This window comes from Malaclemys terrapin, chromosome 2, assembly GCF_027887155.1.
Source record: "Malaclemys terrapin pileata isolate rMalTer1 chromosome 2, rMalTer1.hap1, whole genome shotgun sequence".
Taxonomy (NCBI): Eukaryota; Metazoa; Chordata; order Testudines; family Emydidae; genus Malaclemys; species Malaclemys terrapin.
Genome location: NC_071506.1, coordinates 265,562,726 through 265,703,357, shown reverse-complemented (window position 1 = coordinate 265,703,357; position 140,632 = coordinate 265,562,726). Strand labels below are relative to the sequence as shown.

The 140,632-nt window shown below is 43.9% G+C and overlaps 1 protein-coding gene and 1 long non-coding RNA gene across 2 annotated transcripts; one reads left to right on the top strand and one right to left on the bottom strand.

Moving 5' to 3' along the window:
• Positions 1-19,250: 19,250 nt before the first annotated feature.
• Positions 19,251-29,674, bottom strand: LOC128833129 (uncharacterized). Its single transcript, XR_008444118.1, has 3 exons — positions 29,292-29,674; positions 25,890-28,295; positions 19,251-21,741 (listed from the first exon to the last, which is right to left on the bottom strand). It is a non-coding gene; the product is annotated as an uncharacterized LOC128833129 (long non-coding RNA).
• A 623-nt stretch (positions 29,675-30,297) lies between these two features.
• Positions 30,298-86,361, top strand: DYNC2I1 (dynein 2 intermediate chain 1). Its single transcript, XM_054021075.1, has 25 exons — positions 30,298-30,404; positions 37,482-37,535; positions 38,752-39,193; positions 41,907-41,974; positions 42,714-43,046; positions 44,924-44,994; positions 47,774-47,834; positions 58,115-58,180; positions 59,352-59,396; positions 60,870-61,074; positions 63,068-63,170; positions 64,244-64,373; positions 65,097-65,208; positions 65,535-65,629; positions 65,947-66,076; positions 67,328-67,500; positions 68,037-68,199; positions 74,400-74,513; positions 76,772-76,833; positions 79,713-79,764; positions 81,267-81,327; positions 81,694-81,793; positions 82,056-82,187; positions 84,262-84,485; positions 85,619-86,361. The coding sequence occupies exons 1-25, from the start codon at positions 30,390-30,392 to the stop codon at positions 85,788-85,790; spliced, it is 3,183 nt and encodes a 1,060-aa protein (XP_053877050.1). The 5' UTR covers positions 30,298-30,389; the 3' UTR covers positions 85,791-86,361.
• The last annotated feature ends 54,271 nt before the right edge of the window (positions 86,362-140,632 follow it).

The following is a 140,632-nucleotide window of genomic DNA, read 5'->3' as shown; positions in this document are numbered from 1 at the left end:
GTGCCAACAAGTGGGAAAACCCCAAGACCAGGTTAAAGCCCCTCTCCAGCCACTACCCATAATTAAGGTCCCATTTCAGCGCGTAGCTGTGGATATTCTGGGTCCTTTCCCAAAAAAGACACCCAGAGGAAAGCAGTACGTACTGACTTTCATGAATTTTGCTACCCGATGGCCGAAAGCAGTACCCTTAAGCAACACCAGGGCTAAAAGTGTGTGCCAGGCATTAACAAACATTTTTGCCAGGGTAGGTTGGCCCTCCGACATCCTTACAAATTCGAAAACTAACTTCCTGGCAGGAACCATGGAAAACCTGTGGGAAGCTCATGGGGTAAATCACTTGGTTGCCACCCCTTACCACCATAAAACCAATGGCCTGGTGGAAAGGTTTAATGAAACTTTGGGGGCCATGATACGTAAATTTGTAAATAAACACTCCAATAATTGGGACCTAGTGTTGCAGCAGTTGCTTTTTGCCTACAGGGCTGTACCACATCCCAGTTTAGGGTTTTCACCATTTGAACTTGTGTATGGCCGTAAGGTTAAGGGGCCATTACAGTTGGTGAAGCAGCAATGGGAGGGGTTTACGCCTTCTCCAGAAACAAACATTCTAAACTTTGTAAGCAACCTACAAAACACCCTCCAACATTCTTTGGCCCTTGCTAAAAAAACCCTAAAAAATGCTCAGAAAGAGCAAAAGGCCTGGTATAATAAACATTCCAAAAAACGGTCCTTCAAAGTAGGAGACCAAGTCATGGTCTTAAAGGCAATCCAGGCCCATAAAATGAAAGTGTCGTGGAAAGAACCATTCACGGTCCAGGAGCGCCTAGGAGCTGTTAACTATCTCATAACCTCCCCCACCTCCAACATAAAGCCTAAGGTATACCATGTTAATTCTCTTAAGCCCTTTTATTCCAGAAAATTAAACGTTTGCCAGTTTACAGCCCAGGAAACAAATAACGCAAAGTGGCCTAAAGGTGTCTACTACAAAAAAAAAAAAAATGGTGGCGTAAAAGAGGTAAACCTCTCCATAACCCTTAAACGTCTGCAGCGACAGCAAATCAAGAAGCTGTGCACAAGCTTTGCACCAATTTTCTCAGCCACTCCAAAATGAACCAAACGGGCATACCACTCCATTAACACAGGTAATGCTCACCCTATTAAAACCCCACCCTACCGGGAGTCACCTCATGCCAAAACTGCTATACAAAGGAAGATCCAGAACATGCTACAGATGGGTATAATCCGCCCCTCTAAGAGTGCATGGGCATCTCCAGTGGTTCTAGTTCCCAAACCAGATGGAAAAATACGCTTTTGCGTGAACTACCGTAAGCTAAATGCTGTAACTCGTCCTAACAACTATCCAATGCCACGCACAAATAAGCTATTGGAAAAATTGGGACATGCCCAATTCATCTCTACTTTAAACTTAACCAAGGGGTACTGGCAAGTACCACTAGATAAACCCACTAAAAAAAGGTCAGCCTTCGTCACCCAGGCAGGGGTGTATAAATTCAATGTACTTCCTTTCGGGTTGCAAAATGCACCCGCCACCTTCCAAAAACTTGTAGATGGTCTCCTAGCGGAATTAAAAAAATCTGCAGTTGCCTACCTCAATAATGTGGCCATTTTTTCTAATTCATGGGCAGAGCACATGAAGCACCTGAAAAAAGTTTTCGAGCGCATCCAGCAGGCAGAACTAACTGTTAAGGCTAAAAAGTGTCAAATAGGCCAAAACAAAGTAACTTACCTGGGGCACCAGGTGGGTCAAGGAACTATAAATCCCATACAGGCCAAAGTAAATGCTATCCAAAAGTGGCCGGTTCCAAAGTCTAAAAAACAGGTCCAATCCTTCTTAGGCTTGGCTAAATATTATAGGCGATTTGTACCCCACTACAGCCAAATCGCCGCCCCGCTAACAGACCTAACCAAAAAAAACCAGCCAAATGCAGTTCAGTAAACTAATAAGTGTCAAAAGGCCTTTAACCAGCTTAAGGCAACACTCATGTCTAACCCTGTGCTAAGGGCCCCAAACTTTAACAAACCGTTCCAAGTAACCACAAATGCGTCCGAGCGAGGCGTGGGAGCAGTTTTAATGCAGGAAGAACTGGATCAAAAATTCCATCCTGTCGTATTTCTCAGTAAAAAACTGTCTAAAAGGAAAAGCCACTGGTCAATCAGCAAAAAAAAATGCTATGCCATTGTGTATGCGCTAAAAAAGCTACGCCCATATGTTTGGAAACGGCGTTTCCAACTACAAACAGACCATGCTGCGCTACAGTGGCTTCATACCGCCAAGGAAAATACCAAAAAACTTCTTCGGTAAAGTTTAGCTCTCCAAAATTTTAATTTTAAAATACAACACATTTCGGGAGCTTCTAACAAAGTGGCTAATGCACTCTCCCGGGAAAGTTTCCCAAAGTTAACTGGTTAACAATTGTTTTTAAAATAAAACATATTGTTAGTTTTTATACAATCAGTAGTATGTCTAAAGGTACATGTGTCTTATTAACTCTGTTTTCTCCTAAAACTCCAGGAAAAAATCACAGCCAGTGTGAAACCAAACATCCAACACTATCTGTGATTTGGGGGGCGTGTCATAACTATAAAGGGAAGGGTAATAGCTGTCCTGTGTACAGTACTATAAATCCCTCCTGGCCAGAGACTCCAAAATCCTTTTCCCTGTAAAGGGTTAAGAAGCTCAGGTAACCTGGCTGGCATCTGACCTAAAGGACCAATAAGGGGACAAGATACTTTCAAATCTTGGGGGGGGAAGGCTTTTGTTTGTGTTCTTTGTTTGGGAGTGTGTTCGTTCTCGGGGACTAAGAGGGACCAGACATCAATCCAGGTTCTCCACATCTTTCTAAACAAGCCTCTCCTATTTCAAACTTGTAAGTAAATAGCCAGGCAAGGCGTGTTAGTTTTCCTTTGTTTTTCTCAACTTGTAAATGTACCTTTTACTAGAGTGTTTCTCTTTGTTTGCTGTACTTTAAACCTGAGACTAGAGGGGAGTCCTCTGAGCTCTTTAAGTTTGATTACCCTGTAAGGTTAATTTCCATACTGATTTTACAAAAATAATTTTTACCTTTTTCTTTAATTAAAAACCTTCTTTTTAAAAACCTGATTAATTTTTTCCTTGTTTTAGATCCAAAGGGGTTTTGAATCTTAATTCACCAGGAGTTGGTGGAAGGAAGGAGGGAAATGGTTAATTTCCCCTTGTTTTAAATCCAAGGGGTTGAATTTGTTTTCACCAGGGATTTGGTGAAGGTTTTTCAAGGTTTCCCAGGGAGGGAATCCATTAAAAATGGTGGCAGCCGAACCAGAGCTAAGCTGGTAATTAAGCTTAAAAGTTTTTATGCAGGCCCCTACATTTGTACCCTAAAGTTCAAAGTGGGGATCTTCACAGTTCTCTGGACACTAGTGATGTCAAATTGACTTACAGTTCAACCCTAAACATGTTCTGCTTGTATGTTATATTCATTTCCCCTGCCTTTTGTCTGTCACGTCTGTTTAGATTGCAAGGTCTTCATGGCTGGGACTGTCTACTACTATGTTTGGACAGTGCCTTGCACAATGGGGCCCAATCTTGCTTGGTCCCTATGCACTATCTTAACATACACGTTCAGTATGTTCTGTTTACTGGTTGGCTATTTGCTCCAATCTCTTCCTGCACCCTCCCCAGGGCTGCCCGGGGGGGGGGGGGGGGGCAAGTGGGGCAATTTGCCCCGGGCCCCGCAGGGGCCCCCACGAGACTATAGTATTCTATAGTATTTCAACGTTTTTTTATGGAAGGGGCCCCCAAAATTGCTTTGCCCCAGGCCCCCTGAATCCTCTGGGCGGCCCTGACCCTCCCTCAGAAACTTGGGGTGGAGGTGTGACCAGGTGCCTGGGATGGACCACACTGAGAAAGCCTCAGGGTAGACTATAGGAATCAGGGCACACAATCCCCCCCAAACTGATGGTTTATTCTATAATTAGATTCACCAAACCAGTAACAAAAGAGCTTCTGCAGTACCACACTGGGTAACCAGAAGCCAAACACTGTTCCCCTTGGGCATTCCAGCCCTTGGCTCCCAGCCAGACAAATAGGTCTAATATAATGAGAGGTTACTGAAAACCCAGTTCATCATATGTGAGGTTCTACTAATCCCAAAGTATCAGACACTTACCCCCAGGTCAATATGTATCTCAGACCTTATACAAATATCACGCAGTCAGTGAATCCTTAGGAACTACCTAAAGATTTTATTGATAAAAGAAAAGAATACAGTTATTGAATGGTTAAGGAATTATATACATACAAGTGATTGCAAAGTCCTTATACCAGGTTTGTAGCAGTGATGGAATAGACTGCTAGCTTGCCAAAGTCTCTCTGGTATCTTCCAAAAGTTTGGAAGTTTCTCAGTTCAAAAATACTCCTTTTAGTTGTAAATCCACAACCCAGAGATTGGAGCAGAAATGAGGCAAAATGGAAATGTCTCAGGTGTCTTTTAAAGCCCAGCCCAGGGGCATGGAAAGTTACTGACCCAATATGGTGTCCAGGTTTATGTGAGCATGGAAAAGATGGAGTCTTAGGTCACATGTCCTTGCATGGTTTGCTTAATCACAAGGGTGGCCATTGACCCCATAGGCGCCGACTCTGTGGGTGCTCCGGGACTGGAGCACCCACTGGGAAAAATTAGCGGGTGGTCCGGACCCAGCGGCAGCGAAGCTCCCCCCTCCTCACTTCCTTCCCCACCCCCGAGCACACCACGTCCCTGCTCCTCCCCCTCCCACCCAGCACTTCCCGGCCCCTTCCCCACCTAACAGCTGTTTGGCGGCTCTTAGGACTTTCTGGGAGGAAGGGGGAGGAGCAGGGACGCGGCACACTCAGGGGAGGAGGCGGAGAAGAGGCAGGGCAAGGGCAGGGACTTAGGGGAAGGAGGTGGAATGGGGGTGGGAAGGGGGTGGGGACTTTGGGGAAAGGGTCGGGAGTGGGAGCGGGGCGAGGGCAGTGCAGGGGCGGGAAGAGGCAGTGCAAGGCCGGGGCCAGGGGCAGGTGGGGGTCGGCGCCTATGATTGGCCTCATCCTTTCTGAGACATCCTCAGGAAAGGCCTACTGGGTGAGATGAGTTTCTTCAGTGGCCCGTTGTGAGCTGAGTGTCCTTAATGGGCCATCAACACGTAGCTGTTTAGCCCTGATGTAAATCTATCTGGGGGCAGGTGTCACTCAGGCATACAACAATGAGGCAAAATGGAAATGTCTGAGAAATAGATACATAGCAAATATTCATAACTTCAGATATAAAGATGACACATGCATATAAACAGGATAATCATACTTAGCAATTCATAACTTTTCTATTGATACCTTACATGACATACTTTGTATAAGATGTATGGAAACTGTGTACCAGTGGTAACAACAGTGATATAAATGGTCGCCTTTCTTATACACAGCATCACAGGGTCTCTATCTTTCAGTCCTCCATGCTTCTAACCATCCATCTCTAGTCTATATCTCATTTTCTCCTTCCCACCCCGTTGCTCCAGTTAATTTGTCCCTTCCTGACTCCTTCCCCCTCATAATACATACGAAATAGAACCTAAACCATACCACAAGGCAAAACAAATCTCAAAACAGGAGATAAGTGCAACTAATATGACATTTGCCAGTCATCCCTCTGCCATATGTTGCATCCTTTTCTCTCCAACGTATCTTGTTTATTGGGCTACATCCTGCAAATTAATCCACATGGGCAGAGCTCCTATGCCCACATGCAACCCCACTGACTTAAGTGAAACTCTGATTAGTGCAGTGAATTGCAAGATCAGGACATTTGATTACAAGATTTTGAAGACAGGAACCATCTATTACTTTGTACAGCACCTAGCACAATAGAGTCCCAATCTTGGGACCCATATGTGCCGTTGTAATACAGAACAGCACTGTTCTTCTCCTGGCTTGGCAGGGATTGTTTTGAGTTGGCTAGCCTTCCCAGACTAGGGTTTAAGATGCCTGAAAAAATGTTCAGTGACATTTGGCAATTTTCAAACAATGTTTGCTAGGCACTCTACCAACGTGTCCTAACACTGTAAGTAGTTTTTGGGACAAGGACTATCTTAAGTAGTCAAGACAGTTGGTACAGAGAAAGGACAGCTGCAGCTGGGAAACTGTACTTCGGGTTAGAATGTGCTCAGATGGTCTGCTAAATTTCACCCCCTTCCCCCCCCCAACGTCTGTTAAGTTTCACCATTTCTGACCAATGAAAGATACCAGGTAATGGCTGCTAGTTATTTCCAGACCATCTCAGAGCATGGTTTTATTCCAGGAAGTGGCTGTGTAAAAATGGCAACTTGTTGGTGAAGAGATCTGTCTGTCCTTCGGGTGTATTCAGAGACCTCATTACTAATATTAGTAACAAACAAGTTATTACGGTTTTTATTCTTGTTAGTCCTGAATAGCCAAAACTGCTAAGAGAGGCAGCTGGATTCCACTCCTTATGCAATGCCATTGTTTATTAACTTCCCCTCGGCTATACCTGTTTCAACCTTTGAAGACAATAAGGTTTACTCAGATGTCACTGAGGTCCAGATTATGCCCTTGGCATATTTATATATATGCTGGTGCAAAAGGAAGAAAGGATCCACTTTGACAGTCATAGACAGGTTTGAGCTTGTAGGCTGACAGATAGAAAAACACATAACAAAACATCTGTATACTTGTTAACTGATCACATTTGTTTTAGAATTTGTCACAATAAATAAGGAACTCCAGAACGCTACTTTTGCAGAGTATTTGGGCACAGTACTGCACTTTAATATCCTTAAAGTTCCAAATAATTTGTTTATACTCTTACCTATATCAGGGGTCTCTAGCTGACAAACAGAAAACATCCTGTTACTGTTACAGCAGTATAGCTGGGGTGGCAAAGGGCTGAATGCACAAAGGGCTTTAGGCATTGTGACACTGAGAATCACAAAGGCTACATTTTAGGCTCCTGGAAAAATCACTGTGATTAGCTCCCCTGAGTGCACCGCATCCCCGCTCCTCCCCCCTTCGTCCTGGAAAGTCCTAAGTGCCGCCAAACAGCTGTTCGGTGGCTGGAAGCGCTGGGAGGTAGGCGGAGGAGTGGGGATGCGGCATGCTCGGGAGCAGGGAGGGGATCTTGGCTGCCGGTGGGTGCTCCAGCCCCGGAGCATCCACAGAGTTGGTGCCTATGGGTCCAATCATTTTCTGGGCTCTTCTTCAGCCAGATCTCTCTTCCTTTTTAGAAATTTCACAAGCTTTAAGAAGTTTTATTATCTTTCAGTTACAGACATATGTGACATTGATTCGAGGACATCACTATTTTCAACTTCTGACTGAAGCATTTCCCTTTTTGTCCACATTTTGGTCAAATGAAACTTTACCTTGACTTTGTCCTCTTCTGATAGTAGGAGTTGATATCTAGCATCAAGGTTTATACATGAGAGAAAGATATCATTTTCAAACAGATTTTGTTCTCATTTTTTCATTGAAGCCAGTAAGGATTCAGTAAAAGAAGAAGAGACTTTCTGTGTTTCCAGTTAGCATTATAACCAAGCACCATAAAAGTCATCCATACTCAGTTCATATTGAAGAATTTTTGTTGTCACTTTAACAGATTTCAGTGCAATTGTGATGCCTTCAATGGCACTCTATTCTGCTTCTGTCAGGTGAAGCTCATGATCTAAAGTGGTCATGCCCTGGCAGAAATCCATGAGCTCCAAGAGGCACTCAAGCATGTCATATATTGAGTGCCATCTGATAGGACAATCTAAGATTCAGGTTTTTCATTTTAATTTTCTAATGAGTACCAATATTGTTTGGTTTCTCAATTTTTACAGAAATAGTGAACTCCCTTCAATATTATACCCTTGGCCTCAGCACATAAACTAAGTCCAGCTTCTTCAACCAAATCATTCTGATCTTGGTCTACAGCTTCTTTCTATATCAGTTACTCAAAAACAAGCTGCACAAGAACTAATAATATATGGAGATATACCTTATCTCATAGAACTGGAAGGGACCCCAAAAAGTCATTGAGTCCAGCCCCCAGCCTTCACTAGCAGGACCAAGTACTGATTTTGCCCCAGATTCCTAAGTGGCTCCCTCAATGATTGAGCTCATAACCCTGGGTGTAGTAGGCCAATGCTCAAACCACTGAGCTATCCCTCCCCCTAAAAACAGCTTAGGGAGTTTGGTTGCCACATTTGTTTTTTAAAAAGTATTCATCTAAGATTACAAATTAGACATGATGCTTGGATCTTCTTGAGCATCTTCCTTGAAAAGTAAATTCTTTGTTTCCCCTTCATTCTGAATTTGTTGTTCTACTTCTTCAGTTTCCTGATCCTCAATCATTAACTCCCAGGGTCGTCCTTAGCCATAGGCAGAACAGGGCACCACGCTACCTGGGGGCACCACTCTGCCCAGAGCCCGGACAGACAGGAAGCAGTGGAGCATTTAACAGCAAGGCTGCTGGGTCGTAGAGAGAGCCGAATGCAGCACAGTCTGAGGGAGGAGACTGGCTGCTGGGGTCTCTGGGAAGGGAAGGAGCTCCAGGTTTTCTGCCGCCCCAAGCGGCAAAAAAAAAAAAAAAAAAAAATCGTGCTGCAGCACGATTGCGCCATTCCACTCTTCGGTGGCAATTGGGTGGCAGGTCCTTTGCTCCGAGAGGGACTGAGGGACCTGCCACCGAATTACTGCGCTGCAGACTCAGACGTGCCACCCCGATAGCGGCTGGAGTGCCGCCCTTTGGTATTGGCAGCCTCAAGAACCTGCTTCTTTAGCTGGTGCCTGGAGCCGGCCCTGTTTCCCACTTATTCAGTAACTACATCTGTCATGCTTCCCCACTCCTTCACAATTCTGCAGTGCAATTTCCTATGTTCCCCTTGCTTTTATCCATAATGGCTGTTCAGTAAAACCACTTTTCCCTGGCTGATGGAATTGATCTGCAAAGGGATTTATTAAATGCAGCATTTGTCAGAGCTGTTTTTTAAAAGATATTTAAACCCACTTGCTTTACTCAAAGGGAATATTTGTGCTTAGGCTTGTGCATCCAGTGTGCCTTCTTGGTGGCTAGTAAGAGGTAATAAGATCACAATTATTCCTTTGAGGTCATGGATTAGTCCAGGAAAGGAGAGATGAATTAGGTGGCCCATGCTAGGAGATTCCCTATGCATCTACCAGAGAGGGGGGAAGAGAAGAGATGGAGGGCAGGGAATAAATCAGTTCAGCCTGCTTATGGAGTACAGCAATAACTGCAGTTGTGTATCCAGTTGTGTATCCCCACTCTATCACTGAATTGTTTTCTTCCTAACCAGGAGTCAGATTCTATTCTATTCATGTTCTTAAAACAATGCCCATCCCTGACTTATGTGAGCCCTGGGGCCTTGACAATTTGTCCCTTATATAGACTAACCTCATTCCTTGGATTTAAGCAAGTTATGTTAAATGATCACATTAATTTACATTTTGATAAAACAGCCAAAGTTTTATGGGTGGGGTAAAACATAGGAGTACTGTTAACTTTCTATAGCACTTTATGCGCTAAAAGAAGTTGGTGCCTAACTCCCTTAGGCTACTACTTTTTCACAGAGGCTTATAAACATGCTTTATTTGGTTAGGTTGACTGAACTGTAAAACCCAGCTCAGCCCTTTGGCCCCCACACCAGTCAGCTGACTCCTGGGACAAGGGACCAGGCTGGATCAGAGGTGCTGGAACAATTTTTATAGTGGGGTGCTGAGAGTCAGTGAACCAATCTGTAAACATAGGATGGAAACCACTTCAAGCCAGGTGGTGCACTTCAGCACCATGGGCTGGAATGGTGGTGGTGGAGGGTCTGGCTGAAGTCAGGGGACAAAGAGACTTGGCTGGGGCGGCGCATGACTACCATGATGGGGTGAGAGGCTGAAGATCCTCACTGGAGTGAGAGAAGATAGGAGCCCAAATGATTGGACAACAGTATACGATTCACATAAAATAGAATAAAAACTAGAAAAAATAATACATTTAATAAAAAGTGCAAAATAAATTTAAAATAGTAATAATGAATAAAATACAAAAATATTAACAGACTTAAAAAAGTAAAATAATAAAAACTGAAAAATAAAAGAATTGTAAAATACATAAAAACCATAAAAGAGGAAATAAAATTAAAAGAAACTTTATATATATATAAACAACAATAAAATAAAAAAGGAAATACAAGTAAAATATATTAAAAAGGTAAAAATATAACTATTAAGAAAAAACACACACACAAAAAGAAAGAAAAAAGAAGTACAATTGTAAAACCGAGGGTGAGAGTCCATGGGGCTTGTGCTCCTATATCATAGGTGAGGAGCTCTGATGTGTGCCCCCGTATCCCCCTCTCTGCCCCCCGTGTGGACAGGGCTAGACAGCAGTCTCACTCCGGCCATGCGGCCACCCCAGCCTGGGAGTGAGGGGTGGCGCCCTCCCGGGCTTCCGGACCCACAGACAAAGCCCAGGGGGAACCACTCCCATTTATACTTGCTGGACACAAGGCTCTTGCTCGTATTGTACAGGAGGCTAAGCGACCCCCTTGTTATACACTGAGCAATGAGGGCTCCCTCCGTGTGGGGCAGAGGCGAGACCCTGCGCTCCAGGGACGAGGTAGCTGGTGGACAGACCCCGCCGGAGCGGGGAATGTCGGCAGGCGCCACTCTGCCTTGGACGGAGTCGTCTCCACTTGAGCAAGCGAGACTCTCCGCAACCGCCAGGCACCTCTTCCATCAGTGGACGGTGACCCTGACTCCGGGAGAGACCCTTGGGAGAGTGAGAGAGAGACAGGGTGTCCCTCGGCTGGGCCCCCTGGGGCGAGATTCAGCCCAGCCGCAGCGGGGTACACAAGGTACTAGGTGGAGAGGGGAAGTAGAGAGAGAGACAGGCTGGAGGCCTCCGGGCTCTGCTCCCCTCTCTGCACCAGCCTGAGTGGGGGGCCTCAGGGCTTTTCCCAGCGTGTACCCAGCTCACCCAACCTTGTGTCATGGGTCCGGGCCAAGCCTTCGGAATGAGGGGAGAGAAAAGGGCAACGCCGCCTCTGCCCGGGCTGTGCAGGGAATCACCCCGCCCTTCTGGAACTACCTCTGGGGACCCAGCTGGGATTGTAGCTCATTGAGACTTCCAGAGCCTGGCCCCATTGCGGTCACTCCATGAGGTAGAACAGAAACACCTGCCTTTAAAATTCAACTGTATCTAGGGTGACCCCACCTGTATTTCAAGTTCCGTAATAGTAGGGTTACCATTCGTCCGGATTCCCCCGGACATGTCCGGCTTTTTTGAGTTAAAAATAGCGTCCGGGGGGAATTTGTCAATGTCCGGATTTCCCCCCATGCAGAGCGTGCGTGGCTTACAGGGCAGCCGGCCGGATCGTGCCACTCGCACGGGCTCCGGCAGCCAGAGCCCTTCCTTCACTTCCCCCTCCTCTCCCCTGAAACTTGAGACCAGTCCCCTCCTCTCTCTCCCTCCCTCCCCCTCCCTGCATTCGCAGATCGCTGGCCAGCCGTTCGCCTCGGCCTCCGGCAGTCTGGAGCTCCTAGGGGTCCTAGGGGCCAGTTAGGATGTGGGGAAGGTCTCCGGAGGGGGCAGTCAGGGGACAAGAGGCAGGGAGGCTTAGGGAGGGGGTGGAGTCCTGGGGGGCAGTTAGGGGCAGGGGTTCCAGGAGGGGGCAGTCAGGGCACAAGGAGTGGGGGTGAGGGTTGGGGGTTCTGAAGGGGCAGGAAGTGGGAGGGAGTGGAAGGGGCAGGGGCGGGGCTAGGGCGGGGCTCCTCCCGTCCTCTTTTTTGATTGTTGAAATATGGTAACCCTACGTAATAGAGCCGCCCCGGTTGTCCTCCATAACGTCCATTCTTCTCCCCCTCGCACTCCACGGAGCACTCCCCTTTTCTCCCCCCCCCCCCCAAGGAGCACCCTTCTCTCTCCTCCACTCCGGCAGGGCTGGGTTGGGTGAGGTGTTGCGGGGGAGGGGGAAGGCTGGCTGGCTGCCTGCTGAGGAATGAAAGTGAAAGTAACTCACTTCCTCGGCAGCCAGCCAGGATTGGAATGGTCACGCGTGGCTGGGCTGGGGATAGCCAGATAGCATGTGTGAAAAATCAGGATGGGGGGTTGGGATAGGGTGAGCAGATGTCCCACTTTTATAGGGACAGTCCCAATTTTTGGGTCTTTTTCTTATATAAGCTCCTATTACCCCCCCACCCCCGTCCTGATTTTTCACACTTGCTGTCTGGTCACCCTAGGTGTGGGTAATTGGTGCCTATATAAGACAAAGCCCCAAATATCAGGACTGGCCCTATAAAATCAGGACATCTGGATCTGGTCATCCTAGCTGGGGAGCGCGTCTCTCCCCTGGGCTGGCAGCGATCCATCTCATCCGGGGGGAGCTGCGCAGGACAGGATGAGCTGCAGTGGCTCCATGGGCGCCCCGTCCCTGAGATCAGATGCTGGGCTAACTTCACCATGGTCCGTGGGGCTGGCGGTGGTGCCCATTGGCGTGTGATCAGACCTGAGGGTTTTCTGCTGCTGTTGCCACTCTGCACCCCAAGAGGTGGATTTGGGGGTCCTGCAGTTTTCCACCTATCTCCTCCTCTACTGCAGCTGTGGGCCCAGCAGGCTGGGGGTGAGCCAAGCATGAAAGCAGGATTGTGTTGCCATTTAGATTGTCATTTAACAACTTTGTTTGCTAGAAATGCTTGCTAACAATCCCTGAATTCAATTTCAATATATATTTTTTAAATCAATATCTTAGCCAAAAACAGAAAATTAAGTTGTTGACAATTATTTGTGACAGGTTTGGTTTGGGACAGGGAGTGGGCCAGTTTTCATCAGAGAAACAAAAAATGTTGACAGGCTTTCCTATAGCCGGTTACTGCTAAATAGAGCCTCCAACAACTGTAATATGTTCATCCCCTTACTAGTGTACAGAGCAGGGGTCGGCAACGTACGGCACACGTGCCAAAGGTGGCATGTGAGCTGATTTTTGATGGCACACGGCAGCGGGCTGAGCGGCTCAGCCCACCTCTGCTCTGGGGTTCCGGCTGCTGCCCCATTGCCAGCCGGGGTCCCAGCCGCCGGCCCCACTCAGCGCCTGCTGCTGGCCTGGGGACCCCCAAGGAACCCCAGGCTGGCAACGGGCTGAGCAGGCCGGCGGCTGAGACCCCGGCTGAGCCACTCAACCCACTGCCGGCCTGGGGTTCCATTCACACAGCCGGCAGCGGACTGAGCGGGGCCGGTCGGGGGCTGAGTGGGGCCAGCGGCAGGCTGAGCGGGGCCAGCGGCTGGGACCCCGACTGGCAAGGGGCCGGCAGCCAGAACCCCAGAGCAGCAGCAGGCTGAGTGCTGCCGGCACCCCAGACTGGCAACGGACTGAGCCGCTCAGCCCCCCGCCGGCCCTACTCAGCCCGCCCGGCCTGCTCAGCCTGCTGCTGGCTGAGTGAATGGAGTCCCAGACTGGCAGTGGGCTGAGCGGGGCTGGTGGCTGGAACCCCAGGCAAGGATCCCAGGCAAGGATCACACTAAATTGATAAGATCTGTATTTTAATTTGATTTTAAATGAAGCTTCTTAAATATTTTAAAAACCTTATTTACTTTAAACACAACAATGGTTTATTTATATAATATAGACAGAGAGAGAGACCTTCTACAAACATTAAAATGTATTACTGGCATGGGAAACCTTAAATGACAGTGAACTTGGCACACCACTTCTGAAAGGTTGCCGACCCCTGGTATAGAGTGACCATCTGTTGTACTAAGATTCTCTTGCTTTTTTTCCCAGTGTGTCAGGATAGCTTTTGCCAGCCCAGAGGTTGGGCAGCCAATGTCTTACATTTTCACAATGTTTTGTCCAACTTTCATAAGCATAAATACATGCTTAATATGAGTTAAAAAGGCCAGGGACACTTCCTTGTGAAGAATCTGTGCAGCAGATCACGCGAGAGCTGTGAAAATGTCAGTTTTTGATGGAACTTTAGAGGCAGTGATTTATCATGTCTTTCTGGCAGTGCCCAAAATGTGCTGCTACGGCTCGCGTCTTTCCAAAGAAAAATAAGGCACAATAGGATTTCTGTAACATTTCTGTGCTACCTTCATCTAGAGGAGATGATTCGGTGCTGACTTCATTCCGGTCACTTTGTGCTTTACCTAGGAGTAAAACTAGGGGTTATATTTCCCCACTGCTTGGAAACCCAGCTTATTAAACTGGATAATGCCATTGATCTATTTACAGTAGAAGGTTGATATAGAGTTGTAACTGATGCCCACTATACATTTAAAACTAAAAAGTGGCTTTGTAAAAATGACATGGGTTTCCAACTCTACCGTGTCTCAGTCAGGGCGGAGCGCCTTGTGAGGTGTCTTCATACTAGCTCAAGGTCACAGCGCAAGAACCTAGAGAGCCTTGTGAAGCATGGTGATAGTTTTGATTTAAATGGACTTGAACTGAACGAAGATTTGAGTACACGGCAACCAATGTTGCCACATGCAAAATCGGTGATGGACATTGTACAGTTTATTCATACCAGCAAACTTGTTGACATATATCCTAATGTGTACATTGCCACTTGTATTCTACCGACAATTCCTGTAACAGCAGCATCAGGAGAATGGAGTTTCTCAAAACTAAACATTAAAAACTATCTCCGTTCTACAATGAGTCAGGAATGCTTGACTGGTCTTGCTATTCCTGCAATCGAACAAGACATCACTTTGTCTTTGTCATACAATGACATTATTACTGCTTTTGCAGCCAAAAAAAGCCAGAAAGATTGCTTTTAATTAAAAACAAATCCTTGTTTCAATACCTCTTCATATAAATTTCCAATAAAATGTTGACAAATTAAAAAAATTATATTATTTGTATCATTCTGTCAAATCAGAATGTTTTCTATAGCGCTACTCCTTTAGTGCTAGTCCATCAGCGTTACAGTGTGCTTATTTAAGTTAAACTGGGTTTAATAACATGCATGTGGCAAGTTTTCCAATACTGTCAGCTTATGTTTCTGTTGTTAAGAGCAAGTCAGGCACAGGGGCACCAGTTTAATAATCCCGCCTAGGGCACCATAAATCCTAAGAACGGCACTGTTAACTTCACTGCTTTCACCATTTTTGTGACATTATCTGTTGTAATACTAAATATATGCCTTGGCATGATTCCATACATATCAATAACTAAGAATAATTTATTTTAAATATTCAGAGGTGTGTCTTTCCTTGAATCTGAAGAGCAATTTTTCCTGCAACCATATACTGAATGTTAATTCCTAATTCGGTCAAATCATGTGACGCAATCTACTTTCAAAGAAATTAGTCTTTCCCTGATTTTTTTTTATCTTCTCCTGAATGGTACCAGCTACAGTGCCAACTTTGTCTAGTACATTTTCATCAGTCAGTGTAAGTTTTCTTTGCAGGCCTCCCAGAATGGAATTTTTATGAAATCTTGAATCCTCCAGTGTCTTAAATGGTCTTCCATTTATAGTGACTAATCCTAGGCAAATATCCAGTCAGGTAGCATCAATTGTTCATGTAATTGCCTTATTTGTGAACATGGAGTCCAAAGTAGCTTATGTTGTACTAGACTTCTTAGATGTGGGTTCATCAGGATTGTGTGCATGTTGTAGTCATTTATTATTTTTATTCTGCAATTCTTTTTTTTCCCTAAAGAAAGTGCATCTTACTTCTTATGCTGATGCCTTTCCAGGTTGCTGGCATGGTTCCCTGACACAATTGAATGGCACTCTGGTTCCCCAATTTGACAAACAGATTTTTTTTTACATTGTGATATTTGAAGAACTTTCTTATGGGATTTTGTTGGTTACTCCCCATAATTAATTCTCAATTTCTGTAATAAATAATAGAAATATAATTTGTATAAATAAACAATGCAATAGTACAGCTCAGATGCATATTTCCAGAATCTAAACACATACGGCTGTGTTTTAGCAAAGTAGTGGCATAAAGTCTGAGAAGCAGTTCAGAGAGGGGTGATCTTGAGTCAAGAATCCTGTTACGCTCAACTCATTAATTAGTATCAATTGGCAATCAATACAATTATTATTAACCCTATTAATCAGGCAACAGTCTGAGAAGTTAACAACACTTCCAGCCCAAGGAAAAAGGAAATGGTTCCCCAACACTTCTCCCCCTTAGAAAGGCCTCCACCCACCCACCCCTAACTCCCAAGGCAGCTGCTCTCTTCAGCTGCCTAGGTTGAGGCAGGGCCATAAACTCACTTCTCTACGCAGCAAGCCTCAGGACCCCTTACCAATCCCCCACCTTCTCGGGACATAGGCACCCACTCAGGACCCACTCCCTATCCACCACCACACCCCCAGAGCAATTATTTCTCTTCACCCACCCCATCTGGCTAGGGTTACCAACTGTCTAATTGCACAAACCCAAACACCATTGCCCTGCCCTGCCCCTTCCCAACGCCACGCTTCTGCCTTGTCCCTTCTCTGAAGCCCCGCCCCTGCTCACTCCATCCTCCCTCCCTCCACCGCTCACTGTCCCCCACCCTCACTCACTTTCACGGGCTGGGGTAGGGGGTTGGGGTGCGGGAGGGAGTGCAGGCCCTGGGTTGGGGCTAAGGGGTTCAGAGTGGGACGGGGCTGTGGCCAATGGGAGCTGTGGAGTCGCTGTTCAAGGTGGCTGGCTCCCGGGAGCCCTGCAGAGTCAGGGCAGGTAGGGAGCCTGCCTGCCCCACTGCGCTGCCCACCAGACTTTTAGGGACCTAAAATCTCCCGGATTGGCTTTAGTAGTCACCAGGAGATCGAGGCCCATTCCAGGAGACTCCTGGCCAATCTGGGAGGGTTGGCAACCCTACATTTGGCTACGGCAGGCTCCAATTAGAACCTAATTCCAGGCAGGCCAGCCTGCAGCAGAGTATTTCCTCCCCACACTGGTGGTGCTGCTGGCCCAGCCCTGCTGCCTCAGTAAGCACTGAGCAGCAGCAGTAGCCTGGACCCCAGCCTAGTAAGAGAGACAGAGAATGGGAGAGGGAGAGAGACAGGAGGTGGTCTGTGCTAGTCCACAACACTTTAAATAACTGACTGGCCCCTGGGATGGAAAAGGTTGGGAAAACACTATTCTAGAGCCCATATCCACCCACTGCGGAAAACATAAACAAAACACAGCTCACCCTCTCTACCCTATGTACTGTATGTTATTCCAATTTTTTTGCAAAAAGAGAATTATCACTTTTAAGTATGATGTTTAGGGACATCATGTTCCCTGTGTGGGCTTGTCTACGCAGGGAAATTTACTGGCATAATTATACCAATATAACTTCACATGTGGACACTCATCTACACTACAAACTTACATCGGTATAACAATGTTGCTCGGGTATGAAAAATCCACACCCCTGAGCGATGCAGTTGTACCAACCTAATCCCTAGTGAAGACAGTGCTATGTCGACAGGAGGGCTTCTCCTGTCGACATAGCTACTGCCTCTTGTGGAGGTGGATTAACTACATCTATGGGAGAAGCTCTTTCATTGGCGTAGTAGCGTCTTCACTAAAGCACTGCAGCTGCATTGCTGCAGCGATTTAAGTGTAGACCTGCCCTGAGAATAACAGATACTTTATCTGGTTTAATTTATGCTGCTTCCAAAGTGTCGACGTGTCTCCAATACAGTCTTTGGTGTTGGTAGCACTATTTCTCTGACACCGTCAGAAAACTCCACTCCTGCAGCATTAATTTTGACCTTTACTCTGTTCTCTTATATGCTCCATATTTGCAGATTGTGTTTCAAGTATGGATCAAAGGCAGTACTGTTTGTCTAAGCTGGTGCCATTAGAGGAACATCAGGAGACAGCAAAGAGCACATTGCTACTGAATGCAAGAAGCTTAGATATTTTATATTCTTTTTCTTTGAACTAAGTACAGGCAGGGCCGGTGCAAGGATGTTTCGCGCCCTAGGCGAAACTTCTACCTTGCGCCCCCCCCAGTCCCTGAGCCCCCGCCCTGAGGCGCCCCCCCCCGCGACAGCTCCTCCCCTGCCCTGAGGCGCCCCCCCGGGACAGGTCTCCCCCCCCGCCCTGAGACACCCCCCCGCGGCAGCTCGGCGCCCCCCCTGTGGCAGCTCACCCCTGCCCCGCCTCCTCCCCGAGCACGCCGTCGGTGCTTCACTTCTCCTAAGCTGATTGGTGCCACAAGCCTGGGAGGCGGGAGAAGTGAAGCAGCCACGGTGTGCTCGGGGAGGAAGCGGGGCAGGGGTGAGCTGGGGCGGGGAGTTCCCCTGCGTGCCGCCCCCCCCCTTGCTGCTGGCGGCCCTCCCCGCACTCCACTGCCCCAGCTCCCTCCGCCTAAATGCCGGCAGCGACTGGGGCGGCCAAAGATCTGGCCACCGCGATCGCTGCCGAAGAAAATGACGCCCCCCAAATCCTAGCGCCGGTCGCCTAAATGGTTGCACCGGCCCTGAATACAGGAGAAAAGCAGAGAGGAGGAAAGAAAGCCATGAGGTCTTAGGGAGTCAAACCTTGTTAACAGTTCCAAGGCTACTGATGGCCCTGCGGCTACTACATTTTCTTCCTAGGAGAATCTGGGCTATGCTTCTATACCTCCAAATTCTGAATGATAGCTCTTTGTATTTCATTGCCTATATGGAAAATGTTCTCAAATATGTTCTAGTGTTTATCATTTTATAGTAAATAATAACATATCAAATTATTTGCTCCCACTAGGCAGGTGAAAAATTAGCACAGTTTATTTTTAATTATGGCTAAAATGTAAAGGTTACACAGATTTTTCAGTTCCACTAGATTTTAGTTCTAGTATAAGTGGAAGCTTCAGACATATATGCTGACTTATCAGTGAGCCTTTCCTGATTAATTATCATTAGTCCTAGCTTTAGGTTTGGAAGGGCCCTATGCTAAACTCCATGAAGATGTCTCCTCACACCCTCAGTATCTCTCACATACTGCTTTTTGCCTGCTTAAGGCTGCCATTGATTGGTACAGTGTACTGCTTTGTTACCTGTGGCTTTTTTCAAAGCTGAAGTATACTTGAGAGCTGTAACAGGTTAAGTATATATGCTTATTCTAAGTACAAAAATTTCTCTGATCATGAAACCGAGACACTTAAAAGTTAATATATTCTGTTTAAATTTTGGGTACTGGTGCTACCTACACACTTGCTATTTTAAAATTGCATGTATTTGATACATTGTTGAACTGTTTAAAATAGATATTTAAAATAGGCTATGATGGAAGAAGGACAGAAGGCACTGAATGTGGTTTTAATTAGGCCACAACTTTATTCTTAAATATCTGAGTGTTCCCTTCAGATAAAATTGTACAGTGCAGGTAATGCCATAATCCTTTCCATATACTTGGGGGGCTATCATCAGCCCTCCCCCACATCCCGGTCCCAGACAACCCACTGCTGGGACTCTGCCACCCTCCCCCGCTCAGATGAGAGTTAAGGGGAACTATAAAGGAGAGGGGTTGCCTTCCCATCATACCAGTCATAGCCCCAAGCCCTTTCTCTACTTCTTTAAAGAATGCCTCCTTTAAATCCTTTACCAGTCCATTTTATCTGAGTCATATGTCATGCTCTCTGGAGTGGCTCCCACCTCTGAGTGCCTACCTCAGGGCAGACTGTCGGAAAACAGGGCAGATGCCCTAAACCTAGTGTGTATATTCTATAATTAGATTTCACCAAACCAGTAACAAATGTGAACTCCTGGATCACTATACCTGTCTTACCATGGAGTCACAAACAGTCCCCTCAGACTCTCCAGTCTATCATACCACCCAGACAAATTGGACTTCGTGATAAAAGATCTCTTATACCTAAAATCACATCACATCAGATTGCTCCTACTCCCAAGAGACTAGCCACTTACACCAGATCAATTGGTACTCTAGATCTTACATCAAAGACAACACTAGCAGCCAATTCTATAGTAAACTATCGGTTTGTTAGCTAAGAAAAGGAAATGAGAGTTATTGAAAGGTTAAAGCAGGTAAAATATATATACAGGTGAATCATAGTCTATAATTCTCAATGGTTCCTGGGAACAAAGGGTAGAAATAAATGGTAAATTTTCAGAATGGAGAGGGGTAACTAGTGGTGTTCCCCAAGGGTCAGACCTAGGACCAATCCTATTCAACTTATTCCTAAATGATCTGGAAAAAGGGGTAAACAGTGAGGTGGCAAAGGTTGCAGATGATACTAAACTGCTCAAGATAGTTAAGACCAAAGCAGACTGTGAAGAACTTTAAAAAGGTCTCACAAAACTAAGTGATTGGGCAACAAAATGGCAAATGAAATGTAAATGTAAAGTAATGCACATTGGAAAAAATAACCCCAACTATACATATAATATGATGGGGGCTAATTTAGCTACGACTAATCAGGAAAGAGATCTTGAAGTCATCGTGGATAGTTCTCTGAAGATGTTCACGCAGTGTGCAGAGGCAGTCAAAAAAGCAAACAAGATGTTAGGAATCATTAAAAAAGGGATAGAGAATAAGAAGGAGAATATCTTATTGCCCTTATATAAATCCATAGTACACCCACATCTTGAATACTGCATACAGATGTGGTCTCCTCATCTCAAAAAAGATATTGGCACTAGAAAAGATTCAGAGAAGGGCAACTACAATGATTAGAGATTTGGAATAGGTCCCATATGAGGACAGATTAAAGAGGCTAGGACTTTTCAGCTTGGAAAAGAGGAGACTAGGGGGATATGATAGAGGTACACCTCTACCCCAATATAACGCAGTTTCACCTATAACGCAGTAAGATTTTTTGGATCCCGAGGGCAGCGTTATATCGGGGTAGAGGTGTATATAAAATCATGAGCCGTTTGGAAAAAGTGAATAAGGAAAAGTTATTTACTTGTTCCCATAATATAAGAACTAGGGGCCACCAAATGAAATTAATGGGCAGCAGGTTTAAAACAAATAAAAGGAAGTTCTTCACACAGTGTACAGTCAACCTGTGGAACTCCTTGCTTGAGGAGGTTGTGAAGGCTAGGACTATAACAGGGTTTAAAAGAGAACTAGATAAATTCAAGGAGGTTAAGGGCTATTAGCGGGTAAGGAATGGTGTCCCTAGCCTCTGTTTGTCAGAGGGTGGAGATGGATGGCAGGAGAGAGATCACTTGATCATTATCTGTTAGGTTCACTCCCTCTGGGGCACCTGGCATTGGCCACTGTCAGTAGACAGGATACAGTAATCTGTCAGTCTCCCAAAAGTCTCTGAGGGCTACCCAGAGTAACTGTGGGGATCTCCATCTTCTCGTTCAGTTGTTCTGCACTATTAGAATCCAAACAGCCCAGAGATGAAGGATCTTTCCTTGAATAAATTCTTATAGCTTCTTCTAACAGAAAACAAACTGACAGTGTCACTATCCACGTGGGCTTTTCCTTTGATTATGGAGAGTGAAGAATGCATTTTGAGTCTTTGACCGCCAATCATCAAACACAATGACCACTTGCTTTGAAATTAACAGTTTTCTGTTAAAGTTCTTTATTTGCATTTCACGAGGCTTCTTTCTTCTGCATTGAAGAGTTGCTCTTTTAAGACTTCTGAATGGAATACCACCCCTCATTCCTCTCATATTTTGGAAGGCACTTTGATTCTTAAAACTTGGGCTGAGTGCTGTAGCTATCTTTAGAAATCTCACATTGGTACCTTCTTTGCGTTTTGTATAATCTGCAGTGAAAGTGTTCTTTAAACGAACAACATGTGCTGGGTCATCATCCGAGACTGCTGTAACATACAATATATGGCAGAATGCAGGTAAAACAGAGCAGGAGATATACAATTCTCCCCCAAGGAGTTCAGTCACAAATTTAATTAATGCATTTTTTTTAATCAGCATGGAAGCATGTCCTCTGGAATGGTGGCCAAAGCATGAAGGGGCATACGAATGTTTAGCATATCTGGCATGTAAATACTTTGCAATGATGGCTACAAAAGTGCCATGCAAAAAGCCAGCTACAAAAGCATCTGTTTTCACTTTCAGGTGACACTGTAAATAAGCAGTAGGCTGCATTATCTCCCCATAAATGTAAACAAACTTGTTTCTCTTAGTGATTGGCTGAACAAGAAGTAGGACTGAGTGGACTTGTAGGCTCTAAAGTTTTACATTATTTTGTTTTTGAGTGTTTTTGTTACATAACTTCAATCTACATTTGTAAGTTGCACTTTCACAATAAAGAGATTGCACTACAAAACTTGTGTGAGGTGAATTGAAAAATACTATTTCTTTTGTTTATAATTTTTACAGTGCAAGTATTTGTAATAAAAATAATATAAAGTGACCACTGTACACTTTATATTCTGGGTTGTAATTGAAATCAATATATTTGATAATGTAGAAAAATATCCACAAATATTTAATACATTTCAATTGGTATTCCATTGTTTAACAGTGTGATTAAAACTGCTTTGAAGTTAGCACTCTTCTTCATTTGTATTTCCCCAAGGCTTCATCTGCATTTAATGGGTTATTTAATTACAAGGATATACATAATAAATAAGTTAAAACAACACAAGTCACATTCCATTAGTTTTCATGAAGTTTTAACACCTGACTACAATCTTATATTAACACTCCTTTGATCTAGGGTATACATAATGTAGAAGTAATGTAATAGCAAACTACAGGATATAGACAGATGAAAACAATACAATCAACATCTCCTTTGATCTCTATTAGCATAATAGTGAATTAGTTTGAATGCATACTAACACTTAACACTTCTTTGATACTCATATACAAGTGAATTGTCCTAAGACTCTGCCATGTCATTGGCACCTGGCCTGTTAACTTCACAGCTTGAAAACAGCTGCCTTCATTAAATGCCCAGCAAATGTCATTACAAGTTTTAGACCTCTGCCAGTCTTGCTGCAGAATGAACAGGCCACTGTCATTGTGACTCTTGGGTCCCTGTGGTGTCATCCACTCTAATCACACCCTATGATGCAGTATGTCCCACCAAATTCTGCTCTGTGTTGCAGCTCTCAATTGAAACTGATTGTCATAATTTAACCAAGCAATGCCCCCAAATATATTATATGGCCACCTGATTATATCCATATATTTGAATACTGCTGGACTTCTGTCTGGATGTGCCTCTGAATAGCACCCATATAGCTAAGAAGATGGCTTCCCAATTTTACCCTGTTCTAACCACCTTTGCCTCTTGGGTATTTCATTGCCTGGCTTGTCCTGTCCCGGCTTACTCTCTGTCAGTATGTCCCTATGTAACAATAATAATATGTCTATATAGTCACCTCTCAAAATCTTATCTTTAGTAGTACCAAGATGAACTCCCATTGGGTCAGCAACCCCAGCATAACCATACTCCTGACTAATGACCATGGAACCCTCAGTACCCTGCTGCTTAGTACCTAGATGCCCTGGATCAGTGATTCTACCCTGCACATTTACATTGCCTATTGCCAGGCAATTTGGAGATTGCTCAGCCATCTCCCTCATATTAAGGATTCCTACACCATGGTGAGGGGCCCACCAGACTACCACCTGTAACCCAAACTCGAGCCCATGCTGGATGCCCAGGAATACAACTTCTGGGCTCCCCACCAATGGAAGCTCCCAGCTTCTGCAACAACTGGAGATTAGTCTTCAACAGCTGTGTAATGCCATTCGGCTCTGTGGCGCGTGGGCCTACTAGCCCAGTTATCCCAGAGCCAGCTCCTGGGACACCAGTTCCCTCCCTTTGCTTAACTTCTAGGTCTGATGCCCCACTTGCGTCAGTATACCCCATCTTTCCCGGGGAGGGGAGAAAGGAGGAGCTGCGGGTAAGTGGCTACCATCCCTTCCCCTGGTTAGATCCCTTGAGCAGGGCCGGCTCCAGGGTTTTTGCTCCACCGCGCCATTTTCTTCTTTGGCAGCAATTCGGCGGCAGGTCCTTCCCTCCAAGAGGGACTGAGGGACCCAATGCCAAATTGCCGCCGAAGAGCCCGACGTGCCGCCCCTTCCTCTTGGCCGCCCCAAGCACCTGCTTGCTGAGCTGGTGCCTGGAGCCAGCCCTGCCCTTGAGTGAAGAAGTGGGTATGGTCCCTGAACCTCACTACAGTCCTCTATACTGTCACCAACTGCTGCATTGGAGGGGAGGGGATCTCCTTCACAGTCATGTGCCTTTCCTGACCCATTATTCTCTCTACAAATCCATGCTTCCATGAGCCATGCACGATAAACCTCTCCCCTTTGAATCCTGCTGTCCTGCAACCACCACCTGGCGCTGATCACACACACCCTTGTCAGCAGTGCCTCTCAGAGACACTGTTTACTTGTTCCCTTGTCCTACAGGCAGCTTGTTCAAGCTTCCTAGTCACAGGTGCTGACTTTCCAATGCAGGGGGTGGGGTGCTCGACCCCTGGCTCTGCCCCAGGCCCCAACCCCACTCCAACCCTTCCCCCCAGGGCCCATCCCACCTTTTCCCATCCTCAGCCCGCCTCTTGCTGCCCTATTCTGCCCCCTCCCCACTCCTACCCCTTTTCCCCCAGCCCCAATCAGCTGGGGCAGGCGGGAGGCACAGGGAGGAGCTGATCGGCAAGGCCGCTGGTGGGCAGAAGACACTGTGGGGAGGAAGGAACTGATGGGGGGCTGCTGGTGGATGCTCAGCACCCACCATTTTTTCCCCTTGGGTGCTCCAGCCCCAGAGCACCCACAGAGTCAGCACCTATGTTACTAGCTCTGTGAAGCTGACAGCACTGAGTCATTTCTCAAATGTGACCACCATGGCCACATTTTTCTTGTGGCCACAGCCTCCTGGGCAGTGATTGGAGGGAGTGAGGGAAAGGAAGCAGTGGCCCCTCCCCCAGAGCTGCCAGCAGAGATTGGGCCCTGCCCCCCCGCTGGAGCCACAAACACTGGAGGAGCAGCAGTCGGTGTGAGTTCCCCACCTTTCCAGGGGTGGTGAGGCTTGGGCTTCCGGCATCAGCCCTGGGATTGGTGGGGGCAGGCTCCAGCTGTGCGGCAGCAGCTCCATCCCCCAGCTGTGGGGGTTCGGGCTTTGGCCTTGGGCTCACCCCCACCCGCTGCCTCCCTCTCACCTCTCCATCCAGGATTTAATTTGTCCCCCGCTTGCCAGGGCTGAGTAAATCTCCCAGCTAGCAAACAAGTCTGCTGCTGTAAAAAGTGATATTAACAAACATACAGATATCACTTTTCACAGGAGACTTATTAGGTAGCAAGTCTAAAAAAAAAACCAAAAAAGAAAAACCATGAACAGGCAAAGCACCTTATTTGTTTTTCTATGCTGTTTAAGTCCAGTAAAGAATAGAGACAACTGAACAATTGTGCAAAAAATCCCATCATAAATAAATTACAACGATTTGAATGTGTATATGTGCATATTTATTTGTTTTTCCTAAAGTTAATTATTTTAGGAAAAATTGTCAGAGTGGCCACTAGCACGAGTTGGTGGCCACACTCTAAGGCCACCAAAAAAATGTTGCAAGAACCTCATAGTGCTGTGGAGACAGCCTCTGAAGCAATGGCATGCACAAGCAGAATCAATTCCTGGCTGGCCCCTGTAACCCCCAATGCAGTTAGTTCATCACTGGGAGCGTCTGCCTCCCCAGGCCCATGCTACCCCCTAAGGGAGGGGATCCCCTCAGTGGGGACAGACGACCTGGACCCTACCCCTTGCCCATGCCAACAGGATTCCACACCCCCACCCCCGTGTCCCCTACTCTGTCCACCCTGTGCTGGGTATGGGAATTCCTCCTCCTTCCCTCCTGTTCTAACCCCTCTTCTGAGGCAGTGAGGCACTGGAAGGGGGGGGACTGTTCCCCCTCCCTTCCCTGGTTGGACTCACTGATCTGGGTTTGTTTCAAATATCACATGAAGCCACGGAGCCTGATACAATGCAGTTGCTGCTTACCTGGTGTGGATAAAAGAGGGCCTTCCTGCTACAGCCCCGTGTATAAATACCCGCATCCCTTCAGTCCCCTGTGCGGAACGGAGGAAGTCCTCTCCCATCTGGAGCAGTGGACTGCTTCTTTGGTGGAGCAGGTAAACCTCAGGGGGGCCTTAAAGTGGCAACAAATGACCATTTTCCTATCAGCCTGCTGAAATGACCACGCTTGTGGCAACTCACTTTCTCCATTAAGCCACACAAAGGCCACACTACTTAATATGCAGTGAGGGCATTTCCACCTGTTGGAATAGTCCAAGATATTTTTCCTCTCTCTGGCATCTGTGCAGAGAATACCATATTTGATAAATATACTCTACAGCAGAACAGAAACACAAACTTAGAAATCTACTCTTTAGGATATTCAACAAATTGTCACTGCCCTTGACTCGGAAGTTCAGCAAGTTAATCCAAGATTGCTTGTAAACAGCTTTTTATTTGCCTGGGTAGATTTCACAAAATATCTGTGGATTCTAATTTTTAATATCTTGCAAAAAAGAGCAAGACTGAATTATTCATAAACTTATTTATAAATAGATCATTTAGCACCAAAAGCAGCAAATACTTATCAGAGGACAGAATTTAGCTTTATAGATGTATGAATGTTCCTTATAAAACTCAGTTTTACTGCATTACTTATTCAGTTTTCCATTTGGGTTACTGCTGAATGATAAAAAGACACTCCATATTCCAGACACTGGTTCCAGTTTCTGTAGTACTTTTAACTTATGTTAAAACTAAGGTGCGAGGTGCCGCGGTGGAGTTCACCATGGTGGCACTGATTGACACTGCATCCTAAAGCAGCCATGGCAAGTCTCTCCAGGCATTCAGTGAAGTTCCCCAGGGCTGAGTGCCAGGCAGTGGGGTGCAGTATTGCCAACCTCAAGAGATCAAAAATCATGAGTTGGAGCCCCCCCAAACAACACGATTAGCCCCATACATTGGGAGATTTTGAAAACATCAAACCATGTTATTTTGGTCTCTAAACTAAGGAGTGAGACACAGGTTGGGGATGGGAAAGTTAGCCTTAATTATCACAGTGCATTGGAATTCTTTTTTTGTATCAAGTTAGAGGCTACTGGTCATCTGACTTCTGCAGATTAAACAGTGAGGGCTAGATCCTACTTTACTGAGGACAATGGAAGAACACCCAGTGGCTTTACTGAGAGCAGGATTGTACACAGAACTGAATGTGACAACTCCCTACATCATCACTCTCTTTTATTGGTCAGTTCTCTAATAATGAGCAATAATGTGTTCACTGTTATTGAGCATTAGCACGAACATTTAATTCTCATCATGACCCAGTGAAGTATTCTCAATTTTAATCGTGGTGGGGGTGGAGGGGAAAATAAAGTTAGTAATATGCCCTGAAGTTCTACACCCAATCCCATAAACTGTTCAGCTTGCTAGTATCCTGGAAGTGTTCAACGTGAGTAAGGCACACTCCTTTCCTTTAGAATAGGATCACTCATTTCTGCAATTAAAAAGTGTTTCACCCATGTGTCTGGTTAGCTGCCACTTTCTCTGATGCTAACTCTGATAGCTGATACTATAACAAAATCACTAGCATTTTTATTTTTCTCCATTTTTATAACATTTGGGAACATGCTAGATGAGCTGCAACTAGAGATTAAATCAATCTGTCCACAATAAACAGTATAAACTATATTTCTCTGCCTTAATTTTTTTACTTACTAGCCTCATGATATAGATTTTCCTTTTTTAAAGAAAAGGATCAGTTACTAGAATTTGAAAATATCACTGTATAAACAGAGTACAGCTGTTGTGGGTTTGAATAGGTTTTAAAATCTCTGCTTAAAACTGGGAGCCTAATTCTTCACTATTTTGCAGAGACTGCATTGCATTATGATGTGTAGCCTTTTACATCTGTGCAAAACAATTCTGAGATGCTATCAAATCAGAATTCGTTCCTACCCACTTTGCACAGGTGTAAATGACTATGCTGGATATCAGGTAGTGGAGGTTAAACAAACAATGGTTATGACCAACTCTTTATGCAGAATTTGAAGCATCAGAGAAAGGGATGCAAACAGCAGAACATCCAAGCCAATGTCTTTTTACAAATGTCTTCTTACGAAGCAAGTGTTGGGATGGTTACACACACTCTTTTTGAAGTGCCACTGCTATGTTGTCCACTGTTTCCCCAGCCATAGTTTCCAAGTTTTGGATGGTTTGATGGATGTGTGCTTCCTGGGGCTCAGCAAGAGGTGATGCGAGGTGCCACGGTGGAGTTCACCATGGTGGCACTGAATGACACTGCATCTTAAAGCAGCCATGACAAGTCTCTCCAGGCATTCAGTGAACTTCCCCAGGGCTGAGTGCCAGGCAGTGGGATGCAGTATTGCCAACCTCAAGAGATCAAAAATCATGAGTTGGAGCCCCCCCAAACAACACGATTAGCCCCATACATTGGGAGATTTTGAAAACATCAAACCATGTTATTTTGGTCTCTCATTTGACTTTTTAACTGCCCTTTACAGTTCTTCCAATGTGTCTGATAATTTCAGGTTGAAAATCAACCTTTAATGCACACAAAAATGCATGCCTCTTTCTAGTTGCTCAAATGGGAACTCCACTTACCTTCTTGCCACCCCTAATATAAGCGAACTGCCATCCATTTCCCATGACTGTCCTAGGGTTACCGTATTTAAACATTAAAAAAAGAGGACACTCTACGGGGCGCTGGCCCCACCCCCAACCCTGCCCCAACTCCACCCCCTCCTCTGAGCGCCCCGCATTCCCCCTTCTTCCTCCCAGCCACGCGAAACAGCTGCCTGAGCGCTACCGGCTTCATGGTTTGCCAGGCAGCCCCCAGACCCAGCGCCCCCGGCTGGGGGCTTCCCCAGCGCAGCTGGAGCCTGGGAGGGGAAGCACCCGGCCTGGGGCATAGGGTCTGGAGGTCTGGGGGCTGCCTGGCAAACCGTGAAGCCGGTAGCGCTCGGCCAGCTCTGCTCTTCAGCTATGCAGAGCTGAGGTGTCTAGGGGGAGCTACAAGCGGATTCCCCCACAGCGGTGGCAGCGGCTGCTGTTGCTGCTCCCCCCAGACACCTCAGCTCTGTGCAGCTGAAGAGCTGAGCTGAGGTGTCGGGGGGAGCAGCAGCAGCCGCCGCGGGGGAATCCGCCTGCAGCTCACAGCCTGCCGGAGCCGCTCTAAGGTAAGCAGGGGACTGGGGCAGGGATGCCGGCAAAGCTATTTTCCCGGACGTGTTCGGCTTTTTGGCAATTCCCCCCGGACGGGGATTTGAGGACCAAAAATCCGGACATGTCCGGGAAAATCCAGACGTATGGTAACCCTAGATTCTCTCTCCTCCCAGCCTCACTGCTCCCTGGCACATCTCTCCTCACCTGGACTTGGCAGCACGGCCTCCCTGACTCGCCCCAGGGCTTCTTCTCTTCTCCAAGCAGAGAAGTCCCAAGACAGCAAGAGGGAGAAAAGCGTCAGGCTCCTTGGATCCAGCAGCAGTTCTTCCCCACCTCCTCACTCCACAGCCTGTCCCCGGACCCTCTCTCTGCTATAAGGCTTCCGTTCCCCACCACTACGTCCAGGCTGGGGGAGCTGTCATTCTATCCCCTCCATCTCCCACCGCACATCACCAGCAGCAGCCCTACCCATTTTGCCAACCAGGGCGGAAAGCATTTTCAGCACCCACCCAGCAGCCAAGCGCCCCCCACCCGCAACAGAGGAGCACATGGGGTTTGGCACCCCCTGGAAGTTGGTGCCCAGGCCCTAGAACCGGCCCTGCCCACTCCCGTCAGTCACCCCCCCCCACCTCTAAATTGGCCTCCGGCTCCCCCAGCCCCTCCCTCCCCCATTCTCCTTTCACAGCGTCTCTGCTGCTCACCACAGCCCCTGATACCCGGGTCACAGCTTCTCTCTCACTGAAACCAGCGCGAGCTGGCAGCCCATTTTATTAAGGGCAGCCTCAGCGCTCCCTGCCGCTAGACTATAGGAAAATGGCGGCCACCACGCCAGCTTCAGCCCCCGCACAGTAACAGGAGAGGGCGGCCATTTTGAGTAAGGGACAATCCCCGAGCTGTCAGCATCCCGCGGCTCTCCCGGGACAGGGAACAAACACCCCCGGCTTAGAGTGGCGGTAAAATCGCCCGCGGGCAGCAACGGGCACAATGCTGGGACCCGCCAGTCTCCCCGGCCCGCTGCCCCTCGGCCGCCGGGGAGGAGCTCGGGTCCCCACGCCCCGCAGCCGTCCGTGGTAGCCTGTCTGCGCCGCCTGCCACACCTCGCCCGCCGCCACCTCCTCGTGCCCGGGGCTGGGATCGATCGATCGATCGGCCGCTCGGCTGCTTTCCCTGCGCGGCCTGCTTGTTGCTAGGCAGAACCCGACGCAGTTGCCTTGGTTTCTTCGGCCCCGCCTCTCGCCCGGGGGTCGGGAAACAGCGGCAGGAAGCTGGAGGGGCCTCGGTGCAGCCCGTTGTCGCTCCGCCATGGAGCCCGAGAAGGTGAGGTGGGGGCGGGGGGAGGCTGGCTGCGCCGCGCGGCGTATCCACGGCGCTGACTGGGCGTTAGCGCACCGCACCGCCCGTGTGCGCAGGAGGTACGCCGCCGCCGCCGCCCCGGACCTACATGGCTTATGGAGGGGACCTGCTGAACCCACAGGAGGGAGGGAGCGGGGGGGACTTCGTGGCAAGAGGCGGGTTCCCCTGCTGCTGTGGCCGCTGGCCCATTCCCCCGATTACCCTCATGCTTTGCTTTATCCCCGAGTACCCACCACTGCTGTGCTCCGTCCCCCCAGTACCCCCCACTGCAGTGCTTCGCCCCCCCACCACAGCGCATCGCCTCCAGCACCCCCACTGCTGTGCTCCATCTCCCCCACGGCGCATCGCCTCCAGCACCCCCACTGCTGTGCTCCATCTCCCCCACGGCGCATCGCCTCCAGCACCCCCACTGCTGTGCTCCATCTCCCCCACGGCGCATCGCCTCCAGCACCCCCACTGCTGTGCTCCGTCCCTCCAGCACCCCCACTGCTGTGCTCCGTCCCCCCAGTATCCCCCACTGCTGTGCTCTGCCCCCCCACGGCCCATCCCCTCCAGCACCCCCACTGCTGTGCTCCGTCCCCCCAGTATCCCCCACTGCTGTGCTCTGCCCCCCCACGGCCCATCCCCTCCAGCACCCCCACTGCTGTGCTCCGTCCCCCCAGTATCCCCCACTGCTGTGCTCTGCCCCCCCACGGCCCATCCCCTCCAGCACCCCCACTGCTGTGCTCCGTCCCCCCAGTATCCCCCACTGCTGTGCTCCGCCCCCCCCACGGCCCATCCCCTCCAGCACCCCCACTGCTGTGCTCCGCATGGCCGGCTTTAGGCCAATTCCACCAATTCCCCCGAATCGGGCCCCGCGCCTGAGAGGGCCCCGCGCCCAGTGGCAGGGCCGCCGGGGTGGGGGCAAGTGGCCGAGAATCCCTTCCCTGGCTAGAGGCTCCTTTTTAATTTTTACTCACCCGGCAGCGCTCTGGGTCTTCAGCGGCACTTCAGCGGCGGGTCCTTCACTCGCTCTGGGTCTTCGGCAGCACTTCGGCAGCAGGTCCTTCAGTGCCACCAAAGACCTGGAGCGAGTGAAGGACAAACCGCCGAAGACTACGAGTGCCGCCCGGTGAGAACAAGCCCCACATGTTTTTTTACGTGTTGGTTTTTTTTTTTCAGTCACAAAACTGTTCGAATCGGGCCCCACACTTCCTAAATCCGGCTCTGGTGCTCCGTCCCCCCACGGCGCATCCCCTGCATCCCCCCCACTGCTGAGCTTCACTCCCCCCCCCCCCCCCGGCGCTGCCCCCCCCATCGCCTGTCCCCTCTGAATACGTCATACTGCTGTGATTCATGCCCCTTAAGTACCCCCACTGCTGTGTCCCATCCCCCATGGCCCGGCCCCACTCTCCGCTGCTGTGACCCATTCCTCCGTGGCCAATCCCCCCCACTGCTGTGACCCTGTACCTCCCACAGCCCATCCCCCACAGCTCTGACCTCCCCCCCATTCCATGCTGCTGTGCCCCCTACACTAAAATGCTGCCGCAGCAGCGCTATGAAGTGCGAGTGTAGTCACACCGCCAGTGCTGCGAGAGCTCTCTTGCAGCGCTGTATGTACTCCACCTCTCTGAGGGGAATAGCTTGCAGTGCTGCGAGCGAGCGTGCAGCGCTGCAGGCGCTGATTACACTGGCGCTTTACAGCGCTGCACTCGCTGCGCTCGGGGGGGTGTTTTTTCACACCCCTGAGCCCAGCAAGTGCAGCGCTGTGAATTGCCAGTGTAGCCAAGGCTTAAGTGTAGATGAGCCCTGAGAGTGGCACAGCTAAATACAAGGTGGGACATATTGTTTAGCATAAGTAGTTAACACATATTTCAAGATACCATTCATGGTGAAGTAGCCCATTAACACTATTTCTCACATTATGTGAGCAGTTGCTGCACACCAATGGTCACCTATCCCAATTTAATTATGGGGGAAAATTGATTGTTGGTGCGCCTTTAGTAGAAGGCTATGACCATATACAGTATAAAATTTATTGGGGAAAGAAATATTGTGGTTTATTAAAAATGTTGTAACCTTTTTCTATCTTTGTAGATGTATTATATTATAGTTAATATTTTCTATTTCACAACTATTATTTACTGTTTATACTTGCGTAGGAGACTTTTCATGAAGTCTATGCTATTGTAAAATTTGGAATAATGTTATTTAATAAAGCACCAGAGTGGAAATGCTTATTGGCATCTGCTATAACAAGCTCCCATTGCTACATCTTATACGGTACCAAAAGTGTCATTTTGCCTTAATTTGTACTATCATACTTTGTGAATCTTAGGTTTTTCAGTTAGTTTAACTATAGACAGGTTGCTTTAAATAGCATATGTAATGGCTACGCTTGGCAATCCTGTTACTCCTGGGGAAAGTCTGTGCCATTGTGTGCATATAGAATACATGTCCCCTGCAGATTTCTTTGCTTCCCTGCAGAAAAATGATTTTCTGATGGGGAAGCAAAGGGAAGCTGCAGAAGCAGTCACGCACTGCCTCCCCAGCAGCACGGGCTTGTTTGTGGAGAGGCAGTGGTGCAAGTAGAAATCATTTTTTGCTGGTACTGCATGCATGGGAGGGCACGTGACCTCCCCACATGACCCTCCATGTGACTCCTCCCCACCCAGCGCAGGGCCCCTGCCTTCTGTCAAGGGAAGGGAAATCTATTCTCACTGTGAAAGATGGTGTTTGGAGTCACATGGGCAAGTTACATGTCAATCACCCCCAGCCATATTCTAGTTAGAATATTCACAGGAAAAGTCCATTTAGTGTAGACTGGCGTTTTCCAGGGTCCATTGTGAGGTAAGTGTTTCTTAATAGGCCATTCAACTTGACTTGTCCCTTCATGTGCTGGCTAAATACCTTGTGGGCTAAATTTACCACAGGAGCAAACATATAGTAAACATTGCTAATATTCATAACTTCAGATACCAAGATGATACATGCATAGAAATAGCATAATCATAAGTACAGTACCATCTATTTCACATACATGCCCCACTGGAGTTTTGTTATCTGTTATGTAACAACAGAGACGGAGCCAGTGATGTGACTCTGTTCAGCCTAAAAAGGCAAGGTTAATTTTTAGCTGTTCAGGTATAACTGCACCTTTGAGCCTAGTCAGTGAGGGCATACTGGCACACATTCAGGTTAATGCTTAAACACACCGAGGCCAGCTGTAAAATGCAACTGATTTTTCATTTGTTGGATCTTTGTTCAAATCTCACTCTGTTTCCACTATAAAAGGGGATATAATGCTTCCATATACAAAGAATAAAGCATACATTTTTTTTCAACCTCAAATGAGTTTTATTTTTGATAAAGGAAAACAATGAAAAGAACAAAAAGAGAGAACCAAGTCTGTGTATGTCTCCTGGTTTATGGGCACCAAGCAACTCTGGGAACAAAACAGGCAATGAGCTCTGCAGATATGAACAATTCCTAGAAATTGAAAGATACAATACACACAAAACATAAAACCATCACATCTACCACACACAAGGATACAGAAAAGGGAAGGAGCAGAGAGGGAAGGAAGATATGAATGGAGAAAAGGAGAGGAAACGTAAAGAGGAAAGATTTATAGGAGAGTCTTCCTTGATCTTTGCGTTCCCTCAGCCACGTATAGTGCATTGTTCCTAGACAAAAACAACGAGGAGTCCTAGTGGCACCTTAGAGACTAACAAATGGGGGGTCAGTTGGTAAGGCAACTTTCATCTTTTCATGTGCCGTAATATGTATACTGCTTACTGTATCTTTCACTCCATGCATCTGATGAAGTGGATTTTAGCCAACGAAAGCTTATGCCCAAATAAATTTGTTAGTCTCTGAGGTGCCACAAGGACTCCTCGTTGTTTGTGCTGGTACAGACTAACACGGCTACCACTCTGAAGCCTGTTCCTAGACAGTGGCTTATATACAATAATAATTCCCCCAGTGTTTCAATCCTATATTCACTACTGTTTAGCTGAGTTTTCTGCTTACATAATTAGATTGAACTCCCTTGTATATTATTGTAGACAGAGACCTACATCCTTTCCCTGTTTTATTGTTTGGTATTAGATTCATCTTGTAATGCCAGGTTCGTCATCAGACATTTTTCCAGAACATGAAGGTCACATCTGGAAACAATAGCAGCAGAGGTGTCACATGCGGAATAGAAAACAACAACCCCCAATGGCATGTAGCCAGATATCGAGGGACAGAGGCTGCTCAGCCTGCAGAACCACAAGAGCTGCTGCCCAAGAGTGCATCTTTCATTTATCCAGTCAGCCAGGCCACTTAGGTCCTTTAGTTTTGTGCCCATACAGATTTCAGTCAGCTTCGTCATAGCATTGTTTGTGGGTGGAGGACACTAACGACCAACTCCTGTGCCTTTGACATGATCCTGACCAATGTAAAACAGCAATACATATGCTAACAAACTTAAACAAAGCCTTTAAGTTTGTTAGCATATGTATTGTGCTGTTAAGAATAAATGCCCTAGCCATGTTCTGCAGAGTGCAGCCCCGCCCCTCCAGCTGTGTCCTCCGGTGGGGCTACGCAGCTCCGTGTGGGCGGGGGGAGGGGCGGAGCTGCCGGCATGGGGCTGTTTGGAGGCCCCACGTCTTTCTGCTACCCTGTACCAGCTAGAAATCTCTTGCAGGTAGAGGGTGCCGGAGGGTACTGCCATACTTGCACTCCTGCAGAAAGGTAAATCACTGCGGGGGGAAGCTGTGTGGGGCTGGGGATGCCCCAGCCGGTGGCTCCTACCCTGCGCCAGGCTCAGTTGCTAGTCCTGGCTGAGCTGCGGGCACGGGAGGATGGGACTTGCTCGTCCTGTGGAAGGAGCTGCTGGGGCTGGGTCAGACCCACCCCCAGAGACTTCCCCTGGCTGCAAGAGGTTCCGCACCCTTCCCCCCCCCCCCCCCAGCTTTCTGCCCCCATCGCTCCTCAGCCATGGGGGGAGGGGTCACTGTACAAGTAGCTGCTCCCCCATCCGCCCAATCCCTGTGCATCTGGACCTCCCCATACCTGGTCACTCCCCGCCAGCCCTCACCCCCCTGCACCCAGAAACCGCACCAAGCCTCCACACCTGAGCCCCACCCTGCCAAGCCTCACCCCCTGCATTCAGAGGCCCCCCACACCCAGACCCCCTGCTTAGCTCCCCACCCTCAGATCCCCCCTGACAAGCCCCCCCGTGCTCCCAGGCCCGCACCCCACTGAGCCCCAACCAGCTGCACCCAGACCTCCACCCCACTAAATCCCAGTTCCCCCCAGCACCCGGACTCCCCTGCTGAACCCCCCACACCCAGACCCTGCAATCTGCAAATGGAAAACAAGTTTTTGTCTTGTTTCTTTTTTGGTATTGTGATATTCTGCTCAGGACACTCAGAACTATCTGTGTCTCATGTCTGATATGAGTTATAGTATGATGAGCCCTCTGCCAGGTGGCATTAAGGGACTCCTAGGGTCACAGGTATATCTATGCTGGAAGTGTAATTTCCAGCTCAAAGAGACATACCTGTGCTAGCTCTAATCGAGTTAGTGTGCTAATAATAGGAGTATAGCTGCAGTGGCACGAGCAGCGAGACAGGCTAGCCACTGAAGTACAGTCCCATCTGAGACCCTAGGTAGGTACTCGGGCAGCTAGTCTGTCCTGCTGCTTATACTGCCATGGCTTCACTTCTATTTTTAACATACTTGGTCATAGCTAACATGGGTATGTTTACTTGATCTGGAAATTACTCTGTCCAGCTCCAGTGTAGACATAGCCTTTGATCGATCTCTCGCTCTCTCTCTCACCTGAAAGTTATAGTTATTTTCTTTGAAAATTTTCTGCCTTTTTTAACTTTAGAAATATCAGGAATTTCAATTCATATTGTCCCTGTTTTTGCTAGCAGCCTCCTTGGAGGATCCAAAGAAGTAGATTGGGATCTTTCTCAGCATATTGTTTAAGGGCTCGGTGTGTTGAATTATAACAAAATGATCTTTTAGTTAAAATTAGTTGATAGAACTAAAGAAACCAAAAATGCAAGTCTTAAAAATCACTTCTCTCAGTTAACCAGGTTTAACTTCCTTGGTACATGTGATCTAATCCTCCAGAAAAAATATAGGCTAGGCAAGACCTGAATTTCTAATGTAAAAAAAAGAAGCAGAAAAACACTTTTAAAAATAATAATTCTTTCTTTATGTGTACATAATACTTTTTCCTGTGCAGGTGACTATGAAAATATATAAATAGAAACATTTCTGATCGTCTAAGTGTTTATAACTTTTACAAAACCTATATTTGGAACCAGACTTGTCATGACCATGTCCCTGTAAATGAAAAGGGTACCCTTTTTAAGCTGAAAAAATGCTTAATAAGATAAACTTCCTTATATTCTGCAGTGCTATGTAGTGAGTGATGCCAAAGACTGAGATTTAGTTTGTATGCAGCTTTCCAATTAAGGAAAATAACTTTGAGAGTTATGATAAAAGGAATGTTAGTATCCTACTGAGAGAGGAGACTGCTGGAAGCCTGAATTTATACTGCAATTGTCTTTATACTCCTTTTTCACTTCAGTGCCAAATGCCAGTATTTCATATAACAGTCAATTTACATACATAACCTGAATTCTCATTATACCTTATAAAGTGGTAGTATGGGTAGGAGAATATTGTCAGCACTTTATGGAACATAATTACTCAACAAGAAGATTTTAGTCAGTTTAATTGGAGTATGCCGTAACTTAAATTTAATTTTGTTGTACTCCAATGCTCAGAAATAAAACAAAAAGGACCCACTGCTGTGGGCAAAATCAACTTTCCCTTCTGGTGGTGGAAAGTTGAAATAGACTTGAGCTATTTTGAAATACCTAGGCACACTTAAGCAAGTTAATGGTGATGTAATTAAAATTTAATGGTACATACATATTTATAAATGGCTTAATTCCTCAGTTAAAAATGTCCATTGATAATATGCAAAGTGGCTATTCTGCACCTGAACTCAATTATTCCATCTTTAGCATGTCTTTGTCATTCCTTTTCTAGAGAAGAACCAAAGAAGATACTTGGAAATCAGATGAACTTAAGAAACATCTTAGGGTAAACATCTTTTGTAAATGTATAGAATCAATTTAGGCATTTTCTGGACTACTTTCTTTTGTAAAATGAATGTGACTAATGTTATATTTTAGGATGCAAAGACATCCCAGTCCTCCCAGCTCAGATTTAATTGGATTTGTGGGAGAATTTCAACATCATATTTCAGAAAAGCAATCTTCTGATACTCAGGAAACAGTTAATGCATATTTTATTTAGTTATACAGAAACCTTGCTGGAGGTCACATGTGCAGTACATGGGCCAGATCACTAATAATAACTGCTTTTCTGTTCAGAGCCTGAATCTTCATTTTTCATGAATATGCAGAGTGTTAAAACTAATTAGTTCTATTACACAGATGGAAGTGAATGATAGTCTTGCAGTAGGGATGGCTTAGTGGTCTATGTACTAGATTTGAAAGGTTTTGATGTCAGCAGGAGTGACTGAGTCCTTTATCCCTATTAGGTAGATATATTAAGTTTTATTCAGTTTACTGTAAGAATGCAATTTTAAAAGAAGTTCTTGTCTGCTCTGCATTAACATGAAATGTCGTCGCTGAAATCCTGACCCCCACTGAAATCAATGGGAGTTTTGCTATGGGCATCAGTGGGACCAGGATTTCATCCCTTGTGACTTTTTAAAAATAGGACCATGGGTTTTCCCCAGGATTCCTGGCCAAAATGTTTCTTTCCCAGCTCTTGTTGTGCGGTATGTTCTATGCCTGTTGTCAACTAACTGCCAATCTTCTGCCATAGAGGTGGCTGCATGATGCCCACATATATGTTTTTATAATTTATTATTAATTTCTGGTGATGTGTGATACATTTTCTAAACAAAGAAGGCATGATTCCTGCCCAAGTGAGCTCACAATGTAAAGAATATAGGGCTAAATTTTCAAACTAGCACAAAAAAGTATGCATATTTGCATGTGTAATTTGTACACATGAACACCAAGTTGTGCAAGCAGTTCTGTTAAAATATATGGAAATGACCAGTCATGCATCTAAGTTGCCCTTTGTATATCAATTTATTACGACAATTGCAAGCTTAATTGTAGTAACTGTGTGCACAAGCCAGGCATGCATACACGTGGGCATTTTCACAAATTTCTGGAAACTGGGTTCCATAAATCACTTACGGATTTTTGGGATAAAAATACTATATGAAAATAAGTTAGTGAATTTTAATTGTGCATCAGTTTATTTTTACTCTTTTTAGGTATCACAGTCAGATAGTCAATCTGAAGATAAGAAACAGAAGGAAAAGAAACTGCAAAGAGATAGAGAGACTCATGACATGGTTGATTACAAAGGATACATACGCAAGGATCAAGACAAGGACAGAGGAAAGGCAAAAGAAAGGACAGGTGAACGAGAGAGATTTAAATCTAGTGAAAGAGACAGGGATAAGATAAGAGAAAGGGGAAAAGATCATCACAGAGAACGAGAGAGAGAGAAATTGAAGGAGAAGGACCAAGAAAAAGATGCAGAGAAGGAAAAACACATTACAAGAAAAGATAAAGAGAAGGCAAGTGATAAAGAAAGAGACAGAAAATATAGGAGGGATGATCTGAAGCAAATGCTTATACAGAATAACCTGAAAGCATCTGGAGGAAGGGATAAAGAACAACGCAGAAGAAGAGAAAGCAAGGATCAATTGGGTAGGCTGGCTTGCTTTGCTGTGCATATTTTGAAGTATTTCACTTTATAGATAGAAATGGACTGAAACCAAACCCCTGTCTTTGCAGGGAGCATAATGTCAGTGGGCACTGGGTGCCTAGCTGCCATGTGTGCATTTGAAAATCTTACTCAGTAACCCAGTTTCATTTTCACGGCTCCCAGGTTCTCAGCTGCCTCTTTTCCTTCCCAGTGAGTTACTGACTATAGTAGTTTTTGGTATTAATTAATTCTAACATAGTGGGTGACTTATAAGTCCCTATATGAATACAGGGCTTCTCCGTTGGGTAATGCCTGAACTCTGTATGAAATTGTAGTGTAATTATTGATGAGTGATAGCCGGAGGTATCGTAGTTCCTACCATCATGCAAGAGGGAATGGAGTCTTTCTCAAGGGCCTCTTTTAGACAAAACCCCAGATACAGTAACTCCTCACTTAACGTTGTAGTTATGTTCCTGAAAAATGTGATTTTAAGCAAAACAATGTAAAGCGAATCCAATTTCCCCATAAAAATTAATGTAAATGGGGGGAGGAGGGGAGAGGTTAGGTTCCAGGAAAAAAAAATTCCAGACAAAAGGCATTATATACATTTTAAACAATTTTAAACAAACAATTTAATACAGGTATTAAACAGGCTGGCAGCTCCCCTATCAGCTCTCCTACGCCACCCACCCCACCCCAGCGCCTCCCGCTCTCCAGCAGACCCCGCGGATCAGCGCCTTCCCTCTGCTCCCTCCACCTCCCTCTGCTCCCCCCACCACGGCAATCAGCTGTCTTGTAGCATTCAGGAGGCTGGGGGGAGGAGCGAGGACGCGGCGCGCAGTCTCTCTCCTCCTGTGACAGGTTGGATCACAGAAACCCCCTTTGGGACTGCCACCTGATGTGCTTTGACTACCTCTGAGTCTGTTTTCCCTGCCAGCTTAGGACTTCAGTGCCCTGCCTGGTTTGAGTCAGACACGCTTGCCTGTTACAAACCCAGACCCAGTCTGAACCACGTCCCCTAAAAGCTGCAGGCATAACTGAAAACAGCTTAAGAAGTGTTCCCGTCTCCAACTCTCAGATGCCCAGCCCCCAATGGGGTCCAAACCCTAAATAAATCCATTTTACTCTGCATAAAGCTTATACAGGGTAACCTCATAAATTGTTCGCCCTCTATAACACTGATAAAGAGGTATACACAGCTGTTTGCAATATTGATGCATACTCTGGGTTAATGAGTAAAACGTGATTTTATTAAATACAAAAAGTAGGATTTAAGTGGTTCCAAGTAATAATAGACAGAACAAAGTGAATTACCAAGCAAAATAAAATAAAACACGCAAGTCTAAACCTAATACAGTAAGAAAGTGATTACAGATGAAATCTCACCCTCAGAGATATTCCAATAAGCTTCTTTTACAGACTAGCATCCTTCTTGTCTGGGTCCAGCAATCAGTCACACCCCCATGGTTACTGTTCTTTGTCCCAGTTTCTTTCAGGTATCCTTTGGGGGAGGCTATCTCTTGAGCCAGCTGAAGACTAAAATGGAGGGATCTCCCAGGGGCTTAAATAGACTTTCTCTTGTGAGTGGAGACCCCCTCCTCTCTCCTATGCAAAATCCAGCTCCAAGATGGAGTTTTGAAGTCACATGTCCATGCATGACTCAGTTTTTACAGGCAGCAGCCATTGCCCACATGCTATCTTGAATGTCTCCAGGAAAACTTCTTATGTGGATTGGAGTATTCCAAGATCCATTGTCAGTTAAGTGTTTCTTGATTGGGCACTTAATTTGCACATTCCTTTCTCAAGAAGCTGGCCAAATGCTTTAATAAGGCTACTTGTCACACCTCCCTCCCCTGCCTCTTGCCCGCGGCAAACCAGCTCATTGCCGCAGGCAGGAGGCAGGGGAGGGAGGGGGGAGGCTGCGCGCCGCGTCCTCGCTCCTCCCCCCAGCCTCCTGAACAACGCAAGACAGCTGATTGCCATGGGGGGAAAACGGGGAAGGCGCTGATCCGCAGGGTCCGCCAGCGGGCGGGAGGCTTTGGGGGGGGGAGGGGAGCTGATGGGGGGGCTGCCAGCCTTGGACAAAGCAGGCGGCCAAACAACGTTATAGCGGAGCATTGCACAACTTTAAACGAGCATGTTCTGTAATGGAGCAGGGACGTAACATCGAAACAACGTTAAGCGAGAGGATGTTACGTGGGGAGTTACTGTACAACCAATCTTGGGGGGGAAATTTAGGCTTAAGTTTATACTGTTAACATAAGAACATAAGAATGGCCCTACTGGGTCAGACCAAGGGTCAATCTAGCCCAGTATCCTGTCTTCCGACAGTGCACAATGCCAGGTGCCCCAGAGGGGATGAATAGAACAGGTAATCATCAGTTGATCCATCCCCTGTCGCTCATTCCCAGCTTCTGGCAGTTTTATTACCTATTAATTATACTGTTTTATTATTTGTTACCAATAAATACACCCCCCCCCCCCAAAAGGTGATAGGTTTGAATTTTATACAATGTGTGTATATATTCCATTGAGAGAAGGGTGGCAACTCTGTCTACTTGCATTAACATTTCTGGATTCAGGGTCCCTGTCACTGAAATGTGATGTATGTGCCACATACTACCAGTGTAATGCGTCATGTACTACACTGGGGGGTTTTAGTGTAATAAAGAAAAATGTCTTCAGTAATTTTATATATATTTATATATTTTTTAGAGCAAGCAAACATAAGGGATGACGTGAAAGAGAGAAGACATTCAGAAAGAAAAGTAAAGGAAGGAAAAGTAAGGAAATGTTTCATAACAGCATAAGATAAGGTGAAATGTAATGAATAAATTGGATAAAACTCCAGTGCCTGAGTAATCCAAGAAATGTATTTATAGCAGGCTCAACATGTAAATAGTTATAAAAAACCAGTATTGAACATAATTCTTTAATTCTAATTTAATCTTATTAAAAGGGAAATGTCCTCCAACTTTCAACATGAAAACATTTAAATTATATTTGTTTTTAACATTTCCATTAATAATATTTAAGGAGGTATGTTGTTCTTGCTTAAACATGCAGCTATCATTTATTTTTGTACAGCATCTTCAAACAAATGTATTGCAAAATGTTTAACTTATTATTTATTAATGTACGTATTACTAATGTATTTATTTGGCATTGTAAGTGTACATGGTGCCTTACCACAGATTATGTGCTAAAAAACAAAGAACAAAATGTCTGCTTGAAGAGTTCATACTCTAAAGGGGAGTTTACCATTACAATGAGGTGTACAGTCTCCCAGAGGAAGTATTGGAAGCCCCATTGCTAGTGTAATTACAAACTTCAGTGGATATAACATGTGACAATATATTGTGTGGAGAAATCCTGTACTGTCAGAGAGATGGACTAGATGACCTAATATGAATATCCATTCCTGATTTCTAGAATCATAGAATTCTATTACTTCTAACATTTTAATTAAATATCTTCGGAGAAATCTCTAACTTTTTTTTGTATTATTTTTCCTTGTTCCAGAAAAGTGAGAGCAAAAATAGTCTTGGCGAGTTTTTAACAAAGAAAGATGAAGAAGGTGGACATAGACACAAGTCACACAGAGATCAAGAACTGAATAAAGACAAAGGAAGGAGTCATGGTGATAAAAGAGAACATGAACATTCAGTTAGGGGAGGAAAGGAGAGACCTTCAAAAGAAAGAAGCCATGAATTGTTTGTAAAGGATGGGGAAGAAAAATATGTGTCAAGGAGACCTAAAGAAGGATCCTCCATTGAAGACAGAGAAAGACAACTGAGAGAGAATAATGAAAAAAGACAGAGGGAAGAAAATGAAAGAAAGAAAAGAGATCTTAAGGTTAGTTTTTGTAAAACTTAAAAGTTGTAGTTAACATATTGTTCAGATATCTTCATATTTCATCAAACACCCATTCTGCCTGGAAAATGCTTTGTTAAAATACAATAAACAAATATTGATTTCTGGTGAGGTGAACATCCAGAGATATTGACTCAAAAGGTAAATATTGAATGAATCTTTGCCTGAGGGGAGAATAAATTTTGATATATCCTGAAATGTATATACACACACATGCATTCTGAATGTCTTCTTCACAAATGTACAGTCTGACAGTCTCTTCATTGGGACCCTGAATTTCTTATTAAAATGCTGAAGAGGAGATTGTTAGAGGTTCAGAAAAACAAATGGGCTGGGATTTCCAAAAGAACCCAAGGGAGTTAGGGGGCCCAACTCCCATTTAATTTCAGTGGTTGTTGGGCACCTAAACTCCCTTAGGCTTCTTTGTAAATCCCACCTATTATTAACATGTTTTGAGACATTTGTTGCCTCCAGAGCTGTGATTGTCTTGTGGTGCCACGGCAGTGGTTTGGGGAGCCCAGCCCCTCTTTCTGTCTGTGTCTGCCCAGGAGTTGGGAGAGCTTCTGTCCCAAATGGTGTCCCTGGAATTGGGAATGGGGTAACTGGGCTACTGGTGCTAAGTGCTGGATCCAAGGGTTATGGGGAGAGCACAGGCCAGTTCCCCAACTTCACCTCTTCACTACTACTGCTCTAACATCTCCCTGGTGTTTCCAGTGTAGTATGTGATGCTGCTGCTGTTTTGACAGAAATGTAAGCCTAATGTTGGAGTGTTCTGTGATTTTGGCATGCTGCCAACATTTTTCTGCATGAGTGAAAGAAAATGGTAATTTTTAATCTGATTTGAATGTCATGGGTCAAAAAATCACTTTTGTAATACAAGGGGATTCCTCCTGCTGAATATCAAAGGCCTGCTGCAAAAGATGGAGGTGTGAGAGCTTCTCAAAATAAGTTGGAAAACTCCTTTGTGATGGAAAATGTAGGCAACCTTAACATAGGAATTGCTACCATCTCCTCCTATAATTCTGTCTTCAAAAGTGACATAACTCAGATGACTGACTATCAGCAAATTTTTCAGGGTTTGTCTAGACTTGGAAATTTGTTGAAATATCTATTCCAGAATATAGAAGCTCTTATGTGGACACTCTGAGCTATTTCAGTACATTTACAAGTGTAGACAAGCCTGTAGTGTACAGAAATTAAGTGATAAATCCCACCCTGGCAGGTGCAGCATGGGAAGCAGAGATAGTGGCAAAGCCTCTGCTACAGGGATTCTTAAAAAAGAGCCAGAGGCACATGCAGTGTTTCCTTTGCTGCCGCTCAGAACAAGTGCACTGTAAGCTTCCATCAAATATGTACCAATGAAAGCAACATATGTGCTAATCCACAGCCCGAATAAGTCAGCCAGATTCCCCTCAGGTTCTTGAGCATTATGTGGTGATCCAGTCCTGCTGGTTGCACAAATGAAAGATGTTCACAATCCCCTCTCCTCTTTTTATGCACAAACACAACATAGTGCAGGATGTTGCCTTAAGGATCACTTGCAAAAGTTCAGCATTTTCAAGAGAAGTTCTCTGTACATGTTCAGCATTTCTTTAATTGATGTTTCAGCTATCTATTTTCTTTACTTAACATCATTACTTTCTCTTTGATAGGCCTCATGCAGAGCTTCCTACAAGTAATGGAGCATAAAAATGTATAGTGCATGATGACCCATGATTTGTTAATGGAATATTAGTGCTTCTCAGCAACCTCTTATATTGCTGCTAATAGTTGATTACAAGTTCATATACATTATTTCTTAGAAGATTTCTGACAATGTGAATACTATGAATTATGCTAGTCTTTCAATTTTTTTACAGAACACTGAGCATAAAAAACAAGGAAAGAGATTAAGAGAAGAAGAAGAAGAAACCAGCCATCAGCATGAAAGGTACACTCATATATTTAACATTATTATATATTGTACAATATATTTGTTTGTATGAAAGTCAGAAAGGAAAAGTACAGTTCACTACCCAAACATTGTTAAGCACATTGTTGTCACTCAATAATAAATATGTTTTGACTACAGATAATTTATGATGTGCATTACAGTCTTTTGGGAGGCATTTTGAACATTACAATTATTACAAAATCTACATATTATGCCATAAAAAAGGTGATTTGTTAAAAAGCATATTCAGGCTCTCTTTCCTGTTGAATTCTTTTGATTTTTGGTTCAGAGCAGTGAGATGCAGACTTGCAAAATATAGGTTAATTTGATCCTTGTACTTAAATTGTGAGACAGTCCAGGAACCTTCAGAGCCAGACATCTGTTTGTCACCTGATAATTTATCACATAGTCATGTGGATAGGTGGTAAACTGTCTAGATCCTTTTCCTTTTCCTTTGCCTCCGGTACATCAAAGTTAATGACTGTAACATTGCCAGAGCAGTATTTATATCTATCGGGGTGGCACAAGCTGGCCAGCAAACAGCCTGGCTTGCTCTCTATTCTGCCACCCCTGTTCTCATAGACAAAATTGCTTTAAGAATTGAGGGAGTTCACCAGTCTTTCACTATAGAGATATGATCCAGGAGTGAAGAAACTTGTCAGAATGTTATCTTCAGAGAAGCAGAATTATAGGCAAGAAATCTTTCTTTCTGACTTTAAATTCTCAAGCCCATATAACTAAAGGGTTTTCTTTCCCCTGGAATGTGGGAATCCATCCCACTTATATTTTCTCTCCTCTCTTTCTTCAAACCCTTAAGGCTGTTCCATAATATGTCTCGAGAACTATCCTATTACTTCGGCTGAAGAGGGCTGGACTTTCTCCATTTTAAATCTATAAACTCTGCCTCCAGAATAATTGGAGGGACAGTTAAAGAGCAGCACAAATTGTTGCTTTTCTTTTATTCTTCAGGGGCTGACTGTGGTGCCTCCTCACTTCTCCTAACCCCAAAATGAAGGACCAGGTTTGAATGTAAATCTCTTATCTCCAGCATAAAAGAACATTGCCAGGCTTGGGCCATTTTTGTTTTACTGACAATGATGTCAGTAATACTCAGTAAACTAGGGTTACCATATTTCAGCAAGAAAAAAAGAGGACGGGAGGAGCCCCGCCCTAGCCCCGCCCCTGCCCCTCCCACTTCCCGCCCCCCCAGAACCCCCAACTCTCCCCCCGTTCCTTGTCCCCTGACTGCCCCCTCCTGGGACCCCTGCCCCTAACTGCCCCCCAGGACTCCACTCCCTATCTAAGCCTCCCTGCCTCTTGTCCCCTGACTGCCCCAACCCTTATCCACACCCCCACCCCCAGACAGACCCCTGGGACTCCCACGCCCCATCCAACCACTCCCCCCCCCAGAACTCCCAACCCATCTAAACCCCTCTGCTCCCTGTCCCCTGACTGCTCCGATCCATCTCCCCACCCCTGCCACCTGACAGCCCCCCCCCCAGAACTCCCAAACACTCCCCCCCTGCTTCTTGTCCCCTGACTGCCCCCTCCTGGGACCCCTGCTCCTAACTGCCCTCCAGAACCCCACCCCCTACCTAAGACTCCCTGTTCCTTGTCCCCTAACTGCCCCCTCCTAAGACCCCCCCCAACTGCCCCCCAGGACCCTACCCCCTACCTGTACCCTGACTGCCCAAAACTTTCTCCACTCCCCCCAAAAAGCCCCCCCCCCGTTTCTTGACTGCCACCTCCAGAACCTTCCTGCCCCCTGGCCCCTTACCCTGCTGCTCAGAACAGGGTGTTGGGCTCTGTGCAGCCGAGCCGGACACGTGGCTGCGCTCCCCTGCACAACAAAACCCGGTCCCTGGCCCTGCACAGTGCTGCCGGACTGGGCTGCAAGGGAGCTGCCGGCTCAGAATGCAGGGCGGATCCGGCTCCTCTACAGCTGCTCCTGAGTCCAGCCCGGGACTTCCCTGCAGCCCTCCCAGCCGCTCGCTCTGCTCTGCCGGGGGGAAATCCCGGACATTGTGAGTGCTTTACAAATTCCCCCCGGACGCTATTTTTAGCACAAAAAGGAGGACATGTCCGGGTAAATCCGGACGAATGGTAACCCTAAGTAAACATACAGGACTAACTCTTTCTTCCTAACTTTTTCGATAATTACCACTCAAGGATAGCAATAGGACATGTCAGGCAGTGTATCTGGGCAGTGTTCGTGCAATTGTTTGCTGATTGATCACTTGGCTCTTGGTTCACATCAGTGTTTCTCAAACTGGGGCCACCGCTTGTGTAGGGAAAGCCCCTGGCTGGCCGGGCTGGTTTGTTTACCTGCCCCATCCGCAGGTCCGGCCGATCGCGGCTCCCACTGGTCGCGGTTCACTGCTCCAGGCCAATGAGAGCTGCGGGAAGCGGCACAGGCCGAGGGACATACTGGCTGCCGCTTCCCGCAGCTCCCATTGATCTGCAGCGGCGAACCGCGACCAGTGGGAACCGCGATCGGCCGGACCTGCGGACGCGGCAGGTAAACAAACCGGCCTGGCCCGCCAGGGGATTTTCCTACACAAGCAGCGGCCCCAGTTTGAGAAACACTGGTTCACGTCATCACCTGAGGCCTGCAGAAAGAAGCTACAAATAAAATGGCTGTTAGGTTTTGTTGCTGAAGTATTTAAGTTTATTGGAAGGCTTCAGCACTTTTTAATACAAAATAACTGTTTTCCCCCAACACAATATTTTCCTCTGACTTAATGAAGATTCATAGTGATATTCCGTTTATTTCTAGGAATGCAACAGATAAAGGAAAGAGCATTGAAAGGGAAAAAAAAGAGGACACAAGCCAAAGGGTAAAACTATTTGTTTTGGAGTATTAGAATACAGGGATTTTGTTAGAATTAGCAATATAGTATAGTAGTTACTATATGTAATGCAACTAAAATTATCACAACACAATGACATGATTAAAATAGATATGGTAATTGGTATGTATGTTAAAGATTTCTTAAATAACTTTGGTGTTTCAAGATGAAGTATAGGAAAATTGATTTATTCTTTATTAATGTGCCCCTCTTAAGGAGATACCTGCCTAAGTGCAGGTTGCAGGGAGGTGCCTATTTCTGCTAGTGATACACAACCAGGAATTTCTTTCCTAAAGTTTGTTGGCTTAGGCACCTAAGATGTTTCTTGTGAGAATGTCAGGCAGGCTCCTATAACTGAACACAAAACAGTTGGAGGAGGAGAAGGTGGAATTTATCTTATAACATTTAGCTCAGAGCACTCACCTGGGACATGGGAGGACCCAGACTCAATTCCCCACTCTTCCTGAGGGGGAAAAAGGATTTGAACATGGGCCTCCCCCTTTTAGGAGAGTGCTCTAACCATTGAGCTGTTGGGTAGTCTGATATGGTGCACCCTCAGTTATTCCTGTTAAAGCTACTCCACTGTGGATAAATAATTAAAGAATAAGTGGAGCAGGGGGCTGGACCCTTTGTCTACCACAGCTCAGATGGGTGTCCTAACCATCAGGCTACAGAGTCACTTTTACCCTCCCATCCCCTGCCACCCAGTGACATGCCCAGAGGCAGAAATTTTGGTGCCAAGGAACTTTTACCTTCAAAATTTAGGCACCTGCAGAGTTTGGTAGGCACTTTATGGGTTGCAGTGGAGCCTAAAATGGGGACTTCAGTGCCTTTTAGGCCTAGCTGCCTAACTCTGGGGTGTAGGTTCCTAAGTGTCTTTGTGAGTTCCACCCTTACTCAATGTTTTTTCAAAATCTTACACACTTGGGGAAAAAATCCCTCCAAAGGTGGGAGAAGTTTCTAACGATACATTGCATGAAAAACCCATCTACTTATATACAATATAAAAATTCCATTCTCTAAGCAGTTGATATAAGCAGAGAAAATGTGATTTTAGCTAAATAGAAAGAAATTAATATCTTATTCCCTCTGTCATGAGACCCTCAATGTAATTCACAACTATCCAGTAAAATAGTTGCCACAGGAAGGATGAAAAAAATTAAAATATGCAAAGAATAGGATCAGGGCTCATGTGGATCAAAATAAATTAGAGGAATTTTCCAGAACTGATACCATAACAGTTATTTACTTATTTCACCCAGGTCTGTATACCAGTAATTCACCAATACAGAACTTTTAACCATTGACACATTTTAGCATATTTCAAACAGCAAGATTATGGAGGATAGAATTCTGTAATGTTGAGATTATATCTCAGAAGCATCCAATAAATCTAAAATTCTGTTTTGAAATACTGTGCTGGCATCTACATATGTAGAATTATGGTCCCTACTTTTTGGCAAGTAGATCTTGTTCCAACAGCTATTGAAGTCAATGGATAAACTCCTATTGACTAAAGTGTATCTGGTTCAGGCCAGAAGTAAAGAATGATGGTCAAAGATGTATTATAAACCAATTAAAAAGGAAACATTTATGAACTAGTGCCATTTTTAAGTAACCTACATAATTTTAGTAAGTGGGTTTTAATAGAATATTAAATGCAAACCTTTTTTTACTGCAACATTAAGATTACATTGTTATTTATTTTTTTAAAAGTCAGGTCATAAAACATTGAGGATAGTAAAAAGTGAAGGTTCCTTCAGCAGTGTAAATTTTCTCACTTGGCACTTATGTAGTATTTTGTAAGATACACTTGACAAATAATAGAAATAGAACATGCTACATATGTACAGCGTGGACAAGCCAATGTTGCTGTAGGTACTGTGGCCTTGAAGCTTGGGTCTGATCAAACTGTGCTTGGTGCAGGATCTCTGGTCTCCTCCAATACTGGCACCATCTGATGCCTGACTTGGTTCCAGACGTAACTTAGTGTGGCCTCAGGGTTGCATTAAGCTATACCAGTTGGTAATAAAGCCCAAGAGGCCAGGCAGGATTAGGAACTTTTTTGATTATGTATCAGTGTAGATCTCACTGTAGGTGCACATGGTGCTTCATGTATACCAGATCAGAGGCTTTTGAATAGCAGTGTCAATCAGGGCTCTGGATATGCCCTGTGTCTCCTCATACTCCTGTGCAAAGGCATAGAGAGTGGAGTGAACACAACCCTCCCCTCTTACCATCTGTGGCAGTGAGATGGAACCTGGCAAGTACCTGGCCCACTAGTCTTTACCTCTGGCTGGATAGTCTCAAAATCATTTTAAAACTTCAGAACTCTTCTGACTCATATAGAAAGAACTACCATGAAATTGACCCATCTGAACAGAATTTTTGCAATCAGACACCCCTATATTGACCCCAACATACATCCCATCCTGTACAGACCTCTCTGTAGAGGGCACCTGAACATAGTGGATTCTAAACCTGTGGGCTTCAAGCTCTGCCCTTCCTGTAACAGATTAACTCCATTAAAAGATGGACATAGCATGTGTCTCTTTTGTTTTAAGGGAGACCCATACAGCAGATAGATGCTCGGCATGCCAGTCGCTCTCTTTGAGTACACATAAATAAGTTGCAGGACTTGTGATTGAAGCTTCATCTACTGGAACAATCTATGAAGATCTCTTCCGATCTGGAGGAGACAAATACCAGACAAGCCAACTTCATTGAGGACCCTGTTTAGCAGACACACAGTGCCTAAAACCAGCATGCAGAAAATGGCACAGAGAAAAGACCTGGCACCTGCACTCACTCAACTTGCACTGAAACCCATAACATTGACACCAATGCCAGTATCAATATCACACAAAGGCTGGCACAAAGTGAGTCTGCCCCAGACATGTATGCAGAAACTCTAGAGTGCAGTGTCATCCCACAAGGATAGACCACATAGGGTCTCTGTGGAGAAAACCACTAAGCCGCACATGGCTTTGAGAGCTATTATTAGGGAGAAGCCTACCACTGCAGCATAGAGAAAAATGTCACTAACATCAACCCCAGCACTGGTGACACAACCTTTGGTTTTGATGCCTACGGTCAAACAAAGTGTGCAAAATGAACTTCTGGAAGAACTCGAAATGACCTCTGTACTGAGGCACTTATTGATACCTGTGAAGACCCTGGTACCAAGAGTACTGTGTGCCTTGGTCCCATCCCTAGCTGGGATCTGCTGCTCCTGTCCAACACCAGGACATATCTTCTCATCTTCTTTTTTCTCTGAGATCTCTGGGCGATACTGTAGAAAAACTAGTTGACTCTCCCTATGGGGCTTAGCTGCCATCATCTCAAGAATGGCATTAGACTGACTAATATCACACAAACCAGCCATATCCTTATGGCGTGCTGCTATGGCCTTATTGGGCTTACTGAAGTCTGTCCCCATATGCTACTAGGAGCTGATCTCTACTACATTCTAAGAAGAGAAAGAGATCATTCTCCTGTGTCAGGGATGCTACTCCAGATTGAGAGGAATACTAAGAGCCACCAGACCTGGAGCCATTGCAATAACAACATCCTATTTCACCACCTTAGAACCTCTCATCCTTGTCTTCTGATAAAGAAGTGTCCTCAGCACCAGTACTAGTGCGGGATGACTTCAAATCATTTCAAAAACTTCTCATGAGAATTGCAGACACTCTAGAAATAGAATTATCTATCATAAAAGAAAAATTTCATAAAAGTTGTTCCACATTTTGACAACTTTCAGCTCGGCCAGGATCATCCTTATGATAAATGAAGGACTGCTCAGTCCCACTAAGGCCTTATGGCAGACACCTGCCACAGTAACACCCACCACAAAGAGGGTGGAAAAGCAGTACAAAGTTCATGAAAAGGATCCAAATGTTTCCATCCCCTGAGAACAAAGACATGCCGCCCCCCCCCCCCCCCTGCAAAAAGCTTTACCTGTTTCTGGGGAAATCCTGTTCCTCTGACTCTCACCAATTATGGCAAACTATCAGGTCCTTCTGGCCAAGTATGATTTTTTGACCTGGGGTAGAATGAAAACCTTCTATCAAAGCTCCTACCTTAGAACAAGGAAAAGCTTAAAGAAATAATCTAAGAAGGCCTATTTGTGGCCAAGACAGCCCTAAACACAGCAATGAATGCTGCTGACACCATTGCCAGATCTATGGCCATTGCAATAACTATACACAGAGCATCATGGCTTCAAGCGTAAGGTTGTAGCCTGATTTGGGGTAGGTTAATAGTGTTGATTAAATTTATCCACTTAATTTTATTTATCTTTAATCAGTTAATTAATAATTTTATTAATTTCTTATAGTTTAATAATTATTGTGAATATTAATTAGTATGGGTATTTGTCTCGCCAGTTTGTTTAATCAGAAGATAGAGTTCATCCTGAATCAGGCTTCACAGAGTTTATAAAAGGAAATTTGGGGTTGTGACAGGAAGTTTACACAGAAACATATGTAGTCATAAAGACTTTTTATTAAAATCAATGAAGATAGTAAGTAAATGGTAAAACAGGTAGAATTACAGAGTTACACTTGTATCACAGTTCTTTAAGAGAATATAAGGCTATACACTGCAAAATGGATTAATACTCACACCCTGTTCTTGATAATATTCTGGTGCTGGCAACACCTTGGGCGTTTTTCACACTTCTAGTAAAGGAAGCTACAGCAAAGTGACTTGCTTTCTAAATTAACTCTAAATGCCTTATCTAAATAAAATGTAAATGAGATTAAATCCCTTTTTAACTTACAGTCTTGAAAAGAATGAAGAACGAGCTATCAATAGTTAATAGTCGTGTGGAAGATGAGCAGTATCGATACGTAGTTGAAAGGTGGAGGCAATGAAGAATAGACAGGAGTCGGTAGATGGGTAGATTGCCTCCCTAATGGCAAACTGCTTGTCTTTTTATAAGATATTTAATCAGAAATCCTCCCTCTTATGCCCATATTTCATTCTTCCCCCACGGAAATGTTAGGGTACACTTACCCATAGGCTAGTATGCATATGCGTATGTATGCACTTGTGGTAAATATGTTCGAATGTGGACAAAATCCCTCATTTTCCACCCCATTTTACTATTGGTTTAGGTAAAGGTCTCTAGACATCTGCGTGGGTGTTTTGCCTAATTTTACTTTTTCCTGGGAAGGGTCTCAAAAAGGTGTTAACTAGGCATTAGCTTTAACATACAGAGTTTAACCTGTAGGTAGGTCTCTTGCATTACAGCTAAACTTACTTTTAAAATAAATCTATAAATCCAATACATCAAATACTCATTTTATATTAAAGATATATTTATACAGACAAGCAGATTAACCCTTAGGGCTACAAGGTAGTCCCAGGGAATAACAGATCACTGTTGCAGACTTATCCTTTGAAAGCATGGAATTGTTCTGTGCACAGACAGACTGTGCTCTGTACTCTGCACTCCTTAAAAGACTCTAAGGCCATTTTGCGCTCCCTGGAGATTAATACATGAACCCCATACCACAAGCTGTATTCTCATCCCAGAGAGGACAAAGGATGTCCTATCATTATACCAGACAATGATAATCATGCCAAGAAGGAAGCTAGGTACAACGGGTCCCCAAGCTTTCCTCCTCTATAGCAATGCACCTGGCTTCTGCAGTGTATCAGCAAATTTGATGAGCCTGTCAGGAGCCCCAGCTGGACCAGCCCAGAGAGCATGACCTTCGGAAACCTCCTTGTCCCATTCTGCCAAGTATAGTCTGCCATAACATTGGAAAAATGAGTCCTAGAGATTAGTGCTAATGGCCCCCCTATTCAGTTTCATTCCTCATTCCCCATTCCTGCCCCTCTTCTGGGACCTTTCTCATGAGATCCTGTCACAAACAGAAGTGACTTCGTTGCTTTGTCTATGAGCCATCGAGGAAGTGTTGTCAGAATTCAAGACAAAAGGCTTCTATTTCCAGTATTTTCTTATCTTGAAGAAGAAAGAGGGTCTTTGCCATAGCCTAAACCTGAGGAGACTTAACAAGAATCGCCTCGGGTTCAGGTTGGTAATGCTTGATTCCATCAATCCCTCTCTTCAAGCTCAAGATTGGTTCATGGCTCTGAAACTGTCAGATGCATACTTCCTTGTAGCTATCTGTTTGGTCCATATGAAATACCTAAAATTCATGGTCGAGCACAACCATTACCAGTACAGGGTATTGCCCTTTGAACTCTCCACAACACTAAGAGTATTCACAAAATACTTGGCAGTGGTGGCAGAAAGGGAATCCATGTCTACCCAGACCTGACAGGGCAGTCCCAGAGGCAATCTCAGCAGGAGACCACAACACCCCTAGAGTATGACTTCTCTCTGTTCCCTAACTACGATTCCTTGTGAACTATGAGAAATCATCTCTCATATCATCACAAACAACAGAGTTTATGGGAGTCGTGATGGACTCTAGACCAAGAAGAGAACAGGTTCTGGGGTCTCGAGTCAGTGATAAACGACCTAAAATCAAATCCGAAGATGATGGTGTTTATATCTGTGGGGCAACTAGGCCACAAATCCGTGTGTACGTATGATGCCACTTGCTAGAGTCAGCTGTGGCCATTATAATATGGCTGAGATCAATGTAATCCCCTCCCAGTATCACACAAACAATAGAGTCAGAGTCCCACTCTGTCCTACAAGTATTCGCTTGGTGGCTGGGCACAGAGAACATACAAAGAAGGGTTCACTTCTCACCCCATTGCTGATGCTCATTACAGGAATCATCTGTAGATGCAAGGAACCTGGTTCCAGGATGATTTGAAACTATATATGAACATTCTGGAATTCAGGGGACTCCAGCTGGCATGCATAGTATTGCTGCTGGTTTTGTGGAACTCCACAGTGCAGATTTTGACATACAACATTTCCACAATGCACTGTATAAACCAGTAAGAAGGGGCATGGTCATCCCCTCTCTGCCAGGAAATCATCAAGCTGTGGACTTGTTGCCATCACCACAGGGTAACCACCACTGGCTCTCCATATTCCAGGAGCCAGCAACAACCTGGCAGGCTTCTTAAGAAGACGTAACTAACCATGAGTGTTTGCTACATACATCTAGAGAGCTGGTATATTCTTGGGGGAAACTCCCACAATAGATCTATTCACCACTGAGGACAACAAATGCCCAAACTTCTGCTCTGGGGGGGTATGAACCTGGGCTTCTTGCCAGATGCCTTCCTGCTACAGTGGTGTCCATTGGCCTGCTAAACCCAGGGTTGTGAATTCAATCCTTGAGGGGGCCACTTAGGGATCTGGGGCAAAATCAGTACTTGGTCCTGTTAGTGAACGCAGGGGGCTGGACTCAATGACCTTTCAAGGTCCCTTCCAGTTCTAGGAGATAGGATATCTCCATTAATTAATTAATTAATTTAATTTCCTCAGATTCCCCTGATATCTAGAGTCAGACAGGACAGGGCCACACTGATCCTAATAGCTTCCTGTTGGCTGAGGCAATTTGGACTGTCAGACCACCTACACATCTGCTTGGTCTCCCATCCATCTCCTGATCTCAGAACAGCCATCAGGTGTTGCACACAGACTTGCAGTCATTGCATCTGACAGCTTAGATATTGGCTGATTGAGAACCACTGACAGACTGTTCTCGATAGGTTCTAGAAATCCCCATACAGCGTGGAAAACCATCTACTAGGAAGACCTACTCTTCCAAATGAAAACATATTGTAATATATCCAATATACTGGTGCCTCTAGTGCAATGGTTCTCAACCTATTTACCATCGTGGGCCGCATATTCAGCTCTCTGTGTTATGTGGGCTGCATACATACAATATATACATACTACCTGTATGGCCCTGAGGATATCACATGGGCTATAGCTTGTGCTGATTGGGCTGGAAGTGGCCCGCAGGTTGAGAACCACTGCTTTAGTGAGTTCAGATTAAAGATCCTAGGCTATATGCTACACTTGAAGCATGCTGCACTGGCATTTAGTTCTCCCAAAGTCCACCTTGCAGCAATATCAGTGTGTCATGATACAAGACAGCTGTACTTGGCTGTCTCATATCTGGCGGTATCAAAATTCCTCAAGGGCCTTCTTCCCACCTATTAGAGATGACTCGTATGTGGGATCTCAGCATCGCCCTCCTAAAACTCATGGAACCTCCATTTGAGCCACTGCTGAATTGTTCGATATATCATTTACCTTTAAGACAGTGTTGCTATCACTTTGGATAAGCTAGCTCCAAGCCCTTATGCCTGGACCTCCTTACCCATTCTTTCATAGGGACAAGGTGGTGCTAAGACCACACCCTAAATTTATCCTTAAATTTATCTCAGATTTTCACTTAAATCAGTGAGTTAACCTACCAGTCTTCTTCCCAAAACCACACTTGATGCGGGGAGAGAAGAAAATGACATACTTTTGACATTTCAACGGTTTTGCTGTATTATCTTAACAGGACTAAACTTTTTAGACTATGTCCTCAACTCTTTTGGCTATATCTGGCTCATTGAGAGGCCAACGCATCACATTACAGAGAATATCTAAGTGGATGATGCAGTGTATCTTCACCTGTTATTAGTTAGCTGGTGACCCTCTCCCTTCAAACATCAGGCACACTCCACCAGGAGAGAGGCATCTTCTTCAGTCTGCTTTAGAAACTTGCTAGTATCTGAGATGTTAAAAAAACAAACAAACATGGAGCAACCCTCTGACTTTTGTTAAACATTATGCCCTTGACATAAAGGCTAGCTCTGATGCCAGTTCCCACTATCCAGACTGGATACTGCTTTCCAGTCATCTACAGTGGAATGCACACTGACATGTACTCAGAGAAGAATTAACAATTACTTACCCTACAGTAACTGTGTTTCTTTGAGATGTTGTAGTCAGTGTGGATCCCACAACATGCCTTCCATCCCCACATTTTGGGAGTCCTCAGAAACTTGGGCTTTGAATTTTGAGGGAACTGTGGGAAGTTTGTGGTCACACACCCTTTATCTCACCATGTGAAAGCATGACGAGGCACAGGGCATGTGCATGGCCCCAACAGATGCTGATAGTCACAAGACCCAATCTCACATATAGTAGTCACATGTGCCCCTAAAGTAGAATCCATGCCGACTGCAACATTTAGAAGAACCACACTTACTGTAGGGAAAGTAATTCATTTTTCTGGTCTTTTCCTTTGCCTCATGGAAAGGCAAGACATTACATACACAAAAATTGTGTTAGTGTAAAGTTAAGACTCCACAGTAAGTACTCAGCAGTGAAAGATTAAGGCTACAGTACTAAGCTTAACACTGCCCCCTTGTGTGAGTGCATTAGTTCAGTTTTAAAATTTGTGATCACATACCTTTTGTCATTTCTTTTCAAGCTTTGTTTTCATAAACATTTTTATTTTTAGTTACTCTAAGCTAAGTTGTACCCTTAGACACAGCTCTGTGGGAGGAGTGGTGCATAATATACACTGCCCCAGGAATAGTCTTGGGAGGAATTTTGACTTAGCATCACAATTCCCGTCAAATGTTTCTTAGACTTGGTCTAGAGCTTACTTCGGTATAATTTACATCGCTCAGGGGTATGAATAATTCATACCCCCGAGTAATGTAAATTATACCGACCTAAGCGCCAATATGGACAGCGCTATGTTGGCAGGAAAGCTTCCCCTGCCGACATAGCTACCAACTCTTGCAGAGGTGGATTTTTTATGATGACGGGAGAACTCTCTCCTGTTGGCATAGAGAGTCTTCACCAGATGTGCTACAGCAGTGCAGCTGCATGAATGCAGCTGCGCCACTGTAACACTTCTAGTGTAGACTAGCCATTACTCTGAGTGTGTGTGTGAGGAAGGTAATTATTAGCAACTCTTAAATGGGTGCAGCTTACTTCCCTTCATTTTCCAAGCCAGTACCATTGGCCAGTGTGAGTGTGTTCCCACACTTGTTTGCTGTCTGGAGAAGCAGCTGGAATGCAGGCCCCTGCTGCACATAGGTATCAGACCCAAGATCCAGATAGCTCTAATAAAGCTGTATAGGAGGTGGGGTTGGAGTCTTACTGCCCCATACTACTCTAGATGGCTGTATTAGGTTTGTCACAGCCAGCCTTTCATGTCTATAAAGTACATTGAAGATTACAAGCATGATATAATGCTCAGCGTTAAAAAATTATTAATACGAATATATTTACAATCAGATCTTTCAGTTACTTAGTTCAGGGCCACGTTTCACTTCTTTTCTCTTATTGTTTTTATATTTTGATTCATTAGCCACACCAAGGTGAACATGTGTCAGCATGGAAACCTATGCAGAGGCAAAAAAGTGAGGAAGAACTTGTAAGGACAATTGATATTTTTTATTTTCTCTTGATTTCTTGAGAGCATGGAAGTATCAAATAGCCTTCCTTGTGAGTTAAATTCCATTTTTTTCCATACAATTCTGCATAGTATTTTTATGCAGTTTAATTAGTTTACAGTTATCAAAAACTGGCACAGACTCTTGTATTGTGGGAGACAATTAGATGATTTTAACAGCTATTGAGAGACCTAGGTTTTTATTGCACTGAAAATACCTGACCCTACCCAGTAATTTGTAGGCCATTGATGTGAATTGTCAAAAGTGCTGGTGTTGTATTGTACATTTTTTCATAAATGCACAATTTTATTGCTGTTTTGAAATCTTTTAAAATCCCTTTCATTTTGATAGTCAAAGTTATGAATAAATAAAACAGAATGGTGGGGGGGGGTGAGGGGAGAGGAGCACAGATATAAACATTAAGAAATTGGTACATGTGTCACTCATTGCTTTTTTTAAAGCAGATAAGGGTATTTAGAGAAAATGGTATCTTTTGGAGGGGAATGGGTTAAGAACTGCAGGCACAGCTACTCCTCGTCATTCATTTCAGTAAGAATAAACTATTCTCTCAGTAAATCCAGTATTGTTTTTAGTTGAGATTGTAATGTTGTTAGATGAAGTTATTATTAAATGAAGATTTATTGTTTGCCCACTAACCCATGGCTCTCTTTTTCCTAGTTCAAATTTACAATTGGATTACTTTATTACTAATCAGCTTTGAACCCAGTTATAATTAATGTAGCGACAGGAATGTTCCTGTCTAGTTCTCTGAGAAATAAGGCAGTTTTACTCTGTTGTTATACCAATATGAAAGCTACAGTAACTTTGTGAGGGGCTTTGTTGAAAGTATATACAAACAGCACATTTAATCTCCCCGAAAAAAATCTTAAGAAAAGCTGTTATTCATAGAATGTGATTCAGTTGGCTACTTTTTTCGTGTGCTTAAATTATTGTTGTATATCCATCATCACCACCTGTTGCTACATATTTCTGTAATTCCATTTATGATCTGACTTTGTAGTAATTAGTTTTACAAATATATTTTTAAATTTTATTAGAGAACATAATTTCACTATTTATGTTCTGGCAAATAAAAGATTGTAAAGTTATATCATGGCTTAATTTATTCTACTGTTATATTTTCCCTTCTAGGAAATCAGTGATAATTATTTGACCAATTATGAAGATGATTTTGAAGTATGTATAAGTTTATTCTTTTTGTAATAATTCATAAGTGTAACTTGTGTTTGCTGTAATAACAAATATAGCATGGTTTATGTTTTATGCTTTTACTTTTTTGGGAACATTGTGGCCCTTTCAGACTTCTTGCCAGGCTTTTATCTTAATCAAAAGTTAAATTTCTGAGTCGGAGGTGGAGGGTGGGTGGGTGGTGGGTAGAACTGGGGAGCAACTTTGACTTTCCATTAGAAGTCTTCAAAGGATCATCATTCTGTCTTACTAGATTTCAGGTATTCAAACCTTTTTGAGTAAAAGTCTTGAATTTTGGCCTACTCACTTGTTATGGACTGCTGATTGTAAGAAAAATTCAAATTTGACATGTATGTCTGACATGTCAGTAGGTCACCAAAATGTGTTCAGTCTATTAATTTACAAAAAAATATTAATTTCTTTTATTGGACTTGCAGTTTGGTTAGAAGAATAAAATGAGGTTACCAGCTGTATTTACCAGAATTTAGCCAAGAAAGTTGTGTAAAGAAAAAAAGTATGCCTCAAGGAGCTTTATTGCTAGCCAAGTCCAACCAAATTGTGGACTGTGGTCATCTAGAGTCTGTGTGTGAAATCTTGGCCCCACTGATTTCAGTCAAACCACAATTTCACGTTGTATGTACATGGTATATCTCTTTTGACTTCAGTGGGACAACTCTTGTGCTTAAAGTTAAATATGGGCCTAATTCTTTGCAGATTTGGGATCTTGATTTTTTTTTTTTTTTATAATGATGGCTGTTAGAAAGTGTTTAAGAAGTTTGGATTGTCATAGTCTTAGCATATAGAGATTAGTGGGAAAAGAGAAGATGAAGTGAAAGATGCAAAATAAGTACATTTTATTCATTGGTTGCAGAAATAGAGATATTTATTCCATCATGAATATGACCATTTTATGCCATGTTGCTATAGAATACGTAATGGTGTGTGGTGATATAAAGGTTTTATTGGCATGAGTTGGGGATGGCTACTCATATGTGCAAAGCCACAAAGAGTTATGCAGCTCACCTTAAAGAAATGTCCATAAAACAGTTATAGCACCACACACCAGCACATATATTATTATGATACGCACTTTACAGAAATTCTACTTTACAAAGTTTTTTTTAGAAGATTAAAAAAAAAAAATTGGTACTGTTTTTCTGTTCCAAGACACTGGGTGTGGCTTATCCAGATAAGCTTATCACAGGCATTTAAGAGCATGTTGTTTATTTAAATTAAAGAATTATTTTTTTAAATGACTCCTGATCAGAGGATTTGTGGCATTTTCATGCATCATTGCTCTTGAACTCTTTTTGCTCTTCATTGTGTGGCGCTATAGGATTTTTTTTTAAAGCATCTTTTAAAAAAAGACAAACAGTATTTTGACACAGGCACCAGTAATATGATTTAAATTATTTGATTTAATTTGTTTAACATTTATTAAAAGTAGTGTTATTTTTAAAGGATTATGAAGATGATTTTGATGACGATGATGATGAAGACAATGATAGTGAGGCTAGAGACTCAGAAGAAAGACTAAGAGAGATCCCTGTTTCCAAAAAATCAGAAATAGAAGAAATTCAAAGAGCAATTAATGCAGAAAATGAGAGGATTGGTACCTTACTACCAAAGCAATTTCAAAAAGAACATGAAAAAAAACCAAACATGGGTATGTGATTGAGCTAAGTCTTAAGTGTTGTTATTAAATGCATAGCAGCTTTTGTGCAAACAAGATATTTCAGCTTGTTCTAAAGAGCTCCATTAAAGGCAAAAAAAACTAGTGTTCTGAGTAAATCACTTAGCTTTGTGGCTAAGCAGCATAACTTTAAAATAGCTAAGCAAAACTTCAAAGATATTACTAATGATTTCAAATGTGAAGTATACAGGCCGAGATTTAATAACCCTGTTCCCTCATTTGGAGGGCTGGGAGAGCTGCAGATCATGTTTCAGCTTCCTGTGATGTCACCCTCCCAGTCTTTCAAAGGTCTTAATGTCCTCCAACAGAAAGAGAGAAGTCAGGACCTGATATTTCTTATGTTAAAAACAAGAAAAAAAAACTTTTACTGGTGGAAAAAATATAAATTTATGATAAAATTGGTCTGGACTAGATGACCTCTCGAGGTCCCTTCCAGTTCTATGATTCTATGAAAAGAGCACAAATACAATTTTTTATTTTTGGTTTATAATTCATCTTTTAAGTATATTTTTGCTGTGAAAAGTGACTATGTAAAATGATAACCTCTTCCTCAACAGATCTGTTTAGTTTATTGACTATGTCTACCGTTAGGCCCCAATTCACCTTCGCACAGTCCAACCATGCAGATCACAATGCTGGATTGAGTCTATAAGAAGCACTTTTATTACTTTTTCCTCCTCTTAGTACTTCAGGGACAATACAGCTATGGAAGAGTGACTGGAATTCTCTCTGGATCATGCAACATCAACTGAATTTTTAACTGAAGTCTGATTACAGAATCTTTGTCAGAACTCAGCTTGACTTTCAGATTCCAGGTTGAGTTAGTAGTAATTTGGCAAAAATCATCTTCTTACTTGTAAACTGAGTAGATTTGATTTAATTATTAAAAGGCAATAAATGTGGAAATATGGGTCCTAATTTTTAGTGCATATGCAGCTTAAAAGAGGGCAGGTTTTGTGACAGCCTTCTGTATAAGAATCAATATATTGTAGTGCAGATTTCCTGTATTCCTTGCAGAAGCTCACGATTCCTGCTTCAACTTCTACTGTACACTCTTCTATAGATGAGATTTGGAAGTTCCCTTGTAACACCCGCTGCACAAATTTTGATTTCTTGTAAATTGTAGAGTACTCGATGTATTTTGACAAATCTTTTTGATTTAATGTAAACTACAAATTGCTATAGCAGTGATACTTAGCACTCCTATGGCATCTTACATTTTAAAAGCACTTTACAAACATTATCTAACAAATTTTAGCAATCTTCCTCTAAGGTAGCTAAATATTGTCGACACTGATAGTGAATCAGACACGGACATCAACTGACTTTTCAAAGCCCACATAATGAGTCAATGGCAGAGCTGGAACTAGAATTTAAGAGTTCATGGATTCTAGCTCTTTAGTTGGTTCATTGACTAGATTGGCTTTAGAGCAGTAGTTTTCAGCTTGTGGCTTATGTCTCCAAAGGGCTGCCGTGTCTCCGCTCCATCAGTGATTCCGCCTCAGCTGTAGAGGCCAACCTGCTATTGGGAGGTGTAGTTTACACACCACCTTGTGCCAGCTTGACTGAATCTGACCTAATAATCACTATTTAAACAGGGCCATCTTAGAGGCAGAGTATTGTCACTGATCCTTGAACTCTTAATGTACGTTGAGGAATTTTTCATGGTGGAAAGAAGGGACAGTTTTAAGAGAGAAGAAACATTTTCAGCACTAAAGATGACTGCTGAAATAAAAATCTGAATCGTAAAGGAACAGCAGTAAAGGAAAAAAGATTAGTTGCTTTATATTTGATAAAGTTATGATACCGAGTGCACCAGTCCTTTTCCTGCAAATATATTATTACCTGCATAATTCATCTTTGGCAGCTGCACATCATACACGTTTTGTTGATTGTTATACCTCCTGTTATCTGACATTTTAATGTTTTATTTATTTCACTCACAAAATTTTGTAATATCGTACAGAAAGGCAAGATTCTCCTGCCAGAGGCTCTCTCTGTGGAATGTTCATGGATTTTGAAACAGCAAACCAGCGGCAAAGTAACCGAAATATGGCCACTAAACAAAAGTAAGCAGCATTAAAAATTCACTGCATGTGGCTGTTTAGGTAGCTCACCATCTAAAATGTAAATTCTTTTCATTATGTTTGAAATACTCTTAGTAATATTTTATATATAATTATTTTATATATAAATAATATTTTATAAAATAATATTTGATTTTACATGTGATGAAGGATTGCTTAATCAACTACGATGATTTGGTTTAAATTAAATCCCGTTTGCATGCTTTGTTTTAAATTAAAGAAATATTAAAATAATTTCTTTGAGTAAGTGTAACAAAAAACAATCAATTCTATTCTATAGAATCTATATAGTATGGGTTTGTCTACACAGTCCACAGCAGAGAGCTTCTCAGACAGGGTCAACAAACTCAGAATCACACTACTGCACTAAAAATACCTGTGTAGATGTTGCGAGTCGGGCTGGAACTTAGGCTCTGAAGCATAGGGAGGGGGATTGGCTTCAGAGCCTAAGCTCTAGCCGGGCTGGGAGTCTTGCTGTCGCAGCCTGTGTAGACTACCCTGTGCGTACACAGGAGAAATTGTGAATATTATTAACTAATAAAAAAGGCATATTTGGCATGGCTTTAAGAGTGCTTCCCACCATCCTAACTATTTGAAGAACGTAAAGTGCATCCATTATATCACAGGAAGGGTAGTTTTTCATAGCTTTTCAGTAAGGTCTGTGACTTAACTTATCACTTTGAATAGTTGGACACACACACTCCCTAGCTATTAAAAGTTTGGGTTTATGTATACCTATAATAATTAGAGTCTAATTAGTAGTATAAGTTTCCCTAGATTTGCAGTCAGGTCTTGGATGTCATATATTATCTTTACCCTCATGTCACAATAAACTAGAATTCCTAATATTGTCATTCCTTGTATGAGTTTCTACACTGATATACATTTTAATATCAATGGGCATTGATATGGAACTCCATGCATTTGCTTGGAGAGGTGAATAGATTGCTAGATCTGTAGTACGTTATTGTGTAATGCCATTTTCCTCTAAAATGCCATGGATTCATATAGATTTTGCAGCTTAACTATTTTTTGTTTTGTAATTCATTGTAAAGGAAACGCAGTTCAGAACTGCTCCGACTAATTGACCTGGACTTCTCAGTAAGTTTTTCTTTACTGGATTTGCCTCCAGTGAATGAATATGACATGTACATCAGGAACTTTGGAAAAACAAACACTAAACAGGCAAGTACCTGACTTTTAAGACTATATAAATCCTGAAAGCTGAGATTCTTATCCTGGAAAATGATTTTCCTTCCATTGGTTACATTAGCTAGGAGGCAACTCTCCGTTGCTTTTTACAGATTCAGACTAACACGGCTACCCCTCTAATAATTAGCTAGGAGGGTGGTAAATGTCAACACTTTAATTACTTTTGACAAGAGAAAAACCATGTCAAGAATGACCCTAAGCAGTCAGTAGCTCTCTAATTTGTATATGAAGTGGGAGGATAGCGGGAAAGATACAATGGCAACAGGAAGCAAGGCAATACATAATACATTCATAAATATTTTTAGATGACTAGTGCTTATTAACATAAAGGACAGCTGCAAAACCAAAGGAATCTTGAGAATATTTGCAAGAGATTCAAGCTTTCCAATATTTATCCTAAACTAATTGTGTCAAAGGCATTCAAATACTTTGTCTATTTTGTGTCTTCTGGAATGTTGTTGGTAGATGTGGTCAAAGATTTGATTTTAAACATGAATAATTAAAAATGCATTTACTCTCAATTTAATATGTAGCACAATATGTGTATGTATTTAGAAACTAACTTACAAACAGAAGACAGTAATATTGAATGTAATAGTTTTTAAAAATTACTGTTTATATTAAGTTTCAGCTATTTGGTGGCAGCAAGAAAGTGCTCAGAGTTGGCATTGTTAATAATTTTATCTTCGTACTTAGGCGTATGTTCAGAGCAATGAGGATAATCTTGAGAGAGACGTTCAGACGGATGAAATAGAGACTCTAGAAAAATGGACACAACATCCAGGAGACAGTGTACTTGTATCTGGAGGTGAGTAACCCTTTGCTCTTGTTTATTTAGGGCCTTAAATATTTAAACTTCCTCTCCTTTTTAACTGCTGCTATTAGAGCATGAAATGAGACAGACTGCTATTATTTATTTATGTATTTATTTATTGATTGATTGATTGATCCCTGCTTCTGCTGGAAAGAGAAGTATGCCCCCAGCAGTGTCTCCAAACTCAGCATCGTTGCTGCTGAAGAGAAGTTGGCTGCTATCATCCCTTTTCCTTCTCAATTGTTTCATAGAGCATGGAACTTCCTGTGGTAGTTGATTTTGTATGTTGGTGCCTGTTTGTAACCTCATGTCTTTTACAGGTCCCAGAAGCAGCAATGGTGTGTCTATAGATATTGCTGTAACACCTAAGATTGATTCACAGGGATTAACAAACTTCCTCCGGTCTGCTTGTCAGGTACATTTCTACCTCATTAAGTGTGCATATATAAAATGTGGGAGAGATGGATCACTTAAAATGCCTGTCCTTTCTAGGTACGCTTGAATAATATTTATTACAGGTGAGATTCAACCCTGTGCAGAGGGACAGAAAAAAGCAGGTGTAAAACATACATCCCTCTTAAACCCATATTTTGCAAAGCAGTGAAGTTAGCAAGATAATTGATCAAAAGCTATTAAACTCATCAAAATAGTTTTGAAAGTTGCAGATAGCAAAGTTGAAATATAAGAAGGGTCTTCTTTATTTCTATAAATATAATTAATTATGTTTGAAAGGTGATTGCTGTTTTGCTTGAGGAAGATCGAGTTGCAACACAACCCAGGTGGAATCTAAGATCTCGACAAACCAGTCTGTCTATTAGTGATAGCTGCTTCCAGTTAAATACTAATCTACCTTTTCTCCACGGTAAGAGAACTTTATTGCACACCTTTTTTTTAGTGGACAAATTGAACTCCTCTTCTTTACATGAAGTGCCAGCTCTTGTGCTTGATTGATCCGTGGAGAACACATGTCAGAGTGTAAAGGTGAGGTAAAGCTCACGTTTGCATTCCTCTGATCCTGCAGTAATTCTATGTATAGCAAAAACAACAAGGAGTCTGGTGGCACCTTAAAAACTAACAGATTTATTTGGGCATAAGCTTTCGTGGGTAAAAACCTCACTTCTTCAGATGCAACATGAAGAATTGAGGTTTTTACCCAGGAAAACTTATGCCCAAATAAATCTGTTAGTCTTTAAGGTGCCACCAGACTCCCTGTTGGTTTTGTACATACAGACTAACACGGCTACTCCCTGATGCTCTATGTAGAGCAGTTCCCCATATGCTGGTTTAGAGGACCGTGGCTACAAATGATCACAAGAGGCCATAAATGCAGTCAAGAGTCAGTATGTCATAGGGATGGCCTGGCGACACCTTCTTTTCTTTAATATACTGTCTCTCTGTCTCTGAACGATCACCCTTGCACTGGAATGATCCTCATTAATTAGTTTTGTTGGGGTTTGAGCTCAATTTACTTAAAAATATGGGGCAAAGCAACCATGTTGCACTGCTAAAATATGGCTTGATATGTCTAGAACACAACACACATGGAAGACAGTGTATTACCCTAAAGCTGTGTCTTTCTCCATGCAAACTACAACAATTTAAATGAAAGAACTAAAACTGTCATAACTGGATGAAGGAAAGACCTACTACAACATGAGATATACAAGAAAAAATAATTTTGTTCTGACAAATGCCTACGTTTCTACATCCTGTACCCTTTCCTCTTCTGCCCATTCCCTGGTTGAGATGTTGGTGTCTCTTCCAGCATGTACCATAGTCATCTCAGACTTATTAATGAGAATGCCAGGGCTTGGTTGTGCTCAAAATAATAGTTCTTCAGATTCTTTGCCGCCAGGCAGTGAGCAGAGCAGTGGCTCAGTTTTCTCTCCATTCCTGTTCACTTTCCTCATTTAAAGCCAATTTTGGGACAGGAGAGAACGGTTTTCTCTCCCTCTCTCTATGCCCTCTTCTTTCATGCTCTGGCAGCAAATGCATTCTGCCAGCAATATTAAAATTTTCTTTGAAATTACTCGTTAATTTCTTAGGTTGTGGCTGTGGCAACTAATTATTCTCTCTCATGTTCAACAAGTTTTCCTTTTTTATTTTGACTTAGGCCGAAAGGTGTCCTGTTTGCACGTCTCTCAGGTTCAGAGGCAGGCATTGCTTTCTGTTCACGGGTTACCTGAAAAGCCAGGAGCTATTCAATTGGACAGGAAGTACATCGTATGTGTATGGAATGTCTGGCAGCCCTCCAGTCCTCAGAAAGTTTTAGTTTGTGAAGCAGAGGTACAGTTCCTAGTCATTACACAATTGCCTATTGAATGAATGATTTTTGGATGCATATTGTGCTGTTCTGTCCTGGTATTGTATATAAAATTTCTTTATAAATCCTGTACAGTTGAATCCAGTGAGTGAGACAATACCCCCACTCCACTCCACTCCACTCCACTCCACACCACACTCTGATATTGGAGAGCTGAGAGAGGGTCTAAGTTCACCCTGACTCCATTTTACAGATTTCTTCTTTTTTTTTTTTTTTTTTTAAATCTGGGCGAGAGATTTCAATGAGCCATCTGTCTCTCCAGCCATTCCTATGCAATGGAGTTATACCTATCAGCTTTGCAACTGTGGGTAGGGACAATACAGCAATGCTCTGGAGAGGAGATAGGAGGTTTTCTGCAGCCTACGTTGGCCTGCCATGGAGCCAGCATCTCTAGCTTTACTGGACGTATGTGGGTTGGAAGAACACAGATATATTGAACAGATCAAGCCTTTAGCTCCCTTTCAATTATAAACCTAGTATATTTATTCCTACCTTGTAGGTGTCATGCTGCTGCTTTAGTCCCAGTAAAGCAACTTTAGTATTTGCTGGAACAATGGATGGTTCATTGGTAGTGTGGGATCTCCGAGAAGACTCAAGGATGCATCACTGTATGAAGTTAAATGAAATTGACTGGATTTTTAGAGCTCCAACATTTTCTACTGGTTAGTATGATATGTGTCTTGAATGATCTTTTCACATTCAATTAAGGTGTCATAAATTATGATAAGAAATGTTAGCTTCTTGCTAACCTAGTTTGGCCAAATCAGAGGTGATATATAAAATGGTAAAAGTTACACATCAGTAATGGGTGTAAAGGAATGTCAGTTGCCTTAATTTACACACCAAAGGATTGGAATAGAGAGGTATATCAGGAGAGCAACTGAGCGTATATCTCCACTGCAGGTGGACGCATGCATCCCAGCATGGGTAGACAAACATGAACTAGCTCTGCTCTAGCTAGCACACTAAAAATAGCGGTGTGGCCATAAGCAGTGGTTTGGGCTAGCCATCCGAATATAATCATACTCAACCACCTGGGTACATACTGGGTGGCTAGCCCAAGCCTCCACAGCCGCACTGCTATTTTTAGTGTGTTAAAGCATCTGTCTAACTGCTCTGGGAAGCACACTCCAGCTACAGCATAGACATACCTTATGGGGGAGTGTAAGTTAAAATAGGCTACTCCCCTATTACTTTAAGTTGCATAATGAAGGACCAGATGAGGTCATTAGCTAAATCAGTTTAGCCTTCCTTACACTCACTTTGACTCCTTCATATACCTTAGCATACACTTAGATTTCTCTTATTCCTATTTATAACCCCACTTATTGACATGAGTGGGATTTTCAGGAGCACCTAAGTGACTTAAGAGCATAAGTCCCATTGACTCTCTATGAGACTTGTGCTCTTAATTCTAATACTTCTGAAAATCCCACCTGTGTAACTTATATCACCTCAGAATTTTATCTGATTACTGTAATATTTGTGGTGGGATTATCTCTCCATGACCATTTATTGCCCATGTATCTATCAGGCATTGTAGCAACATAAAGTCTTAGAGAATCGTAGTAAACTTCCACATAAGCCTGCATTGCTCATGTCTGTGAGTTTAGCACTGTTCAAAATTTGAGTGTGACTTTTGACATGGGTTGATTGTCAGGTCAGGCCTTTTTATGCTGGCATTAATTCAAGGTAAATGCACAGTGAGGATCACATCACTGAAAAAAATGTGTGTGTTGGTCTAATGTTTCCTAGGATCGTCACTCCCACCCCAGTGTCTTGGAGACACAGGCCCAAAGTCAGAGGTGCTGTGGAAGATGGAGTAAGGGGGACTCAGTTAGATTCCTTTAAACTTACTTGCAGTCATTTGCTGATGTGTAATAGAGTCAAAGTTGCTGTTACTTACACATTGAGAAGCTAGCATAAGGTGTAAGTTCAAGAGTGTGTGTGTGTGTGAGTGTGTGACCTACTTTGCTTAAACCTCCTTACCACCTTTTGTAGTGGGTTTTTTCCCCGTGTCCCCTCTTCCAACCCCTTGGCATATGAGTAAAACAACTTAGATTTTCTCAGGCTCCCTTAAATGCAGCGGGCCAAATTCAGAGATGATAAAAGTTTTATATAAGGCGTGTAAGTTGCATATTGGTAAGCAGGTGTGGGTCTAAGGATCAGCAATTGGATCAGCAGGGGCAGATCCTTATGCTTGTGTAAAGCCCAACTGAAGTCAGTGGGATTCCATGCAAATGAAGAGTTTACTCATGTAGATTTAATTTCAGGATCAGGTAGGTAAGTAACCCTAGAGTGATTTTAAACTGGTATAGTTTATATGTTGAAGGAGCCAGAACAAAGTGTATATTCTGTCAATTTAGACTCTAGATTACCTGAGCCTCATATGAAAATTGGCCTACCTTATCTAGAGTTACATTGCACCACAGAATTGGAGTCACCTGAAAGCAACAGCCCACCTTTAATCTACTTACTTTGCAATATAATGAGAGGGCCTGAGTCCCACTACTTTAGTTCTATTTTTGTAATATAGAAACTAAATTGAGAAATAATTCATTTTTAAAAATTAGATGATTGTTAATGTTTCATACCCAACAGTAATAATCATGCTGGGGTATACGTTATTTGGCTGTTGATGGAATTGTTAAATGACTGAAGATCTTTGCTCTTGTGCTGCACAATGCAGCAGTAGCCAAGTGTGTACGTCCTGTTGGGGCTTATTGCTTATATCAACACAGGGATTTTAGTACTGCACACTTATTGGAGCTGGATCTCTTTTATCTTAAATGAGACAATTTCATTTTCAGCAGCAAATCTTTGGAAATCATAATCTCCAACAATGGGGTACATAATGAAATGACTCTAAATATGTATTTGCTTCTAAAATCTTATTAAATGGTAAATATTTTCTAATTAAAGATTATTCTTTTTGGTGTACTGCTTCCTTTTTCATAAACAAACTTAACATCTCTGGAAGAATTATTTTTCTACTAGTTTTGTCTTTCCCAATTAAAAAACACTGATTTATTTGCTCCTCTGTTGATGCTGATGGGGCTTGCAATTATTATAACTGTTTATTCAGCAGCTTTAATAATGTCAGCATTGTACAAAAAAATAAGTGGAAGCTTGTGTGTCTGATACCATTCTGGGAACAATGTGTATTACCTGCTGCTGTAGAGTTAACAAGGGAGTAATGTAAGTGCCAGGTGTTTGTTTTACTACGTTTTTGTAAAGTTTAAATTTTATTTTAAAAGGTTTTAAATCCAAATGGGTATAACATTTTAGAAACTTTACAAAATCAATAGTGTAATAAAAATGGCATTTCTACATGACCCTTCTGGAGGCCTGTATGATCTCTGTAACGGTGTGTGACTTACCGCCGCGGCGCCTCCTGCTGGTCATCCAGGGAATTAGCTTTCCAGCCTCCGGAGTGCCCTCTGTCAGCCGGTGTCTCGCCTTTCGCTGGCCCCTGTGTCCCTCCCAGCCCCTGGTGCCCCTTTCTTTGTGAGCTGCCCCCTGGCAGTACCCCCACAGTTTCTGGGTCTCCCCACCCAGGGGAGCCCCCACCCACTATCCCCACCTCACCTCAGTACAAGGTTACTGCCAGTCATCATCTAGCCCCCGTTCACTGGGGCAGACTGGAGTTTACAAGCCATTCATCACAGGCAAGCGGGGGTTTGGACCTGCTGCCTCCCTCTACCCTTGGGCTTCCCCATTGCAACCCCAGTACCTTCTCGGCCTTTAACAAGGCCTGCAGCCTGGAGGTTTTCTAGGCAGGAGCACCCCAGCTCCTCTGGCCTTTCCCCAGCCCTGCTCCACTCAGGTACCCTTTTCAGCAGGCAGGCTGGCTAGCTAGCTAGCTAGCCTGCCTGCCTACCTACCTGCCTGCCTGCCTGCCTGCCTGCCTGCCTACCTGCCTGCCTACCTGCCTGCCTGCCTGCCTCTCTCTCTCTCTAGCTAGCTAGAGAGAGACTCTGCCTGAGCTCCAGCCTAGCAGCCCCTTTATAGGGCCAGCTGCAGCTTGAATGGGGCATGGCCCAGCTGCTTCCTGAATTAGCCCAGGCTTACTGGTTTCCCACCACAGCCCTCTCGTAGGGCTGTTTTAAGCCCTTCAGGGCAGGAGCGGGGTTATTGCCCGCTACAATCTCTATCAAGGACACCCACAGCTCTGGAGTCATTTTGTTTTAGATCTAATTCAAAATAAATAAATACATGTTCCAACATGGTTGATGTACCATTATCAGCACAGCACAATCTAGAACAAAACATGGAATGAGATTCAGTAAGACTGGGCATCAAGAAGACAAAAGGCAAAGGTAAGTTTAGTTAATCATATGCTGACTCTCCGTTTCTCATTACAATTTGGGTCATTTACCGTTGAACTTTAAGGCTGGTGGATTTTTTTAAAACTAACTTTATTACTCAAACATTAATCAGTGTGATATTTTCTATTACAAAATGTTATATGGTCAGTCCTAGCTAATTTACTCTTCCTTCATGTTGCTAGATGTTGTTTTGGTTTTAGTCCTGGGATATAGTCTTAGTCCATTTTCTTGTTGCTTTTTCAAAAGAGAGTTCTTATGTATAGCTCAACAATGTTGATGGTCTTTTTCACTGGAGATTTTCATAGTCAATGCTATGTTTAATTCTGAAAAAAAACCCTGAACTGTTTTGGGTTTACAGATTGTGAATATATCATATCTAAAGATTTAATAAAAGGAAGGCATCTAAAGGCATTTTTATTTCAGAAGGTGGAGAAAGCTACTATGGGGAGGCTGTTCTAGATTTGATTTTGACAAATAGGGAGGAACTGGTTGAGAATTTAAAAGTAGAAGGCAGCTTAGGTTAAAGTGATCTTGAAATGGTAGAGTTCATGATTCTAAGGAATGGTAGGAGGGAGAACAGCAAAATAAAGATAATGGATTTCAAGAAGGCAGACTTTAGCAAACTCAGGGAGTTGGTAGGTAAGATCCCATGGGAAGCAAGTCTAAGGGGAAAAACAATTGAAGACAGTTGGCAGTTTTTCAAAGAGACATTATTAAGGCCACGAGAGCAAACTATCCTTCTCATAAACAAACTAGGGAAATGCAACTTAGATGGAGTTACTATAAGGTAGGTGCATAACTGGTTGGAAAACTGTTCCCAGAGAGTAGTTATAAGTGGTTCACAGTCATCCTGGAAGGGCATAACGAATGAGGTCCTGCAGGGATCAGTTCTGGGTCCGGCTCTGTTCAATATCTTCATCAGTGATTTAGATAATGGCATAGAGAGTACACTTGTAAAGTTTGCGGATGATATCGAGCTGGGAGGGGTTGCAAGTGCTTTGGAGGATAGGATTATAATTCAAAATGATCTGGACAAACTGGAGAAATGGTCTGAAGTAAATAGGATGAAATTCAGTAAGGATAAATGCAAAGTACTCCATTTAGGAAGGAACAATCAGTTGCACACATACAAAATAGGAAATGACTGCCTAGGAAAGAGTACTGCAGAAAGGGATCTGGGGATCATAGTGGACCACAGGCTAAATATGAGTCAAAAGTGTAACAATGTTATAAAAAAAGTGAACAGCATTCTGGGATGTATTAGTAGGAGTGTGCAAGCAAGACACAAGAAGTAATTCTTCCACTCTACTCTATGCTGATTAGGCCTCAACTGGAGTACTGTGTCCAGTTCTGGGCACCACACTTCAAGAAAGATGTGGACAAATTGAAGAAAGTCCAGGGAAGAGCAACAAAAATTACTAAAGGTTTAGAAAACATGACCTATGAGGGAAGATTGAAAACACTGGGTTTGTTTAGTCTAAAGAAGAGAAGACTGAGAGGGGACATTATAATAGTTTTCAAGTACATAAAAGGTTATTACAAAGAGGAGGGAGAAAACTTGTTCTTCTTAACCTCTGAGGATAGGACAAGAAGCAATGGGCTTAAATTGCAGAAAGGGAGGTTTAGGTTGGACATTAGGAAAAATTTCCTAATCTCAGGATGGTTAAGCACTGGAATAAACTGCCTAGGGAGGTTGTGGAATCTCCATCATTGGAGATTTTAAAGAGCAAGTTAGACAAACACCTGTCAGGGATGGTCTAGATGATACTTAGTCCTGCCATGAGTGCAAGGGACTGGACTAGATGACCTCTCGAGGTCCCTTCCAGTCCTATGATTCTAAAGCCACAAAAGCCATAAAATGTTCTAGATATTTATTCAGTTTTTGCTTCCCTCATTGAGACTGTAACTTGGATGGATCCTTCCAGCTGTATGTATTCGTTCCACAGGGTCCTGTGCTCCCTGTTCTGCCACTACTCAGATTAGATTAAGAACCACCTCGTAAGGGTTTTCAGCTTCTGCTTTATGTTGGGATTGTCTGCAGCCACCTGTTCTGCAGGGTCCATGATCAAAATCTAGCTACTAACAACCAGCACTAAAAACACCTTAAAATGAAGCTCTGTCTTCTTTTTTATCATGTAACTGCATAAATACTCAAACAGATTTTCTCCATATTTTTTCCATAAACTTTCATCCTTGACTGAGTTCTAGGTATGGAGCAAATTTTAACAGCAGAGTTACAAACGCTTGGAAAAACAGGTTTTTATGAATGAAATGGCTGAAGCCATGGTGCAAATGATGCTGCAACGTTTCGTATTGTGAAAAATAAAAACAAATAATAGAAAACAATTTACCACTACTATTTTGTTAACTTAAGAACTATATTTTGCAGAATTGTGTTTTTAATTTTTGATTAAATTCATTATTTGTCATTCCTGATTAGTAATCACTAAATCCTAAAACAATAATCTGAAAATGTGTAGGGTTTGTTGTTGTTATTGAAAATAGTACAGTGATTGTTAATTTCTTAACTACAGATGGTGTCCTCTCCTCATTAAACCACACATATCCTGTACTGGCAATAGAACCTGTCTCAACATCTGTCTATAAGGAACAGAATTATGGGCTCTCACACCTATCTTCTCAAGAAGGTATGTGAACTGCTCTACAAAGGATCAATAAATGTGATAATTTCTTTAAATAAATAGCTGTTATACTAGACATTTTACAAGGGTATTAATCCCTGGTCCTAGCCAAATTCCAATTCATAACTGCATTCTGCCTTCTTAAAGTCCCCTGTATTTCCATTTGGATATAGCATTATTCTTCATATTCTGCCCTAAACTATTATGCATTGTTAGTGTATGCTCTTTTACCGCAAATGTGAGTGTATTTCTGTCATGCTCCCTGTATGCAGGGCAGGGCTGGCGCTTCCATTCAGGCGACCTAGGTGGTCGCCTAGGGCACCAGGATTTGGGGGGGCGGCAATTCGGTGGCGGGGGTCCTTCCGCGCTCCGGGTCTTCGGCGGCAATTCTGCGGCGGGTCCTTCACTTGCTCCAGGACCCACCACCTAAGTGCCCCAAAGACTGGGAGCGTGGAAGGACCCCCCTGCTGCAGAATTGACGACGACGCGGGAGTGCAGAAGGACCCCCGCCTAGGGTGCCAAAAACCCTGGCGCCGCTCCTGATGCAGGGCAGTATTGTATCTTCCCATGGTAAAATGCACAAAATGGGGAAAGGTTTCAAAGTAGCAGCCGTGTTAGTCTGTATCCGCAAAAAGAACAGGAGTACTTGTGGCACCTTAGAGACTAACAAATTTATTTCAGCCTAAGCTTTCGTGGGCTACAGCTCACTTCTTCGGATGCATAGAATGGAACACAGAGACAGAAGATATTTATACATACAGAGAACATGAAAAGGTGGAAGTACACATACCAACTGTAAGAGGCCAATCAATTGAGATGAGCTATCAGCAGCAGAAGAAAAAAAAAACCTTTGAAGTGATAATCGAGATGACCCTAGAAGGTGTGAGGAGAACTTAGCATGGGGAAAAAGATTCAATTAGTGTAATGACCTAACCATTCCCAGTCTCTGTTTAAACCTAAGTTAATTGTATCTAATTTGCATATTAATTCGAGTTCAGCAGTCTCTCTTTGGAGTCTGTTTTTGAAGCTTTTTTGTTGCAAAATTGTCACCTTCAAGTCTGTCACTGAGTGGTTAGAGAGGTTGAAGTGTTCTCCCACTGGTTTTTGAATGTTATGATTCCTGATGTCAGATTTGTGTCCATTTATTCTTTTGCGTAGAGACTGTCCAGTTTGGCCAATGTACATGGAAGAGGGGTGACAATTTTGCAACAAAAAAACTTCAGGAGAAAAAAAACAGACTCCGAAGACGGCTGAACTCGAATTAATATGCAAATTAGATACAATTAACTTAGGTTTAAACAGAGACTGGGAATGTTTGGGTCATTACACTAATTGAATCTTTTTCCCCATGTTAAGTTCTCCTCACACCTTCTATGGGTCATCTCGATTATCACTTCAAAGGTTTTTTTTTTCTTCTGCTGCTGATAGCTCATCTCAGTTGATTAGCCTCTTATAGTTGATATGGGTACTTCCACCTTTTCATGTTCTCTGTATATATAAATATCTTCTGTCTGTGTGTTCCATTCTATGCATCTGAAGAAGTGAGCCGTAGCCCACGAAAGCTTATGCTGAAATAAACTTGTTAGTCTCTAAGGTGCCACAAGATGGGGAAAGATGGTCCAAGACACTCCATAAGGTGAACCTTACGGAGTCTCTACCAAATATTATCCCTCAGTTAAGAGGTGAGACCATCTGAGCTGTGGAGAGGTTTGTTTCTGATACCACCCGCAATGTGCCACTGATCCTGGCACCTCTTTCTGTACCCTTACCCTAAATTGCCTAATGACCCACCTCCCCTAGAAACACTGCTACCTCAGGAAACATGTTACTTTTGATGCTGCCCCAAACTCCACCAGGGTGTGTAGTAGAAGACATAGCTGGACTAAATGCAAATTATTATTCTAAAACCCACAGGGTCGAGAGAAGAGCATTCTGCACAGTCCAGCTGTTATCTAATTTGGCCTATTCCCACTTCTCATTCTGCCCCCAAATCCCTGCAGAACCCAAACATGTAGAAAGGTGCAGAAGGGCAGCCTTGGACTTCTTGGTGAAAGAGAGAGTATCCAGTTTGACTCCTCTTCTTTCCTTTAATGGGATTAGGGCACTTTCCTCCCTGTTATGCAGCACACAGAAGAGCCGCATAGGGCCCATAGTTAATATAGCAATTTGGTAAATATTTAAACTCTTTGGTATAATTCAGGATGAAGGTACTATATAAATGTACGTTGTTATTAGTACTGTATTATTATACTTTCCCCCCCTAGAAATGTCAGGCCTGTCGTTCCAGATAGCTTCAATGGATGAAAACGGAACTCTCAATCTGTGGGTGAGTAAATAAATATGTATGAAAAGCAGGAATATTGCACTTTTGAAATGATAATTTTTTTCTATAAAAATGCGGCATCCTTCACATTTCCAAGATTTCAGGTTAGAGTTTCTTCCGAAAAATGTGGCAACATTAGCCGTTTTATTGTCATTCTCCCAGAAATGCTATGACTTGGCTCCCTAAACACCACAAAGTTCCAATCAAGCAGAACTATTGATAGGTATGTGATCTATGTGGTCAAATCAATCAACAGTGCTGCCTTATGGGAACCTTGATCACGTTTATCTGTTTCTTGGGAAATCTCTGTTGATCCACATTTGCCTACCCACTTCATTCACTTTAGATCACTATGGGTGTGACAATCAGTCACTGAAACTGAGGTGGGAAGCCACACTTATAACGTCTTGGAGGCATCTTCAATCTTTTTGAAAATATTTTTCACACGAAGAATAGCCAAGCTGTGGTAATGTTTTGATTTCCTAGTCAGAAAATATTATAGGCAGATTAGTAACCCCATTTTGTGGATGATACGTATATTTGTCTTTCTACTACTTTCTAATTCAGGGGTTCTCAAATTGGGGGTCAGGACCCCTCAGTGGGTCGTGAGGTGTCAGCCTCCACCTCAAACCCCACTTTGCCTCCAGCATTTATAATAGTGTTAAATATATAAACAAGTATTTTTAATTATTAAAGGGGGTCGCATTCAGAGGCTTGCTATGTGAAAGAGGTCACCAGTACAATAGTTTGAGAACCACTATTCTAATTAATGTGCTGAAGTCTCTTTTTCTTGTTAATTTTTAAGCCTAATGCTGATAAACTAGAAATATTTCTACTTTATCCTAAGTATCAGCCTAATCCTATTGTTTGCTAGTTCCTATTATTGCAATCAGATTAATTTTGGGGAACTAGTGGATTAATAAGGGGATATATAGTGTTTCATCTCTGTATAACCAGTTCGAACCTAGCAAAGCTCCTACTAATTTCATGGGGAACGGGATTGAGCCCAACCAGAGGAAAAAATATATAGGGCCAAATTATCTGCTACATCTAGTTTACCTTGGGCACAGCATGGGATTGGGGGGTAGGGTAAGGGCCATCCCTGATTCTCTGCCCACACATACCAGCTATAGGCTAGAGCTTGTTTCAGCTGACAACTATCTCCATCTATCAGCTGGGGATTGTTGGAACATATCACACTTCAGCTACTCTTCCTCCTTGCCCTGACATGCTCCCTGTGCCAAGGTCTCTGGGGTGCGTAGTATAGGAACTGGCTCTGCTAGCTGCCTATCCACTGGTGACTGCCTCACACCAGGGAATCCCCAGCAGGGGACTTGAAGCCTCTCTTCTAGCCTCCATTTTTCTGCACGAGCAGTGCAAAGGAGCAGGGCAGGGCAAAAAATCCGCACATTGTCATTATAATGTTAGTCTCAGTTCTGATATAGATACTGTAATGCAGCCTGCAGTGACTCAAGTGCATGAATACCAATCTCAGTGCAGAATATTAAAATCCAGGACACAAACCCCAAATTGGTTGTGAGTTCTATACTTAGGGTACGTCTATACTACCCGCAATGTATCGAGGGTCTAAACGCGATAAATCGATCCCCGAATCGACGCCTGTACTCCACCTCGGCAGGAGGAGTAAGCGGAGTTGATGGGGGAGCTGCGGCGGTTGACTCACCACCATGAGGACGGCCATGTAAGTCGAACTAAGATACTTCGACTTCAGCTACGTGAATAGCGTAGCTGAAGTTGCGTATCTTAGTTCGAACCCCCCCACTAGTGTAGCCCAGGCCTTAGATTTCACCAACCAATTATCAAATGTAAATTCTTGAGGCACTATAACAGCTTTAACATGGAGTCATAGACAATCCCCTTGGGTACTCTGATCTGTCTTACCAATCAGGTGAGCCTACCTTTGTGATAGATGATCCCTTCTACGAAGAATCACAGCAATATTCAGATTTTTCTCCCAGTCCCAAAGGACCAGTCACTTTCCCCAGGTCAGTTGCACCTTACATCTCAGACCAAAGACAATATTATAGAAAGATGTATTAAATAGGAAAAGGAAACGAGAGTAATTTACCAGTTTAAAACAGGTAAACATATATACACATGAGTTACAATCTTAAATTTCAAAAGGTAATAGAAGCGTCTATAATCAGCAAGCTCCATATGTCCTTTAGAGCTAACCCAGACTAAGCAGCTGAGGATCTCTTGATTATCCCTAGAAACAGTTGGCCCTCCAAAGTCCAAACAGCATAGAGGTACCTTATTCCTTTTGTTTGGGGTTTTTAATTCCCCTCCTGCCAAGTGCTCCGAGCTGCAAACTGAGTTGATGGGAGGAATCAACTTGCATGATTCATCTTCATGGGCAGGGTGGAAGAGAGCAAAACAACAAATGTCTTTTGTCCTCTTTAACATCCCACAATAGTCTGTCTGATATTGATGGACCTTTCCTGTTGGAAAGGATGTAACACCTTCTGTTGAAGAGAAGCCCTTCACACTAATTAATGTCTCTCCCATGTCTGGTGATTTACACAGAGGCTCACAATACAACCACTCAACTATTACCTTACAATATGGAATACAGACGTTATAAGTGAGATGAATGCATGCAGCAATTCACAAGCATTCAATAAAGTTTAAACACTAAACACGTTCTTATAGTTCTAATACTTATACTAACACTCAGGTGAGCCAGACTGATTCCAGTTATATATTTGACAGTATTCAGTTGAGACATAGGGACTTCCGCATGAGCTAGTACTAGATGCTCAGGGATGCTTACACAGAGCAGTGACAGGGAACCTAGAATGTCAGTGTAGGTTTTCTTAGTATTCAATATTTGCTCATTTTGATTCATTGTCCTTTTTTAGGTAGCAGTTGAATTACAAAAAGTGGATTTGGCTGGTTCACAAAGTGATTTAGGTAAGTACTGTACATGAGAGGAACAATTAATAAAGCAATCTGTTTTTGAGTGGAAGGGAGAAAGAGGTCATTGGGAGGGCAGTTCAGTCAGTGAGGGAACACTCCGGGAATTTGTAGGAAGACAAGAGCGCTAGTGCCATTTTGCGTTTATGCAGAATCTGGATCTGAATTTGGGTTTATATATTGTGTTTTGGGAGCTCTCTCATCCCTGCTATCAGAACAGCCATCCCCTTACTGCCCTGCCAGCTCTTCCCTTCAGGGGCACCTTATTTCTTACACTTTTCTCAAGCTCTCTGGCAGTTCTTCCTTCATCATCACTGGAATAGATATCCTCATCAATCCACCCGCTCTTTCTTTAGTAACTTCACTTCCAAAGCAGCCCCCATTTGCATTCTTATAACTGTCTCAGAAACTCTCCTTTGGGGCTGAAACTTGCTCTATTTGGTTTCAGACCAAAGATCACATTTTCCTCCCAAAATTGAACAAGATACATTCAGCCATTTTCAGGTTATCTGAAAATACACATTCTCCACTTTGAATAAATTAGGACTTATGTTTATCGATAGCTTAAAAAAGGCTGAATTTTTAAAACTGTATCATTTATATGTCCCTTGTACTCAGTAAGGACTAATCATCTGGTAAGTCTGAAAAAATAAACAACCCCAACCTGTTTAAAAACACTACATTTAAAAATAAATCTATAAGCTTTATAATAATAAAACTATGCTTCTGCACAGCTGCAATAAAAATGTGGATGAAGTTTTTAGTTTCATAAGCTGCTATAGGACTGCGGAGCTGCGTAATTTGCTGAATCTGGATATTTTGTGTATCTGTAGAATTGTGCAGTTTAAAAGCCATGGAGTTGTGTCAAACACAGTTGTGCCAGTTCAGCATACCGGCCCCAGCATTTATTTTTCTCTTTGGAATGTTCCTTTACAATAAGAAAAATTCAGTTGCCGGTGCAGTTCTCTTTTAGAATTAATACAGTATGGTAGCAGTGTTCTTGGTAATATTATTACATGTTATCTTTACTGTGTAAGGTGTATTTTATTACCAATGGTGCTAATGATATAAATGTGTCATTTCCATAATTGGTCTTTGTATAGTAATGTTATGATGTGATATTGCATATTATCAAAAAGAGAAGACCTGTAGAACTAATACAGATGGTAATTCAGTTGAAGTTCTAGAGATTATAATTTTAGAATTAAAATGTCCATTTCTCTCTTTTCCCTTCTTCCTCCCATTTCCAACAATAATTACAACTTTTTAGGATTTGAATTCTGTAGCCAATAATGTTTCTCAATAACGCATTTCAGCTTGTCTCATCTTTAAGGACAATGCTTTAACTGTGAACTTCCCTATGTTTATTAATTGGAATCTTAATTCTGTTTTAACATAGTTTTTTTTAATACATTCTATTTAATTCAACAATATGTGATTCTTGATATTTTATTGAAATTTGAGGCCCTGGTTTAAAGAATAATTATTTATCATTTCAGGTTTAATTCCAGGGGGGAAAGTAAAGTTAGTACATAGCTCTACTGTTCAGTTGAATAGCAGGTAAGAATACAGTATTTATCCATTAAATTGCGTATTTATAACTCATTGAGTTAATTCTCCCCTGGAACTGGGCACATTATTGTTATCTAATATATATTGATCAGGATTTTCAATAGTTCTCTTTTGCCAGAGATGTCCATTAACATGTTAAAATATGGAAGACCTTCCAGTTTAAAATTTTTATATTCTGCCTCTTACTGTGCATAGATAGATTAATGTGGCCAAGTGTTTTAAACAAATATTTAACACTCAGAACCAACACTACCTTCTAGTTGTTGTAGTCACAGGATGCAGTATATACTTGCATTGCTTTGGGAGAACAGTTCCTGGTTATTTATATTATCTTTTTCATTTGCATTTCCTCAGCCTTTTCCCAAAAGATATCCTATGCCTGAGGACACCTCAAACACTGAATATTAAGTTTCTGCCTTCTAATCCTAATCATTTCATTGTCGGAACAGACATTGTGAGTAACGTTCTAAATTTCATTGCATTATTCTCTCCTCTCCAATTACTGTAATGATAAAGCTGTATATTGTCTTTGGAATTATATGGGCACTACATATGTAAATATTTACTGTTTGATATTATTAAAAATAGTTTTATTCTAATTAGTACTGACCTTTAAGTGCAGCAGCTCTATGTAAATTGCCATACATAGGTTTTTATTTAATATTAATGCTGATGATACAAATGATTTGTTTTTGTTTTGTTTCTTTTATTAACAGGGTGTGGTAAGTCATGGTGCAAGACATGATTTAAGAGTACCTCCAAAGCTGTTCAAACCCCAGCAGGGTGGACCAAGATCAATAAGAGCTAATGCAGTTGATTTCTCCCCTTTTGGAAAGCCAATATTTTTGGTATGGAAGGTTTTTTTCTAACAATAGTTTAATTTTAAATTATTTGGGGTGGGGAATTTCTAAGAGTTCTAACTTGACACATGTAATAACACTCAATTTACATTCCCAATTCAGAACCTTCTTGAGAGGTGGCAAACAAGTATTGTATATTACTGATTGAACTCATCATATGCTGAGAGATAAAGCAGCTGGCTTGCAGAAACAGAGTGACAATCCCAGCACAGCTGATTATCCTTAGAATGTATTTCCCACTCTCAGTAAGACGAGGACCATTGTTAGTTTGTATCATGAACTAGGTAACCTGTTTCTGCACTCTTATCTTATCCCATACCTCAGTCTGGGTTGTTTCCCTTTTGTAGATAGCATGGACACATGCACAAAAATTATCTGTCTCTTGTGAAAGTTTACTCAACACTAGTTTAAAATGATTACAATAGGATTTCATGTCTAGTTATCCAGATACTTAATTATGTTTGAACTACTCTATGATAATGTCATATCTGCCCCGATTTACATCACTTCAGTGGGATTGCACAGATTGTAAATCAGGCTGATATTTGGCCAACAAACATACACATTCTGTACTGCTTCTGCCCAGAACCAGAACTGACGTTCTTACTCCATGGGATTTTCCGCCTTTGTCTGGGATAAATTTGGTCAGATTCAGACTGTATTATCCAAATCTATAAATATAGAGTAATTTTGGATGAAAACAAATGCAAAATGAAGCCTGCTTTAATTTTAGTTGATTTAGCTCATTGTGGTACTGGAAGTACTATGAGATCTTTAGCCTGTAACTTGTTAGATGGACCTGTGGCTAGTAAAAGCACATACAGGGGTGGGGAGAAAAAGGGATTTGGACCTTTATTGGGAGATATTAATATTACTTCCATAAAAAAGCAGTTAATCCTTTTTTTTAGAAAGCATTTGTGGCATGGACAATTATCATTCCATACCTATCCTTCCTTGTTTGGGAAAGGTTATTGTGGCCGTTGTGGCAAAGCAGCTGGAGTCATTTGACTTCCTTCACACCGTTCAGACCAACGTTAGGCTTGTATGTGGTCTGAGGACTATGCTGGACGCATCGGTCCATCTCATAAGAGTGGACAAGGATGGGCATGCTGATTCTTTTTGATTTGTCAATAACTTTGAATATTGCTGACCTGAGGTTCTCATGGACACTAGCAAGAACAGAGTTATATTTTATGAGACCTGTTCCTTCCTGTTGGAGAAAACCCACACTGAGAATCATCTGTTCTAAGGGCGTTGCCCTCCAGAATACAGCACATTTCTATTCTTTCTCTCCTCTTCTACAATGTGTATGTGAGGAAATGAGGAAGATAGTAGGTGGCTTGGCAGAATCAGACCTTAAGGACCGAATTCATGCACACCTTCAATAATGAGACACATATCCCTTTCATCACTTCCTTCAGATACTTTGTTCTATCCATCAGCGTTACCATTGACTTGTCTAGAATAAGCTTTAGCCAGTTTGCTATAATCCAGACAGCTAAAATAGGGAAGGCATCAAACTACTCATGTTTAATGAAAGCAACGGAGTTGAATGTCACCCATATATTTATGGTAAGATGGTCAGAGAAGTCAGGCCAAGCTCCTATTGACTTCAATAGTGCAGGATCAAGGCCTTAGTGAGATTTGCAATCTGGGGGTCCATTTGAATCCTTGGTTACTTCTGTGACTCAGTAGAAGCAGCCAGGAGAGTTATTTTGTCTGTATCTTGCTAGGAGGTTGCAGATTTTCCTATTGATGTAGATTTCATCCCACTATGTCTTTGTGACCTCCAGATTGAGATATTGCAGTATGCTCTGTATGGTGTTACCACTGAAACTTGAAACCATACCAAAAATTAAAAATTGGGTAATTCCTGATATCCACACACTGAAGTATTATAGTGACACATAAATCAGATAACTGGGTTTTTATTCTAAAGACCAAAGCTAAATACAGTATAGTTGAACAACATAACTGACCTTTTCAACAATAGGATTGTAACTTCAATTTTAATTAGTTTGTTTCTTTCCCAGATAAGATTTTTCTTTGTGTTGCTGTACAGGTTGGATGTTCAGATGGAAGTATTAGATTGCACCAAATGACTTCAGAGCATCCCCTCATACAGTGGAATGACAGCACAAATGGCCAGCCAGTTATTACCCTCCAGTGGGCTCTCACAAGACCTGCTGTGTTTTTTGTCCTGGATGCATCATCTACAGTTTACATTTGGGATCTACTGGAAAACGACTTGTGTCCTGTAGCCAAACAAATTATCCAGTCCGATAAGTGAGTAAATTAAATGACGTTTGCTTTTTCTTGCTGTTATAAGATGGCAACATTACACTGAATCTGTCTTTTTGTTAAAGTTTTTTTTTTTTGCTTATCTTTACACCTCCATTAGAGCATGAATTTGTTATTGCTGTCAGCGAGAAACTTGCGTTATGCCTGATTTTTATTTACACAAATACTTTTTTTTTACCTGTTCTGGCAGTGGAAAGAGGCCTCACAGTGAGTGACTCTTTACAGTGGAGTGACCACTCCAAAGTCCTTTAACACTGTCAGGGAAGAGTAAAATGGTCTCAGTGTAAATCACAACAAGGCACAGTGTCAACAATGGGAATTCTCTGCAGGGAGCCAATGCAGCATCAAGCTGTTGTAGATGGTCAAATTCTGTTCCTATTTAAGTCAACTGGATTACTCATATGCTTAAAATTAAGCATATGCTTAAATGTTTTGCTGACTCAGGGCTAGAACAGTCAGCACCTTACAGGATCAATCCCCAAGAAGACAGGGAAAATATGAAGAGTTGAAGAGAGGGATACTAATAAAATGCATACATATATACATCTTTAAAATATATATAGAAATAAATTACGATTATTTTTCCTAAGTGGGAACAGGAAACTTTTACTTCTCTGCCCTTACTTTTAAATATTGCTTTGTACAAAGTAACTCAGCCTGATAAGAATCTGGCTAGGATTGCTGGCTCATGTAAGATTTTGGGAAAAATCAGTATCAAATAAACATAATTTTTAAAAGCTGCTACAATTATTTTTGAAGTTTTGTACAATAATAGCTATTTTACTTGAACTAATGTTTAAAGCATGATTAGACATTTGATCACATGGAGGCTGTACACCAAGGTGGAAATTTCCCCTTAAAATATATGTATATGAATGATTGCAGCTGATCGGTCATTTTCTTGTTGCTTGTCTTAGTATAATATTTTTCTCTACATTTCCATTTCTGGCATTTTACCTGTTTTTTTGGCAGATAATTCAGTTAATTATAATTTCCTATTAGAAAGCTTTTGAAGTCCCCAGTCCACATTGGGGGGTTGATAAACAAACAGGTTTCAAGGGTTTCCATTTTCATTCATTTCGTCTCAATTTAAAAAAACCCTCCTCTTTTGCTTTCAGGGTTATGACTATGGTTGTATTGGGTGAACCGGAAAAAACAAATGGTCTGCTGGGGATCGCATTGGCCAAACAATCTGGAATAATAGACCTTCAGTATGTAAAGAAGAGGTGGGCATTACCTCAGCCAGAAGAGTCAGAAAAACTACAGGTGCTCTTGCAACAATCCTTATAAAGCAGAGAAATTGTTTTTTCTGCGTGTACAAATATGGCTGGCTATATTTAGAATTTTTCATTTGATTACTGTAATAAAAAGATTTATAATTTAAGAGCTTTTGCATTTGTATAAATATTGTATATATTTTACAAGAATGTCAATACAGTATTTCAACAGAAGATACAATATTTTTGTTAATTATAAAAATGACAGAACAAAGCTTGGTAATATTGTACCTGAAGGAAAGTAGATTGCAGATGTAAATGTAAATGTATTTTACTGAAAAGTATCTATAAATGTTCACAATTCCAGGTTGTGAATATATATAGATACTTTTCAGTAAAAAAGTGAAATTATATTCCTATAAAATGTGATATGCTGCATCTCAATATTGCACTTTGAAGCAAACTATATCCTACGTGTAAAGTTAAATGTATGCTTTTCTGTAACGTAAAAGGCTGTTGCCATGTTCAGGTTACCTTTGGAACTTTCTCAACCTCTCCACAGCTGTCATTTGTGCATAGGCTAACCCATAGCCCGACATGGAAATACTTGTGTAAAGACCAGAAAACCACACTGGGTTACCTTTGTTGAGTGTCCTCTGCATTCTCTTATTCTGGGTGGGGTTTGTCCGTAGCAGAAGAAATGAGGCATCCTTCCCTCAAACCCTGTGGAACCCCAATATCTGCTGGGTTTGCAAGACTATCCACAAGGAGGCCCTATGCCTCTGCACTGATTCTGGGCATCCTTCATCTCCGTTCATGCTCCCTGCCAGCGTGACTTTGTCAGGGACTCCTCAAGTGGCACAGAACCTTTGGGTCCCTTGTTATAGATATTCCCAGCATGCATGGGGCTCTGCAGAAGAACTAATTCAGCCCCAGGTTGTATTAACTTGCCTATGGAATGTTTGCTGGGAGATATGGCCCTCCCCCAATCCTTCCCCTCTCATTCTCACCTCCTCTTTATTGGTGGATCCTTACATCTGCATTGAGCTCTCCAAGAATTCCAGAATGGGGAGACTGCAACCGTGGAGACATGGGGGTTAGACTAGATGACCCTTGTGGTCTCTTCTAGTCCTTTGATTCTATGTCCATTTGCACCAATTTAGAATCCTTTACACATCAGTAAATAGTCATAAGTAGGTCTAAGGGAGTCTGATTGTAAAATAATCTGAGTTAAACTATCTCATCCATCTCTTCTGACTTTGGCCCTAAGAATTTGCAAAAATAATTGCTAGTCATTAAATAGGTCCCTTAGCTAAGAGCCTCATACGCATATGCTTAGGACGTGCTGACCTTATGTTTTCTGTTTTTTCCAAACTTTGCAAAGAATCTGCTTATTCCATTTACCAAAAATCCAAGTGTTCTTTGGACTAATGGAATATTCAAGGTTTTCCATCATAAACTAAATGATATTTACCTGTTTATTGCTATATTTAAATAATTCTAAAATAATTATCAAATTCTCTATATTGAGAGGAGGATAGATTTGTCTTTAATAATTGGTTTTATTGTCCTATTCTAATTTTGGGCTGGAGTTGTTGAACCTTTGGAGTGAGACTCGCTATGGAAACCTTGAACACAAAAGTAATATGTTTGGAAAAGTTATAAGCTACTGAAAAAATGAGGTTTGGATGGAAATTGTACCTCACTGTTGCTCAAGAACTGATTGTCCCTCCTTTAAAATAATAGTAACACCTTGTTCTTATTTAATGTTTTTCATCAGTAGATCTCAAAGCACTTAACAATATTTAATGTATTATCCTCACAACACCACTGTGAAGTAGGGAAGTGCTTTTATCTCCATTTTTACAGATGGAGAACTGAGGCACAGAGAGGCAAAGTGACTTGCCCAAGGTCATGCAGGATAGCTGTGGCAGAGCAGAGAATTGATCGCTGGTCTCTCAAGTCCTAGGCTAATGCCCTAACCACCGTATCCTTCCTCCCTAATAGTAAGAATCCAGTACAGATTTTAGTGTCTCCTTCTAACAGAGGCTGAAATAGTTTTTAGGTTCTAACTCACTTTCACAAGAGAAAAAAAAAAGTGTTTACAATGTCTTGTCATTTTAAATGAGTAAACTCAAACTGGCCACATGGTGGTGCCAAACCCTTAGCAGTAAAAATGGGTATAAATGATACACAGTGTTATGAGAACAGATTTGTTTCTAGGCATCTAGATTTAATTAAACTTTTCACTTTCCTTGAAAATAGTAGCTGGAACCCAGAAAGACTGAAGAAATGCTGGAGTGCGAAACTCGTTAGAGAAATCATTGACACTGTGGTTCCCCTGGTCAGTCATCTATTCTCACCTGTCCTCATATGTTCTCATTTCCCACAATGGGGAAATTGGAAAGCACGAGGTAGTCTTCTACTGTCCTGACCCATCCCTGGATTTCTCTCTACCATTTGAAAACAAAATTGCATTAACTATGTAAGTGTTTCTGAGAAAAAAGAGGATAAAATAATATTCCTGATACCTGTGAGTACAGACAGTGGTGAGGATCAAGAACTAGTTTCTTTGCACTCTGTTTGGATAGGGTCTTCTTGTCAACCTAACTGTCGTGATTGAAGCATGGAGCCCCACCTGTGGCACTTTGAAAGTTCTGAGATTTTTGGAAGCAATCTTATGAGTCTGAGAAATCCTGCAAAATCTTGAGTTTCGGCCAAAAATCTGATGTTGGAGGATAACTCTGAAGATCAGTGACTGAAATCTTTTAACATTACCTTCCTTAGTTTCAGGAATCAGGACAAAGAACAGTGCTCCTGGTATTGAGGTAGAAAACCATGACTGTCGAGTTGCAAGGCAAACAAAATCACCTAAGGCCAAAATTTTCAAATGTAGGTACCTAAATTCATATTTAAGCACCTAAATAGAAACACCCTGATTTTTAGAGGTGTTGAGCACTTTAATCCCTCAGTAACTTCTCATTGCAGTCTTACACCTTAGACACCCTCCCTTTTCCCCCCCACCCCCCCGGCCACTGCAAAACTACCACATTTAATCCTACTTGTGAAAAAATTGCTGCGGCTCAACAGTATTGGATGATTACTTTTCCCCATGTATGAACAGAATAATACATGTTAGGAAACTGGGGATTAAGGCTTGTAGATACCAACATTGCCAACCATTGTTGTTAACATCAAGCAAGGAAAAAAAAGTTTCACCACCATATTTCACAAATGTTCTTACTCTGTGTTGTTTAAAACCCTATTATGGTCATATTGTTCCTTATTGCTATTGTGGTAGTGCCCAAGCATGACAGCAAGGGTCAGGGGCACAAGGTGCTGTACAAACGTGTTGCAGAACATGATCCCTGCCACAAAGAGTTTACATTCTAAGGCCATGATCCTGCACCAGTGAAATCACTGGGAGTTCGGACATTGGTGTCAGTGGCAGCAGGGGCAGCCCTTATTGTAAGCTAATAAAAAGTGAATGTGGGGGGCTAAGGGTAACAGTGACAAAATCATGTGTGATGTATCCCAGCTATGTCACAACTCGATTATTCTGAAAAATAAAACTATCAGCAATCTCCACTGGCCCTCTACTTAGTCATTATCAGTTGATGACTCCCAGTAAACATAACAGTAGAACGAGGTCTTGAGAAGGGATATGAACAAGAAGAGCATGAAGTAGCTTAATGGTCTAGTTCAGGGAGGGTGTTCCATGCATAAGAACCTGCCATGCTATAGCAAACCAAAGCGCCATCTAATCCACCATCATGCTTCCAATGATTGTCAAAGGAGTTTTGTCATTGGCATCAGTGGAGCCAGGAGCTCACCCAGGATGTTTAGAGGAAAGCAACAGTGCCCCTGGCCAACTGTCAATGCTATATCTTGAGGGAAAGACTCCTTACCCCTTTCATTCTTTAATCAGATATTTCATGTCTCTTATTTTTACTTGCTCCTTTAACAGATCTCGTGTACATATGTTCTTTACTCAAAAGCTAAAAATTACTGTTGTGCAACCTTTAAAACAACCCAAGATGTATTTTATTATATGTATGTTATTAATTTCACACTTGGGCAATTTTGTATATTATTGTATGTACGATTAATATCCTCTGTGATTAAAATAAATAAATTGTTTCATCTTTACTTAGTAGAAAACTATCATTTAAAAATTGTATCAAAGTCTGAACGCTATTCATCTGTGTAAAACTTGCATAAAATGTTACATTCTGCTTTCAAACCAGCAACTCCCAGCCAGCAGGGCTTGAAAATAAAAATATGCTAAATTGCCACTGATAGACAGAATTTACATTTTTGGACAGGGCCTCTGCTTTTATTTTTCTCTCTGAGAACATACTTGAAAAGCTTTCTACATAACATAAACATTGATGATATTTCCATTGTATTATCTCATCCTAGAGATGGGAAACTGAAAGGGAGTTTTCAGAAGCTGGGATAATAAGATGATATGAGGAAGAATAACTCTAAAATCCTTCCAGATCTGTGGATGCTTCATGTCAGGTTTCTGAAAAATAGTTTGGAAACAATTTTATCAATTTGTCATACTGGTTTTGGAGAAAGGATTGGGAGAACAAGAAAAGAATGGTACTCTCATTTTTATGTTGGAATAGAATACTGGGGTCAAGGTGACCCTCCTCTACTATAATCTGGGTTTTCAGTGTAATTTATATATATTTATTTCCAATATATGTTTTAAATGGATTTTAAGCCTTTATGTAAAGTGGTAATTAGTAATGATAACTGTCATAAAGTTAAAACGTTTAAAATTGTAGTGTTTTGTCTCTTCTGTAGCAATGAAGTAATTGTCACTAATTAGACAACTATCAGAATAACTTTTTAATTAACATTTCTTTCTAAAGACTGATGATCGCTTTTTTGAGATGGGTCAAAGAAGAAGAGTTTGTATTCAGGTTACGTTTAGGGACTGGCTGAAATGTGGTCCTTTGACATTGATTGAGGAAGGGTTGTTTGAATCTGGAGTGGGGCTAGGCTAGGGTTTATTTCGGCTAGGGGCTGGCCAGAATATATTGTGTGCAATAGCATACCTTTTTGGGGAGATTATGAAAATACTGCAGTTGGGAGCAATGGAGTAGCTTGTGTGCATACACATTTCTGATTGCTAGATCCACTCCTGGATTAGGCACATTGAAATATTATGCATAAACAGATTTGTTTTTTATTGGCCTTTGTGGGCATACCCAACTCAAGACATGGACCAGAACGACCCCATTTATAGCTCATTTTGAAAAAACAAATATTTCCCCTGTACCATTAGTTCCTGAAGTATGCAAAGATGACACAGACACAGCAATGAGAATTCTGTCCCCAACTTCGTAATTTAGGCATTTTAGTAGGCTCTTAATTTAGTATGTAGGTGCACAGATGCTGATTTTATATATTAAGTGGTGGTTTGGGTACCTCAATGTAACATTTGTGTGTCCTGTTTAGGCACCTCTGTGTGAACACTGAGCTGCCTGTGAAGTTGGAATTCTTTCTTTTCCTTCATCTTGTTATGATGGGTGAAATAGCTCACAGGGGCTATTTAAATCTGGATACTTTTTCTATTTATGGTTATTTATCAGTTCTTGGAGATCACTGTGCCTCTCAACAGGGCTGCAGGTTTTTCTTCCTACCACTCATCCTCTTGTTTAATATAATTCCAGAAGCTAGAGATGGAAGAGTGGAGGGCTGCTCAAGGAAGGTAAGGTGAATTTGCCCACCCTGTTCTGAGACAAGAAATATAAGCTCTACTTGTTGCTGTAAATTGGCTCTGAGATCATCTTTACAATGTCACCAACCCCCTCTTGGAAAAGGAAAAAGAAAATGGTTATTAGGTAGTTTGTGTCTGTTAGTGCAGCATTGTTCCCTTTGCTACATTCGCCCATGTTTTGTATTATTTGGCATTCTTTACATAGTTAAAACCAAAGTGGTGCTGTTCACACAGAATAATAATGATACTAATATCCCATAGGATGTTACTTATAGTAATGATAATAATGACAACAAACACAATCAAGCAAAAACCCCAACCGTGTAAATTATGGAAATTGTACTTCTGATTACCTTTTCAGAGAGCTGAGCCTGTGGGCAAGTGTTTACAAAAGCGCTGCAGTAATGAGAATAATCAAATGGTCCTTAAATAGATGCACAACATTAACTATTTGCTTAATAAATCAGGACAGAGTATTCATATACAAATACAGATGGGCTATGGCTGTGGGAGGGATGCTAGCCTGCCCAAGTTTTCCATAAGCTTTCCCAGGTTGGGAAGGCAACCAATAGTGGGACACATATGATGCCTACCTTTTCTTTGTACTGCTAGCCTTACTACCCACCCTGTAGTAGTAAGTAGGTGACATCTTTAGCTAATCAAATCACCTGGAATCTTGAACTATTTAAAGTGTTTTGATTGCTGGTACTGGAACGTGAAGTTCTCTGTTTATCTTCAGAACAGGTACTGCACGGGCAGTGACAATGCACGCTGCCAAACACCATCTTACCCATATGTGATTGTAAATATACAAAGACATCTCAGTCCATAATGAAAGCATCAGTTCCTATCTCAGGGCCTGATGCAAAGCCCACTGCAGTCAATGGAAGATTTTCCATTAACTTCCATAGGCTTAGGCACAGAACACTGAATAGAAAATCATCTCTCCCTCTGCCTCAGCCCTTTGCTCCTATTTCCCCACTCTCTCTCACTTTCATAAACTATATTGTTTTTTTTCTGGGCTAGTCAAGATGCATGCCTGACTGATGCCAGCAATTTTAACTCGCGTGGGATATAAAAGCACGCATTCCATTTTCAATAATTTAAGGCATTTTTGAACAGGAAAAATGTCCCTATATTTGTGCTGAAGCAAATAATTTATAACCTAGCGAAAATACTCTAGATTCATTGAATTATACAAAATGAAATGTTGATCAGAGCACTCTGATGTGTATAAAAGCAACTTCTAGCTGATGACAACAATGAACACTGGCCTTTTTGGCTCAGTCATCTGGGGTTGTGTGTATGGGTCATTAACGGCCCTCATTCTGAGGCTGCAGGCAGCGGTGTTCTGCGCTGGAGCTAGAAACCCAGCCCATGAAGAAAAGTTGGTCTTATGGTTAGGTTAAGGCACTGGACTGTGGCCCAGATGATCTAGATTAAAATTCCAGATCTGCCACAGACTTCATGTGTGATCTTGAGCAAGTATTTCCTCTTAATCTCTGTACTTCAGTCCCCCATCTGTACATTGGGGATATTTCCTTTCATTTTTTGGCTGACTGGTCTATTTAGATGGCTAACACTTTGGAGCAGGGTCCATCCTTTACTATGTCTTTATTGAATGCCTAGCCCAGATCAGCTCCAGGGTCAAACATTCTATTTATGAAAGATCAAATGGCCATGATCAGTGGTTTGAGGCGGATTCTCGGCCTTGTTCCACTTTCTGTGCACTTCTCAGCAAGCACAAAGGGCATGAAAACCATCTGCAATTCCACTGCTGAGGATTCTCCAGCAGACATGGCTGTGACATCACTGGCTCCTGTACCTCCCTTCCTACAGCCCCTGGTACAGGAAGCATGTTGGCAGGTTATGGCAGGAGCAGATTGTGCTCTGGCTATCCCCAGCTGACATTTGGCTTCCAGGGAATGGTTGCCAGATGGAACAGATTAGAGCAGGCCAGGGCAAACCTGCTGGATCAGAGAACTGTAACAGGTTATTGGTTTTTCCTTTTCACCTCTGCTGGACTTCCCTGGGAGGCTGTATGAGGGACGGGAGCCATTCTTTGCTAAACACTTCTCAGGAGCCAGTCAAGCTCCTATCCTGCTCTCCCTGGGGTTTCTACAGCCCAGCAGGGAAACAGGGAATGGAGCAGTCAGAGTTACTTTCTCCTGCTTTCCACACAATGTGGCAATTACCTAGTGGACACACTGCTAAGCAGCTGTGGCAGGGTGGGGCAGGCTCAGAGCACTTCCAGCTCCCATCAGAGCTACTTCAGGACTGTAGGGGAACTGTGGGACACAGTTGGGAAGACATCTTCCTGCTCCTGCAGGGGCTACATTTTCAATTCATAATGAGATGCACGTTTTCTTTTTAACACAACCACAGGTTGGATACCAGTGAATCAGCACAATGGGGCCCAGATCTTGACTGGGGCTTTGGATGCTAATACAATGCAAATAAACAACAACGTTATTTATCTGTTTGAGATTTTTGGCTTCTCTAAGAGGGTGGGAATTTTTTTTAAGTGTGAGATAGAATTACCTGTCTCAGATCAAGCACATGGTTGTTCAATTTAGGGAAGGATTAGGCAGAGATAAAACTTATAATATATCACTTCTGTAACACTGACTGGCTTTTCTCTAGAGATGAAACCAGATATATACCTATGCCTCCAATTTGACAGTGAATGCTGTGTCCATTAGAGAGTGTGAAAAAAGGGGAGTCTTATGGCATATGAGCCCCTGACACTTCAATACATTTAAAGACATCTGTTATTTTTTGCACAGATGTGATTTGGTCTTTGTCCTACTTTTTCTTAGAAATATATGTACTGTCTCCATTTGCAAGCTTTGTTTTCTGGCCATGCAGTGACAATTTCCTGTCCAAGGGAATCATTACAAAAATATTGCGCCTGCTTCACTGCTATATTACTTCAGTTTTATGTTGCGTTGCTGCATGGAAGTCAATGGATTTACACTGGTGTAAAACTGGAGTATCTTTGAGGTGAATCAGAACCATAGTGAGGAAATGCACAAGATTGTTCCTACAGAATCATAATGAGAACAAGGGTAGTAATACTAGCAAACTCAGAGTGCTGTACCCTCTTTTTAGAAGACTGCACACTTTATAGGTAGTGTGACAGACCCAGACCAGTGGGGTAGAGGAGTCTGGTAGAGGGCAAATATACTGGTCACTGGATGAGTAGTTTTCTGTTCCCTGAGTGACCAGATCAGGGGCTGCACTAGAGTAATCAGGAACCTGCTAGAACCAGTTAAGGCAGGCAGGCTAATTAGGACACCTGGAGCCCATTAAGAGGAAGGTTTTAGAATCAATTAAGGCAGGCTAATCAGGGCACCTGGGTTTTAAAAAGGAGCTCAGTTCAGTTTGTGGTGTGAGTGTGAGGGGCTGGGAGTAAGAGGCGTAAGGAGCTGAGAGTGAGTGCTGCTGGAGGATTGAGGCGTACAAGTGTTATCAGACACCAGGAGGAAGGTCCTGTGGTGAGAATAAGGAAGGTGTTTGGAGGAGGCCATGGGGAAGTAGCCCAGGGAGTTATAGCTGTCATGCAGCTGTTACGGGAGGCACTATAGACAGCTGCAGGGCCCTGGGCTGGAACCTGGAGTAGAGGGCGGGCCTGGGTTCCCCCCAAACCTCCTAGTTGACCTGGACTATGGGTTCTCCCAGAGGGGAAGGTCTCTGGGCTGTTTCCCAACCCACATGGTGAATCTCTGAGGCAAGAAAATCTGCCAATAAGCGCAGGACCCACTGAGATAGAGGAGGAACTTTTGTCACATTAGATAAATCAATGCCACACTGCTCTTACCCATATAAGCAACTTTATTTCTCAAAGAATGGAATTTATTTTTGGTACTTGTGAAACAATTTAACTGCATTTCAGCTCTAAGTAAATCATTTCAGAGGGCTGATTCACTGCTGAATTACTCCAATTTTACTTTGCTGTAACCTCACTGAAATGACTGATGGTACACCAGTCTAAAACTGGAATAATGTAGTGTTGAATGTGGCCTAAGATGCCCAATGGGCTTTGCTACCTTTCTGACTAATTACTTTTCATCTCTGGCTGAACTCTCACTTCTGTTGGAGTCACTAAATCTTTTAACAGATTTTGTGCACCTTTTCCCAACTGTCCTGAGACTGCTAATTCCTGTAGTCTAACATCCAATAGCTTCACTGGAACGTGAACCCACACTTGAATCTGATATCTGTGCCTTCTTTCCTCCAAAACTATTCTACTGCTGCTGGAATAAATCCACTGCTGTAAATTATGTATCAGTAGAGTGTGTTATTAGAAGTTCTTCATGGCAGGCATGGATATGGCCACAGAGGACTTTAAAGAGGTCTTTCCTCTTGGCCAGAAGTTTCTACTTCGTCGGCTGACAACTGCAGCGTGTGTGTGTGTTTTTCTTTTGTTATCTTCACTGCAGTTAGGCAAAATCATTCAGTTCATCTAAACCACAGTTGTTGCCCATCATGTATTTCGTAATGTGCCTGTAACCTCAACTTGCTATGTTTTTTCCTCTGTTATAGCAAAAACACCACAGAACTGCAACAGTGAAAGGAGCAGAACATGGGGCCACCGGGCAGCCCCACGTGCTGGCAGCTCCTCTGGCATGGCTGCTGTATTGCTCCCACCCCCACCTCTGGCAGGGCTGCTGTACAGACCCCGGGCAGGAGGACTCGGGAGACACAGCTGCACGTTCTGCTCCTTTCACTGCTGCAGTTCCCAGGATAGCCATGTGGTTCAGGGCTCTCCCAGGAACCTCCGTGGCAAAAGAAGCAGAATGTGGGGATGCTGGGCAGCCCCATGCCGGTAGCTCCTCTGACACGGCTCTACCGCCCCCAGCCCTGCTCCCAGCCCTTCCACACAGCTGCATCTCCTGAGTCCTCCTGCCTCGGGTCTGTACAGCAGAAGTCTCCGGTGCAGCGGGAGGAGGACAGAGGGCCCCCCCCCAGGTAACACCAGATGGCTGTGGATCATGGGGAGGGGACAGGGAAAGCGTGGGGGCCCCGGGTGGGGAGTGGGGTGGGAAGGGGAGGAGTCGTATGGGGGTCATGTGGGGAGGTCACATACCCCCCCCTTTGCATCTCTCCCATGAGTGCAGCATACCTGCAAGAAATTATTACTACTTGCACCACTGTTTAAAGCATGAAACCTCCTAGGAAGCCCAAGGTTCAGGGTCCCAGTGTTCTGGACAGACAAGTAACAGGATACAGTTATTGCCCCAGAGAGCTCACAATCTAAGTGAAAGATATATTCCTCTAATCACTGTGTTTAATTACAAAGGCGAGTGTGGGAATTTTCCTTAAATCCTGTAGGGCTGAGCCCAGTGTCACCAAAATGCAAACTGACTGACATCAGCAAAGTATATTGAAGTTAGAGATACAATGGAACTGAAATACTCGCAAAACACATTTCTGATATTCACCTGCCTTTGAAATAAGAAGCTAATGATTAGTTAAGATACTCCAGATAACTAAATAGTTATTATATTAGAAGGAAGTCCAGACTGGTTTCATAGCCAGGCTGAGTGGGCCAGAAGATGGTGTATGTTGCACTTAATATAACATGACATTTCTGCATGGATTGTTGTTGGCGACTGAATCCAGAACCTAGCTACTTGAGGGTGACAAAGAGCCACTCTGTGTGAGTGCGGCTTATTTTAGGTTACCTTTGACTCACCCCTGAATTTGACCTGTTGTTTTCAGTATGCTTGGTAAATCTCTCTCTCTCTATAGATTTCAGAGTAGCAGCCGTGTTAATCTGTATCCACAAAAAGAACAGGAGTACTTGTGGCACCTTAGAGACTAACAAATTTATTAGAGCATAAACTTTCGTGGGCTACTGCCCACTTTGGATGCATATAGAGTGGAACGTATATTGAGGAGATGTGTGTGTGTATATATATATATATATTCCCTTATTCAAAGACTGGGAATGGCTGAGCCATTACAAACATTGAATCTATCTCCCCTTGTAAGTATTCTCACACTTCTTATCAAACTGTCTGTACTGGGCTAGCTTGATTATCACTTCAAAATTTTTTTTTCTCTTACTTAATTGGCCTCTCAGAGTTGGTAAGACAACTCCCACCTGTTCATGCTCTCTCTCTCTCTCTGTGTGTGCATGTGTATGTGTGTGTGTGTGTGTGTGTGTATATATATATATATATATATATATCCTCAATATATGTTCCACTCTATATGCATCCGAAGAAGTGGGCTGTAGCCCACGAAAGCTTATGCTCTAATAAATTTGTTAGTTTCTAAGGTGCCACAAGTACTCCTGTTCTTTTCTCTCTCTCTATAATTACACATACATTAAGCCAACATCAGCCATGGTGTAATGCCATTGATTTTAGTGGATTTGTTACCACCTACATCAGGGTGAGTTAGGCCTACCTTGTACATGGTAAACATACTGTGATGTAGATTTTTTTTTTTTTAAGAGAATTATGTATTGCTTTCCTGGTGTTATGGGGATTTAATTGAAAAACACTTGTGTATTATTATTATTTTTTTTAATGAGCACCAAATGTTCAAATTGGGTTTAAGGTAAGGTCTGTTGCCACTCCATGTTAAAAAAAAAAAAAAAATACCAAAGCTTCCTTAAATGATTGTTATGATACTCCATGTTTAGACTCTTTACAACTTGAAAAATGTATGGACCAGTTTATGTAAATCAGCTTAGCTCTACTGAAGTCAATGGAGCTGAGGCTCTGATCGTTCATATTTGGTCTCCATTTTGTAAGCTGATTTTCTGCTCTATTTAGCCTTCTGTTTAGTGGCATTTACCTAAACCATTAATCAGTCATGTGGAACTTTGTCAAACACTTTTTGAAAAAAAATCTAAGCAAAGTATATGACACCCACTGTATTTCACGTGGCTATTGCTCAGAAAATACTTCAAAATACTCCAGCAAATCACTTAAGCATAATCTCCACTGCCTGAATCCAGGCTTACTGTCATTAATCAAACTTTGTTTTTCCTGGTCTTCTCCCGCCTCACCCTCTGAGGTTTCCAGGATTTTCCCTGCAATCTATATCCATTCTAAGGCTACAGTTTATTCTCCAGTTAAAGATGCCACTTTGCCATCCTCAGGAATCTCTTCTGAACCTAGCAAACTAACTTAAAAACTAATGTTCAAAAGGGGTTTATTGGCTCAGATGAAGTGAGATGCTGGTGGATAGTAAGAGGGATGAAGCAGAGTAAAGGATGGGATGGCTGAGGAGGATGCAGATGAAGCGGGCACAGTTGGAAGATACTCAGGATCAGTTGGAATGTGCAGTGGAAGATGTGCAAGTTTCACAGCTGTGTGAAACGGGCAAGACTCATGTCTTGTATTTTTGTCCAACCCTGATTCTTTACTCTGACTCAATGCATACTTTGCCTGGATAAGGCATGCAGGATATGGATCATTGTGGGTATGCTACATTTTCACATCACTACAATCTCCTCCTCCCTGTCTCAAAATGTAGCTAATTAGTTGCATGCTGTTCCATGCAGTGCTTGACAGGTCCATGAACTTGCAAAGGCCTTGCATTAAAAATATAGCTCTCAAGGTTTCCCCCTGATATTCTTAGAAACATTGGTCCTGATCCTTCAGCTTCTGATCGCTTGAGTGATCTCACTGATTCTAAAGACGGCACTAATGTGAATAACAGCTGCAGGAATGAGCCATGTGTTTTTTATTGGTAATGCATATTTGAGCATTGACAGTTCCCAACTATGTGTTTTTAAACTTTGTTTTTAATTGAAATGTTTCCAATGGCCTCAGAAATACTCTTTTTCAGAGGTGGAACCAAAGTGCTATCTCAAGATTTAGCTTGATATAAGAGACGCAGTACAGCATTGCTGTTGAAATACTCTATGCCGTGCTGTGGAAACACTATATCTGTTTAGGAAAAAACAGATTATCTTTCTGTTTATATCAGTGTTTCTCAAACTGGGGTAGGGGCTTTCCCTACCACTTATGTAGGGAAAGCCCCTGGCGGGCCGGGCTGGTTTGTTTACCTGCCCTGTCTGCAGGTCCGGCCTATCGCAGCTCCCAGTGGCCACAGTTCACTGCAGGCCAATGGGAGCTGCTGGAAGCGGCAGCCAGTACGTCCCTTGGCCTGCACTGCTTCTAGCAGCTTCCATTGGCCTGGAGCAGCGAACTGTGGCCAGTGGGAGCCGCGATTGGCTGGACTTGCGGACGCGGCAGGTAAATAAACCGGCCCAGCCCGCCAGCGGATTTCCCTACACAAGCGGCGACCCCAGTTTGAGAAACACTGGTTTATATAAATTGGTAGTTCATGTTCTCTTAATCATACTGTAATAATGAATAACTTTTTATATATAAATGACATTTATTTTATCTACAACATCTGCATTTTGAATCTTGCCAGGTGGAAATTAGATTCTCAGAGTGACTGAAAGTTTAATGCCTTCACACCTAACAGTTATTAGCTTGCACTGGGTTTTAACCTGAGACAGCAACCATAGCAAAGCAGCACACAGAACAAATGTAATTTATTAAACAGCACTATAATATTTGAAGTTCAAGAACTACAGGTCAAAGAAAACAATGACATCATTCAATTCCCGAGAGAATATCAGAAATACAATACATTTGTTTTAACTTAAAATCATACTTTCAAACATACTATTAAACAAAATTAAAAGTAAAAAGTGAGGATTTACAAGGTTCCCTCCATAGATTTATATACATACACTTATAGATTAAATAAATACACACACCATGTATGTACAATGTGGTACATATAGTTATCATCCACCTATAACTCTAACTTGCCTTCTTTCCACTAGTCTATCTCCCTATGACTTCTTTTAACAGACCTACCCTCCAAACAGCTTCAAATAGCTGTAATTTTTTTTTAAAAAGCACCTGCCATAGAAATATTACAACTTTCTCCCCAAAATGTGAGTCTTTATTCCTAACCTATCCCTACCCAAGAAGAGAGTCAGGCCTGGACCACTCACAGCTTTAGTATGTGTAAATATGTCATAAATGAACTCTGGGATCCTGCAGGTCAAGAAATGGGAGCTATATACCATGGGAATAGAAGCCAGTACTGGGATCCAGCACTCACTTCTAGCTCCAAAATGTCAGAGGAGAACAAACTTTAAAATGGTAATATATTTTTATATAGAGAAAAATGCACTTTTATGGCTTTTTTTATGGCTTTCCCTGAGCTCTGTACAGCTGGACTGATGTAAATAAGGCATCCAGCTTCACAACTAAAGTAAAAAGAAAAATGCCAATAAAATTCTGTTAAAGTTTCTAAAACATTCCTAATATAATTTTCTGCAACATACTTGTTATACAAAGAATCCATGCTGATATGGTGTGGAGTTACCCTTATTTAGAAAGAGCTACATAACATAGTCATGGTTTTACCATTCAGTAATTCAACCAATCCCAAACTCAGGCTTTGATACAAAGCAACTCCATATGTATTCTGTATATGTGTGTATTGATGTACAAAATGTGCCATAGTGTGTCATATGTAACATTAAAAAGTAAATCTGTAAGTAGCTGCAATGGTTCAGCAAAACATCTGTGCCAGCCATTTACCAGGTGCAGATTACTTTTCTCTCCAGGCTGACTCTCCGAGGCTGGTGCATTGCACAGTGTAGGCAAGGCTTTTCCTACTCCCTGCCCCCTCATTCCCTGCTCACCTGTGTGGGAGGAGGAGCTGTGGTGTAATGGGATGCCTAACATTCCTGTATCCCACTGGGTGGATTAAGTGGCAACCTTACCCTGACACTTAATCCTCTTAAATTTCTTTGAGGAAGGGGCTCATCTGCATTCTTTGATCCACGATTCACTCAATTTTCCACCTTCATTTGACACCCTCCCCTCTCACAGGCCCTGCATTGTGAAAGGTACATAAATCTCCCCCAAACTTCAGCTTCATTCCTCTATAGGGTGAATGTTCTCTGGCCCTCTCTGAGAAAGGAGAAATAAGAACACAAAGACAACATAAATCACACAGTTTAATGACTTGGTTTTTTTTACACCACCACTATGAGAGATGAAATAAAGAAGACTCATGTTAACTTGAAATAAGGCTAAGTGGCCTCAGCATATTCCGACACATGATCGCACCGTCCTCCAGCAGTTGTATTTATTATAGTAAAGAAAAAAGTAAAACACAAAAGAAGATATAACTGTCTGTATTACATATCCTATGTGGGATGCTTTCTTGTATTAAGCCACTAACATGGCTATTATTATAGGCAGTGTTGGTAACCAGCTATAATTATAATTACTTATAACTTGTAAAACTTTAATTGTTTGAGCTGAGTTTTCCCATGCTGTATTTCAGAGTAGCAGCCGTGTTAGTCTGTATCCGCAAAAAGAAGAACAGGAGTACTTGTGGCACCTTAGAGACTAACAAATTTATTAGAGCTTAAGCTTTCGTGGACTACAGCCCACTCTATATGCATCCGAAGAAGTGGGCTGTAGTCCACAAAAGCTTATGCTCTAATAAATTTGTTAGTCTCTAAGGTGCCACAAGTACTCCTGTTCTTCCCCATGCTGTATGTCTGCCTCAGTCTGACTATTTCAGGAAAATTAAAGACAGAACAGTTGATCTGTTTCTGAGAATAAAGCTAGGGGAAAAATATATTATTTGTAAATGCTTTAGCTCTTTTACTTGAAATGTTCTAGTGCCCCTATGCTTTACAGAAGGGATTCAGAATTGGGAAGGGGTGGGCTGAAGTGGTCTGTGTGGCAGGGATGTGATTCTTGTCATATTTGTGAAAATCCACCCAAATTTCATCAAATGATGAGCCTGTGTAAAATCAGTTTACACATGCTCAGTAGAGGCTTGTTTAACTGTGAAGAGTTCACCTGCACTGAGTATGTTTGACCCTCCCATAGCAACTAGTGCTGACCAGACTGTACATGGGCCATCCCCACAGAACAATGGAGTATGCTCCAGGCCAGGGCATGGGGGCTCAAACATTTAGGGTAATTTAGGGTTGCCAGATGTCTGGTTTTCGAGCGGAACATCCGGTCAAAAAGAGATCCTGGTGGCATTGCTGACCAGGCCATTAAAAGTCTGGTTGGTGGCGCAGCAAGGCTAAGGCAAGCTCCCAGTCTGTTGTGACTCCGCACAGCTCCCGGAAGCAGCGGCATGTCCCCCCTCCAGCTCCTACACATGGGGGAAGCCAGGAGGCTCCGCACGCTGCCCCCGATCCTAGCACTGGCTCTGCAGTTCCCATTGGCCGGGAACCTAAATCACCGTCGGTTTCCACACTTCCGGTTACCCTCACCTGGTTTAGCCCTCCTGCCAAGGCGGTTTACTGGGATGTGGCCACTGTCGTATACTTACAGCTACTTGGAGCCACAGGTGAGCATACAGGTGAGAGTAAAGTGAGGACCAGAGAGGAAAAGAACCATTCAAGGAGTGCGGCAGTTCGGATCACTCAAATGTACTACCTCTCCCATACACCCCTTACACCCTGTCCGGCAAGAGTTAGCTAAATTTTAACAGCTAAGATAAAAAACGCAGATCAAGTAGGAATGTTTCAGCAAAGGGCACTGACAACTGTAAACAACTGGTCTTATAATTGGACCACATAAACTTATATGGTCAATGCCCGCCCAGTAACTCAGCTCTTAGAGTAGAACAAACCCTCCCTTCACAGCCCACCAGATATCTGCAAGCACTCATCCCTACCCTCCCACCTCACCTCTTTCCCCCGCAAAGTAGCCATAGATGCTTAATGCAATCAGGGTGACCTCTATGTACATACTGTTCCTATTTTTATCTTTGTTCAGGGTTCTCTCTTAATAAGAGAATGTATATAACTGGTGGCTGTGGAACCATATTTTTATCAGACTTCCTGGTACCATAAATAAACCCCCTTCAGTATTGTCTGTGCTTGCCTAATTCTTGGGGAAAAGAATCTTTTCCCCAACGGTTTTGGCACAGCAAGCAGGGTATGATCGGGAATCCTTGGAGAGTTTCTCACAACCAGGGATAGAGGTGAGTACCCTTTTACTTACCACCTCTAGCACGCACCTTGGTTTGGGACTCCCTGAGACACCCCTTTGCACCCCTTTTAATACAAACCACATATAGGATGCACAGACAAGAGGACTGAATGGGACTGTATTTGTGGCCAGGGTTTTTGGGGTGCAGGAATTGCTGGAGGCAAAGGCTGCATCGCCAGGGTTTTTGGGGTGCAGGAATTGCTGGAGGCAAAGGCTGCATCGCCAGGTACTGAGCATCAGTGTGTGTGCTGCAGTAGACTGAGTACAAGGGTGTGCTCAGTCGGTCTCCCCTGAAGTGCCACTTAAGTGGGTTTCAGGAAGCTGGGATACAATGTCGTATGAGTTGCCCCAAAATGCGTCAATGATTCCCTCTACGGGAGGGGGACTCGTTGGCGTGCCCCAGGATGGACCAATGATGCCCTCTATGGGAAGGAAACTCATTGACTGGCCCTGGGGAACATCAATGATGTTCTCTGCGGGGGGTACTCATTAATTTCATAAAAGGGAAACATAAGGTTCAAAAGACAATGCCAAAAAATGGATGGAATGAGGGTATGAGTACAATGGACAGCGTGTTGTGGTGGTCTGGTCAGACAAAAGGAAGATTAGAGAAGGGGATTGTAATAATGTATTGCGAATATGAAAGGAAATTACAAGAATTGGAAATACTCCAAAAGGTTCTTACATCAGAGCTAAATCAAAAGGCAGATTGCAACTGCAGGCTGAGTGAGCTTAAAGCAGAAAACAAGGCTCTAAAAGCAAAACTAAAAGAAAACAATTCCTCTGCACGCCGTATTGTTGCTAGCATACAACAAAAGGGTAATTTCACCGGCTTTGGTTTAGGCAGCGATACTAATAAAAACCAAAATGAAATTAATTAGAAACACCTTAAGAATCAAATTCAGAATTGGAACCTGGCACACATGGGGGAAGATTGAGATAATTGGCCCCTCCTCCCACTTTTAACCCAGAATTAAGTGCCAGTGCTCCCTTGTCCCCTCTCCAAGTGACCACTCGGTGGTCAGGGACAGGTGAAAACAGGGGCTCATAATACTTCTAAGTACACTCCTCTCAGCACAGAGGAAATGTGGGACTTACTGAAAGATCTCCCTGATCTAAAGCCCAAAGACCCAAATTTAATATTCTGAAAAAGAATAAGCCAAATGGTTACCACCTATATGTTACATCCCAGGGATCTTTATATCTTAACAAAAGCTAAATGCCCCAATCTATCATGGGCCGAGATCCCTACAGAAGGGCATCAAAATGGCATTTAGGCCTCCGTTAAATTTGAATCTAAAAATGATCTGACCCTTGCCTGCACTGAGTTTAAGGAATCTGTCCAAGAAGCCTTGGGGAATGGAGCCGGTAATTGGGGAATGATCATGGTCTACGTACGAGGCAAGGACGAGCCTGCGGTTCAATATTGTGAGGAAAAAATGGGAGATGTATTCCAGCAATGCAGGCATTACGGACCCAAAGAAAACTAATCAGGCGTTTCTAAAAATGTTAAGGGAAGGTTTTAACTCCCACCTGCAAACAGCCCTTAATTTGGGAGTGAACCCAGGCTCTGTATAAATCCATCTGTATGTGGGCTGCTAAATGCAAAGCCAAACAAGCTAAAAAAATTAAAAGCAAGTCTGCTTGTGTTGCTGTGGTAACAGCAAAAAATAATGTGATTTGCTATAATTGTGGGTGTCCCAAACATTCCCAAAAGAACTGCAGGTGCAACTCCCAAAAGCCTACTCAGGGACAAAATCACGGCCAATCGAATCCCTGCAGTACCTCACTGCCCTTTCAACCTGGTCCTGGTCCTGGTCCTGTCCCCCTGTCCTCCCTTCTTCCCAATGGTTTGTGTGCGGGGAGACTGGGCATTAGGCAGCCGGGTGCCCAAGCCAAATAACCCTGGGTAACCAGCCCCACCCAGTGTCCCAACCGACTGCCAACCCTTACTCACACCTGAGTAAAGAGGAAATGGCCAGGCTTTTAAATTCCATGACCCGCTAGGATCCAGCACCCCCCCACCCCCCTTGCCTGTCAGTACTGCTGATGCAGATATAAATCCCTCAAAGCCACACTTACAAGCGGGGATAAGGGGCCAGCCATGCACGATTCTCATGGACACGGAAGTGTCAGTTTCCATTACCGACCTCCCCCTCCCCACTACTGAACAGTATATTGATATTTCAGGGATAGAAGGTGCACAACTCATGGCTTATAAAAGCTACCCTGTTCTTGTAAAATCTGAGTCCAGAAGAATAGATTAGTCGTTTTTTTTAATGTAGCTCCAAATGCAGAGGGGACTATTTTGGGCATGGACGTCCTCTGTGACCTTGCAACAACTCTTAACCTCACTCAAAGTACAGTTACATTTACTAATAAACTTATGCGTACTCATACCATTCCTCTCAGTAATGATAAACTTCTCTCTTCTGTTGCAACTGCCAAATCTGTGGCTCTCACTTGGGACACCTCTAACCCTTTTCAAGAATTATGTTCCAGGTTCCCCTCTGTTTGGGCAAAGAATAAGCTGTCTTGCAGTTTGGTGCCTGCTCATCTCTTCCCACCCATCCAGGTTACCAGTTAACTCCCTCCACCTACCAAGCAATACCCTCTCAAACCTGAGGCCGAGAATGCGGTAGGTAACATTATTCACTCTTTACTTCAGCAAGGCATACTGGTTCCTTGTGAAAGTGCACCCTCTTAAGGCCACACTTTGCAATTGGATAGCTCAGGACTTTGCAATTGCACACTTTAATCTTAATCCTGCTACCTTGATGCCGACTACAGGGGAATCTCATTAGTGCCCCCTTTCTGAGGATACTATAGTTAAGGAACCAACTGGGTAGCACAACTACCTGCTGCCCTTCTTTCCATGAGAGCAACCCCTAACGCTAGTACAGGAGTTTCACCCTTTCAAACTCATTACTGGAATAACTGTTATTGGGGGAAGAATGTGTAGTCCCAGCTCCCCTCCCCTGATCTCTGACACTGCACAAAAATATATCAAACGCCTAAATAAAGTCTTGCACCCCCTAAGACTAACTGTCCAAAACCAACAAGAAGCCCAGGAACCTCCAGAAACCCCCTCTTGGGCAGATGTACAGAAGGTAAATCAAATCATAGTAAGAACATACAACCCTAGAGTACTTCAGCCAAAATACTCCAGCCCGCACAAGGTATTGGCCCATACAAATACCTCTGTAAAAGTGCAAGGAATCCCAACGTGGGTCCATAAAACCAAAATTAAAATGTATAAATAAATTCATTTTGTTTATATTGTATCCTTTTAGATAACAAATATGGCTCCCCACGTTAATCTTCCTGGCAAACATACCTGATGCAGCCTCCTGGGACCTGGCTTTGGTACATGTTACACAAGATACCCGTTTCAAAGCTGGTCAGTATGTGCAACTCCCTGCAGGAGGCAGCGGCGAATTGGTAAAGAAACCAGACACTTAGCTTACCCCCAGACTGGACCACCTGGGACCTATCGTGGTTACAGCTTGCCCCCAGAAGGATCCTGGTCCCAACGTCCCAATCCAACTACCACAGCTCGGGAGCAGTCTTTGGCTTCCTCTCTGCATCTCACTGGATCTGGACTGTAACTGGGTATTTAGCTTCAGGGGATGTGGGCACACACTCATATAGGACCCCCAATTTCAGGATGCAAAATCACAGAATGTTTGAAAAAAAACCCAAAAAACAGAAATGTAGCATGTTAAGTGACACTGGAGGATTTTTTTGAAAGCTCCAGTTCTGTACTAAATATGCTTAATTTGAATTCTAAAAGGTCATACAATTCTTGAGTCAAAGGCCAAACCACTCAAGCCCTTAACCCAGTGTTAGTATGCTTATCTTATTCTCTAACTGCAATTAATGTAGCCATAAAGAATTTTCACAATCATTAAAAAAACCTCAAATGCAATAGTCAACCTGGCCAAGGCATAAGCTAAAGGTCGTGCTTGTAATATGCTGGCTCGTAATCTGTTTAACATTGCTAAAAAAGACATGTTAAATGTATGCATGGGTTTTTCCCCCACCCTTGCCCACATTGCAGACATTTCTACTCAACTAATAGTAGCGTCTTTACTTCCTCCATTAATTAATCACCCTTCTCAATTAATTTCCTTCTTGTATACCCTTCTGTTATCCCTACCCATGTGTTTCCTTCCTTCTTTCCATTTTAAGCCTATTAAGTATGTAACTAACAATATAGAGTACAAAATCGGGCTGTCCAAATACCTGGCACCATCCCCCGGTAACACTACGCTAATAACCTCAGACTGTTGTACAAAACCAGACAGTTACATCATGTGTTCCTGTTCTGCCCTTCGTCCTTTAACCTCGTCCTCTTCTGTTGTTGTGGATATCCTTCCTCTTGCAAATGGTAAAATTGCTCAGTGGGGTTTCATCGCTGCTGCATCTTATTACATGTACGAACCATTACAGTGCCAGGCAAACGCTTCCATGTGCCTGCAAATTACTGACTCATTTACCCTAGGTGATGTGCACCTCCCTGGCTGTATGTTCACTGGAATGACAACAGCTCCTCTGAAACATTTTAGCAAAAGTTGTCTAGTGTAGGTAACAGAGTAGCAGTCGTGTTAGTCTGTATCCACAAAAAGAACAGGAGGTGCCACAAATACTCCTGTTCTTTTAGTGTAGGTAAGACCTGAGTATTATCACCAGTTGACAGATAGGAAAGAGAGAGAACAGTTAAGGGCATGATTCCAAAGCTAGCAAAGACAATGAGAGTCTTTCTATTGACTTTGGTGGGCTCTGGGATTTTTCACATGGTGACAGAACCGGTTTCTGATGTATGATTACAATTTAGGCTTTTCTAGGGCCCAGCCTTGTGTCTGATCACACATCTCTTTTATGAGAGGAAGTGTGAACTACAGAAGATCATTAATAGCTACTTAAAGAATTAAATAGATTTATACCAATTATTTTGCCCCCGGGGGCAAAGGTATCTAGTCAATAGTTTTAAACTACTTTCTTAGCTTTGTGTGCAAATTATTTTTAACTAACACTTTGTCAGTCTGGCACATTAGCTGAGAACAGAACACAGCTCTGTGTTTGTATCGCTATCACTTAGAAGCTGGGTTTACCGGTCATCTCCACCAGAAGCTTGAAGGCTCACATGGGGAAGCATTGTAGCCAGCAAAATTGCCCATACCCTTAAGGGACTGTTAATTGCCATGTGCATTTTTACAGTAATTTTGTTTTCTAATTTAGATTGCATCATTGCAGTTTGATTAAAAAATTAGGGATGAAAAATTATTCATTTGTTATGAATGGCTTGCTGCTACCTCCAGTGTAACTCCAAGAAGTACAGATCACACGCATAATTTAAATAATGCATTTTGAAAATCTGGGGTATGCACAGTGGCCTACTTACATTTTCTGTAGCTAGTTCATTTTAACTTGTATTCAAAAACTGTTTGCTTACAGCGTGTGCATGGATTTGCAATTGTAATAACAGATCAGTTTACATTTTTGGTTTGTTTTTTTACATAGGGTAAAGCCCATAAGAGAGAGAGAAATCTTTTATGCAAAACACATCTAGGATAGCTGAGGGTGTCTAAAATAAAAAACAGACACCTGAAGAATGTGTTGTACTTGCAGGAAATACACCCTCCAGATATGCATGTGCTAAACATGCACTGGTGATTCATGAATGAAAATCATGGTTGGTTTAATACAATTTAAATTAATGTGTCCATCTGCCTTGAAATGTTTGCATATAATCTGAATAAGAACCATTTTTTTTCAAACTCCGGTTCCAGCTGGCTATGCAGCATTCTTAGACGGCAGATATTGTGTGCATCTCTGCAAATCTTAATTACCAGGTTTTATGCTTAGATACCATGGAGACAGATGCCCTACAAATACCTTAGATAGAGAGAGACAGACTGTTTCAATTGCTCTCCAACAGCAAGCCTGTGAAAATAATTAACTGCAGGTGTCAAAGTAACATTGCAGGCCCACTTCCCTTCTGCTTTGCAGCCCATATAGTTATTACACCTGTGGAAAATGAGTGCAAAGTAACTGTAAAATGCTGCCGATCTTTGTGTTCTCACTTTACACAGGTGCCACTGAGTATACAAGTTGCAGGGGAGTGAGAAATCAGGCTCTGTGGTTCTGCTCTGACTCAAAAGCCTAGTAAGTGTGAGTTAGGGTAGGAACCCTGGGAGTCTGTGGCCTTGGCTACACTCCGGACTTCACAGCGCTGCCGTAGCAGCGCTGTGAAGTGTGAGTGTAGTCGCGCCGCCAGCACTGCGAGAGAGCTCTCACAGCGCTGTATGTACGCCACCTCTCCAAGGGGAGTAGCTTGCAGTGCTGCGAGCGAGTGTGCAGCGCTGCAGGCACTGATTACACTGGTGCTGTACAGCGCTGTACTCGCTGCGCTCAGGGGGGTGTGTTTTTTTTTTCAGCGCTGTACACCGCCAGTGTAGCCAAGGCCTGAGAGGCAGCTAGGTAAGCAGACAGGGCTGGCTCCAGGCACCAGCGGAGGAAGCATGTGCCTGGGGCGGCACATGCTAAGGGGCGGCGTTCCCCCATTCTTGGGGTGGCACAGTCTGGGCAACTTTTTTTTTTTTTTTTTTTCTGCTTCAGCAGTTCAGGCGGCAGTCTGAGTGGCGCTTTTTCATCTCTCATTTGCTGTTGTGATGTCGACTCCCACCTTTTGATTTGGTTGCCAGCATCCATTGCCTGCTTTTTACACTTTCAAACCAGCACCTCACACTTGAGAAAAGCGCCCCATAACCTAGGGTTACCATTCATCCGGATTCCCCTGGACATGGCCGGCTTTTCTCAGTTAAAAATAGCGTCCGGGGCGAATTTGTAAATGTCCAGACTTCCCCCCCCCCCCCATGCAGAACGCGCGCGGCTGACAGGGCAGCCGGCCAGATGGTGCCACTGGCACCGGGCTCCAGCAGCCAGAAAGAGCCCCTTCTCCACTTCCTTCTCCTCTCCTCTCCCCTGCAACTGAGATCACTCCCCTCCTCTCTCTCTCTCCCTCCCTCCCCATCCCTGCATTCGCAGCTGGCCGGCCGTTCGCAACGGGCCTCCGGCAGTCTGGAGCTCCTCCCCCTGCCCAGCACGCCACTCCGCAGCAATCTGCGAGGGCGGGAACTGGGCTATGCGCTCCGTGGGGGAGCGCGGCAGTGTGTCGGGCTGTGCGTGGAGCCCGACACACTGTTCTGAGTGGCACAGTAAGGGGGCCAGAGGGTCGGAGCAGGGGCAGGGAGGTTCTGGAGGGGGCAGTCGAGAGACAGGGAGCAGGGGGAGGGTTGGATGGGTTGGGAGTTCGGAGGGGGCTGTCTGGGGGTTGGGGGTGTAAAGGTTTTGGGCAGTCAGGGTACAGGTAGGATCCTAGGGGGGCAGTTAGGGTGGGGCAGGTCTGGGGGGGCAGTTAGGGGACATGAACAGGGAGGGTTAGGTAGGGGGTGGGGTTCTGGTGGGCAGTTAGGAGCAGGGGTCCTAGGAGGGGACAGTCAGGGGACAGGGAGCAGAGGGGTTTAGATGGGTCGGGCGTTCTGGGGGGGGGGCTGTCAGGGGGTGGGGAGTGGTTGGATGGGGTGTGGGAGTCCCTGGTGTCTGTCTGGGGGTGGGGGTGTGGATAAGGGTTGGGGCACTCAGGGGATAGGTAGGGGATAGGGTCTTAGGGGGCTAGTTAGGATGGGGGGAAGGTATCAGGAGGGGGCAGTCAGGGGACAAGGAGCAGGGAGGCTTAGGTAGGGGGTGGAGTTGTGAGGGGCAGTTAGGTAGGGTTACCATACAGCCGGTTTTTCCTGGACATGTCCGGCTTTTTGGTCCTCAAATCCCCATCCAGGGGGAATTGCCAAAAAGCCAAACAGGTCCGGGAAAATAGCTTTGCTGGCATCCCTGCCCCAGTCCCCTGCTTACCTTGCGGCTCCGGCAGGCTCCGAGCTGCAGGTGGATTTCCCCGCAGCGGCTGCTGCTGTTGCTCCCCCTCAAACACCTCAGCTCTGTGTAGCTGAAGAGCCGAGCTGCCTGAGCACTACCAGCTTCACGGTTTGCCGGGCAGCCTCCAGACCCTGCGCCCCCGGCCAGGCGCTTCCCCTCCCGGGCTCCAGCTGTGCTGGGGAAGCAAACCGTGAAGCTGGTAGTGCTCGGGCAGCTGTTTCGCGGCTGGGAGGGAGGAGGGGGAATGCGGGGTGCTCAGGGGAGGGGGCGGAGTTGGGGCAAGGCTGGGGGCGGGGCCAGGGCCCCCTGGAGTGTCCTCTTTTTTTAATGAGGAAATATGGTAACCCTACCATTACCATCTGCAAAGCTACCCCCTTACCCACCTTCAAATCCCTCCTCAAAACTCTCCTTTGCTATGATTGCTACACAAAATTTGACTGTGGTTAGGTTGCTGGTGTGAAGAGCCCACTGCCTATTATCCTGGCCAATATTGCCATTGTTTCCTTGTCCTTGCCTGTCTGTGCCCATTAGTTGTCTCTTGTTTACACTTAAATGTAAGCTCTTTGGGACTGAGATCTTTTTATTTTGTGTTTGTACAGCCCCTAGCACACTGAGGCCCTCCTCCATGACCAGGGCTCTTAGGTGCTATGGTAGTAATAAAATATTGCATTTGACTACATTTTCATATATAGTATCTGATTCAGTCAGATGACTTCAGTCACTCCTGCATACTGTAAAGCCCTCTACCTCTCAACCTGCCAAGGCCCAAATATGGGATACAACGTGTGATAAAGGCCTAAAATGAGAGAGACACATGTTCATGCACCAAACTTTAGATACCATGGGATGCCTTCCAAGGGCATAAATAACTGTCTCTACAACCTCAGCTTCATGATTCTACAAGTCTGAGATAATCTTTGACAATACAAGTAAGGTGGCACTGATTTTATGTGGAACAGAGGTGACTTTGGGACTAGCATAAGTGATTTCCCTGAAAATGGTGACACTTGAGAGATCCAATGGTTCCTCCAGCTCCTCGAGAGCTGGCTGTAGCATTAAAAGGCATAATATGGGCCACCATGTCAGTCTGGTAACCCTCCTCTTTAAACAGGACCCCAAGCTTTTTCAGAATGGCTGTGTCTGACTTGCAGCAACGCTTTGTCTGTTTATTAACACCAGTTCTGGCTTTGTCTGCTTTTCATGCCTTTCTGTGAACTGCTGTCTCCCATCTTTCATCCTCCATCACATAATCCTCCTCTAATCCTTTGGATCTGGAATGGGGCCTTCCATGTAAATTTGTCATTCTAATTTGTCAGAGAAATGTGGAAAATATCCTTTCTCACTCAGATCAAAGTCTGTGGCTTGTGGCCCATTGCCGAGTTTCACAAGAAGAAAAGTTCAGAGGAATTTGTTCTTTTTCATTTATGAAATCAATAAAATGGATCATAAAAAGTATTGTGAGGACAACTTAATTAATGTCTGTGAGGTGCTGACAATGGAACTGGGGGTTATATAAATATATAGAATCTTTGTGTGTCTCCAGATTTCCTTTAATATTATAAATAATTATAATTAAACTCACATTGTAGTAAAGTGGCCATGATCAGGTTAACTGGGGGTTACTCAGAGTATTATGGGATGGAGCCAAGCTCGCCTCCTTCCTTGCTTCCTATTTAGTTAGTGGGAATTGCCCTCCCCCCCGGTTCTGTTGTGATGCAGTTAAATAAACAAGCAAGTTCCCAGCCTGCAGTCCTGTAAGCAGACTTATTTTTGTTGTACTGAGCTGTCCCTTTACAAAACATAACATTTACTGTTCAAGGGGCTGAAGAATGGATTTACAAACATTAATTAACTCTTGTAAGCTGTGAGGCAGGCAAGTGTTAATTTTATTACACTCATTTTAAAAATAGGTGAACCTGAAGCACAGAGAGACTAAGGCTAGATCTTTAATGATATTTAGGTTCTTAAAAATGAATATAGGTGTAAATGGGACTTTCAGAAGCACCTTGGCTAGTCTAGCTCAGGTGAAGCATCCCCACTGTAAAGTAGGGGAGGGATAGCTCAGTGGTTTGAGCATTGGCCTGCTAAACCCAGAATTGTGAGTTCAGCCCTTGAGGGGGCCACTTAGGGATGTGTGGCAAAATCAGTACTTGGCCCTGCTAGTGAAGGCAGGGGGCTGGACTCAATGATCCTTCAGGGTCCCTTCCATTTCTATGAGATAGGTATATGTCCATATATTACTACCCCTGCCAGACCCACGTAACTGCTTCCACAACAGTGGTGTACTAGGTCATGTGTTGGGATGGATTTCTGGAGGGATATCCGATGGTTCTTAGCAGTGTATTAAACTGGGCTGCTCTGTGAATTCATTTGCAGGGTGCTCTTTCCCTTCCATAGAGCCAGTGGCAGGAGAACAATACTTAACTTCCATTATTTAATGCAGACAGTTTTTAAGGCAAAAGTAAACAGCATTTGGCAGCACGATCTTCCAGTGAGATTGTCATTTGCAGGCTGAATTCTTCAATGACAAAGTGATTCATAGCACACCCAACTGAGTTCTCTGCCAGTCCACTTCTTTTCTGTAAATAGAAAAGGATCACTTTGGGTGCATTTCCCAAATTATGGGTCTTACTGCTATCACAGCACAGCTTCACCCAAAGGCTGGCATTTCTCAGGATTCTGGGCAAAGGTGGACAGGACTAGTGGCAGGAGCTTGGTAGGCAGGAACAACTGCCAGGATTTGGAGTCTGTATCAGGACCAATAGTCAGGCAGGCCAAGGGTCAGGCTGAAGGGCAGAGCCAGAGACAGGTTGGGGCTCAGGCCAAGGGTCAATAGCGGTTATCAGGGTCCATGTGGATATTCCAGGGCTTGAGTGGGAGTCAAGGTCTAAGTCAGAGCTGAGGTGAATACCAGGAGATCAGGAACAGAGAATGCAGGATGGTCATGGCAACTAGTTAATGACCCATATTGTTGGCTGGACACTTCCTGGAATGCCCTGTGGGTTTATGTAGGACAGGGACCAATCAGGTGCCATGAGGCTGCTGTCTTGAATGCCTTGAGGTGGGGCTTCCTGTGGTCTGTGCCCTCAGTGGATTGTGAGTAGGGAAGCCCAATCTGGTTACAGCTGCTGCTGGGTGGCTGTGTGGAGACATTCACTGCATGGTAACTCTGCAGGCCTGATTTAGACCTGCTGAGCCTTACAGTGTCAGCTCCTGGCCAACTAGCAGCACAGGAGGAGGATTTCTTGGATGGCATCTCTGTCCAAATGCTCTGGAAGTGCAGCAGGCAAATGTGAGTTTAAAACACAGAGTGGAAGAAGAGAGGAGTTAGACAGGAAAGTACAGCCCTTTGGGGATAGGCGTGGAGGACTAACAGCACCCCATGCTTGATTACCGTGTCCTCACTGAGAAGTAAGTGGGTCGCCAACCTGGGATGAAGCAAGAACTCAAGGCTATAACCTCAACCATATCTGCTAGCTGAGACTTAAAGCACCTGCAAGTTGGGGTTAGAGGTTTTTCCATGTGAACAGAAGGGGGGCTAGCGGCAATGCCTGGGCTAACTCTGCAGTGAAGACAAACCCTAAGTGACTAGTTCAAAGTCACAAAGTGAGTGAGTGGCACAGCCGGCAACAGATTCTCAGAGCCTGGATGCCCAATCACTTCCTCTAATTATTCTGATTCTCCGCTCAGGGCAGCATTTTCTTCTCCAAGCACATTGTCTTGCAATTAGTATAGGGCTGTTCAAATGTACAGGCCCCTAACCCAAATTCCATAACAGTTTCCACTGTAGGGCCTGTGATACACAACTGAACACTCCTGATTCTGTCTAGCAGAGGACAGTGGTACACAGACACTACCTTAAATTAGGAAATAAAATAAATTGTGTGGGGTTTATTTTTTTTTAAATTGGTTAAATTAAATCTCTGGCTGAGACATTTTTATGCACATCCCTGAGCAATTAAAAAAAGGAGTTTTTTTGTTTATAGCTCAGTTAGAAAGCCCTGGATACAGAGGTTTATATTGAGAGCACTGACAGAAGCTTAGCAGAAGAATAATAGTGTCATAAAAGGTGACATTATAATAATCTACTTGATATATTCAGTAGATACTTGGCAGTAGCTGGAAAAGTAATGAAGATAAGGAAAAATTGTGTTAATCAGACTGACAGTTGTTTATCCCAAACTAAGCAGTGATAATAAAAGAATCAAGACTTGGAGGCTATGCGTGTGTAATGGGCTGAATGAGAAAACTGACAGGTTGGAGTGGGAATTGGGAGACTTTTTTTACACTTCCAGGAAAACACACAGGATGTTCCAACACTGGGGTAGCTCAGCTAGAAACCTAATGCACAATTTGCGCCAACTTTTTGGATCTATTGTTTTCAGATGGAACCAATATATTACTGAGCTAGTCTTATGATTTGAAGCATGTTACCTCTATGTGCTTGAAATTAACCTTTCCAAGAAACCTCTATGCTGAATTATTGTTCCAAATCCCAAGAGACGGACATGCTACTTTTGGCATTCAGAATGGGTTTAGTTAACAAACATGCTAGTCTTGGGGGAGTTTAAGAACCAACCTGAAACTTGAGCCAAACCAGAATGTTATTTTGTTTTGAAGTTCAAAATATGTTCAATTTAATTTTCTCTGAAATAATTTTTCACTTTTGCACTCCTTTGCACTTTCTGGGTTTGGGTAGGGACTAGGACTGGCTGCCTCTTTACCATAGGAAAGGCTCTTCTCACAGCATTTCCAGACTGAATGAAACTAGCAGAGATTTCATGCAAAAGACTCCCATTGTTTGATCTCCAACTCAGTTCTGCTTACACCCAGTCTGAATAAAATGTGACTAAGTATCAAACATTTGAGGGAGCATAACTGGACTAGATCTCAAACTTCAGGAGAGGGGGGATGGGTTGGGTTAATACATCATTCATCAAGTCCCTTGATATGGGGGGCATCTATTGAAGTACTCTTTACTTACACTCCAATCCTGTGATTAGTAGCATGTGTATGGACAGCTGCATCCATGCAGAGACTCGTTAAAGCCAATGGGGCTCCATGTGGATATAGCAGACCTCCTGCACTGTCAGGATCGGGCCATTATGATATTCAGGCAAAATCCCCATTCATTTCAGTATGAGTTTTACCTATCTAGCTCCAGTATATCTCTCTAGGCATTTGCAATGCACTGTGTACATCATGTTGGTATTTGAGCACCTTTAGATACAAGATTGAGAACTGACTAAGCACTTCAGGACTTGATCTATGGATTTTAGCAATGCCCCGTTGGATGCGAAAAAAATTATCATGATCTATAATTCACTTTATTTTAAAGAATTCTGGCATCTCTCCAATAATTTTACACAGACACAGTTCCAGGTGCCAAAACTAGAAAGAGTAAAAAACAAAATGCTTATAACCTTCAAGTTATTTCACAATTAAATTGATGATGCAGTATATAATTACAGCTCTCATTTGCTTTCCATTAAATTGTTTGATTGCAATTCATCGACAGAAATTATTAATCAGTTTAAATTAGCATGTGAATATGTCCAAACAAGCACCTAAACATTAATATTTACTTCTAATTAAGAGTTGGGATGCAAGTTTAATTATGTTTCAGTAATAAATACAGAGTATCTCTTGCAAGATTTTGAGAACTGTACAGTACATTATACCTAATAAAGGTCACAGTCAGCCGTGAGTGACCTTTTTTGTCTCCAGTAGTGTACTTCTGTGACTTTGTACTTAAAGTACTGCACAGGATCTTTTCAGGGGGGATAAGACAAAGCGCCACATTTATTGGTTATATCACAGGGGTCGGCAACCTTTCAGAAGTGGTGTGCCGAGTCTTCATTTATTCACTCTAATTTAAGGTTTCACGTGCCGGTAATACATTTTAATGTTTTTAAAAGGTCTCTCTCTATAAGTCTATATTATATAACTAAACTATTGTATGTAAAGTAAACAAGGTTTTCAAAACGTTTAAGAAGCGTCATTTAAAATTAAATTAAAACGCTGATCTTACGCCACCAGCCTGCTCAGCTTGCTGCCAGCCTGGGGTTCTGTTCATCTAGGCCGGCAGAGGGCTGATCAGGGCCTGCAGCCGGGACCCCAGACCTGTGTGTGTGGGGGGGTGTTTCAGGGGTCAGGGAGGAGGGGGTTCAGGGCAGAAGGCTGGGTGTGTGTGGGGGGGTTCAGGGCAGAGGGATGGGGCTGTGGAGGTTCAGGGCAGAAGGCTGGGTGTGTGTGGTGGGGGTTCAGAGATCAGGGCAGAGGGCTGGAGGCTATGGGGGGTTCAGGGCAGAAGGCTGGGGTGTGGGGGTGCAGAGCAGAAGGCTGAATGTGTGTGGGGGGGGTTCAGGACAGAGGGATGGGGCTGTGGGGGTGCAGGGCAGAAGGCTGGGTGTGTGTTGGGGTGGGGGGGGTTCAGGGCAGAGGGCTGGTGGGTATGGGGGGTGCAGGGCAGAAGGCTGGGTGTGTGTTGGGATGGGGGGGTGCAGGGCAGAAGGCTGGGGTGCTCGGCTCGTGGGGGTGCTCCCAGCTCCCTGCCCTGAGCGGCTCAGGGCAGGGGGCTGGAAGGGATATGCCCTGTTCCACCCCCTTCCCCCAGGCTCCATCCCTACCTCTCTCTGCGTCCTCTACAGAGCAGGAAGCACGCTGCCGCTCTTCCCCCTCCCCCTCGCTAGGGCCATCAGCTGATTGGCCAGGGACGGAGAGGAGGCGGGGCAGGAAAGCACCGCTGGGGGGAGAAGTGGGGGAGGGGGAAAGCTTGACTGCCTCAGAACCAAGCTTCTGCCTGCTGCCCCCGCAGGGGAGAGCGGTAGGCGGGGGTGCTGAGTGGGGCTGGGGGCCGGGACCGCGGCAGGGAGCTGCGTGCCACTCAGAATCGGCTTGCGTGCCGTGTTTGGTACGCGTGCCATAGGTTGCCGACCCCTGCTATATCATATGCATATGATATATATTACACTCATGCACTCACATACACACACAAGCACACTCCGTCTTGTTGTTGTTACCAACTAATTGCTCCCCTTAACTTGGCTGGCCAGGTGAGTTAGATGGGGGAGGGTGGAGCTGGGCTTCTATCGATCCGGATCGATGCTCCGATGTTGACAAGACGAGACCTGGGATCCTCTGAAAGACACCTCACATTTATAGCAGCTGCCCTCTCATGCAAATCTATACTAGATGCAAAATCTGTGTCTGTGTCAGTTGGTCATCTAAAAAAGAACAGGAGTACTTGTGGCACCTTAGAGATTAACAAATTTATTAGAGCATAAGCTTTCGTGGGCTACAACCCACTTCTTCGGATGCATATAGAGTGAAACATATATTGAGGAGATATATATACACCAATACAGAGAGCATGAACAGGTGGGAGTTGTCTTACCAACTCTGAGAGGCCAATTAATTAAGAGGAAAAAAAACTTTTGAAGTGATAATCAAGATAGCCCAGTACAGACAGTTTGATAAGAAGCAAGTGTGAGAATACTTACAAGGGGAGATAGATTCAATGTTTGTAATGGCTCAGCCATTCCCAGTCCTTATTTAATCCTGAGTTGATTGTGTCTAGTTTGCATATCAATTTCAGCTCAGCAGTCTCTCGTTGGAGTCTGTTTTTGAAGTTTTTCTGTTTTAAGATAGCCACCCGCAGGTCTGTCATAGAATGACCAGACAGGTTAAAGTGTTCTCCCACTGGTTTTTGAGTATTATGATTCCTGATGTCAGATTTGTGTCCATTAATTCTTTTGCGTAGAGACTGTCCGGTTTGGCCAATATACATGGCAGAGGGGCATTGCTGGCACATGATGGCATATATCACATTGGTAGATGTACAGGTGAACGAGCCCCTGATGGTATGGCTGATGTGATTAGGCCCTATGATGATGTCACTTGAATAGATATGTGGACAGAGTTGGCATCGGGCTTTGTTACAAGGATAGGTTCCTGGGTCAGTGTTTTTGTTCAGTGATGTGTGGTTACTGGTGAGTATTTGCTTTAGGTTGGGGGGTTGTCTGTAAGCGAGGACAGGTCTGTCTCCCGAGATCTGTGAGAGTAAAGGATCATCTTTCAGGATAGGCTGTAGATCTCTGATGATGCACTGGTCATCTGTGGTGCTTCCTTCTCGGTGTTGTCTTAATGCTGCTACATTTATTTTCAAAGAGGGTGTTTTCAAAAGAAGGTGCTCGCTTCTAAGTCCCAAGGCCTTCAATATGTCTGATCTTCTTTAATGAGCCCACTTGACAAGTTTTATTGTTCTTGGGTCTGGCTTCTATCCCCTCTCCAACTGTTGCAGCTATCTGGGGGTGCTTGTCTTCTACGCCTTACTCATTCACACCTCATTCATTCAACAGGGCAATTGATTAAAAGGGGGGAGATCTTATTCTACTCCTAGCAAAAAGACATTTTTCTTCTACCTTAACTATCCCTAGGGGCTATAACATTATACCAAGGCTCAATACAAAGTTTCTATATAAGAATTTGATACAAAGTTCCTATGTCAAAGGACTTGATACAAAGTTGTATGAAAATAGAGGTTATATATGGAAAGACTTAATACAAGGTTATATGAAGAGGCATAATACAAAGTCATATGAAAATGATACACAGTTATGCAAAGTATCAGAGGGGTAGCTGTGTTAGTCTGGATCTGTAAAAAGCGACAAAGCATCCTGTGGCACCTTATAGACTAACAGACGTATTGGAGCATAAGCTTTCGTGGGTGAAAACCCACTTCGTCAGACGTGTCTGACGAACCAGTTATGCGAAGATGCGTAATGCGGAGATTTAGCTACAATTTCCCTCTATTATCACAGCCCATGCTATGATTATTAATGCATATTCTGCTTAGGGACTTATGTAATAGACATGTTTATGAGACCGTTATGAATAACAGACCGAACCTGCTGCTTGCAAATGACCATTTGCCTCAGCGTGCTGTACCTTTTCTGTTTGAAAGCTGAAGTCTGAGGTACCAAAGGTGATTCCAAGTCAGTACAGGATTTAAAGTTTCATTTATGCATCCGTGGTAGCCCCTGTGAAGAAAGATTGGATCCCTCTCTTTTTGGAGAACAAAAGCGATCTCTCCTTATCAAAAAAGGTTAAATAGAAAATATGCATCTTCATTTCTGTTATTGTTTTTATTTCTTGCAGTAGCACGTAGAATCTCCAGCCAGCCCAAATTGCTGGAAGGGCTGTACAAACACAAAAGGCTTGTTTGTGAATTCCTTACTCTCCTTGCTGAGCATCAGGAGGTAGTCGTGTTAGTCTGTATCTACAAAAACAACAAGGAGTCTGGTGGCACCTTAAAGACTAACAGATTTATTTGGGCATAAGCTTTCGTGAGTAAAAACCTCATTTCTTCGGAAGCATAGAGTGAAAGTTACAGATGCAGGCATTATATACTGACACATGGAGAGCAGGGAGTTACTTCGCAAGTAGAGAACCAGTGTTGACAGGGCCAATTCAATCAGGGTGGATGTAGTCCACTCCCAATAATAGATGAGGAGGTGTCAATTCCAGGAGAGGAAAAGCTGCTTCTGTAATGAGCCAGCCACTCCCAGTCCCTATTCAAGCCCAGATTAATGGTGTTGAATTTGCAAATGAATTTTAGTTCTGCTGTTTCTCTTTGAAGTCTGTTTTTGAAGTTTTTTTGTTCAATGATAGTGACTTTTAAATCTGTAATAGAATGACCAGGGAGATTGAAGTGTTCACTTACTGGCTTATGTATGTTACCATTCCTGATGTCCGATTTGTGTCCATTTATTCTTTTGCGGAGGGACTGTCTGGTTTGGCCAATGTACATGGCAGAGGGGCATTGCTGGCACATGATGGCATATATAACATTAGTGGATGTGCAGGTGAATGAGCCCTTGATGGTGTGGCTGATGTGGTTGGGTCCTCTGATGCTGTTGCCAGAGTAGATATGGGGACAGAGTAGGCAACGAGGTTTGCTACAGGGATAGGTTCCTGGGTTGGTGTTTCTGTGGTGTGGTGTGTAGTTGCTGGTGAGTATTTGCTTCAGGTTGGGGGGTTGTCTGTAAGCGAGGACTGGCCTGCCTCCCAAGGTCTGTGAGAGTGAGGGATCATTTTCCTGGATAGGTTGTAGATCGTGGATAATGTGCTGGAGAGGTTTTAGCTGGGGGCTGTATGTGATGGCCAGTGGTGTTCTGTTATTGTCCTTGTTGGGCCTGTCCTGTAGTAGGTGATTTCTGGGTACCCGTCTTGCTCTGTCAATCTGTTTCCTCACTTCCCCAGGTGGGTATTGTAGTTTTACGAATGCTTGATAAAGATCTTGTAGGTGTTTGTCTCTGTCTGAGGGGTTGGAGCAAATTCGGTTGTATCTTAGAGCTTGGCTGTAGACAGTGGATCGTGTGATGTGTCTTGGATGGAAGCTGGAGGCATGTAGGTACGTATAGCGGTCAGTAGGTTTCCGGTATAGGGTGGTGTTTATGTGACCATCACTTATTTGTACTGTAGTGTCCAGAAAGTGGATCTCTTGTGTGGACTGGTCCAGGCTGAGGTTGATGGTGGGGTGGAAATTGTTGAAGTCCAGGTGGAATTCTTCAAGGGCCTCCTTTCCGTGGGTCCATATGATGAAGATGTCATCAATGTAGCGCAAGTAGAGGAGGGGCACTAGGGGACGAGAGCTGAGGAAGCATTGTTCTAAGTCAGCCATAAAAATGTTGGCATACTGTGGGGCCATGCGGGTACCCATAGCAGTGCCGCTGACTTGAAGGTATAAGTTGTCCCCAAATCTGAAGTGGTTGTGGGTGAGGACAAAGTCACAAAGCTCAGCCACCAGGCTTGCTGTGGCCTCATCAGGGATACTGTTCCTGACAGCTTGTAGTCCATCCTCATGTGGAATATTGGTATAAAGTGCTTCTACATCCATGGTGGCCAGGATGGTGTTTTCAGGAAGAACATCAATGCATTGTAGTTTCCTCAGGAAGTCGGTGGTGTCTCGAAGATAGCTGGGAGTGCTGGTAGCATAGGGTCTGAGGAGAGAGTCCAAATAGCCAGATAATCCTGCTGTCAGAGTGCCAATGCCTGAGATGATGGGGCGTCCAGGGTTTCCGGGTTTATGGATCTTGGGTAGCAGATAGAATACCCCTGGTCCGAGTTCTGGGGGTGTGTCCATGTAGATTTGTTCCCGTACTGTAGCTGGGAATTTCTTGAGCAGATGGTGTAGTTTCTTTTGGTATTCCTCAGTGGGATCAGAGGATAGTGGCCTGTAGAATGTGGTCTTGGAGAGTTGCCTGGCAGCCTCCTGTTCATAATCCGACCTGTTCATTATGACTACAGCACCTCCTTTGTCAGCCCCTTTGATGATAATGTCAGAGTTGTTTCTGAGGCTGTGGATGGCATTGCGTTCTGTACGGCTGAGGTTATGGGACAAGTGATGTTGTTTGTCCACAATTTCAGCCTGTGCACGTCTGCGGAAACACTCTATGTAGAGGTCCAGTCTGTCATTTCGACCGTCAGGAGGAGTCCACGCAGAGTTCTTCTTCTTGTTGTGTTGGTAGGAGGGTTCCTGTGGGTCAGTGCACTGTTCAGTGGTGCGTTGAAAATATTCCTTGAGTCGGAGACGACGAAAGTAGGCTTCCAGATCACCGCAGAACTGTATCATGTTCGTGGGGATGGTGGGACAGAAAGAGAGTCCCCGAGATAGGACAGACTCTTCTGCTGGGCTAAGTGTGTGGTTGGAAAGATTGACAATGTTACTCAAGAAGTCCAACCGACTCCAGTGGGAGTTCTCCTGTGACTTCCCAAAGTAAGTTAAGGAATCACAGCACATGAAAGTGTTATCCATGGAGGGCCCTCAGCGCTGGAATTCACTGCCCCCAGTTTGTCCATCAGAATGTGAGTCTGTTGACCTACATGGCAGAGTGCTGGACTCATCCATTCTCTTAAGGATTTGCCTGAGGGGGTGATTGGGGTGGGATTGCTAGGTCTTGGGAACTGCACTTTTTTCTTTTCATTTCTTGGACAAGAGGCAAAATGTATGGTATTTCTTATGCTAATTTCCTGCTTATAACCCACCCCATCCTTTATGTCGTCTCTGAGTTTCTCCCTGTATATACGGTTTCCATTTGTTAAAACACCAAATAGCTGATTTTTTTTGGTCATTTTTCTAATGGTTACTGAGTTCTGACAGGTAGAAAACAGCACCAAATAAGCAAAATTCCGCTGGTGGGTCTGCTCTGTGGATCTCAGTGGCACCTTCTTTCTGATCCTCAAGCAGAATGGCCACTGATGACACATTACCCTTTGGGTTCCATGGCTAGAGGCTGGCAAGAAGCTCAGCATGCATCCCCCTGCTGCTCTGTGCATGCGTCTGGGACGCTGCTTGGACAGGAAGAAGGGATATCTTTTGTTCCAACCTTGGCTTGTAGTTATCTCATAATTTAGGAAGCTGCCCCAGTCATCAATTTCTCTTTCTTACCTCTCCTCCCTCTCTTGCTCTCCACTAACTCTTACATGTCCCCTTTGCATTGCTGAAGGACATAGGGAAGGGGGAGCCAATGGAATCTTGTGTTCCCCTCCATGTAGGGTGACCAGATTTTATAGGGTCAGTCCCGATATTTGGGTTTTTTTTTATATGGGTTCCTATTACCCCCCATCCCCCGTCCCAATTTTTCACACTTGCTATCTGGTCACCCTACCTCCATGTAGAGGAGGAGCTGGCTGGCATGGCATTTCCTATTGCACTGCATATACTCCCCACTCCAGTGTTCAGCTCTGGCCTACACTAGAAAACTGGTGTGATCTATTTTTAACCTCAGGTTTTAGAAATGATACTGGCCACAGTTTGTCATTGTCTGCACTTGCAGCTAAACCACGCTCAGCAGCCATTGTCAGCAATGGGTCATTCTTCTAGTGTGGGCTAGGTTGTAAAATGGAAACAGCATGCTGAGAAACAGTCCAGGAAAGTGCTCCTCTTCAGTGCAGCCTCCTGGGAACAAGGTCCCTAAACATTGAGCAGGATGGCAGGAACTACAAATGGACGTTTCACACCCTGACATGATGGCATCTACATTTCAAATGTGTGATTCGTTTGATTTGTGCTAGTCAAACACAGCTGGTCATTCTTTGTACTTCATTTTTCATGATGACAGCTGCTCTGTGATTGCACTTGCCTACCTAATAAGCTGTAACTGAAAACCTTTTATTTCACAAACTTATGTCACTGGCTTGATGGAGAGCAATTTACCAAGCTAAAACAGTCACATATAAATGGCTGAGTTAATGGAACATGTATTTATGGTTAAATTATTTACCATAATTGTTTCAATAGTATGCAAATTGATTTTGGGTTGCAGTTGAGAAGAAACTTTTTTGCCAATACTTAATATTTATTAGGTCTCTTTCAAATGCTTGGGAACTGGGACCTCTTAAAAAATAATGTTCTGGATTTGGGAGGGCTGGGGCCCGTGACAGCTTTCAGCAGTACAGAACTACTGCATCCTGTCTGAGGAATGAACATCTTACCATGCCCTTTGTGATGGGATTTGCTGGCATCTACTTCCATCATGTTAGCAAGATCTGTAAGTGCAACCCTGGAGCAGCAGCTGCCAGTAGGGCGGAGAGAAGAATAGGTTTACACTTCAGTGTTCAATGCAACCAGTTTCATTCAATGACCTTGGTCAATGAAAAGAGTAGGTCTTTATTGCGAAAGAATAAATGGGAAGGTACAAAAGTCATTTCCTCGAACAAACGTGAATGGGGGAAGTGGCTAGTAGAGGGTTACGCTGGATAACATTTTCAAAAGCACCTAAATGATTTAGGAGCTTATGGCCCATTTTCAAAGGTGACTTGATAGAGCTAAATTTTCAAAGGTATTTAGGCACCTAAAAAAGCAGATAGGTGCCTAGTGGGATTTTTCTGATGTTCCTATGTGCCTAACTCCCATTGATTTTTGCTCCTGACTCATTTAGACACTTTCAAAACTTTGACCTACAAGCTTAATCAAGATGTAAATGTGAAAATGGATTGTTTATGACCTCTCTTCTCTGTCAAGATTTGGACACCTTACATTTGTAACCAGTTTTCTGTCGTGCTATACAGTGCTTTTCTGGGCCGAGACAGGTAGCTAACAATACTTACCTACTTCACAGGGGTGGTGAACAGAAAACTTAGTATTGGTTGGTATTTATAAGGCATTTTTATGATGTAAAGGGTTATAACAGTGCTAGAATAAGAACTGCTATGATACAATAGTCTAGTGTTTGTTCATTGGTACCATTTATGACAGCTGAGTTCTGGCAATTCTCCCTTACCTACCATTTCTGCAAGCAACATGCTACCCTTTTTTACTTTAGCAACAAAGACTGAGGTGCACTGGGAATCCCCTGGGGCTTGATGATCAACTGAGAGGAATGGTGGCCTGAGATGTAGCTAGAGGATTGAAGACAGTGATTAATCCCCAGGTAGGCCCTGTGCCAGAAGTTATTATAAAATGGTAGAAAAAATAGGTGCATCATTTTTAATGAGTAATAGTGTTCTAAACTATAGATAATTGACCTGCACATAAGCCATTCATATTGGCAAAATCTCCCACCATACTGTTCCTTTTATAATTCACAAGACGCAGGCTTTTCTGGTACATGACTGAATAAGGGGAAATATGGCATCTTTCACCAGTAATCTAGAATAGTGGCAGTGGCTGGAGCCTAGCATTTGAGGCGAGTATTGTAAAAATTTTGAAAATGCACAGCAAGAATAATTGCACTTAACTATTTTAGTTTTGTTTTCTTAACAGTGAGGTGCATATACAATATGTACCTTTTATTATTCATTGCCCTTTCTAAAAATAATTGAGCTTTGGCAAGTGTTGCCAGGTGTAATTTGGAGGACTGCTGTGTTTTCAGTCCTTACGAGGTGAAATTCCCAGAAGAGACGGGTGGACTGTGGCCAGGCTACTGTATATTGCAGGTGAATAATGATGACTCCCTGTTCAGCACTGACTTTTCCCAACAATATCCCTGCTGCAAAGGACATATTTACAGCTGTGTAAAAGATGGGCCTAAAGAGTGCAAGGCAGTAGCTTGGGATGCCTGGATGTCTGCTTCGTGGTTATATTTGCACCATTTGGTTTGAAAGACTCCTTTCTTTTGACAAATGTTACTTGCAATGAATCTGTTGTCTCTGCTAGAGCCTAGTTACAAGTTTTGTGGAACAATTAAGTAAACTCCCATCCATACTATAAATTTGCAGGCCTGGCTTTGTTTTATTAGTTCCACAAATATCCATCTTTTAAAAATACAGCTGTGGAGAACATACATTGGCCTAGACTTCTGGGTTCTCACTTCTTCTCTCAGTGCGTATATTCATTTCTTAGTAGCATTGTGGCACTGCAAGTAAAGGGTGCTACACTGGTCCCATTAAAGTCTTTTTCAAAATTCCCATCAATGGGTCCAGAATTTGGTCCTTCTGTCTTTAAACAATTTCTTCCCAGGAGCCAGTACAAGAAATTCCAGGTCATCTAGGAAACCACAGAAGATGTATTTCTGGGTCTTTTTTTTATTAATGATTTTTTTTCCTGCTTGACATTGGCAGACGTGCTGCTAGGCATGGTGATGACAGCCTTAAGGTATGTCTTCACTGCAGAGTTAACCTGGGCCCATATGTGGGTATTGCCCCCACCTTTCTCTTGTCCCACAAAAACCCTCTCATTTGAGTTTGGTGGTGTTTTCAGTCCTGGATAACTGGGTCTTAGTCTTGCATCTGAAGAAGTGAGGTTCTTACCCACGAAAGCTTATGCTCCCAATACTTCTGTTAGTCTTAAAGGTGCCACAGGACCCTATGGATCTTAGGCCTGGTCTACACTACGGGTTTAGGTCGACTTTAGCAGCGTTAAACCGAATTAAGCCTGGACACGTCCACACAACGAGGCCCTTTCTTTCGAATTAAAGGGCCCTTTAAACCGGTTTCTTTACACCACCTCCGACGAGGGGATTAGCGATAAAACCGGCCTTTGCGGGTCGGAATTGGGGTAGTGTGGACGGAATTCGATGTTATTGGCCTCCGGGAGCTATCCCACAGTGCTTCATTGTGACCGCTCTGGACAGCGCTCTCAACTCAGATGCACTGACCAGGTAGACAGGAAAAGACCCGCGAAGGTTTGAATTTCATTTCCTGTTTGCCCAGCGTGGAGAGCACAGGTGACCACGCAGAGCTCATCAGCACAGGTAACCGTCATGGAGTCCTCCCAGGATCGCAAAAGAGCTCCAGCATGGACCGAACGGGAGGTACGAGATCTGCTCGCCATATGGGGAGATGAAGCAGTGATAGCTGAACTCCGTAGCAGTAAAAGAAATGGAAAAGTATTAGAAAAGATCTCCAAGGCCATGAAGGACCGAGGCCATAACAGGGACACACAGCAGTGCCGCGTGAAAATTAAGGAGCTAAGGCAAGCCTACCACAAAGCCAGAGAAGCAAACGGAAGGTCCGGGGCAGAGCCGCAAACTTGCCGCTACTACGCGGAGCTGCATGCGATCCTAGGGGGTGCAGCCACCACTACCCCAACCGTGTGCTATGACTCTCTCACTGGAGAAACACACAGGGAAGACGGTTCGGGGAACGAGGAAGATGACGATGGAGGTACTGTAGGTAGCTCACAGCAGCAAGGAAGCGGAGAAACCGGTTTCCCCAACAGCCAGGATATGTTTGTGACCCTGGACCTGGAACCAGTAACCCCCGAACTCACCCAAGACCCTCAGGGCACACAGGAGACCTCTGGTGAGTGTAACTTTGTAAATATTTGTAAACATTACAAAAAAAAAGCAAGCAAGTCTGTTAACGTGTATGGGGATGGGGCGGAAATCCTCCAGGGACATCTCCAGAAAGCTCTCCTGGTTGAAATGGGGTGATTTTATTAAGGGGGACATTCAGAGGCGCCCGTTCCTGCTCTTCTGACCAGAAATGTTCCCCGCTGTTAACCACGCGGTGGGGGGGAGGGGTGAAGTGATCATCCCAGAGAATCGTGTGTGTGTGTGTGTGGGGGGGGTGGTTTACTTGTGTTTGTGCCGCATGTTAACCGGGAAACCGCAGCCCCCTCCTTTTACATTGAAACCCCATTTTAAATGGACAACCCAATTCATCCTTGATATGGGAAATGCGCTGCTGTTTGCAACCTTTCCCGCATGTTAAGAAGGTTAAAAAAGCCAAAACACTGTGGCCTACGATGGCTGCCTGCAAGCCGAAATATGCGACCTTGTAATGAAAGAGTGTACCCATTGTTCCCTAAAATGTGTCCTTTTTAACCACCTCTCCCTTCTCCTCCACCAGCTGCAAATGTTTCTCCTTCGCAGAGGCTCGTGAACATTAGAAAGAGAAAACGTAAGACGAGGGACGAGATGTTCACGGAGCTGCAGATGTCCGCCCAGGCTGATAGAGCACAGCAGAATGCGTGGAGGCAGTCAATGACGGAGATGAGAAAAGCCCAATATGAACGAGAGGAGAGGTGGCGGGCTGAATCGCGGGAAGAACAGAGCAAGTGGCGGGCTGAAGACGATAGGTGGCGTCAGCTTGCAGACAGACGGCAAGAGGCAATGCTCCGTCTGCTGGAGCATCAAAGTGATATGCTCGAGCGTATGGTTGAGTTGCAGGAAAGGCAGCAGGAGCAGAGACCGCCGCTACAGCCCCTGTGTAACCAACAGCCCTCCTCCCCAAGTTCCATAGCCTCCTCACCCAGACGCCCAAGAACACGGTGGGGGGGCCTCCGTCCACCCAGTCACTCCACCCCAGATGATCGCCAAAGCATCAGAAGGCTGGCCTTCAATAAGAGTTAAAGTTTTAAAATGCAGTGTGTCCTTTTCCATCCCTCCTCCCCCACCCATCCCAGGCTACCTTGGCAATTATCCCCCTACCTCTGTAAGGAACTAATAAAGAATGCATGAATGTGAAAAAACAATGACTTTATTGCCTCTGCAAGGGGGAGGGGAGGGTGGGGTGGGGTGGTTGGTTTACAGGGAAGTAGAGTGAACCGGGTCGGGGGGGGGGGGTTGGAGGGTTCATCAAGGAGAAACAAACAGAAGTTTCACACAGTAGCCTGGCCAGTCACAAAACTCGTTTTCAAAGCTTCTCTGATGCGCACCGCGCCCTGCTGTGCTCCTCTAACCGCCCTGGTGTCTGGCTGCGCGTAATCAGCGGCCAGGCGAGTTGCCTCAACCTCCCACCCCGCCATAAAGGTCTCCCCCTTACTCTCACAGATATTGTGGAGCGCACAGCAAGCAGCAATAACAATAGGGATATTCTTTTCGCTGAGGTCTGAGCGAGTCAGTAAGCTGCGCCAGCGCGCTTTTAAACGTCCAAATGCACATTCCACCACCATTCGGCACTTGCTCAGCCTGTAGTTGAACAGGTCCTGACTCCTGTCCAGGCTGCCTGTGTACGGCTTCATGAGCCATGGCATTAAGGGGTAGGCTGGGTCCCCAAGGATCACGATAGGCATTTCAACATCCCCAATGGTCACTTTCTGGTCCGGGAAGAAAGTCCCTTCCTCCAGCTTTCGAAACAGAGCAGAGTTCCTGAAGACGCGAGCATCATGTACCTTTCCCGGCCATCCCACGTTGATGTTGGTGAAACGTCCCTTGTGATCCACCAGGGCTTGCAGCAGCATTGAAAAGTACCCCTTGCGGTTTACGTAGTCGGTGGCTTGGTGCTCCGGTGACAAGATAGGGATATGGGTTCCGTCTATGGCCCCACCACAGTTTGGGAATCCCATTTCAGCAAAACCATCCACTATTGACTGCACGTTGCCCAGAGTCACTACCCTTGCTATCACCAGGTCTTTCATTGCCCTGGCAAATTGGATCACAGCAGCCCCCACCGTAGATTTGCCCACTCCAAATTGATTCCCGACTGACCGGTAGCTGTCTGGCGTTGCAAGCTTCCACAGGGCTATCGCCACTCGCTTCTCAACTGTGAGGGCTGCTCTCATCTTGGTATTCTGGCGCTTCAGGGCAGGGGAAAGCAAGTCACAAAGTTCCATGAAAGTGGCCTTACGCATGCGAAAGTTTCGCAGCCACTGGGAATCGTCCCATACCTGCAGCACGATGCGATCCCACCAGTCTGTGCTTGTTTCCCGGGCCCAGAATCGGCGTTCCACGGTATCAACCTGCCCCAGTGACACCATGATTTCCACATTGCTGGGGCCTGTGCCTTGTGAGAGGTCTATGGCCATGTCAATTTCCTCATCACTCTCGTCGCCGTGCTGCAATCGCCTCCTCGCCTGGTCCGGGTTTCGCCTTGGCATGTTCTGGCTCTGCATATACTCCAGGACAATGCGCGTGGTGTTCATAGTGCTCATAATTGCCGCGGTGATCTGAGCGGGCTCCATGATCCCAGTGCTAGCTATGGCGCCTGGTCAGAAAAAAGGCGCGAAAGTAGTATCTGATGGACCAGGAGAAGGAGGGCGGGAGGGAGGGAGGGAGGGAGGGAGGGCCAAGTGACGACATGGCGTACAGGTACAGGAACAGGGAGAAACACAAACAACTGTCACACAGAATGGTCCCCCCAAAGATTAAACTGGAAACCCTGGGCTTAGCAGGCCGTTGATTTCACGGAGGAAGGGGAAGCAAATGAACACAGAATAAATCTATTTTTTACATCTTAAGGTGGCAGCCGACGCTGCAGCATGAGTGACAGCCATACCAGTATGATGATGATGGGTACCAATCATAATATACCATCATCTGCCAAAAGGCAAGGGGCTGCTGCTGTGTAGCAATGCAGCCCCATGTCTGCCAGCCCCACGTCCGCCAGCACCCAGCATCGCCCTCGGCCTCTTCTGGGTGCTTAGCAGACAATATTGGGCAATTGGCAGAAAATAGTACATTATGACTGGTAACCGTCATCATCGAGACAGTAGCATGTCTGCCCAGGTGGCCATGATTGACAGCCACTCCAGTACGACGACGACGGGTACCAGTCATAATATACCATTGCCTGGAAGGGGCTGGTGCAATGCAGCCCTACGGCTGCCAGCCCCACGGCTATCACTCATGCTACACCGTCTACTGCCAAAAGGCAGTTAGCAGCTGCTGCTGTGTAGCAATGCAGTCCCACGTCTGCCGGCACCCAGAGGACATATGGTGACGGTGAGCTCAGCTGTGCTGAGCGGGCTCCATGTTGTCTGCACAGGTAACCCAGGTAACCCAGGTAAAAAGGCGCGAATCTATTGTCTGCCGTTGCTGTGACGGGGGAGGGAGGGGCCTGACGACATGTACCCAGAACCGCCCGCGACACTGTTTTGCATCATCCGGGCATTGGGATCTCAACCCAGAATTCAAAGAAAAGGCGTGAACCGCTTCGCGGCTCGAGCTGTGGCGCAAACGTAGTATCTGACGGCCTAGGGGAAGGAGGGAGGGGGGCCGAGTGACGACATGGCGTACAGGCACAGGGAATTAAAATAAAGAACGGTGGCTGTGCATCAGGGAGAGACACAAACAACTGTCACAGACTGGTCCCCCCCAAAGATTAAACTGAAAACCCTGGGTTTAGCAGGCCGTTGATTTGACGGAGGGAGGGGGAAGCAAATGAATACAGAGAAAATCTATTTTTTACATCTTAAGACGACGGTGCAGCGTGACTGATAGCCCTCGGCATCTTTCTGGGTGCTTGGCAGCAAATACGGGGCGGTGTATGACGATGGTCTTCAGGCCTATTGCACGAGCTGCTGCTCAGGGAAGACTCTGCTAATGTGCGATGACCCGACTTGTAATAGGCCGGCTAACAGTCATAATACACCATTTACTGCCAAAAGGCAAGCCCCACGGCTGCCAGCACCCAGATCGCCGATGAAGGCTACCAGTCTACTGCACCGTCTACCGCCAAAAGGCAGTTAGCAGCTGCTGCTGTGTAGCAATGCAGTCCCACGTCTGCCGGCACCAAGAGGATATATGGTGACGGTGAGCTCAGCTGTGCTGAGCGGGCTCCATGTTGTCTGCACAGGTAACCCAGGTAACCCAGATAAAAAGGCGCAAATCTATTGTCTGCCGTTGCTGTGACGGGGGAGGGAGGGGCCTGACGACATGTACCCAGAACCGCCCGCGACACTGTTTTGCATCATCCGGGCATTGGGATCTCAACCCAGAATTCCAAGGGGCGGCGGAGACTGCGGGAACTGTGGGATAGCTGTGGGATAGCTACCCATAGTGCAATGCTCCGGAAGTCGACGCTAGCCTCGTACTGTGGACGCGGTCTGCCGACTAGAGCACCTAGAGCATTTTATTGTGTGGACATACACAATCGGCTGTATACAACCAATTTCAATAAAACCGGCTTCTATAAATTCGAACTAATTTCGTAGTGTAGACATACCCTTAGTCTGGTAAACCGCTCAACTTTGCAGGGAGGATACAGATTAAACTACTCAAGTGCTTGATAGTCCTCCAGTGCCTTCCCACAATTCTCTCTGTGTGCCTAGCAGGGCAGGCAAGATCTTCTACAATTCACTGGAAAAGAATTATTAGCAGCTCAGCTTACAGCCCCATAAAGAATCATGGATACACCCCCAGATGTCCTAGCAACACACATGGGTGAGAGCAGCACCAGTGAGGACACAGCAAGTTATGGCTGGTCACTCCTAGACTAGACCAGCCCAGATACTCAGTCCTGGATGCTGATCACTCAAGATAATACTGCAGTGAAGATGCAGCCTCAAGGTCCGAGCTCCAGACGCATGCTTTGAGCTTTCCTACATGCTGCTCTGAACGTGTTGCCAGTTGTGAGAGAGACACCTCAATATTGATGCAAAAACTTTTAAAATTATTAGGTTATTAACTTTTGTGTCTGTACTGAATATTAATATGGAGCTACAAGTGTGTTATAGTTAGGATGCTTGAAAACATAACACACATGGTTATCTAGTTATATTACAAAACGTTTCAACAATTTCATTTCCTGCTGAATGCTAATAAAACTGAAAGAGTGACTCAGAAAATAGACTGAATAAAAAGAAAGAGTTAAAACTCTAACATGAGATGTTCTGAGAATCCCTTGCTCTAAAGACAAAGGAAATATAATTGTCAAAAAAGAATTACAACTCTAATACATACATGCATTAACAAACCATATTCATAAGCTTAAGAGGCTCCTTAGGACAACCCCCGAAGGTACCAAACCAGTGAAAGGGTGACAGCAACCAATTGTGAATCTAAACAAGCCTGGAAGAGGTGTGTTTTCCTATAATTTCATGGAAACAGAAAAGTATCTAAAACCCCCCAACTCTGAAGTGTGCACTCCTTTCTCTCTCATGTGTGAGCACACACACTCTGCTGCTTGCTTAAATAGCAAAACACTCCACAACTCATCCTGGCCATCTCTACAAGCAAGCTACACAGGCAGCTAAGACTAGAAAAGACTCAAACAGAAACCAACCCAAAGAAAACTTCCCTGTAAGATTGTGTACTCACCACCCACGGTACCCCCTTGTGACAGGGTTTGAGTCACAACGGATCCTTGTCTCTAGAGCCTACTGAAGGCTAGCTGCCTCCCACTGAATCTTCTGTGGCTCAGCCCTTTGGCCAAATCATATAAACTTCAGTTCCCTTCTGGGGTAACAAGAAGGCCCATCTGAAAGTTTGCAAATATCCCAACACAAAAGAGTCTTCAGCCCCCATCTTGGGCTATTCCTCAGCTTATCCTTTGTGGTCCATCTTCAGCCCCACCCTGGGCTTGATAGTCCTTCCATTGGGCTTGTATGTCCCTTCCTCAGGGGCTGGTAGGGAACTCTGAGTTCCAGCATAGGAACCCTGTGTTAAGCAACTAGGTCTGCTTCCTCAGACATGCGGCTGTTTCCCTGGGTTACCTCCTACCTCTAGCCCCTGCTCCCTTGTGCTGTGTTCCCTCAGCTTGTATCCTTTTGTTCTCAAGCATCTGGCTTCTCCCCAGCTTCTCTTTGCTGAACTGACCGCTCTTCTGCCCCGCTTGGGCTCCACCGAAGTACTTTTAACTCAGGGCTTCCCTCACAGGAACCTGACCTGCTCTCTGTGGGTTTTTCTAGACAGGAGAGTTCTGTCTCCTCCACAGTCTCCCTCCTGCCATTTGCACCCTGCTGTTAGCTGCCTTAAACTCCTGGTGTTCCAGGGACTATACTGACAGAGATCCAGAGGGTGAGTCCTCGCCCTGCCAAGTTAGCATGCTGAATTTAAAACAGGTTGCAATTTTAGTTGTGTGATTAATTCCATCTGTCACATACTCTTTGTACACGGTAGGATGCAAGGTTGCTACCAGCGGGTCAGGCTTCTGTGCCAGATATGGACTGACTATAGAGTTTTCATCAATGGAGAGAGATACTAGAGATGTCTTCTCTTTAAGACATTTTAATGCACTGCTTGCTATAGATGTTACCAGCTAAAGTAAGGTATGCAGTCTTGTAGCCCTGTCGGTCCCGGGATATTAGAGAGACAAGATGGATGAAATAGCTTTTATTGGTGAGGCAAGGTAAATCACACCTGGTGCCATCTAGTGGCTGATTATAATACAGTAGTAACATTTCGTTTCATCTCCTTTAAGTTTGGCATTCCTACTATCTGCAAAATTTACACTATCTTTAAAGTTCAATCTGTATCAGTCTGTTAAGTGTCTCTGAACTGTACTGGTTTTCTAATTACACAGCCTGAACATGTAACAGCTTGGTTGTCTGGCTGTCCATTAGTTGCAACAACTGTCTCTGGTTGGTTTAGAATCTTTGACTCTTTTTCTACAAATGCAGAACAAGAAGAGCTTATTGTTCATTCTGAGGAACAAACTGAAGATGTCAATGGTTTCTGCTGAACTCTCCACTGTCTGTCTCGATAACTTATGATCTGGGCAATTAATTATTTTTCTTTATGACAGCTGAATTCTCCATCCTTCCTCCATCCAGTTTGACACACAAACAGTCTCCAGGTTATAGACCTGGCAGTTCTCTGAGTTATAAAAGTGTTAAGCTACTTTTATCCAGTTTGGCTTCTCTCTTCATGTCTGGCCACTTTGTAGATAGATTCTTTCCCAAAGTTGGAACAATAGTTCTGATTTGTCTTCCCATCAGTAGTTCTGCTGGACTATATCCAGAGCTGCTATTGGTGTTGATTTGTAGCTCAGAAGAGCAAGGACTGGATCTTCCTGATGAAGGATTTTCTTGGCTGTCCATATAACTCTCTCAGATTCTCCCTTCACTTGTGGGTAATGCAGGCTGCTACTAATATCATCAAAACCATATTTCATTTGGAATTACTTAAATTCCACTGCAGTGAATTGTGGTCCATTGTCTATCACTGGTTGTTTCAGAATATCAAAATGAGCAAAAGTGCACTTCAATTTCTCAATAACACTGTGTCATATTATGTCTTTCAAGTACATTATTTCTATACACTTGGAAAAATATTTCACTATGACTAGGTAATGATGTCCTCCGAATTCAAAATAATCTGCAGCCAGTCTCTTCCAAGGTAGAAGTGTTGTTGTTATTAAAGACATGGCTCCACTAATTAGGTGCCTCCTGGACCCTGGAGAGGATGTGGAAAATTAGGAGGTGGTGGTGGAAATACAGGGCAGGTGGGGGAAAAGTAGGGGGTGGGTGGGGGGCATGTGGGGGTGGGGCCTACTTTTGGAGCGTCCCAGCCCCAGCTGGGCTGCGTGCGGCAGCTGGGGAGAGACGCAGCTCTCCCAGTCCCAGCGGCCACCCCTCCGCAGCCCCAGCTGCGCTACGGCAGCCAGAAGAGATGAGAGTCCGACTCTCAGTCTCTTCCACCCCGAGATGAGCTGCAGCGGCTGAGAGAGAATCCTGGCTGGAGAATAACTCCAGTAACTCTGGTTGTTTTTTAAAAAAGAATCCAAATAAATAGTCTCTTCTTCTCCTCAAAACAGTCATTAAAAATCACATTTAATAACTATTTTTATAATCACAAAAGTGACAATGTATTATTTATACCTAGCTTTTGCATTGGATGACATTTCAGAATTACTTAACTGGTACATAGCCTAATTTAATCTAGTTCCTAAAATGAATGCTACCTCCACCAACTGCTTAAATTATTTGGATTTAGCTTTGGCCTGGTCTACACTATGAGTTTAATTCGACTTTAGAAGCGGTAAATCGAATTAACCCTGCACCTGTCCACACAACGAAGCCATTATTTCGAAATAAAGGGCTCTTAAAATCGATTTCTGTACTCCTCCCCGACGAGCGGAGTAGCGCCGAAATCGATATTGTCATTTCGAATTAGGGTTAGTGTGGCTGCAATTCGATGGTATTGGCCTCCAGGAGCTATCCCACAGTGCACCATTGTGACTGCTCTGGACAGCAATCTGAACTCAGATGCACTGGCCAGGTAGACAGGAAAAGCCCCACGAACATTTGAATTTCATTTCCTGTTTGCCCAGCACAGGAGAGCACAGGTGACCACAGAGAGCTCATCAGCACAGGTAACCATGCAGGCCGATAATCGAAAAAGAGCACCAGCATGGACCGTACGGGAGGTACTGGATCTGATCGCTATATGGGGAGAGGATTCAGTGCTAGCAGAACTTCGTTCGAAAAGACAAAATGCCAAAACTTTTGAAAAAATCTCCAAGGGCATGATGGAGAGAGGCCACAATAGGGACTCAGAGCAGTGCCGTGTGAAAGTCAAGGAGCTCAGACAAGCCTATCAGAAAACAAAGGAGGCAAACGGTCGCTCCGGGTCAGAGACGCAGACATGCCGCTTCTACGCTAAGCTGCATGCAATTCTGGGGAGGCCGCCACCACTACCCCACCTCTGACCGTGGATTCTGAGGCGGGGATAATCTCATCAACTACACCTGAGGATTCTGCGGACGAGGAAGAGGAGGAGGAGGATGAGCTTGCGGCGAGCACACAGCACTCCGTTCTCCCCAACAGCCAGAATCTTTTTCTCAGCCTGACTGAAGTACCCTCCCAAGCCAGTACCCAAGACCATGACCCCATGGAAGGGACCTCAGGTGAGTTTACCTTTTAAAATATAAAACATGGTTTAAAAGCAAGAGTTTTTTAATGATTAATTTGCCCTGAGGTCTTGGGATGCATTCGCAGACAGTACAGCTACTGGAAAAGTCTGTTAACGTGTTTGGGGATGGAGCGGAAATCCTCCAGGGACATCTCCATGAAACTCTCCTGGAGGTACTCCAAAAGCCTTTGCAGAAGGTTTCTGGACAGTGCAGCCTTATTCCGTCCTCAATGGTAGGACACTTGACCACGCCATGCTAGTAGCAAGTAATCTGGTATCATTGCATGACAAAGCCTGGCAGCGTATGGTCCCAGTGTTTGCTGGCATTCAAGCAACATCCGTTCTTTATCTTACTGTGTAATCCTCAGGAGAGTGATATCGCTCATGGTAACCTGGCGGAAATACGGGAATTTAATTAAGGGGACAGAGGTGGCCCTTCTTACTGGGATGTTTGCCTGTGGCTGAAAAGAAATCCTTCTCTGTATTAAGCCAAGTGTGCGGGCGGCGGGAGGGGGGAGGGGGGAGGGATTTGCGCTAAGCTTTTCACGTGTGGCTAGCAGGGATCTTCCCTGATACCAGCCAGGTGGTGGGGGGGAGGGATAAAGCGATCATCCCAGAGAATTGGATGGGGGGAGGGGTTAGTTTGTTTTCTGCTGCTGAAGGTTAACAGGAAAACCGCAGCACTCAACAGGCTTTGCTTGGTATGTAGGAAAGGAGGACGCAGAAGCCAAAAAACAATGGCTTACCATGGCCACATGCAAGCCGAATTCTGTTGCCCGGACCTGCGTCTGTGATCTCTAGCAGCAAAGCCACAGGCACTCAATATTAAAAGGCAAAATGCGACCTTGCACAGAAATCACATGTGCTATGTAATGTGAATAGTGTTGTTCACCGTGAAAGAGTATAAGCATTGTTCTGTAAAATGTATCTTTTTAAAAAATTCTCTCCTTTTTTCCCTCCCACCAGCAGCTGCAAATTTTTCAAGCCTCCCTCCTCCGTCCCGAAGGCTATCTCAGATAAGGCATCGGAAAAAGAGGATGCGAGACGAGATGTTTGCGGAAATCATGGAATCCACCCGCAATGAAAGAGCTCGTCTGAATGAGTGGAAGGACACAGTTTCAAAGTATAGGAAAGATGCCAGTGAACGTGAGGACAGGAGGGACCAACTTGAGGACATGAGGGACCAACGTGAGGACAGAAGAAACCAATGTGAGGAGAGGAGAGACGCTCGAGATGAGAGGTGGCGGCAGGAAGATCAGAGGAGGCAGGATGCAACGCTGGGGCTGCTGCGTGAGCAAACAGACATGCTCCGGTGTCTGGAGGAGCTTCAGGAACGGCAGCAGGATCACAGACTGGTGCTACAGCCCCTGTATAACCCCACTCCCCCCTCACCATGTTCCATAGCCTCCTCACCCAGACGTTTAAGAACGCGGGGCGGGGGGGAGAGGTTCCGTGCACCCTCCCATTCCACCCCAGTGGACAGCCCAAGCAAAAAGCTGTCATTATTTTAACCTTTTTTTAGTGGCCTTTTCCTTCCCTCCGATCCTCCTCCCAAACCCCACCCGCGCTACCTTGTCAGTTTTCTCCCTCTTTTTATATAATCAATTAATAAAGAATACATGATTTTTAAATGATAGTGACTTTATTTCCTTTGAAAGCAAGCTGTGATCAAAGTGGGAGGGTGGGTTGCCTACAGAGGATGAGTCAATAAAAGGGAAACAAACAGAACTTTCACACGGTAGCCTGGCCAGTCATGAAACTGGTTTTCAAAGCTTCTCTGATGCGCTGCGCATCCTGGTGTGCTCTTCTAATTGCCCTGGTGTCTGGCTGCGCGTAATCAGCAGCCAGGCGATTTGCCTCAGCCTCCCACCCCGCCATAAATGTCTCCCCCTTACTCTCACAGAGATTGTGGAGCACACAGCAAGCAGCAATAACAATGGGGTATTGGTTTGGCTGAGGTCTGAGCGAGCCAGCGACCTTTTAAACGGCCAAATGCACATTCCACCACCATTCTGCACTTGCTCAGCCTGTAGGTTGAACAGCTCCTGACTCTTGTCCAGGCTGCCTGTGTATGGCTTCATGAGCCATGGCATTAAGGGGTAGGCTGGGTCCCCAAGGATAACTATTAGCATTTCAACATCCCCAACGGTTATTTTCTGGTCCGGGAAGTAAGTCCCTTGCTGCAACCATTTAAACAGAGTAGGGTTCCTGAAGATGCAAGCGTCATGAACCCTTCCCAGCCAGTCCCCGTTGATGTTGGTGAAACGTCCCCTGTGATCCACCAGTGCTAGCAGCACCATTGAAAAGTAACCCTTGAGGTTTATGTACTGGGTACCCTGGTGCTCTGGTGCCAAGATAGGGATATGGGTTCCATCTATCGCCCCACCACAGTTAGGGAATCCCATTGCAACAAAGCCATCCACTATGGCCTGCACATTTCCCAGAGTCACTACCTTTCGTAGCAGCAGCTCAATGATTGCTTTGGCTACTTGCATGACAGCAGGCCCCACAGTAGATTTGCCCACTCCAAATTGATTCCCGACTGACCGGTAGCTGTCTGGCATTGCAAGCTTCCACAGGGCTATCGCCACTCGCTTCTCAACTGTGAGGGCTGCTCTCATCCTGGTATTCTGGCGCTTCAGGGCAGAGGAAAGTAAGTCACAAAGTTCCATGAAAGTGCCCTTACGCATGCGAAAGTTTCACAGCCACTGGGAATCGTCCCACACCTGCAACATTATGTGGTCCCACCAGTCTGTACTTGTTTCCCGGGCCCAGAATCGGCGTTCCACGGATAGAACCTGCCCCCATCAACAACATGATCTCCAAAGTGCCGGGACCTGCCCCTTGAGAGAATTCTGTGTCCATGTCCATGTCCTCATCACTCTTGTTGCTGTGCTGCCGTCGCTGCCTCCTCCTCACCTCATTTTTCTGGTCCTGGTTCAGCATAAACTGCACGAGAATGCGCGAGGTGTTTACAATGTTCATGACTGCTGTCTTGAGCTGAGCGGGCTCCATGCTTGTCGTGGTATGGCGTCTGCGGTGTTCACCCAGGAAAAAAGGCGTGAAACGGTTGTCTGCCGTTGCTTTCATGGAGGGAGGGGTGAGGCTGTATCCAGAACCACCTGCGACAATGTTTTTTGCCCCATCAGGCACTGGGATCTCAACCCAGAATTCCAATGGGCGGGGGAGACTGCGGGAACTATGGGATAGCTATGGGATAACTACCCACAGTGCAACGCTCCGGAAATCGACACTAGCCCCGGTA

What these genes read in the sequence shown, in the direction of transcription:
- DYNC2I1 (XM_054021075.1), top strand. An exon ending in TTGGAAAGCCAATATTTTTG is followed by an intron (nt 82,188 to 84,261) that starts GTATGGAAGGTT and finishes GTTGCTGTACAG; the next exon opens with GTTGGATGTTCAGATGGAAG. An exon ending in CAAATTATCCAGTCCGATAA is followed by an intron (nt 84,486 to 85,618) that starts GTGAGTAAATTA and finishes TTTTGCTTTCAG; the next exon opens with GGTTATGACTATGGTTGTAT.